Genomic DNA, 143,436 nt, shown 5'->3' with positions numbered 1-143,436 from the left:
CGTGGTCTTGGCAGGTACCGCGACAGCCTCGACCCATTTGGTGAAGTAGTCAACGGCGACAATCAGGTACTTCCTTCCTCCGGAGGCCGTCGGAAATGATCCTAATAAATCCATCCCCCACTGTGCAAATGGTAGCGGACTAAGTCCTGGTTGCAGGTCTCGGGAAGGTGCATGTATTACCGGAGCATGCATCTGACAATTCTTGCACTTCTTGGTTTTTGCTCTGGAATCTTCAAGCATGGTGGGCCAGAAGTAGCCGGCTCGGAGAGCTTTGTGGGCTAGCGTTCTCGCCCCCATGTGATGTCCGCAGATGCCTTCGTGAATCTCTGTCAGTATTAGCTCCGCGTCGGCTGGGCCGACACATTTCAAGAGTGGTCTTATTACGGACCTTCTATACAATTCTCCTTCGAATACCAAGTACCTTGCAGCGATCCTTCTTATCTTCTGAGAGAGACTGCGGTCCTCCGGTAACCCTTTTGTCAGTTTATATTTCATTATCGGAGTCATCCACGTCGTCTTGGCTTCGATGTCGCCCACCATGCCGACGGTCTCAGTGATGCTTTTAGCATTTCTGATATCCACCAGCACGGTTCGACTGACATTCTTGATGCTTGAACTGGCAAGTCTTGAGAGAGCGTCGTCTCAGTTGTTCTCAGACCTGGGGATGCACTGTATCTGGAAAGATTTCAATTTTGAGGTGTCAGCTTTTACCCTCTCCAGGTACCATATCATCCCATCGTCTCGAGCCTCATACTCTCCTCGGATTTGATTAGTCACAAGGAGTGAGTCTGTTTTTAACACAATATGCTCTGCCCCGGCAGCTCTAGCTAACTCGACTCCAGTTATCACCGCCTCATATTCGGATTCGTTATTTGAGGCCGAGAAGGTAAACTTCTAGGCGTACTCAAACTTGTCCCCGTTAGGGCTGGTGATAAGGATGCCGGCTCCTGAGCTGTTTGCCGTGGAGGACCCGTCGGTGTACACTTCCCACACGCCGGGATGTGATTCTTCTTGATATATGCACTCGGCCAGAAGTCTCAGCGCGGTTGCCCCTTTATCGAAGGCCTCGGCTTGTCTTGAATGCCGGCCGGATAGCTCCACTGCCCATTTGATAAGTCGGCCGGATTTTTCGAATTTTTCTAAGGCTTTCTCCAATGGCTGGTCGGTTAAGACCGTCACGGGATGTGCGTCGAAGTAGGGTTTTAACTTCCTTGCGGCAACGACGACGGCGAAGGCCGCTTTTTCAATCAGTGGGTAGTTTCTTTCGGCGGCCAGCAGTGTATGGCTGATAAAGTAGATTGGGTGCTGCTGCTTATTTTCTTCCCTGATGATTACGGCACTGACCGTGGCCGAGGTAACTGCTAAATATAGATATAGCGTATAACACCCCCATACTCCAAGTGCCTTACCAGGACCACTCAGGTATAAGGACGCTACCATCTCGGTTACCCGAGGCATGATAATCATAAGACAATGAAGAAACATACTTTATTAAATAAGTTTTAGCGATTACATAACAAAACCAACTGTAAGCAAAATACAACTGTTCTCAAACTATAAACCAACTGAAAGGAATTGTCCTAACAAACACAGCGGAAGACTAAAGACTCTGATATGTGATGACTCCATCCCCAGCTAGATCCCACGCATATCCAAGATATACCTGCCAAGCAACTGCTCACCACCCCCGAATGGATCACCACAGTTTTTAAAACATTTAAACGGGGTGAGTACTAATCACACAATTAATATACATGTCACAATAAGATAAACAGACAGCTTAACTGTCACACATACATAACCAACCAACTCCAATCATCTCAATCACTGACTGTCCACTGGACCAGCCCTGCCAGTGGGGGACCGCAGCCGTAACCACCAAATCCCCGCTCCACATAGTGAGCGATAACCCTGTCCATTAATGTGCACATCCCCTTCCGTGGCGGGTGCCACGAAGGGCGAAACTAGGGCGTGAAGCCACTCCCGCAAGTGACTCCACTCAGCCGAGAACGCATCTCGAGAACTAGAGACAAACAATCAGCGATCACAATACAACATCAACAACCGTCTGAATCAATCATCAATATACAATCACAACCGCAGCCGTCACAATACTATTACTATATCATACAATCAATCTCAACACATCAACAATCATCCCATTATGGGACTAATACTGAGTAGGAAATCCTACCTGGAAAGCAACACAATCATCAGACGATCTAGCAGCTGTCTCAAAACCTCTTCTTTACAAATCCTTCTCCTATCACATAATCACATAATCACAATCTAACCTTAACAAATCATAAAAACCCCCAATCCTAAAATTAGGGTTTAACGAAACTTGACGAAATACTATAAAATTGGTATGCAGATCTTACCCTCGACGCAAGGATCACAAAGGTATAAAGAACGATGGAATCCGACCTCTCAAGCTCCGGGATTTGCTAACGATGCGATGACAGACAAACTACGTAACTCCTTTTCTCCTCACTTAGGTTTTAGAACATATAAAAGAAACTAAGAAAAGTGACGGACAACCTTTTATATTTATCTCGCATCATTTAACAAAACCCGACAAAACATCCCCGTAAACCGGCTACTCGATCGAGTACCCAAGGTACTCGATCGAGTACCCCCCCCTACTCGATCGAGTACCCCAGCTACTCGATCGAGTACCCAACAGGTCAAAAACTATTTTAAAACGCAACTCACCCTTACTCGATAGAGTAAGGCCTACTCGATAGAGTACCTAAAGACTTATAAATACGGAGTATTACAGTCTTCCCTCCTTAAAAAGAACTTCGTCCCCGAAGTTCAACCCATACATAAAAACAACCATACTAACTCGACCAAGACACAACAACATAACTAAGAACTCAAGAACTCGACCAAACATAAAACATGAACTTTTAACACCCACTCCACCAACTATGTTTACTTCCCTAACATGACTCACGATATCGTATCCACCACATATATATCTCTCACGACACCAACTCCATACAAAACCAACTACCATCCTCTAACGCTGCTAGCTCCATAATATCATCCACTATCAAATCCAAAATCAAGACACTCATAGACATCAAACGGAATGTTACATTCTACCACCCTTAAAAGGAACTTCGTCCTCGAAGTTTACTCACACTCATAATCTCATCATCCAATCACAACACTATCGAAGTATTCTCGCATTCCTAACATCAAACTACTACAAGCACGTCCGTGACCTTTTAACACTATCAACCACAACATATACAAATCCATATCTTATGCTACACCAACACTCTACTTCCAAATATACTACCCTATGAACAACCATCAAAATCTCTTTTATCGCATCCTACTCCTCTTAAGATAAATGTTACGTCCTCGTAACCTACTAATACTATATCCTTAGTTATATCTTCTCATTATTCTCATCATCATCACATGTCATAGATAACCACCTATACTCTAAACACTCGCCATGCATGTATCCAAGGCTCTCTTACTTAAACAATTCTCATACTTCAATTCACTCGTCACACCACCTAACCTATACCTCAAAATCTTTATCTTAACCTAAAACTTCAACTTTTCCACATTACCGCAACATGACATACCTCTCTATATAAACTATATGAAACTCCCATCATCAAAAGCATAACTCACGATCCACACTTGTTACGTGCACTCATTCCAGATCCTCAAGTTCTTTCCTTCATTACCGCAAAACTCATACATAACTTAATATGACACTAATTCCCCCAACACCCTACACTCATTGTCCCAACAAAAGATTATGAACTACCTGCCGCTTTCGGATCATTACAACACATGTTCCACGAATCATTTTCCATTACCATGTCTACTAAAGCCTTATCTAGAACAAGATCAAAATTATCAGAATAACCTCTCACAACCGTGTCCCATCAATAGAACATCACTATACCATGACAACAACGAAAACATATTCAACTCTATTACATATCATACTCTACCTCATTCTTAACTTAACTCGTAAAGAAAACATCAATAAGCAAGACAATTGTCTACATGTTCAACCAAAACTCACAAAGAACAACAAAGAAAACAAAACAACAATCTATGTATAATTGGTATGCACTTTCGAAAACTCGTATCATAATCATCCCGCCTACTCCACCACAACCGGTGACGGCATCACAACACCGCCACCAACAGCCACACCGTAGTGCGAAAATACCCGCATCACAACACTAAATATCGTGCCCGGATCACCACCCGAGGCACCACAACCACATCGATAGACATCACAACTACATACAATTCCATAAATACGACTTAAATAACCTTTCGGACAAGAAAACTTACTCAAATCCACTTTACTCAATTACAACGCAACATATTATATGAATAAACAGATAAGCATCTCATGAACATCATCTCTACCATTTCACGGAATACACATGTGTTATTAATACACATAAAATTATAACTAGCCATGTCAAATTAATCAAATTATTACCTTTTTGGATATCATTCAATTAAATTACCGTGTCCAACATATATATTACAGAACATTCATAAAACAACTTTATAACTATCACACCGTACCGCTTCTCGTGAGGTCACAACCTCACACAAACATTTATAGACATCATAGACCCATAATCACATCCAACTAATCAATCCTGATCACGTAAGTTACCACTCGCTAAAGGTTACCTGTCGCCCGAGCTTAACTCATATGCCCCTCATAATATATTTTCCCGTTCGCATAACCATCACCTCATGCCAAGTATAACCATACCATTAATATTCAACCACTAGCGCTCGCCTCATATAACCACATCTTATACTTCCTTACAAACATTCATATCAATCCGGCCTTTACAAAATCAACCTCTCTAGAATTACCATCTCTCTAACATACCGTCACTCTTAACCATTAGTCAAAAACCATAACACTACCACTGTCCGGACATCAAACCTCTTCACTCATCTCTAAACATCACGATTTCTTTCCTATCTTTGGTTAACATCCCAAACAACGAACAGCAAACCCATCAACAAAATTACCTCAACATTATTCCCAATACTATCTTATTTGTATTGTCATCCAACTCTCCATCAAATATCTCGTATCGTGCCACTACTCCACCAACTTCTTACTCCCTTAATTCCTCGAAACTCATTATCAATCATGTTGTCCTGAAACTCCTATATAACCATTAGCTAACATCCTCGTGATACTATCACACATTTCGATGATTCCTTACCTTTATATCACATAACTCCGGTGAACATTTTCCTCAGCTTACTTTTATCCTTCTTTTCTCTTTACACTCAATAATACCAATTAAGCTCAACTCCTTATTCCTTCTACCTAACTCTTTAGTAATCCAGTTACCCTTTTTTGTTGCTCCAAAACTCAATTTCCCTCATATCATATTAGTACCATCTCACTCTTTCTTACCATCAATCTTTTCTTATCCTGCTCTTACTCACACTTAACATAAATCAGTCCAGACCACCTCATGCTATTACTCACCCTGATCTCTCATGACTTACTTGCTCAAGGAATTCACACATTAGTTTCATTTCTTAATGAACCAAATCTCCCAAACTCACTCACTATCTGCAAATCTACGTCGCGACATGCCTCCATTAAGTTCGCTATATACCACTCTTCTCAATTCCTCTAAAACGACCTTTCATTACATATATTCTTACTCAACTCTATTTCTAACCATCTCCCTCCATAATTCGTTATACATCTCAGGTTGCTACTATCCACATCCTTTCTTTCAATCTTTTCATTCTCACATTCCTTAAACTTGCATCACTCTTTGCCCACATTCACTTATTCTTACATTACTCAACACACAATCATATCACTCATCCCGTCTCACAAAACATGCTCTATGCCTCAATTAAGCCATACCAATCTCCCTTTTCTTTTTCCACTATCTATCACAACACATAGAACTCATGCCCTCCCACCGAACTCCTACTCACCACAGGTGCCACTCACTACACCATAAGATTGGGTAACTTACACATTAGGATCAATATACATATAAAACGGTGCATAAAGAAGCAAAATATTACCTTTGAATTAAACATAATATGCAACAAAGTCAAAAGATAAGCATATGACCCAAAATAGGGGTCACTAGATCGAGTACAGGCCACTCGATCGAGTAAGGGACTTACTCGATCGAGTAGGTGAAGATCAGAAGCACGTAAAACAAATTACCAGGGACACTCGATCGAGTAACTGACGTACTCGATCGAGTACCCCCCTACTCGATCGAGTACCAAGGCTACTCGATCGAGTACCTACGCATTTCTCAGCACTGTCCAGTTTTCGTAAAACAGTCAAAACTCACTCATTTCTTGGTCGATTTGGGCGTGTGACCTATCGTTAGAATCGTAAAAGAACAAGCTATCACCTCCAATTGGAATCACATTAAAATCATTTACGCATCTCAAGTTATAACAGTTTAAAGACAACTTTGCTGTAATCAGACGACATAATTATTTGATTTTTACTTCCAAACAAATTAAACAACAACCAAGTTAAACGAAAACAACCCAATACTCATGAAACCAGTAGCCCCAATCACATATTATTATTTTCGAAAACAAAGCAACAACATTCATCATGCACTACCCACATGCTTTTATTCTATAGCCTTTCGTAAGACAAATCATACTCATACATTACAAATCCTATTCCATGTTACTAACATAACAACACTATAAAATAACTTCCATTATATAACATGCTTAATTCGGAACCATGTTATCATACCACGATGATTCATTTTTTTCCACTAATTCATCCATCATACCACATATTTACCCACCATATTCGTTCAACATATTCACCCAGCACATGTTCAATTCACACTCCCAACCTTCTGTACTTTTACTCAACACGACAACAACAACATGTATACTTACACATCGCTTTATATATATATATATAAACAAAACACTTTTCCTTACATAATTATAACATGCCAAATTACATGTATCAATCATTATACTTTCATGCTTTACAATCAACCAACATACAATTCACGTCATCATCATCAATTCATGCAACATACTACTACATAGATACACACAGCACACAATATGCACATAACGATCCCGACACATATCCCATGGTGACCGGTTCAAAATTGTAGGGCGAGTTCGCGACTTTAGGACGTCTCCCAAGTCTTTGCATTAGCTCCTACAACCTTTACCCCGGGTTCATTTTAATTGACTCCCTATATTCATTGGATTTATTGGTTACAGGTTTCAGGATCGTCGCTCTGATACCATTTGTAACACCCCCATACTCCAAGTGCCTTACCAGGACCACTCGGGTATAAGGACGCTACCATCTCGGTTACCCGAGGCATGATAATCATAAGACAATGAAGAAACATACTTTATTAAATAAGTTTTAGCGATTACATAACAAAACCAACTGTAAGCAAAATACAACTGTTCTCAAACTATAAACCAACTGAAAGGAACTGTCCTAACAAACACAAATGGACGACTAAAGACTACGATATGTGATGACTCCATCCCCACTAGATCCCACGCGTATCCAAGATATACCGCCAAGCAACCGCTAACCACCCCGAATGGATCACCACAGTTTTTTTAAAACATTTAAACGGGGTCATTACTAATCACACAATTAATATACATGTCACAATAAGATAAACAGACGACTTAATCACACACATACACAACCAACCAACTCCAATCATCTCAATCACTGACTGTCCACTGGACCAGCCCTGCCAGTGGGGGACCGCAGCCGTACCCACCAAATCCCCGCTCCACATAGTGAGCGATAACTCTGTCCATTAATGTGCACATCCCCTTCCGTGGCAGGTTCCACGAAGGGCGAAACTAGGGCATGAAGCCACTCTCGCAAGTGACTCCACTCAGCCGAGAACGCATCTCGAGAACCAGAGACAAACAATCAGCGATCACAATACAACATCAACAACCGTCTGAATCAATCATCAATATACAATCACAACCGCAGCCGTCACAATACAATTACTATATCATACAATCAATCTCAACACATCAACAATCATCCCATTATGGGACTAATACTGAGTAGGAAATCCTACCTGGAAAGCAACACAATCATCAGACGATCTAGCAAAATTGTCTCAAAACCTCTTCTTTACAAATCCTTCTCCTATCACATAATCACATAATCACAATCTAACCTTAACAAATCATAAAAACCCCCAATCCTAAAATTAGGGTTTAACGAAACTTGACGAAATACTATAAAATTGGTATGCAGATCTTACCCTCGACGCAAGGATCACAAAGGTATAAAGAACGATGGAATCCGACCTCTCAAGCTCCGGGATTTGCTAACGATGCGATGACAGACAAACTACGTAACTCCTTTTCTCCTCACTTAGGTTTTAGAACATATAAAAGAAACTAAGAAAAGTGACGGACAACCTTTTATATTTATCTCGCATCATTTAACAAAACCCGACAAAACATCCCCGTAAACCGGCTACTCGATCGAGTACCCAAGGTACTCGATCGAGTACCCCCCTACTCGATCGAGTATCCCAGCTACTCGATCGAGTACCCAACAGGTCAGAAACTATTTTAAAACGCAACTCACCCTTACTCGACAGAGTAAGGCCTACTCGATAGAGTACCTAAAGACTTATAAATACGGAGTATTACATAGCGTCTCCCCCAGCATCGGCCTGGACAGGGTCGGCAGTGTCAGAAGGTGAGCTTTCAGTTGCCTGAAAGCTGTGCTCTGTTGCTCCCCCCCAGCTGAAGTTTTTATTCCCTTTCAGCACTTGAAAGAACGGTGTGCTCTTGTCGGCCGACCGAGAGATGAAGCGGGCAAGAGCCGCCATTCTCCCGGTCAGCGTCATAACCTCTTTTCGATTCCTCGGCTCCGGTAGGTCCAGTATTGCTTGGACTTTCTCTGGATTGGCATCAATTTCCCTGGCGCTGACAAGTACGCCGAGGAACTTACCGGCCCGGACACCGAAGTTGCATTTCTTTGGGTTGAGCTTCATTCTATATTTCCTTAGTGAAAAAAATGTCTCGCTCAAGTCGGCCAAGTGCTCGCTGTCAGACTTGCTTTTTACAATAGCATTGTCGACGTAAGCCTCGATGTTTCGCCCTTTTTGATCTTGAAACACTTTGTCCACCAGCCTAGTGTAAGTTGCGCCAGCGTTTTTCAAACCGAACGGCATCATTTTATACATGTATGTGTCGTGTATGGTGATGAATGCGCACTTAGGCATGTCTTCCTCGGCCATGAACACCTGATGATACCCCGAGAAGGCGTCTAGCAGGCTCAGCATAGTGTAGCCTGCCGTTGCGTCAATTAAACTATCTATTCGAGGCAAGGGATAGCAATCTTTAGGGCACGCTTTATTAAGATTGGTAAAATCAACACACATCCTCCACGCCCCTGATGACTTCCTCACCATTACAACATTTGCTAACCACTCAGGGTAAGTACAAGGCATGATAAAGCCCGCCTCTAATAATTTGTCTACTTCGGCTTTGATGGCCTCATCCTTCTCGGCCGAGGAGTTCCTCATCTTCTCGCTTGACGGGCGGCGGTGGAGAGTACGTTCACTTGTGAACGATCACCTCCCGCTCACGCCCGGCATCTCTCATTTGAGTACGCGAAGACATCTTTGTTCTTCCTCAGCAGGTCTAGGAGATCAGCTCTGAATTTTGGCTCCAGGTCGGCACCGATAGTTACGGTGCGCTCTGGGTCAATTTCCACTTCCTCGGTCTCGGCTCCTTCGACCATGCCGACGTTAGTATCCATACGTTCACCCTCCTGCTGTAAGGATGGGCTATTCCCTTTCTCTGACTTCTTCGCCACTTTGAGGCATTGCATGTTGCACCCCCTGGCAGATACTTGGATGTTGACTACTTCGTCTCTCTCGTCCTTTGAGACGAGCTTTTGTGCTTCCCCCCGGTCCGAGACATACATTAATGTCAGGGCCCGGATGGACATCACAACATCGGCCTCGCTCAAAGTGACCCGGCCTATGAGAACATTGTAGGAAGACGAACCGTCGATAACCACGAGCTCAGATAAAACATTCTTAGCCGCATCGGCTTGGCCGAACATCACCGGCAGTCTGATTGACCCCAGGGGTACCAGTAGGCCCCGAGAGAAGTCGTGTACGACGGGTTGGTGCAGGGGCTCAGATCTTCAATCTTCAGACCGAGATTGAGAAAGCACTCCCTGAACATGATGTTCGTGTAGGCGCCTGTGTCAATCAGGCACCTCTTGACCAAGTGGTTGGCTATCTCTAGGTGGACTACGAGGGGGTCGCTGTGCGGGGCAACGACTCCGTCGTAATCCTTCTTTCCGATGGTTATATCGGGGACGGTGGAAGCGGGGGTCGCTGTGGTGGGCACAAAGTTGATGGCTTGGTAAAGCTCATTTAGGTGCCGTTTGTGCCCATTAGCTGACCCACCGTTCTCGTTTCCTCCGATGACAACCTGGATCACTCCCATCCGCTGGAATACTGATTTTCTATCCGCCCCGCCGGAGCTTGTTTCTGGGCCTCCAGCTACATACTTGCTGAGGGCCCCCTTTCGGATTAGCTCCTCGATGGCGTTCCTCAGATGCCGACAGTTGTCGGTCTTATGGCCGGTTTGGCCGTGGTATTCGCAGAACTGGCTAAGGTCGCCGTCCCCCCTCGCCTTGGGGGGCCTTGCCCATTTCTTCCCTTCATTCTTGCTTAGGGCAAAGACCTCGGCCGGTGATTTGACCAGGGGGGTGAGACTGCTGTACCGCTTTGGGGTGTATGGTCCCGAACTCCCCCCGGCGCCCGCCGAGTTCTGTTTCCTATTAAATCTTTCAGGTCGTGACCTATTCATGTCACGACGTCCTTCATCTACGTTGTCCCTGCGGCTCCTCCTCTCTGGGTGCCCAGCTTCGCTGTGGCCTACCCAGGTCTTGTGATAGTCCTCCACCTTTACGGCTCGGTCGGCCATTTTTCTGGCGGAGTCTAGGTTGAGGTCCTCGCACTTGATGAGCTCATTTTTGAACTCGCCTTTCTGCAGGCCTTTCATCAGTGCGAAGGCCGCCAGTTCGGTGTTCAGTTCACGAATCTGCTGAACCTTAGCGTCGAACCTCTTTACATAGCTTCGGAGGGACTCGTCCTCCCCCTGTCGGATAGTCAGGAGATCCGAGGTCTCCACGGCCCTTCTCTTGTTGCAAGCGTACTGGGCTAGGAAATTGTCTCTTAGGTCGGCATAACAGTATACCGAGCCATTAAGTAGCCCCTTGTACCAACTCTGTGCCATCCCATGCATGGTTGTTGGGAAGACTCGGCACCACACCTCATCAGGCTGCTCCCATACCGACATGTACGACTCGAAAGCCTCGGCATGGTCGGTTGGGTCGCTATCCCCTTTGTATGATAGGGGCGGCAGCTTCAGTTTGGTCGGCACCGGGACTTCGAGGACATAGGCACTGAGGGGCTGTCTGACCACGTGTCGTATGACACGCGGCGATCGGCTCCTCGCAACCTTAGTCCGGCTTCTCTCCCCGTGGCGGGAAGGGCTTCTTGTTGTCCGACTTTGGAGAGTCGGACTTCTTTCTTCATTTCTTCGGGGGTGGCCTCGTTGTTGCCGCGGCGACGCTGTCCTCCCGCGAGTGGGGGAAGGACTTTGGTCTGCCACTGGCACCACGGGCTCCACCGGCGTCCTTGCATGCCCAGCTCCTTGTATTACTCCGGTCAAGTTGTTCGGAGTCACTTTATGGGCCCTGGTCACCTGTGGAGGCGCTGCCGCCCCTGTCGTCGTGACAGGGGTAACCAGCGTACCACCCATCAGGTCCAGGAATAGCTTCAATTTGGCTGCATCGACCACATGTCCCATGACAGCTTACTTGCGATCGGCGCGGTGTTTCGCTCTCTTGGCATCTCGTACTTCACCGGCTCAATGACTCGGCCGGTGGGGACTCGCCCGATCTCAGAATTAGGGAACGCGTCATCCTGGTAGAATGCGGTTTCGTCACTCACAATTATTTCTTGTTGTTTTGACATCTTCTTAGCTCTTTGAATGGTTTTTGGTTGTTTTTTTTTTTTGTAAGGTAGGTGACTAGCTTTTAGTATCTAATCCCCACAGACGGCGCCAATTGTTTCGGGTGTAATTCCGAAGCAGTTATTGTGACCACGTGAGCTTGTTGAATGACGTCGTTGCTTGACTCTTCCTTTCACTCTTTCCTGTTTAAGATGAACAAACTGAGGGCTCGGCTTGGGGCCGAACGTACTCACTCCGACGCTCAAGTCAGTAAACTTAGAGAGATAAGTTGTGTGTTACTTGGCCAAGTATATTGTAGAGAGATAAGGGAGTTTATACCAGATTATTGGATTGTGAGATAGTTTTTCGGATCCTTTTCTCAATGAGAGAAGTGGAGTATTTATAGACTTTCACCTTTTGTCACGTAGTGGCCAAGTGGCCAAGTGGCAGAGCAGGTGGAAAGACTGTCTTACCCTCGGCCGGGGACCCATGGCGGCGGCAGCTGGTTGACTCCATGCCGAGGGGACTGGATGTGAGTACGCGGATATACCTCTCGGCCGGCTAGTTGCCGAGACCGAGACCCAGTGACAGCCGACAGTCGCGTCGGTTAGTTAGTTTTAATACGTTGACTTGCTGTCTTTTGGCTTTGACCTTGTTCAATATGTTGACTCGGTCAGCGGGTGCAGAATATGCCCCATCACCAGTTAAGGTAGTGTTTTACCTCGAGTATTTCACAAAAGATCATACTGTTTTATACAAATATTATGTTAATCAGTAAATCTTCTGAGAGACTATAACCTTCTTATCCGTATTTAGATAGGTCTTACAATATGAAGATCGAATTCAATTTCTTACTTGAACGAGAATTTGTGTTATTCAGTTATCTATTCGGCATAACTATTACAATTAGTCTTGCTATAGACGGGTATATCCGTCTATTGCTAAAGACGGGTCAAATACAATGAAAGTGGTGACATTTTCTACCCCACCACCCCACTTGTTGTTTGTCTTATTAGGAAAGTGGTATTGTATTTGACCCGTCTTTCATTATAGACGGATAGAGTCCGTCTATAATGAGAATTTGTGTAACTATTATATGCAAGATAGATTACACAACCATATTAATTCATCCTAGTGGCACAACAGCTTCTACCCATGCCAAGGTGAGCAAGGGACACCGTATACTAAAAACTACGTTGAAAATTGCATTAAGAATACGGTTTCGTATTTCATAATAAAAAGAAGCAATACCAAATATAAATACAAAACATCTAACTGAGTGGAACAAAGAAAATGTCAAAATGATTAATAATAGTAGTTTATAATTTTATTGCTTCTTTTTATTATGAAATACAAAACCAAAATTCTCCCATAAATTTTTTATTGAATTATTTCTCAGAAAACAAATAATATCAGTTTATAATTTTCTCTTATACAGTAAGTATGAATCAAAAATTAATAATACCAAATGAAAAATTTAGTAATTTATAGCTTAATACTAATTTTATTTTATTTTAATAAAAAAATTATAATTTAAAGTTTAACCAAAATTATAGTTTGAGGAAAAGATTTATTTTAATGAAAGAAAATCAGTTTCATTTGTTTCCAAGTGCATTTTGGTGGAAAAGCATACTATATAAGGGATTACATTTAATAAAATTCCATAATTAGATTATTTGCATGAAGATTGCCTCCATACTTCTCATGGATAGCACGTCCTGATCGACCTTCATATAAAACACTAAAACTTGGGAGAGACGGTCTCTTCCTAACCATATAAAAATTAAAATCCATGCAAATTCAAGCAAATTATTTCATATTCTTCTCACAATCTCACCAACAACCATGGCAATTAACTTGAGTTCTTTGCTAATTTCAACCATTTTTGCATTACTAATTATTGTTCAAACTACACTAGCCCTACAACAAGGCTTCACTACTAGACTAATTCACCGCGAATCACCCTTATCTCCGTTGTCCAACCCGTCCCTCAATAAATATGATCGTCTAAAGAACTCAATCCAACGATCGATGTCTCGAGTTGATCAATTTAAGAAATCATCCTCATCTTCTCCAAGTGACATACAATCCCAACTAAAATCTACTCACGGAGAGTACGTTATTGAATTGTCGTATGGCACGCCACCCGTGTCCCAAATTGGTATCCTTGATACCGGAAGTGATCTCATATGGACTCAATGTCAACCTTGCTTAGAATGTTACGAGCAAAATCTCCCTATTTTTGACCCATCAAAATCTTCTACCTATAAGACCCATACTTGCGATTCGGATGCTTGTAACTCCTTTGAAATGGGTCAATCGTCTTGTAGTAATACAAAAAACGTTTGTAATTACCATAATAGTTATGCCGATGGGTCCCACACATCCGGGGACATTGCCTCTGAAACCATAACGTTTAATTCGGATAATAGTGAGGCCAATGCAACGTCCTTGGCCAATATTAGCTTTGGTTGCGGTCATGACAATGCCGGGAATTTTAAATATCACGGGTCAGGTAATATAGGTCTCGGTGGTGGACCGTTGTCGTTGGTTTCACAACTTGGCTCATCGATTGAGGGTAAATTCTCGTATTGCTTAATCCCTTTTTTTAGGGAATACGAGTACACGAGCAAAATTAGTTTTGGGACGACTCGACAATTTTCAGGCGGGGGCGTTATTTCGACCCCAATAATTAAAAGTAGCCCTTTTACCTATTATTATCTAACTTTAAATGGGGTTACTATCGGAAAAACGACGATACCCTTTAGTCGGAATGGTAGAACGGTCGGGAACATATTTATTGACTCAGGAACTACATTGACTTTTTTACCTCCGGATATGTACTCGGATATATTCTCGGTCTTGGAGGAGGCTATACAAGGGGAAAAGGCATATGATAAAAGTGGAAACAATCTTAAAATGTGTTACAAAACTAGTAGTGGTGGTGATGATCTAAATATTCCTAATGTCACGGCCCATTTCGACGGCGGAGATTTGGTGTTGAAACCGAGTAATATATTTATACCCGTCGCTACAGATATCGTATGTCTTGGTATTATGCCATCAAATCGTGCAATTTTTGGTAATATTGCTCAAATAGATTTCTTGGTTGAGTATGATACTTATGGAGGTATGCTATCTTTTATGCCCACAGACTGCACCAAGGCTTGGTGAAAATTATGGTCACTTGATATAATTAATCATTGAAATTTGGGGAGAGACGATATCTCACTAAATTATTGAAAAACTACTCTTTTGTATCCATTTATGTGTATTTTGGGACCCTTATATTGTTGATCTTTATACAAAAGGACTCTTTAATTCGGGGTTAGACGATCTCTCACTAAATACAACCCTAAATTTGATATTAATTTTGGAATTAAGAATCAAATTACACATTCACCAATGCAATTAATGCATATATTAATAATTTTTTTCCTCTTTTAGTTTCTTAAATACAGCCCTAAGGGTTGTATTTATCATTTTCTTTGTATTATAAACCATAATTCGTAACTGTTTTATTATACTGGTACCATTTTTTCTATACTAATTATAAACCATCAACCATAATTCGTACATACCCCCTCCATAATCGCCACTGACGAACAAAGAGTTGATGCAAATACAGATTCAAAATCAGTTTGTTAATCATCATCTAAGAAAACTAGTTAAGAGTGTTTTACTCTATACTTCGGAAAACATTGTACAGTTTCATACAAATATTATGCTAATTTCATTCTTCTCTTGAGACTCGCTTGCGCTTATACACGACATGCTAAAGGATCTAAATCACTGACGAATGTAATTACAATTCTGTTTAGTTATTCCACCATTCAATAGTGGTAGGATCTTTTGCTACCGGGGCTGATTCAATAAGAAATGCTTTCAGCTGCTTTATAAATTCTCCTGATTTCTCTATATTTAATGCATGCCCTGCATTTTTTATCACCTTTAGCTGAGCATTACTTCCCAAATGCCTGCACCATATTATTCAGTCAGTAAAGGCGAAGTTAAGCAAGGGTTGGAGAATTTTTTTGTAAAATGGTGTATTTCCGAAACTAACTCCCTCTGTGAATGTTTTCGGCCATTCACTGCCGGTCCCAAGCCCGGATAAAGTAGGAGGGCTGCGGTAGGTTTGTGGCAGCCAGCATAAAAACTTAAGTCACATTTTGGGATTAAGGCTCTGATGTGGTTGTTGGTGTTATTTCCGAAACTATTTAACAAAATAGTGTCCGCTTCAAACTATTTACGCTCTATGGGTCCACGTCAACTTTATCATTGTGTTAAGCATTTACGCTCGCATGCGAAGTTAAGTTGGAGAATTCAGGGTTGGATGCGCGTGGTTTTATCATTGTGTTAACAAGGGATAGAGGTTGTTTCACGATGACCCATATTGAAAATTGGATTCAGAATAATGGTTCCGATTTCAATAATAAAAATAAGCGATACCAACTTAGTGATCTATTTTGCTTTATTCTATCATGGTAATCCTGATGGAAAGAATATTGCTAAATCTTTGGCTCAACTGAAATTAGAACAAAACAGTAACTATATGAATGTAAATTTGTTAAGAACAAGACTTTACCTCTGTAAACGATATCCGAGCTCCAAGGGGAATATTTGATCTTCCTCCCCCCATACTATCATTGTTGGCTGAAATGTACAGTTGAGAAGAGAGAATTAGTATGGCTAACTTCGTGTGAAAATTAATAAGGATTGAAACTTTGTATAGGAACTAATGTTACATACTTACATTCAAAACATACAATTTCCAACTGAATAAATTAACACAAAGCGAATTTGTGTTCCATCAAACTTATTCAACACAACTTATTTACATAAAAATTAAAGGGATATTCTACGTGGTGTGGTAAACCCCTGTGTTTTGTTGTTTTTTACATAGTAACCTCGTTTTTAACAAAACCGCATTTGACTGGCCATAAATCACGATCAAAAATTCTAAAAGCGGCGATCTTTTTTTTTTAAAATTGACCGGCTTTACGAAATCTTTGATCTGGGAAAAAAATATTTCAGTTTTTGAACCCGTGGCAAGAATTACGGTCAGTCAAACTTTAAACTTTGACTGACCGTACCGCTTTGTAGAGAGTTCCGAATTCCATATTTTTTTTTCAAATTGACAGTTAACAAAAGCACACACCTGAGTGATTTTCGGTAAGCTTAAAACTTCTCTATCCTTCAAAATTTGTTCAATCAACTCTTTCTTTTCCTGAAAATGACGCTTACACATTACCTGCAAAATGAAAACTCGAACAAAATCCAACATCACAATCTAGTTATACTGCATCAAACTTCTAATATCTCCCAAAAACAAGAATCTCAAAGACGACTCACATTTATGAAATCGGACAAAATCCAATTCGGAACTCCTTTAGGAGGTTTAACAAACGAAAGCCTCATCAACTCCCTTAATTTATCCGGAGTTTGAGGCATTAAGATCCTGCTAGCCTCTTCTAAGTCTCTAACTTTAAACAAACCTTCCTTCATGTCCTTCTCTTCAAGGCACACCCCTGTGCAGCACAACACCGCCTTCTCGACCACCTCAGGAAACTGAGTCGCCAAGCTATATCCTACAAAGCCGCCATAGCTTATTCCTACAAAGCTCAATTTTTGGGCGCCGTGGATGTCCATTAGCTTCATTAAGCACCTTGCTTGGAAGGCCTCTGTTCTCTCTTGTTGTGTGGTGTATGACCTCCCAAAGAAGAGTAGGTCAGGTACAAAGACCTGCGCATATCGCAGAAATACAACATCAAAGCATAAGGATTATTACAATTTACAAGCACACAACGAACTTTTGCATCAACTAGTATAATCCGTCTATCCAAACAAGTTTTCGAGTTTAACTTTTCATGAATAAAAAGATTGCCTACCTTAACATTTTTTCTCATTTGACTGTTTGTAATATCGACCAAAATTGCCTACATTAGTTAATAAGGTCGTTTGAGAATAGACCACACATGATTGGTAACACAACCAATGTTCAAAACCAATTTGCATCAACTTGTATACTCCCTCTATCTCAAACAAATTTTCGAGTTCAATTTCGTATCCATAACAAAGATTGCCTATCTCGACAATAATTCCCGTAGTTAATAGGGTCGTTTGAGAATATACTAAACATGGTTGGTAACACAACCAGTGTTCAAAACGAATTTGCGCTATTAGTCTCCTTAGCTTCCAAAAGCTATTTCACCATTGATTAAGATTGATGAGATGTCGGCTAGTTTAGCAAATAATTTATCAGGCATTGTTTGGAAACGAAAGTAAGAGGGAAGCGGGACATGAGAAAAATAGAAGGGGCAGGGGAGGCCGAAGGGGCATATGAGAACCGTAATCCTAACCTGTACTCCATTCCCCTTGCTCTCCTCTTTCCTCCTATTGTCCTATTCTAACAAAGCCGTCGTATTTTCATTTAAATTTGGGTTTTCGATCAACTCAATCTACTAATTAACCAAATGAAGAAAATGGGACATCATTTTCCCTTCAAATCTTTCCATCCGAACAATGTATTATGAAAGATGGGTGGCAGAATGACTAGAAGTCTGCCTATCAATCATTTAAATGTCTTCTAATAAGCCAAACATACATACAAGACATAAGAACTAATAAAAACTCCAACTAGTCCAATTGATGAAAAACTTCAAACTATCAATTAATATACTTATAACCAAATCATGAATTATTCCAAGATCTCCAACCCACAAAACAAACTTAATCAATCACAAAACTCACATCAAACTAATACTCCCTCCGTCCTGATCATCAATAGTTACCCCGGCTCAATAGTTATCATCATTTAAAATTCTCCTTTATTTCAAATTTAAAACAACCATAACTATTCACCACGACCAAAATCTCATCACAGATTTCAAACAATGATAACTATTGACCAGGACATAATCTCCTCACAAATTTCAAACAATGATAACTATTGACTTGGACAGAATCTCTTCACAAATTTCAAACAACCATAACTATAAACCACGACGAAATCTCCTCACAGATTTTCAAACAATGATAACTATTAACCAGGACAGAATCTCCTCAAGAATTTCAAACAATGATAACTATCGACCAGGACAAAAAGAGTAATAACCAAATCATAAATGCCACACATACACAAAACAAAACCCAATGAAATTCTCCTCAATAATTTCAAACAATGATAACTATCGACCAGGACAGAACCCGAAACAAAACAAAAAGAATAAAGAAACTCACATTAAATTTAGGGATAAAATGATGAATAGCATCAGCATATTGCCACATAGCATTAGCACCAAAACCATGAACCAACAAAAGATTAGGTTTACATTCTTTAAAAACTTTAGGAACCCAACAATGCATGATTGTTCCTTCACCAAGATCCGATACAACCGATTGTAAACCTGCATATTGAAATGTATAACGATAAAACCAATCCCTAGATGACGTGAAACTCAAGTAACGTGTTAATGCCGTTGGATTCCCCATCATTGTTGCTGGTATATTATTATTATTAGAAGAACAATGCTTTACATCCAAATCAAAAACCATTTTAATTTAATTTTGCATGCATTGTTCTATATGAATTAAAGGGTACCAACTTTTTTTTTTATTTTTGTGTGATTTTATGAAAATCCCACAAATTAATTTGATATTGTATGATTTTATGAAATTAGTAAATTGAATTTGGGTGATAATTGTTGATTAATCGCATTTTTCGGGGTTTTTTTGGTTATTACTTTTTGATTTTGGGGGAAAAAAGTTGGTTTAATTTGACGGTTTTAGCAACTTTTTTTATGGAAGATGTGCTTATGGAATAAGGACAAGTGTATTTGCATGGGAAACACGTAATGTAGCACATAGAAATCATGTGAAAGTGTCAAATACGTGATTAAAATAATGATCTTATAGTGAACGACTTACTATTTAAATTGATAGCTTTAGTATTTTATGTTTTTATATCACAATTCATGGATTATACAACCAATTATATATGTTGTACGGTGTAGAATCTGAGCTTTGTGATAAAATATCCGAACTTTATGTTAAATAATATGATCTTTATTAGAAAGTATTATATTAAACTCATCCATTTACATATTAAAAACATGAATTTTGAATTAGCTTAGAAAAAATACATATAAGCTCGAATTCTTATACCTTGGTTGTACAATGCTTATGGTACAACTTGATGTATAATCCTATTTGTGTTTATATCATACGACTTTGTGTAGCTTTAGGGTGAAATTGTATCATATAATAATCCTAATCATTTGTCTAAAAAGGTAAATAAATGACTGTAATTAAGAGAGTAGTTATTATTATCATCACCAAATTCACCACAATACCAATCGTTGGTTGGCGCAGTGGTAGCATGGGGCTGCGCTTGGTAGGGAGGTCTGCGGATCGATCCCCCACAACTACGATTGGGAGGGGTTTAAATACCGTAATCCTTGAACACGCCTCGAAATCCGGATTAATCGGCCCAATGTGGTTCGAATTATCGGATGGTTTAGACAAAAAAAAAAAACAAATTCACCACAATAATATTACCTAAAAATCTAATATGTACATTTATCACTTGACAATAAGTCAACAACTATGTAATTTTGACTGCATCGCTTAGTCCCCGTAAGCTAGCAACCTTACTACCACCTAGGGGTGAGCATCGTACCAAAACCAGATCAAACCGGAGATCGAAAAAATGTTTAGGTGGATCTATGACCGGACCTAAAAAATTTGGTCTTGGACTAGACAAAATCCTCATTTTTCGGTAAGGGTCTTGAACCGAAATGGATCGAAATTTTTTATTTTTTATTTTTTATGATAATTGATATTTAATTTCGTTGAATCAAATAAACTAGTTGATTAAAGTATCGTTCGCATAAACAACCACCAATAATATTAAGTTTATAATATTGTTTTGAAGATAAAATACTTGATTACTTTATAAAGTGTGGACCGAGGACCAATTGATCTAAATGAAACTGATCCAGACCGAAACTTTCTCATCCCTACTACCACCCCATGTATCCCACCCCGACCTCTTGACCCTCAAACATTAACCACCATGCACCACATCTCTACTTCCACCTTAAAGCCGCCTCGCACAACGCCATTACATATACTCGACCGGCTAACTCAACACTCAAGTACTCAACTTAACCAACTAAGCCACCTTATAAGGACCACCAAACTCACATTAAACTCAAATCTATGCCCAGCCCAATCATACCTGGCCCAATCCAGCTTTGTTGGCCTTTGATGCCAGTTCTTAAATCTCCAACATTTTAACTTTTTTTTTTTTTTTGTGCTGGAGAATCTGTAGTCGTTACTTTTAGGGCTTGCTTGGGATGTGAGTAATTATTAAAGGAGTAATGGGAGCAAAAATAAGAAGAAATGTGAGGAGATTGGGGCTTTGTGGTGGTTGTGGAGGGTGGAAAGAGGAGGTGAGGGAGGAATTATTACCTCTATATGGAGGTAATAATTACTTGGAGGGGGAGGTGAATAACAATTACTCCCCTAATGGAGGGAATATTACACTATATTTCTCCATTTCTATCCATTTTTATCTTCAACCCTCATCCCTTCCCTCCATTTTTTAGTTCATTTTAGCTCTATTACTCCCTTAATTATTACTCACATCCCAAGCAAGCCCTTAATGTACACTAGGTAAATCTCTGGATATACGTGATAACCTGCAAATCATGTAAATCAGGTAAGCGACTCAAGAGTGATAATATCAAAGTCTAGAAAGCATAGTCTCAGGTCATAAACCAGTTAATGTATTATACAACTGGTTGTATATACAATTTATTCAATGTAGTTGAGCTTTGTCATAAAGTTATCGAGCTTTACTAACAAAATTATCGAGTTATGATACAAAGTTATTGAGTTTAAAAGAATAATTATTAAGCTCAATAACTTCGTAAAATAGCTCAATAACTTGTAAAATAGCTCAACAACTTTGTGTAAGAGCTCAACAACTTTGAGGCGGTTGTACAATGCTACTATACAACTGGTTGTAGGATAGTATTTGTGGTCATAAACACCCTACATGATTGCTTTTGGGGAGAATTAAACCTGAGATATTTAAGAATTTCACCAAATTTTAACCACTGAACTCCATCCTTATAGACTTTGGGGGTGTTTAGTAAACAGTAGATTGATGAAATTTCAGCATATTCAAGACTTTTAGCGGGTTTGACTCAACAATCTACTAAATTACGTGTTTGGTAAATGGCATATTCAAACAGTAGATTGAGCTCCAATCTATTGTTTTTCAATATGCTGCTCCTCCAACATATTCACTTTAGTAGATTGTAAAAAATGAATTTTTCAATAATTTACATATATATACAACAATCTATTAACCTAAACCCGCTACTTACCAAATAGTCCTACTAAATCTGTTAATTAATATAATAGTCAAACATATCAATTAAATCTATCATTTATAATCTGTTTGACCAATTACTATTAAAGAGTGTTTTGTTTTTACCATAGACAAGAGTTTAATATAGTGTTACACGTTACAACTACATTATGAAATGACCAAGGTAGTTGGTGGGTTATGCACTTTGGGGGGTTGGGTCCATTGTTGACCAAATTAAAGTAATCTCCACCAAAACAAAAACTCGTGCCCACACGAGTGACAATATCAAACCCCCTTTTTCCTCCTTAAATATGTAGTACAGTTGCTACTGGCCTACTACTACCAAACTGAACTCAATTACCTCAATAATTATCATGCAAGCCCGTTTAGACTATAGACGGTTCTTATTCAAGAGCAAGATTAACAGATAAGATTTGTTTTTATTTAATTATAGAGAAAATTGTTGATTACCGCCTTTTAAAAATCACTTTTTGAAAATTACAGCCTTATAATTTTTTTTTGAAAATTACATCCAAAATATTACTTTTCTTCTAAAATTGCACCAACTTGAGGTTTTCGGTGAATTTTGATGATGTTTTTATGATATACAGTAGTTATACACCAAAAAAAACTATAAACGGTCTTTTTATATTAAAAACATGGTCAAACGATTTATTTTACAATTATTCTTGTGTTAGACAAACTATATAAAAAAAGGATTATTCAAATTACAAGAATATCATGATCTATATTAGTGTAAAAACAGTTATGAAAAGAACCCGTTTAAAATATACTTGTTTAAGGCCGTTTACATAAAAATTTATGTTTATTTTATAACTTGAAAATAGTTTTTAACACTTATACTTATACTGTCGGAATTCTTAACTGCTATCTTTCCAAAGGTTTGCATTGGATATCCCGAGTATATTCATATTACAAAAATTCTCACTTAAGACGAGTATATGTGTCTAAAGTTTAAGACAGATTAGTTGAAACAGATTTGTTTATATCCACATGTGAGTACTAGACGTGGCAAATGGGTCATTCTGGTCGGGTTCTAGTTGGGTCACATCGGGTCAAGTCATTTTCGACTCAACATGTTATCGGGTCACTTTGGGTCGGATCACTTCGGATCAGATCATTGCGGGTCGGGTCGTTTGGGTCATGATTTTGTATTCATTCAGTCATTTTGGGTCAATTGGATTATTTTGGGCAATTAGTCTTGCTGAAGATGGGTCGGTGCAAGTGACGGATAATGCCACCCACAAAACGGATAAGGGGGACAAGGTGGGGGCACCCCCATGTGCTTCCCTCTCTCCTCTATTTTGGGCCATTTGTGAGGGAAAATGGTATCCGTCACTCTAAAGTGACGGATACGTGTCGTCACAAATGAAATTTTGTGTATTTTGGGTCACTCAAAACTTCGGGTCCGATCACTTTCGGATTGTGTCTCTTCGAGTCTATCGGGTCACTTTCAGTCATACATTTCATATCATTTTCGAGTCTCGGGTCAACTTTATCGGGTAGAGTCATGGATGATGATGCATCCTAGATTCCTAGAATGCTATTCCCAAATTAAATTAATTGCAATATAGAGTAGATTAAGTTGAATTTGCATCCTTTCACGAAAATTATTAAAATGTGGACAAAGTCAAAGTATTGGACAATTCACAGATTACTTAACATAAATTTTTTAATTTTCGTTTGTTTTGTAGCTCAGCCAGCCATTTTTCTCTCTCCTCAGGAAACCTGAAACTGAAAGCTTTGAACTGCCTTAAAAGAAAAATAAACAAACCCTTTTCATCAAAGGGGTTTTAATTTTTTCAGCTAAAGGAGCAAACTTTCTGATCATTTTAGTTGTAAAGTTGAAATCTTTCACTTTTGGTTATTTTTCTGAGTAAGTTTCTTAATTACCCTTTTGTTTTTTTAAGTTAATTTTGTTAATTATTTACTTATTTTAGCTGTTTTTTCTGCTTTTGAGATTTGGGTCATGATTCTTTTTCTTTTCTATTTTCATGCTGATTTTGTTTGATTTGATAATCAGGATGTTTTTGTGTGTGTTTTATGATGCAGTTTGGTGAATTGTTTTTATTTGGAAAGTTTGATGTTGAAGGTGGAGCTATAACACTATTATATGGATAATTTGTGCTGTTTCAATCCTGTTTCTCAGGTATGAGCTACTGCTTCTCTTGAGTATTTCCGTCTCAGTCATTTGTTTACCTTTTATATTCATTGTGAAGGGTATTTTAATCAAAGATAAACAAATGATTAGGACGGAAGAGTATTTACGGAATGTTTTGATGCTTCTGTTTAGCTGTATTTTCGAGGATTTGTATTGGAAGATTGTTGGTTTGTGTAATTGTCTGGTATAAGTTCTCTGCAGTTGTTGATTTAATCTGCATGGATTAGATTGTTTTCTGCCTTGGTGAATTATGGTGGATGAATCAGATTTACTAGATATTTTTGTTTTGGTTTCTGTATGAGTGTCTAGGGGGGTAGAACTTGGCAAGGAGAAGAGAAATGTCGTTGTTTAGAGCGAGTTTTGTACAGTGGTGCATGGTTAGCATTGAAACACATATGGAGGCATGGAGCCCCTTTCTCATAGTAGTTATAGTTCGAAAAAGAATTTGTCTGAGATTATTGGCAAAGGAGTCACTTGGAAAAGACCATCTTGTCTTGACTTTTGAGGAATCAGATAGAGTTTTCAGGCGCTTCACGAGTGTTGTCTCTCTTGAATGTTACGTGTGTCTAACTGTCTTATCAAAAGTTTGATGCAAAAAAGGAGCATTCAGGGTAAACGTTACAGATTTACAGCGAAGATGTAAAGAAGGCCACTGTAATATAATTGGTCGTCTAATACTGAGAAACCTTATCAAGATCCACAGGCATTTTGCTGCGGAAATGAAAAGAAGCTACTGTCTTAGTTCTCTTTCTTTCGAACCATTGCATACTTAATGGCTTTGGCGTAATCATCCTTGTTGCAAGTTGCTTCTAAACCTGAGAGCCGGCCTAGAAAAGCAGCTTGGCAATTTCAACAAGCGTGGAAATTCTAATGTATTTTACTCAAATGATACTTGAGTGACGAGTTGCAGACATCATGAGTGCTCGATAGTTTACAGTTGTTGTTTCTTCATTTCATTGTTATTTATTGGAGTGATCACCGAAAGAGTAGGGTTGAAATTCAATACCTCGTGTCCTATAACTTCAGTCAATGTTTCAAGAGATGGGCAAGTTGGTGATGAACGTATTCGTGCCAGCTGTTATGACTTGTGTATCAGAGGCATTAACTCTGCCTGTTGCATATAATTGTGCGCCAAAAAGGGGTTTTCCGAGGATGTTGTAGATTAGTTGGTTCAAAGGGGAATGATGCTTGATCTTTCTAGGCCCCTATTTGTTAAATAAGTGCGAAAGCATCACTAGTTAGCCTCATGAAGCTAAAAGATAGGATCATTTTTTACCAGTCATTTGTGGTGTTATGTCATCGTTCGTATTGCATTATATATTTTTTAGTGAAAAGTTGTCCAGAAAGCTAGAAGTTCCTTTTCTGATGTAGGTTGTGGGAGGACGGTCCTCCAGCAGCACTGGGAAGGGTAAAAGCCATCAATGTGCTGCAAAGTATGGATTCAGTTTGGTAAAAGGAAAAGCAAATCATCCCATGGAGGATTTTCATGTCGCTAAATTTGTGCATGCCCGTGGACACGAGCTTGGCCTCTTCGCCATTTATGATGGCCATCTGGGTGACACTGTGCCAGCCTATCTACAGAAGCATTTGTTTGCCAATATACTAAAAGAGGTGGGTTCGTAGTTAATTTAAACGCTGTCCCATATACAATTCTTAGAAGTCCCCTTGTACAACGTGAATCTTTCTGCTCCTGCTTTTAAATTGGCTTTGGGATTTTCTGCAGCAATTAAGTGAAGGAGGCGCAATAGCATACAGAGTAACTGGATTATTTTTTGCCTTCAAACGAGGCAAAAGACTCACTATTCTTCGACTTTGTAATATGATACGGAGTATAACAAACAAAACTGATCCTCCTATTCTTCTTGCATCATGAAGTAGCCCAAGTGTCTATCTATTCTACGATGCAATTTTTATCATGGGTTATCTTGAATTGTATCTTTAACACGTGATGTGTCATACATACTACCCCCTTACCCGCCATAAGCGGGAGCTATTGAAGCAATGATGAAATGTTGGTGTATTCGCATCGAGCATGTGGTAGTTCTATTCTATGCCAATATTTTTAGTCTTACGATGCTGTATTTTTGCAGGACGATTTCTGGTCTGATCCTAGCCGGTCTATCTTGAAAGCCTACGAGGGGACCGATCAAGCTATTCTTAACCACAATCCTGATTTGGGAAGAGGTGGTTCAACTGCTGTTACTGCTATTCTTGTGGATGGGAAAAAGTTATGGGTAGCCAATGTAGGAGATTCACGAGCAGTCCTATCTAGGAACGGCCAAGCAATACAGATGTCCACTGATCATGAGCCTAATACAGAGCGGGGTAGCATTGAGGACAGGGGTGGCTTTGTCTCGAATATGCCAGGTAGTTAGCGTTTAGCATATTTGGAAATTCTTTCACACCTCTTCTCGTCATTCTTGACCATTGGCAATTGGTTTGAGGTCTTAGCTGGTGACAGCCTTAGCTGCCTGTCTTGACCTGCACAGAATAACTCAAAAATGACCTTAAACTCGAATAGACTCAATCTAATCCTAACCTGTATTTTACCCTTTTTGTTGGACCTGATATCGATTTGTCCAAATTAAGCCGACTCGAAACCACTCAACCCAAAAATAACCGAATTCAACTTTTTTTTTTTTTTTTTTTTTTTTTTTTTGTAACTACACACACACACTTAAAATGACATGACCCTGACTGACCCTAACCACCGACACAAAATGACTCTTACCTGGAATAATTCTGTAATGGCTCACTATAACAGAGCCATTGCGAGATAAACGGACCGACTCGAGTTGAAGTGAGAATATATATTTGAGCTGACCAGTACTGATCTGACGGCTACTCCACTGGAGTGACCCATTTTCAAGGTCTATACTGCTATGGGTGCTTCTGTTCAACACCTAATATGGATTTGTCATGTTTTACTGTTGTTAACTCGTGAAATGTAACCTCGAATTCTGTGTTGTCCTTTGATTAGGGGACGTTGCCAGAGTCAATGGTCAACTTGCAGTTTCTCGAGCCTTTGGAGACAAAAACCTCAAAAACCATTTACGGTCTGATCCCGACATTAGACCAGCTGATATCAATGCTGAAACTGATCTTATGATCCTAGCTAGTGATGGTTTGTGGAAGGTACTTGCTGCTACTCTTTTTTTTTTCGCTTTCTTTGTAATGTTTACCAGTTGAGGCGAAATGAACCTCATTTGTGAGGCTATAATTCTCGTAATACGTTACTTTGCTCATAAGCTGATGATAAAAATCAAACTCAGGTAATGTCTAACCAAGAGGCAGTCGACATTGCCAGATCAATCAAAGATCCGCTCAAGGGCGCTAAGCAATTAGCCACTGAAGCTCTCAATCGTGACAGCAAAGATGACATCTCTTGTATTGTAGTTCGTTTCTAAGGCTCGAGTACTTTGTAAATGTGGGTGGGGATCCAATATAAAGCGCGTTTTCAAATTCTATGGTCTGATACCGGGGTTGAAAGGTTCGAGTAATATGAGAAGTAATTTCCGATGATTTTATTGTTTGTCTTTGTAAAAAAGGGAAGAGCTGGGTTTTTTAGATGGTTTGGTGTTTGACATAGTTTCAAAAATTAAATTTAAATATGTAGATTTATATAGCCAAAATTTATTATGCCATTTGCTGTAGCTCCAAGGTTTCCGAATATCCGATCCTGTAATAAATCTGAATGTGTTGTGCATCTGCTCTGTTTAAAAATGTATTGGCTGTGTTTAAAGATGAACGCCTTTTGCTACTTCTGGATTTCGGGTCAAGCCATAGGTCCAAGCATGATCGGATTTTCAGTCGGGGTTAATTTGTGACCGATCGATTTATGGACTGCTCAAGCAGCATTGCAGCAACATACCTGGTATTACTGAAAGACGCTTTACCGTTTACATTGATATATTAGTCCTTCCATCCCGTTCATTCGTATACCTTTTGGCACAAAAATCAAGGAAAAGATAGGTAACTATTTGTGGTGGATTTTAATGAATGAGAATGACAACTGACAAGTGGATCTATGATCAAATTACCCATAAAAAAATTACCTAATGTAAAAAGGGAAACAAATGAATGAGACACTTTATGGAATAGGCAGAGGGACAGAGAGTATTAAAAAACCTGAATTCTTGTTATAGCTAAGCTTTCATCAACATGGATCATGGTTTTTTTTATTTAGGTTACGATCCTCTCCATCTTCTAAAAGAAATGGTGATGATATGTTATTTCTCCTTCATCCCATTATTCGTTATCTGAAAGTGCGGCCTTCAGAACATTTTACGTAAAATCTAAATAGTTGAGAGGAAATGTAGAAAATCCAAATTACTCGTAAAATATCCATTTTGCATGAAATGGGTTATTGGGTCTAACTTACAGGTTGGGGTGTTCACTCAGTGGTCCGGACCAAAGATCAGACCGGAGTATTGGACCATTTGGTCCGAACCGTATTTTATTTGGTCTGATTCATGGTTAACCTATCTACTCTACTTTGGTCTTTGGTTCGGTCCTGAACCAAACAGAATGAACCGCGGACCGAACTTATACGGAGTATAAGAAAAGAACTTTTAAAAGTGTAATATTATTTATTTTATTTTCTACTTTATTTACACATATTATAAGATGTGTAATGATGTGCTTAAATCTATAATATGCTTATTTTAATCGTTACGAACTAGGTAGCATGGACACTCCTCCTAACTAGCCGTCCCGTGTCCGACGCCCGGACACCCGACACTCGTCGGACACACGCCTAAACATGTTATAGTTTATACGAGGAATAAAATGTCAAAAGAGATTGATTAGAAGATGGATTTGGGTGGAAATGAGAATTAGTTATAGTCAAGGTCAAATTTAACGTTAGCTTATTTAAATTTAATTTCAAATAAATTACAAAACTAAAATCATGCTTTATTTATAACCATAAAATATATATTTTGATTAATTTAAATAGCGTGTCCCGTGTCTAAAATTTCATGGAAAGCCGTATCACGTGTCCGTGTCGTATCCGTGCCCGTTTTGGTGCTACTAGGTTACGAACACCTTGACTTCTAATTTTATAAGCTAAACCACAATGACAATCATATTTGGCCCACTTTGGTCTATTGATCTGGTCCGATCTGGTCCGTGCGTTTTATCGGATTAATATTAATATGGTCCGATCCTCGGTCCACCTTTTAACCTTTATTTGGTTTTCGATTTAGAGAGTTTAGTACGATCCGGTCTGATTCGGTTCCGGACCAATGAACACCCCTACTTACGGGTCGATCAAATCAAATATAGGAGTGTTGTTCCAAAAATGAGCCATGCAACGTGGTATGGTATGATCAACGTGCCTCTTTTGTGATACAATTACGTGTAATTCTCGTAGCATATTCTTTCAATATGTTTGTTACCCTGAATTTCTCAACGGTTCATCTCTATTCTATCATCCCTCATAGTCATCTTCTTCTTTTTGTAATTTTAATGATTTAATTAACTAGAGTTAATTACACTAAAATCTCAATTAATCATCCTTTTACAATGGGAATAACCAAGAGTGAGATGGTAATTAAGGGGATTAATAATCACAATTACTACGGGTTAATATTTGATGTGTGGAATAAGATGATGGATGAAAAAGAGCTTAAGGGTTTGGAAAACAGAGTTTATTATACTCTCTCTGCTTGTTATTCTGTCGTTGCCGTTATCGCCTTGGTATATTTTCATCTTTCTCCTTTAATTTGGTGTTACTTGTATCACAATAATTTGTTTTAGTTACTTGTAGTACATGATAATTGCATTTATGTCTTTACAAAGTAGATTTCCTATATTCTTGTGTAAGATCGTCTAACCATCTTTAAGATCGTATATATATGAATGAGCCACAAGGGCATTACAATAAAATAAATAGGGAGGAGATTCGAACTTGAGACTACTATTCACTATAGTAAGACATCTTTAAAATCCCACAAAGACATCTTTAAACCATCTCAACTAAAAAGCTAAAAGGTAAGTTGATGGTTGGAGCCCGAAGATCGGTTTTATACTCTAACACGTACACCCCTCACACAAATACAAATGCCCTTTGGGTTTGAAGTGTGGATACAACGGCAGGTCTTCCCCGGTTTTATACTCTAACCCGCCCCCTCACACGCTACACATTGGTCGTAGTGGCTCTGATACCATGTCAAGAAACCATCTCAACCAAAAGTTAGTTTAAGCTGATGGTTGGAGTTACAAGATTGATTTTATACTCTTAACAATGAAGATGAGTTTCAAGTTTTCAACCCATGGAAAAGTGTCAAAATAAGTGTAGGAGCTACTCGGCTATTCCATATATTTCGAATTGGTTTTAGGATGGAATTTTCATTGGGCTTATGAATTTAACAATTTACCATAAGAATGGTAACTTCATTCTTGAAACTTTCAGGTTCAACTTGTTCGAATACAAATGAGAGTACCAGAATTCGGATGGACAACACAAAAGATCTTCCATTTGATGAATGTTCTCGTAAATGGATGTAAGCACATCATGACCGTCTATCTATTACTTCCGCATTTTAATTTCATTCAATTTAATCATTGAGTAATCGACTAACGTACGTACGTACGTCTCTGTTGTTTTCGACAGTGAGGGCTATTCTCTTTGCACTGTACAAGCTAGTATACCTTATCAGGCCACATGTAGTTTCCGTCCTCTTTGCCAAGTCCTTCATTATACGTATTATGGTTAATTAGGCATCAAGAATTGATATCGTTGTTCAAATGTACTTCATTCCAGGAACTCGAAGTTATTCTCCTTGATCTTCCTGGACTTCTATTCTTTTCCACTTACACATTGCTCGTGTTGTTTTGGGCTGAGATTTATCACCAGGTCCTTCGATTATTCATTCATGAGTTAATTTACTAGCTGGGTCGCGAGTTCCAACTTAAGAGATAACAGTTTTGTTTTGTGTAAATTATTGCAGGCACGAAGCCTTCCGACTGATAGACTTAGACCAATATATTACTCTGTGAACGGGATCGTGTACTTCATTCAGGTGACAACATTTTTAATGACATAGGAGTACATTTTATAAAGCTATGAAACTTTGCTCAATATCTGCACATCTTACATTATGAACTGGCAGTCTGCAATTCTCGACACAATGTGGTACGAGCCATTGGAATCCGCTTCTTTGTGTTTTTAACAAACACGGGCAAAATTGCCCTCATCTGATCCCTTATCCTAGCGAAACTTGTCTGTTAGTATAATTTTGGTTATAGTAGCTCTGTCGTCTTTCCAATGAACTGTACAAAATTGAGCTTTATTGATTGTTCCCTCGGGTTTTGATGGCGCTCAATGTCCTCAGATAATCATCTGGCTTTGCATGAGGATTGGCAGAGGTCATGCTGCTCTTGAGGCGGCGAGACTGTTCTTTGCAGGTATAATTAATAGGATCACACCGCTATTTTTTTGTTGTTGATCCTTTTTCGTAAGGAAATGCCTCTTTGGTACTGTTAATAGCTCAATCTTTTAACAAACTTTGAGTGATTCCTCGTCGGATTGTTGCAGTTATTTCGTTTACGGCAGCTTTGGGATTCCTAATCTATGGTGGAAGGTAATGATACTTGATAAATACGGAGTAGATGATGTAATTTCTTCATTCACGGCGTCCCTAAAACAATGATTTCCTTACAATTTCATTTTACTGACATGTTTATCGTTTGAAGGTTATTTATTATGCTCCAACGCTTTCCGATAGAATCAAGAGGCCGTCAAAAGAAGCTCTTTGAAGTACTAACATTACGGTTTTATTTACTTTTCATGATTCAGCAAAATAAAAAATAATGATACGGAGTACATTCTTTGATCATTTTGATTTTATGCAGGTCGGCTGCGTGACTGCAATATGTTGTACATGTTTCTTAGTCAGATGTGTCGTGGTGAGTTTTCGACTCAAGATGTACAAGGAAAATAATGTACTCCGTATCAAGCTAATCATTGTATTTTTTATTTCATAGGCCGCGATTTCAGCCTTCGATGAAGATGTGGATGTTGATGTCATGGATCATCCAATTGCAAATCTCCTCTATTACCTGGTAAGTTTTCAACTTTGAACTTCGGAGTTCGGACTCCTTGATTAAGTGAAATACTGAATTAACCGTCGTTTATTTATAAGAACTAGATTTGGCTACACTACAAGAAAAACTCGATTTGCCTCTGACGGAAAATGTTACATAAGCAGCTGCTTCTTTTATTTCCGATCCGTAGCTAAGTTTTAATTTCGCTTGTTAAGGTAGATTTAAAAGAGAAAAAGGAACTACATCGGATGTACTGCCTCGGATTTTATTTGAGCATTATGTGTATTTTTTGCGAGCTTATTACCCCAAACTTTATTTGTTTTTTAGCATATGTATATTTTTTCTGAGCTTATTAAAGTTAATAATTTAGATTTTAATTTTTTTTTTTCCGTCAAAACTAAAATTTAACTAAGCTTATATGTAATGTTGGAGTTTTTTTTGTAATTTTTTGAGTTTAATGTTTAAGTGAATGAACTCAGAAACTTTATAGTAAAACTCATAATTTTTAAAACAAAACTCAAAAACTTTATTACAATGCTCAGAAACTCTACAATTGGTGGTAGTACATCGAATGTATAATCTACTTACTGGATTTAAAAGGGTCCTTTGAAAGCGCAAAGCTCCGGTTTTTTTGTCTGAATTCAGCATGTAAATAATTTATCTGTATGTCTTGATTTCAGGTGGTTGAGATAGTTCCTTCCGGTTTAGTCCTCTTCATACTCCGGAAACTACCTCCAAAACGCGTCTCAGATCAGTATCACGCCATCGAATGAAGTTGTTCGCTCGTATAATCTTAGTACTCATTTTTACAATTAGGAGCTATATAAAGCTTGGTCAGAGAATGCAAATTTGATGCAACGTAAGTCGGCATTGCATATTTGCATTACTATGAAGACCAAATCTTACATTGAACTCAGCTGTGTTTTTTTCGGAAATGTTAACTTGCACATAAATGCTGTAGATTTCTTATTGTGCCGGCTGTCGAAAAAAAATTGTAATTTGGATGAGCGTGCTTGACTATATCCTTGTGTTCCGTATCGCGCGTGGCACCGCGACAAATTCTATTCAGACCACTCTGATAACATCTGGGATTTCGCCTTAGCATGCTCATCACTTCTTCTCCCTACATTCGCTCGACATCGTCTCTCCCTAGCCATTTCAGAGTTGATTCTTCCTCCTCCGCAAAGCTGCAACTAAGGTGAGATTTCTCTCGTATTCTTACTATTAACTGTTAAATCTGTCGCGGACTTTTAATTTGGGACGTTTTTACAATAGAGATCTGTAGCAAAAGTATTTATCGCCACAAATTACCGATGTGATTTGATTAGTTTGTGAATGAGTGAATCAATCGCAAATATATTTGCTAGACGAATTGGGACGAATGTTTGTTGCCATGATCAGCAACACGGACATCATGTTGCGATGGATTTCTGTCCCAAAAAGAATAAAAGCCTACAAACCAAAAAAATATCAAGTAGCTTTATTAATATCATTTTTTCTTTCAGAAATAGGAATATAAACCCGAGTTTTCCATCCAATAATGAAATTCGAAACTTCATTATTATTACATTCATGATCTATTCTTAGGCTTAGTAGCACCATGTAAAAGTGTAACGAACGACGGGACGAGTTAACTGTCATAAACCTAACCGTCGCAATTCTTATATTTTATTTCTATAAAAATGAAAAGAAATCAGCGTGTTAGCTTGACTTAATATGGGGATTGGCCTTTGATATTACCGCGAGGGTAATACTCACAAACAACAAAAGGCCAACCCGCTCCAATTGTAACAGTAACACACCCAAGACTCTTGCTATTTCTCCAAACAACTTGCGTATAATGCTTACACTCCCACGCGGTTTTACAAGTATTCGTATCATGATTATAATTATCCTTTTCTTGGACCCAAAATTGTACGGCCTGTGCAATATTAAATGCGTCGTACCCGACTGCCATATTTTCGCCATATGGAGTACCCGATGACATTAAGTAATGCCCCGTTGCCTGGACTTTTTTTGCGAATGTCTTCGCAAAGGTGGCTAGTGTTTTGTTCCACACAAGTGGCGCGACCCCAACTTGGGCTCGCTCCTCATTGTGTGCATTGAGGAATTGTGTTCGCTCGTAGTCGTCGGCATGGCAAATGAGGCAAATTGTTGTTAGTATGGTAGCAAATGTGTAAAGATGAAGTAGCCTCATTATTGTGGAGAGTTGTGGAAATTAGTCTTAGCTTGAAACTATGGTATTCATTCATTTATATAGGTGGTTATACGTATAATGTACGTTCAAAATGTGCATTACATTAATTACAAAAACGTGTGATTGTTAATGGTAATAGATGTTATATTAATTCTTAAATTAATTTGATTCTAATCCGTAAGTCTCCCTTAAGACAACACTATCCGTTTTAAGTTTAAGACGGATCAAATATATAGCACTTGTGTATATAACAAATGCATAGGGAAAAGAAGAGCTGGTCAACCGAGCGGGCCTAGGCGGTTTGGGGACCTGCACCAGCCCGAGTTAGAGATTATTAACATTGACACGTTTTTGAAAATATTAGGTTATTGATAAGCGGAACCGATACAGAGTGAAAATGATGATGGATAACATAAATCGATCAAACCTTCCAAGTTCCGAAGCACTTTGGCAGAATTACCAATTTTGGAAGAAAGGTTAAAGTCAAGTGAGAGAGCAAAGTGAAGGGATTCCCATGACGTCGTTCTTCATTGTTTTGCAACTCCAGCTTAAATTTACCATATTTAATGAAAATATTTTATAAATCTTTTCCTGTTACGCCTATTAACGTGTGCCCTAAGGGACGGATCCTTTTATGTGGAGACTCCTAAAAACCGTTTTAATATTAAGACCGTTTTAATATTAAGACGAAAAGTCTGTATTAGGAGGGACGGATCCTTTATGTGAAAACTTGCTCCGTTCACATATGCTTAGCCAAACTCCTATATTTGCGTTACCGTATAATAATAATAATAATAATAATAATAGTAATAATAATAATAATTTTATAAGGTCTCATATTTGCCTACATAGTTAGATAAAGTGATTGCCTTGCATCAAAATGAAATAACCAAAGAACAACCAATAGACAAGACAAGTAATAACATTCATTCAAATTAATTACTCCTACTCCGTAATACTCCTACTCCGTAACAGATAATAAATTAACTTAACACTAAAATTTCCATGATAGACTCATAATCATTTAACAACTTTCTATTTCTATAACAATTGATGGTTCCTAATATAATACGAAGTATTAAACTAAGGAAAAACAATAACTTATTCGACAAAGAAAAGTAATACTCCGTAAATAACAGAGAGTAAAGTAGTGATCATGTTTGCTTTTTTGGGATCGTAATTTCGATGGTCGCTTGGTGGTTCTTAAAAGTCCAGTAAATCTGTCGTCTCTCAAAGTCAGCATCGCAAGGCAAAGAACCTTTGATTATATCAATCCGCCAATATGAATTGCGAAAGCCTTCGGGCTTCTTTTGATACACCAATATTTCAATTTGATTGGTATATTCAAGTTTGAGTGCATCTACTTTCTTGATGCGATATGAACGGTATTTAAGTAGATACAAATATTTATCACCTAAATCGGCCGCCATTCTTGCAATAAAATACTCCCCCTGTTTCGGTCATTCGTTATCTATTGTATTTAGCACAAAGACCAAGAAAATGCAAGTGACCTGAATGTCTAACAAAGCAATATAATATTAGTATCCCATCCACTTGCACACTACCTTTTACACATGAAACTTACCAAAAAATAGAAATAGATTACAATCCTCATGAATATCCCCGACAACAACGATACGGAAAGATGGAGTCATAGAGGATCACAAAGAACAACCGTTCCTTTTCTAAGTATCCTGACAGTGTAGAGAATATTAATTTGAATGAATTGATTGATTGTGAATATTATTGATAATAAGGGATGCTTATATAGCAATAGCAAACCTATTGTAACTAGATATTCCTAAATCGTATAAAAAACATATGACTTAGAGTATCTAAAGATAATTCCAAAATCTCTCAAAAAAAAAAAAAAAAAAAAAAAGGATAATTCCTAAATCTATATGGAGTATATTCTTAGACTATCACAATATTATCATATTATGAATCTCAATATTACCATATTATAAATGGTAATGTTTGCTTCTTGGTAGAGCTGATCAAATGGCCCAACCCCAATAGCCCTACCCGGCCCGACCCGATTTTTTGAAGGGCTTGGGCCTTTAGTTTTGGCCCCAAAAAGCCCATGGGCCGGCCTAAAAAGGCCCAAAATATTTTGGGGTCGGGTTTGGGCCAAGCGTTTGGCCCAAATTTTGGCCCGACCCGGCCCATATTTATTAATAATGAATATTTTTTCTAATAAAACCTATTAAAGTAGCGTTAAAGTTATACCCAACTCTTTACAAACTCAAGTATATTTTTTTAGATTTATAAAACAAAGTATAAATAACATAAATCATGAGTATCTAAGAATGCATGATTAAGCATTCTAAAGTGGCGATTTTTGTCATTATTTTATTTTAGATAGCAATTCATATGCATTTTATCATATTTTGTGCAATTTTATACACTATGTATGTTTTAAAAGTTGTAACTGAAGGTATTACGCTAATTATTTCCTAGGGTAAGTCGTAAATTTTAGGGCCTGAAAAAGTCCATTTAGGCCCAAAAGCCCGCATTAGCCTATAAGGGTCGGGTTTGGGCCTGCTAAATAAGCCCACTCATCTGGCCCGACCCGGCCCGACCCACACAAATGGATCGCTTTTGTTATAAAGGCCCGGCCCAAGCCCGCATTGGCCCGGCCCATGATCACCTCTACTTCTTGGTTGTTTTCGAACTCCATATTTTCGCATTGACTAATGGTACAGGCCCTGGAGGCTACTACTATCCATTTAGTTCGAATCTAAGTCGATTGTAACTATGTCCGGTTTAGTTTAGAATTTAAGATAGCCATGAAAGACTGCTATTATAGATTTAGTTTGAATTTAAGCTGGTTTAGTTCATTTTTTGGACTAATACATTGAGACTAAACTGATTATTGACGTGAAGCAGTGATTACTAATGCAATTCAAAGAAATTTATGTTATCATTTTCCCGCCAAAATGCTCAAAAACAGGAAACCAATAATTACAATTTAAGTCATCTATTATATTTTCATTAAAATTAATCTTTTCATCAAATTAATTATTTTCACTAAACTCTAAAGTATAATATTTTTAAAAAATATAATAGAATTGATATAAAATTATAAATTATTAAATCTTTTATTAGATGATCAATTGACTCCCATTCCATATAAAAAACAAAACTATAAATCGTTGTTATTAGTTTCGTGACAAAAAAAAATACATTAAAACTCATTAGCTTTATGCTATAAAAATATTTTCGCTAAAATATATTTCAATTCATTACTCAATTTTCTTAACTAATTTTCAGTTCTGACTTTTATTATCAAAGCAAAATACAATGATAAGAAATGTAAATAATTATAAGGTATCAATATTATATAAGTTATTTTATAAAAATATTAAACTTTAAGTACCGTGCAGGCGTGCATGTATTGCACGGATCTAAACTAGTTTTTTACCAATAATTTAGGCGGACTCCTGCTGATATGAGCAAGTATGATCTGAAGCTGCACCAGTGAGGAAATAATAAGACAGGCTAAAACATGCCTACTAAATACCATATAGAAAAAAATTGTACATGCGTAAAGCCGTAAACATGTCAATCTCAAACAATTATGATTTCTACGCTCAAACCTGAACCTGCATTGTGAATTAGCAACATCTAGTCTTCTACATCTTAGTCATCTAAACGGCCCCGCTAATAGATATTATATACTATTTACATTATGTGAATTTTCTACCTTACTCGTTCAGTCAATCGGGCTTTGGACCATACAGTGTATATACAACTCAGAACAAATCATTCAAACGCGATTGCCATGAAGTTGTCGTCGTCTAATAAGGTATCAACGTCAATCATATCATCTTCAACTTCAACGGGTGCAATTTCTGCGCGACTTAAATTGCTGCCACCAGACTGCGGCTGCAAAACAGTATGAGTATATCACGCAATATGCCGGGAAGGAGAACAAGACTGCCACTAATTATCTACATAGTATCGTCTTTGAAAATAAAAGTGCCAAAACCTACAACGTATGAAGCTCTATATACACAGTCAAGTTGAGAAAACGAGAAAATTGTGCTGATCAAGGTCCAGTATCAAAATCCACCATATAGTGTATTAGTTCAAAAGGAAATAGGGAAAAAGAGGGAAAAAGAAAGCAAAATAGGGAAAAAGAGAGAGAGAGACGGAAAAAGATCCTTTCTTAATAGTAGAGAAGGAGCAAATTCTTTGATCTCCTTTCTGCGACAAGAGCAAGAACAATATGTTTTAAGAAACAAATTCTCTAATTTTTCCTATTCATTGGTATGCGACAAGTACTTGGATTGTTGGATGTGGTCGTCGACTAAATGTGATAATAATTCTGGACCAACTGCCTATAAATCTGATATTTGAAAAACTAACACAGCACCATGCAATACACACTTGTAGACATGGCCAAAAAAGAAATGACAAACGGCACTCATGCCTAATTTTTATTGTTTCGCACTTTCACAAAAGGGGTGTACTTATCATCAGGGACATTAGCAGGTTCCTATTAGAAAAAGGTAATGATATAACACATATGATGATTGAGTTGCGTAAGTGATACCTGATTTTTCTGGAAACCTTCTACTGCAGTTAGGAGCCTCCTATACTGCGCTCTACCCTCGGGATATTGGACCATGGACTTCACCCTAACAAGGGCTTTCTGTAGCCGTTCCTCGGTTTGCTTTCTTCCTTTCTTGAGATAATCATATTCATCATCTTCTGGAGGCTTAATTTCGGGGACGGGTGCTTTCAGTGCTTCAGAACGGAACCCACGTAGGCCTGTTCCTTTTCGTCTCCATCGTAAAATCACTTTCTCCAGTATGCCCACTGACCAAACAACTGTCTTGTATCGTTTCCTAACCTGATGACCTCTTACATGGGCCTTCGAAAAGAGTCATATTAGTTATGCACTTGTGCTACACGAATATAAAGCGTGGCTAATTAAAAACTTCAAATTTCATTTGTACTCCATAAAACCCAAGAAAATATATACAATCCCCCAAACATCAAAGTCAATGATCATATACCACATGCATACGGATTGCAAATGATGTTACATTCTTTGACCACAATAAACACCACCATCCCATTGTCTCAACTTTCAGATCCCGTAAATGGCAATGTAAGGGCGAATCAGATAGAAACATCTTTACCCAAATAACCATGTATTTAAGATAGAGAGGCTGTTTTAGAATAACCAATAATGAAAATTGTGCAGAGAAATGTGTAGAATGATCGCTATATCACAATAAAAAGTATAGCAACCAATTAAGATAGCCATTTACTTTCTTCCCCTCAAAAGTAAAAACAAGATTCATATCGTAACAAATCATTTTTAGTTCTAGAAGACAGATGAAAAGCAGCAGGCTACTCAAGAATGGACCAAGATAACACACCTGGATTCTAACAACCCTTTCGCGGATAATTAAAAATTCTCTTCTCTTCTTCCAACCACGGTACTTCTTTTGAATTTGAACTGCGGCAGAATGAACTAGCTGATCAGAATTACCATGCTTCGGAATCCTAGATGATAGAAGTGAAAGAACACGTTCATCCATCAGCAAAGACTCGTCATCACCACCAGTATCACTAATTTGCTTCCTCTGGAATGATTGCATTCTGTAAACTTGGTGAATGCGACCAGCAGCTTGAGTGGCATTACGAACTGCTGCCAATGAGTCCTTCAGTGGCAAGTCTGACCCGTCACCTTCATAGGCTGGTGTTGCCATCTTTTCTCTTAAAGTTTGTACAGCTTTGCCTATAGAATTTGCCAGAGTAGCATCCACCTTTTGGTCACCCATAGTGAGAGTCTCTAAGTGTGCAGTCAAAGAATGCTCTGCAAGGAAACCAGATATTCCTTTGTATCCATTAGCTGAAGCCAGGTCTGCCGCTGTTCTACCCAAAGGAAACTCTGGTGACGGATCTATTACAGCTCCGGAGAAAGCACCCAGAGAAACCAGGAGGGCAACCGTCTTCTCTCTGAAATTCATGAAAGCAACATATGAATAACTGCACTATCTACTGAGATGTGTTATGCAGACACGCAAGATCAATAGAGGTGAACACTTTTTTTTTGCTTTAATCGCTTATTGATATCATTATTAATATTTTCGACTGCTTTATTTATTACTTTTTATACTCATTTTTTTTAGTATTTTTTTTTTTTTGATTGGATAATGCCGACCCCAAATCATTTTGGAATTAAGGCTCTGATGTTGTTGTTGTATTTTTGATTGGTTAATAACTACAGAGTACTTACTTATTTGTAATTACTGATTCTTTATTCAACTCCTTTTGAAAGCAAAATGCACATTTGTATTATTTCTTTATCTTTAGTCGTATAAAGAGTGCTTACTTCTCTCTTCCCTAATTTCCTCGATCACTGGCGGTTTCAAACGATGATTAGTGGCAGAGGACCCTAAAACACTTTGGGATTAATGCTCTACTGTGTTGCAAACATTTTTTCGCTTAAAATGGAGTGTCAAGTGTCATACCAAATGTCGATGCGCATTCAAGAGTTTTAGGTACGATTTATCAAAGCCTTAACAACCTCAATCTCAACAAAAGTATGTTATTGCAAAAACTACAGCGAGCCTACACTGCATATAGGTAATTCATAGAAAATGATCAATATAGTTATAGATCACAATAGGATATAAGGTTTACCTGCCAAAAGATGCAGCCCAGTGGAGGGCTGTCCAACCATTAATGTCACGGAAATTCACACTCACACCGGCTGCTAAAGTAGCTGGTATGATCCAATCATAACCAAGTGCTGCAGCTAAGTGCAGCAGCCCTTGTCCCTCTTCATCCAGTATATTAGGTCCTTTCCCATCTTCACTCACCTTGTCAAGTAGCCAAGAGAGCAATTTTTCCTTCAGATGATTTTCAACCCCTAAGCACAGCTCATCCTCCATTAACAAAAATATTTTATTCACAACTGGCTGTTGCTTGATATAGTTGCTAGCATCCAAATTGCCAGAAGATCTCATAGATAAAAGCCTTTCTAGTTGGAGAATAAGTTGTTTCTCCTTCACATCGTTAAAACTTGCGTTTCCATTGTTGCGATCTTGACTCTCTACCAGAAATTCAAATTCTCGCACTTGACTACAAGCACATCTATTGGAACATGTAACATAGAATGGGACTCGGCCAACATTGTGTGGTGGGGCATAGCAACACAGAATGCCATTTCCTAGAACATCAGCAGGCACCTCCACTTCCCCAAACATACATGACCAGTTATACTTGGAGACTTTCGATGGGCTCACTAAAAATCTTCCAGAGATAACAACCTACAATATCATGCAAACAGAAACACGGTTAACAAATATATAAATCATTGAAAACTTGGCAAACCAAGTCTTCAACAAGCAGAGCAACATCCAAGAATCATACAGCAAAACTAACCTTGGTTTCCGTCTCCATGGAAGCGCAGCTTGGTGAAAAGTCATGAATGTCAAAAAGCTGATCTTGGCCAATTGAGGGACTCATTGAATAATTCTCCATTGAGGGATCATCTACATCTGTAGCTGTTTCAATATTCGGCCATGACAGATTGGAAGATGACTTCAATTGCAAGTCATCCACACCATCTAGTTCCTTCGTCATCCATTTAGAGAAACTGTCAACTTTCTGCAGTCCCTCCTCTGCCCGAAGGCTTCCAAGTATTGGTTGCTTTGCAGCCACAGAGGTGATCGAAGTATCTGGAAATTCCATACTTGGAGGTTCTACTAGATTGTTCCTCTGATAAACCAAATCACATCATTAGACTGCAATCATTAAAACTTTGAGACATTTGGGATATATAATTGGTGTACATAAATGGATCCGCAAATCCGCAATACACAAATACCCCTCAAAGACCTTACAGTGGACATAAGCGATAGCCACGGCACTAAAATCATATTAATATGGTGGGCAATGTACAGATAGAAACTAGCCTGCAAATCACCCATTTCAAGAAAGAGGGATATTTATATATGATGATCTAGAGATAACCACAGTTCATCATACTTTGAGTCTACATACTTTAACAGTGTTTTCACATGAAAATACATCTACTTAGCACTTTAGCAGCCGTGAATAGAGAGAAAAGCTTTTCTTTGGACTTGAAGTAACTGAAATAAGAGATCACCTGTGTAATGTATGGAGCTACAGATCCTCCTGAACTTGGCTTTATACCAAAGCCAACATCTAAAAGTTGACTGAAAGTTCCATTATAATCATCAGTGTTTCCACCACCAAGGAGAGTAGAAGGAATAGTAGCGGGTTGAGAAGGTAGAACTCCTGAGTCTTTTGTACACTGCTCAAATACGTCTTCCCAGCTCTCCAAATCAAGAGCTCTTAAGTTATCTTCATTATTATATCCACTGCCGTTTTGAGGAAGTGCCACATAATTTAACCCAGGAGCCGAGAGCTGCACGCCTTTATAATCATCTGAACCCCAAGAAAATCAGAGAAGAAAGATAAAACACATCTGAAATAAATTAAAGAAGCTGTTCTGGAAATGAGAAGATGCTGAAACATACTGGTAGTAGTCAGAAAGTTAGAGCTCATTATGCCACCCATCTTGTTGTTTTCAAAATTATCTTCAGCAAGAGGGAAGTTCATAGATGCTGCGTACTTGGACATGGCTTGGTAATTATCCTCTGCACCATGGTGTAGTATCAATGCAAGCTTGATGAATCAGATTTAAATTGAAAACTCCAGACAGACACCGAGACACGGGTCATTATAATAGGAGTGCTCTTATCAGAAAAGCAGGACAAAAGAGGTGAGAACTACTACATGGCTTGAAACTGCATTATAAGGAAATTGGACAAAGAACTTACCTGATTCAACGTCATCATTGTAGCTAGTTGAGACACTACTTGATAATGAGCTGCACATTGGAGAACTTGAACGTACTGGTTCAACCTCTCTAAGGCTACTCCTGTTGCCCTGCTTTTTGATAAAATGGAAGGAAAAAGAACATGAAAAGATGGTAAGCGCTCAAACAATGATCTTATGAAACAAGTTCAGCTACATAATGTAAGCCTGACGATGACATAAAATCAGAAGTAGGTGGTCAGATAACCAAAGTAAACCTGTAAGAGCACTCTAGATTTGCCTATTGATTTGTTTACCTTCATTTTTAGCATAAAGACTGAGAAAGGATGATCAAATAATTTTGCCTATTGATTTCAATGACAAGTGGACGAAGTGGTACAAATTGACTGTTTAATCTTTTATGTAAGTGAAAGATCAGTTTACAGATTAAAAGCATTTTCCAATAAAAAGGTTAAGAAAAATGGACAAACACCTAAATATGGAATAGGTAGTAAACAAATGACCAAAAGGGGGGGAGTACTTTGCATAGATGTTAGAAACAGAATGACCTCAAGTATCTAACTTTATACTAAGAATGACCTAAAGTACGTAACTTCATACTACGAAAAGGTTACAAGAATGGATGCGCTACTGACAGGAGAAAGGAGAAGGAAACCGAACAGAGAGAGAGTTGTGTAAAATGTCTTCTTCCAGAGAAAACGGGCATCTCATAGTCTCATACATAAATTATCTCAGGAGGGGCAAGAAATTGTTAGTTATTAACAAGCCACGCAGGCTTAGATTCTTAGAAAACTGAACTTTGATATAGCAATACATATACACCCTAGGATAAGTTTTAAGCTTGTTTTCACATTTATGCAGGCACTTATCTCCTGCCTTCCACGATTACATCAGAGGGAAAGGAAGCCATTGCAGATGCCCTTACACAGTCGCTAGAAGCTAGCCATCAATGAACTAAATGTATTCACAGAAGCTGATGATTAGACATATGACAACCGCACACCGATTATTATGGTGTCAATGCTGAAGATGAAAGCACTATGTTGTCCTACCAAATCTCCATTACATGTACAGCACTTAAAGTCCTCAACAGGTCAATGATGAGCATGACACGCTAATGATGAGCACAAATACAGCAGCAGCGAAATTGAAAAACATTTTTCAAAAAAAGATTCGTCATCTAACATGGAGTTTCTAATTTGTTCAAGCTTGCCTTAGCTTACGCTAAAGAAAAATGAAAATTAAATACAACTCTAGAGAAACATCCATACAAAACAACAGATTTAAAGACCACTTGACCAAACCCTTGAACCGTTGAAAGAGGGAGAAATAGAAAACAAAAAAAAAACGTACCTTAACTGTCAAGTAGTGCACAAAAACTATATGCATGTAGTCCCTGAAAAATCATTTAGCTTTGTAAGAAACAAGTATATAAAGACATCTCAAACAAAAATACTTGCTCTATGAAATATGAGCATGTCATGAAACAGAAGTCTAAATTAACTACACATACTCTTCCAGCAACCAGTAGCTGCGCCTTTGAAAACATTCATTATCTTCACCATGGGCATAGTAGCAGTGTAACACATCAACACTTCCAACCTATAATTGAAAACGAGATGAGATCTCTAAGTTTCATCCTGACAATGTTGCATATTAGTCCAATAACGTAAACAAGCCATAAATTCAAGTATTATAACTACATTTCTTCTGATTTTCCCTTTTTTTTTTGTTTCGTAATAAGAGAGAAAAACTTCTAGTGAATAGTAAGTTGACTTGAACCTTATGGATTGATCAATTAAATCATGGAAGTAAAATTCACAGATAAATAAAAAATAGATAAAAAAAAGACACTCATTTACAGCTTACTTTTAGCTTTTCATGAGCTTCCTTCACTGTCTTTCCATCCTTTTTCTTTCTCCAATTGTGGCCATCCTTCCTGAAGTACCTCAAAACCTTCCGATCAAAAAGAAAGAGTGAGCCACCTGAGAAGAATGTGTGCATGTCACAGAACAGTTAGCATCATGAAAGAAATAAGAACTGACAAGACGAGTCTTTACAATACGTAAACATATAAAATTATACATAGCGACAAATAGATGAACAATAAACATCCCAATAGAATTCCATGACTTGGTAACTCTAAAGTTTAGGCACTTATTAAAGTATATGCATTATGCCATTATATATTGTTATTGTGGCATATCACATATTCGTCATTTTGACGCTTCCTTTGAGATCGCAGGCTCTTTGTTTCTTGGCCCCTCTTGCCCTTAAAATTTTCCCACGATTCTCCTTCCACTGTCCACAAACTAAGGTATCGACTTCGCATTAAGCGTCCAAAGGGCCGTAGAGGTTTCAGAACAGCAAAGTTGAATGAAAACTGAGCAATTTTTTTATTGAAATTGATTCATATAAGAGTTTCAAGGGCAATCGAGGACCTAAACCAGTGTCGCTAAGTAAAATTAAAAGCATGATATCAGAAGATGGCAACACAGCTAAGGGGACATGACACAAGATACACGGTATAAAGAATTTTTATTATAAGAAAATAACATGGCTTACGCCTAGGTACATACAGATCATTTATGCTAGATACCAAGATAATTAAACTATGCATCATATTTTATTTTATTTTCATCTACAAGCCTACAGCTAAAAAAACTTGCATCAACAGATAAATTATTTGGGATACGGGTATTTGATTCATTTACTAACATACTGCTCATTTCAGATTTGCACCCCAACTTTTCAATGCAATCATTTACCATAAAATAATATCAGACTCGGCTAGAACTCTATGAAGACATTAACTATGTAATTATCGCGTGTATCACTTGTAACTTTGTGTCACATGCACCAAACCACTTTTTACCAGGCAACATCTTCTGCAGACACAGATGCCATCACTCCACTCAGCTCCTCCACCTCCCAAGACCCCTCCCTTTCCGAGAAAAATGGATGCCTAGGGGAAGAGGCAATTCTAGGGGGGTACATGGGTTCACCTGCACCCCACAACCCAGAAATATATATTTTTTCGTTTAATAAAGTATCAGCTTAAGTTGGTTGGTTTAGTGGTTAACCATGTATTTAGTGTGCAATAGGTTGTGGGTTTGGGTTCGACTCCCATTACTAACAATTTTACTTCTTTTTTGTTTTCCACACATAAGCTAATACAAAAATGGGCCCAATGAAAATTACCCTTCAATACGAAATAGTAAGCTTTTGCTTTTTTCTACCCATTAAATTGGTTACATGATTAAATTTAACTTTAGATGTTCAAATTTAATTTCCGCACCCTCTATATCGAGATCCTAGAATCGCCACTGCCTAGGAGGCTCAAGAGTCCCTCTAAGAAAATATACAATTCCTTTAGATATGCGTGTATGCACAACAATGGAGATCAACTCATGACAGCTCAACTCGACCAAAAGTCAAACATGAGAAAACCAAGAGTCTAACCTACTGACCTATTCGTTTATTTTACTCCTACGCTTACATATCCAGTTAAGATGAAACAATGTTCATAACCAAGATAGTCGATCACTAAGATGTGAAACGGAATTTTTCCAAGAAAATCTAAAGGAACTTCTATTATATACAAGCTTGAATGACTAGAAATTAGTCACATAAACAGATGAAGACATTATTTGTACAGCTTGCTCTGATCTCTTCAGAACTGATAGCAACCAGAATAACACACAAATACTACTACCTCAACACGCACATAAAGGCAGGAATTTAAAGATGTTAACTACCAAAAGTTTTAAGAAAATAGGTAAATAAAGCTGGTGGATCTTACTTGGAGGTAGGTTTGGCGGCTCTGAAGAAATTTGAAACTTCTGGTAATGCCTCAAAATTTCACAGATTTCAGCCGGTCGCAACCACCGATGTTGAGCTTCGAGCTGTAACTGCTGTATATCTATTTGAGTTAAGAGGCCAGTCAGCAGACATCGATTAAGCATTGATTCCAAAAATCAATAAATAAATGTCAAATAATACAACATAAAATTCATCACAGGAGTCTTTCAAGAAAATTATAATATAATAATAACAAATTTAGTTTGCTAGAAATCAGAACAAGTTTTTATCACTACAATGTAAAATTGTAAATTATTTGCCCAAAATTTCCCCTTTCTTCTCAAGAAGCACTTCCATTATAAATCGACAAAACAATACACTATTAGAAATATCGGGCAAGCATCTTCATGACCAACAAAGCACAGAAAACCAAATATGAAGACTTTCTAGCAGAACAACTTGGATTGCAACCGACTAAGACAGCACTATTCTCATCAAATGCATTTCCTGATCAAATGCAACACAGAACTTTTACATGCCTAAAATGGAACTCCGGAAGAAAGCAACTACCAAGACTCACAAGTACCAAAAGCGTGTGTCAATGCTAAAGCCGGTACTTTTTCCTGGGGGATCCATCATCATTGCAGAATACATTCTAAACGACTAAAACGAGTGCAAGACCTTGAAAATAATTGTTTTCCGAAACTACCAGAAGAGTATCAGTATGACATCTTACTCTATTTAGGAAATAGCTCACTAATAAAAGGTAAGACGACGGAACTATTAATGCAAAGAAGGCACCGGAAACATAGTACAGGCTAAACTTAGAATTCCAACATAAAAAACATTGAAATAATTCAAAGTAACCAGCAAAACACCAAAAGAACATGTAATCGGTCTGAATGACGACGTTAAGGCACAAAAATTTCGCTAAATTCAGCAATCAAGTATACACAAAAGAAAGATAACAAGAATATTTACTTCAAAATCGAGCTAAATTTAGAATTACACTGAAAGAACAAATTAAGTGAGAAAAATAAATCAAATTAAGCAGCAAAACAACACACAGCACATAATTGAGCAAGAAAATACACTAAAAATAGCAATTGATTATACACAAAAGAAAGATAACAAGAATAATTACTTCAATTCGAAAAATAAATCAAATAAATTATAACAAAAGACACAAGATTCACAGTTCGAGCTAAAATTAGAATTACGCAGCAAAACAACAAATTAATTGACAAAAATAAATCACATTAAGCAGCAAAACACTAGAATACACTCAAATTAGCAATCGAACACTCGGAAACTAAATTAAACAAGAATAATCACTTCAATTAAAAGCATAAAAACCGAAGCGAAACAAATACACAGCAATAAATTAAAAATAATTGCAAAAAAAAAAAAGTGAAAAAAAAAAAAGTTCACACCTAAACGAATACCAGGAGTGAGAGATCCTATATCCGCCATGAACACGGCGACGGAGACGACGATGGAGGTTGATTGAAGGAAGAATGGTGGTTAGGGTTTAATTTAGATATTATTAAATTAAATTAGGTTTTAGAGAGAGAAAGCGATCGGAAAACGTAAAGTAAGAAGTAAGAAGGAGAAGAAGACAGAAATGTGAAAGGAAAGAGATAGTTATGGGGGTAAAAACAGAGGAGAGAGAAAGGAAAGAGGGAGGAAAGAGAGGAAAAAAGAGGAGTAAGTGTGAATGACTCTAGAATTTATAGAATGGATAGATGGGGTTAGTTGGTTCAGGGGAGCTGGTGAGGTGTGGAGTGGACTGTGTGTTGTTTGGTCAGCTTTTTTAAAAGGAAGGTGATCTCAGATTTTGAGCACTTTAGGATTTTGCACCGGCACAATAGTGTGGGATGTTGGGAATGGGAATCGAGGATTTTTTTTTTTTTTTTTTTTTTAAGACAACGATGTACTATTATTATATTATAAAATAAAACGGAAACTACATTCAGTTCTGTTACAAAGCCAACTTGAGAAACAAAACGGAATCGAGGATTATTGGTGTAACACCCCCTCATACCAAGGTGCCTTACCAGGACCACCCTACCATGAAAGTGCGTTACCATCTCGGTTGCCCGAGGTTAGTACATATCAAAAGCGTCTGAATTGAGCACTATTATTAAAGTACTATGAAATGTAAAGTTTACAATATCCAAAACCAAAGACTGTTTAACAAAATACAACTTCAAAGTCTTAACATTAAAATGAAAATCCACTAAGACTCAGACGGTGATGCTATGACTCGTGGTGGCAAATCTCCCAAGATAATCCCCAAGCTCTCACTAGCAATACCTGTCAAGCCTGCTCACCATCCCCGAATGGATCACCGCAGATTCCACAAACAACAACGGGGTCAGTAATACTCAACTAATAAGACATACAAATACAATAATCGTCTGATCATCACCAATTCCCAATCATCCAAGCTCACATAGTAACCGACTACACACCAAAGTGTGTAGCCCTGCCAGATTACCCATCGCAACAGGTAATCCTCGCCGCCAGTGGGTGACCGCAGCCGATCCCACCTAGTCCAGCTCCTCAACGAGCGACAACGATCCCTGACCCTTAATGTGCACATCCCCTCCCGTGGCGGGTTCCACGGAGGGCGAACTAGGGTGTGAAGCCACTCCCGCAAGTGACTCCACCACAATCACAATCACATGACATCACAGTCATCTCAATCCCCTCACACCAACATTGTCACAAAAACCTCCAAACTCCGATGATTAACAGACAACGATAATTACAACAACATGTCATACAAAGCACAGTAAACTGAGTAGGGAAACCCTACCTTAGCAATCAACAGCAGTATGCAACACGGACAATCAAAAAGGCTCCTCTACGAAGTCTTCTCCTATACAATGATCATGCAACACGATTACACTTTGCACAATTCCCAAAATCCTATTCTCATCTAAATGTACAGTAACCCACAAAAGTACAAATAATCACGAAGATAGAACTTACCAACAGTGCAACGAGAACTTGTACGCAAGAGTCACGACGATTATCCACACAATGATGCTACGAAGTGCTTAAGAGGAGGATTAGGGAATGATTTGGGTGTGATTAGGGTAACGTAGAAATGATAAAGCTTTTAGAATGATATTAGAAACTGACGCGGAAATATAAAATACCCTAAACATTCCCTAATCAAACCGTCGAAATAACACTCCGCCAAACCGGACACTCGGTCGAGTAAGTGCATACTCGGCCGAGTGTCCAATACTCGGTCGAGTATTCACTATACTCGGCCGAGTATTCCTCGGCAGAACCAAAATAACACACAGCCATAGCACTACTCGGCCGAGTAGGCTCTACTCGGTCGAGTAGTCACCAAGGAAAATCCGTAGTGTTACAATTGGATTTAGAGATGTTTGGATTTGACCTGAATTTTATAAGATGAGATTATTTTAGGTTAAAATTCGATTTAAGTGTGTAGTCTCGGTTATTGATTGGTAATGAAGTTTGGAGATTGATATTGCAATTGAATTGGTTGTATTGTTTGTATTGTGAATTTTTTTCTTAATTATACAGTTGAACTCCGTTATTGTTTTCAAAATTGTGGTGATCCATTCGGAAATGGTAAACAGTTGATTGAACAAGTATAGCTGTGGATAGCTCGCGAGTTTGGATAGGGGTCGAGTCGTCACCACTCTTTATCTAGCTTCCGTTGACAGTTTATGCTTTAGTTCCTTTGACGGTTTTTAGTTGTAAACGTTTTGAGTTAAACTTCAGTTGTATTTATACTTTAAACAGTTTTGGTGTTTTTATAATAACTGTTATTTGATGGTCAATTTGATATATTCTAACCCAGACAACCGAGATAGCAGCACCTTGATATGATAGGGTGGTCCTTGATAAGGCACTTTGGTGTATAGGGTATTACAGTGAGGGTGTCCCAATGGTGGTTGTGATGGTCCCTCTCAAAGAGCATGATATCAAATATCTAGTTTGGAGAAAGCACCCCTCGGTTGATGGTCACCTCAACCAAGGGAATTGATCACCAGATTTCACTAAGAAACTGAGATCGTGAGTTCGTGACTGCGTGCCATATAATTTTCATATAGTACGTTTATTTCATACAAAAAAATTTCTTTTTTCTCCATGCAATATCATATAGTATGTCTCACTTGATTTCTTATTTATTTTCATATGAATTTTGTCAGTACAGTACGTTATATTATTTTTGCACTACCTTAAATTTAACTTGATAAGTATATTAAATTAGCCTCCTAGTTCATTATATTAGCAATAAAATACTACACAGTGTCATGATAGAAGGAGAGATAGAGAACTGAATGAGGAAGGTTTATAGACGATGACATGTGTGGAAGGGAAATGATAGGGTGATGGGTCCTTCGTAACTGTAGGTTTATAGAAGTATATGCCAGAAGGAAACGATTTTTCATCGTCAAACCAATTGGTGATTCGAGAACTAGAGAGTAATCGCCTATCTTAAAAACTAATCTTTTTTCTCTAGTTATACCGACGTGGGACAATGCCTTAACATCCACATGAAAAGACACCCCAACAAAAAGGTAATTTTAAAAATAAAAATAAAATTGCTTTGGGTAAAATGTGTATTGCGATGACTAATTTTATCATAAGTAATTAAGGTATAGGGTATTGATTTTCGCAGTACATTTTTTTTACCGAATACAGTACATCTTTCAATTAGTAGATTATACAACCAGTTGTATACGGTTGTATGGTGTAGAATCCGAGCTGTGCACTAAAGTTTTCGAGTTTTGTTAAAAAGAATCTGAGCTATGTTTTAAAGTTTTTGAACTCACACACTTAAACATAAAAAAAATAAACTTTTACAAAACTCAATAAAATTGCACATAAGCTCGGATTAATGTATAGGGTTGTACGATGGTTATTATACAACTGGTTGTATAGTAATATTTGTGTACATCTTTCCCATAACACTCCTCCTATTGTCCACTCAATTTTTTTCCTCTCAATTACCATCTTATTTCCCTCCCATGACCATACACCACCGCTTCCACCAACGCTTGCCCCTATCCGCCCCCGCTATAGCCACTGGATTACATTATTGCGTACTCTCTCCTATCCCATCCAATCTCCCATTTGACTTTCCACGATTTTCAAGACAATATTTTGACCATAATTTTCATTATCTGTATAGAATTATTTTTGGTGAAAATGTAATTTTATGAAAAAACTCCTGATATCAAATGCAAATATACTAATGTCATATTGTACTTTTTCATATTTTATCAAAGAATTTGATCGTTATGCAATTAACAAATTAAAATGTATGCTTTACATTGATACCATTTATAATTGGAAAAAAAAACATATTGATTTAAGAGGCTGTGTAATTATCAATTATTGGTTGAAAGAATTAGGTTTAAATTTTTTCCCCAACCAAAGCTATGTAAAAAAAAATCTTATCTATATAAAACCAAAAACATTTCAATCATTCTCCTTAAACCATGTCATCACATACATGTTTTTTTTTTGTTTTTTTAAGTAAATGTGGGACCCATAGAAAAAATTCTGGAATTAATTGCTGAAAAACCTCTATGTTTAAGTTTTAGAGGTAAATGTTTAGGTTTATGACTTTATGTATTCTACATGTAAATATTAGTGAATAATAACGAATGATGAATAATTTAAAACGTAAATAATTTAGTCCAAAATTTTACTAATAAATTACACCAACCGTTAAAAAATTAGTCGAAATTTTTACTAAAATACTAAATTACAATAACAATTAAAATAAAGTACGAAAAATTACATCAACTGATAACAATTAATATTGTTACAAAAATACTAAATACTAAATTTAAGTATAAATTAACCGTAAATGGAGTAAGAAATTAAAGGACAACATACTAGAATTTCCTATAATTTTTCTATATGACATGCATATTGTTTTATATAGATTTCATTTAATGTACGCTATGCCACGTTTTAATACTGAATTTTTGCAGTGTTTTACTCTATTTTTTTTTTTGAAGCAAGTGTTCTACTCTATTATCACTATAAGAGAAATAGAGTATAAAATATTCATGTATTTTGGTTAATATTTTTTAAATGTTAATTATTTACGACAATGTTCTTGAAAATATTGCACGGGAAAAACACTAGTACTACGTGAAAACACTGAAAAGTACCGCGTTGAGTAAAAATGTTTGGGAAAAATAAACTACGGCCTACATAAGTTATCGGGCCTTATCTTGACAACTAACTTTATAAAGCCCAAGAGAAACTGAACAGATATTATCAACTGAAAATTTGGACCACAAGGATTACGATCCAAATGATAAATGCTGTAAATAAAACACCTGTACTTTCCCCCCATAAATTCCGGTTTACTTGGAGAAAAAGCAAGTGGCATACCTCCGTAATTTCCCTCACATTCCAACCCCATTTTCGTCATTTCACTACTAGGCTGCTGCCTTATTCAACAAACTCGCCACGCTGTCCACAATATCCCCTCACACACTAACACTTCATCTCACACGAAATTACCATTCTACCCCTCAACCCCTTAAATAAAAATAAATATCCCTTGCCTTTTTGTCTTTTACCCTCCAAAACATTCTTCCACAAATTCATCGGTCAAAACCACAACCCCCGCCATCTAAACTGAGTCGACTCACCGAGTCGTAACCATGAATCGTCTGCTAACTCGCTCGCTACTCACCCGAGCTTCCTCCGTCGTGACTTCCGCCGTCAACGGCGGCGCGAATTCCGGCGGTCGTATTGTCGTTACCGTACAGCCGGAATTGTTCCATTTCTCGACGTGCAACACGACGTCGTTTTACAGGAGTTTTTCTTCGGTGTCTCCTCCGCCGAAGAAGAAGTCTCCGGCGAAGGCGACGGCGGCTGGTGCGGCGGAGAGAGAAGGTAAGGATAATATCACGGCGGTTGACGAGAAAACGCTCAAGGAAGGGAATATCTCGGCGGTTACAAGTTATTGGGCGGTTTCTAGGCCGGAGATTACTGCTGATGACGGTACTAAGTGGCGTTGGAATTGTTTTATGGTATAGACTCTTGATTTCTTCTTCTTTTAATCATTTACGTCCTCGGCAGCGTCATTTGATTGTATACGTTTCTCAAAATTCCGTCACGTACTTCAAAACAGTATACAATCAAATGGATTAACTTCGTAATTTCTTTTTAACAGTTACTGAAATCACGTTGATTTGATAAGTTCAGTTACGTAAGTTGATATCTGATCGAGAATCGTTGTAGTTTAATTATTTTGTTCGCGGTATTAATGATTAAATACGAATCGTGAATGTTTTGTGAACGAAATTCTGGAATTTATGTTCGCGGTATTAATTATTAAATACGAATCGTTGTAGTTTAATTATTTTGTTCGCGGTATTAGTGACTACGTCGTAAGCGTACGATTGTCTGAATTTATGTTTTTCAATGTTAGGGAGTATAATTTTGGATCGTAATTTGATTATCTGATGATGATTCATCGTAATTGAATTATTAGATTTTCGGTATTGATGAATTTGTAGATTAAACACGAGTCATGAACGTACACTAGTTATTGATAGTTACATTTTGATAAGGAAATTATTTAGTGGTAGTTATTGTGAATATGTTTTAAGCGTACGATTGTCTTATTCGGTTTATTTTTCTATGTACACTGGTTATCGAAGTTACATTTTGATAATGAAGTTACGAGTACTTAATTATAGTTATTGTAGTTTTATGTGCACTATAATAGGAATATTTATAATAGTTGGGCCTCAACCATCACCTTAAGGTTTTGGTTGAGATGGTTCATCTATCATGGTATCAGAGCCAGTGTGACCGTAGGTCAACCCAGCACACGGTATGGGGGAGCCGGTGCACAACTAACCACTCTTCAAGCCCGACGGGCATTTGAGTGAGGGAGCGTAATAGGAATATTTATAATAGTTGGGCCTTAACCATCACCTTAAGGTTTTGGTTGAGATGGTTCATCTATCACACTAGTTATCGAAGTTACATTTTGATAATGAAGTTACGAGTATTTAAATATAGTTATTGTGAAATTGTTTTAAGCCTATCATGTTTAGATTTGAGAATAGTACAGAGTATATTATAGTTTTTGGATCGTAATTTAATTAGATGCATGATGATTGTAGATTAAACACGAAGCATGAATGTTTCACTTGTTATTATTACATCTTTCATTTTGACCAATAATGTATAGAAATTATTTGCATCACTTTATAGATGTAAGTAAATTTTTTATTAAGATTTTATGTATTGGTAGCGTTTTGAAAATCCTTAGGTTGAGATTGAGTTATCGTTTCACTGCTTAGAATGGGTTTCTAATTGTAGGGATCGGTTGGTTAACAGGGATTAAGGATTTGTGTTTATTAGATCCTGTGATTATATTGGAGTGTGTTACGTGCTCCACAGTGTCCACACATTTGAGAAGATCAATGAACTTGTTAGGCTCAATAATAGATGATATGAGAGGTCTTAGGTGTTCGCCGTGGTTTTCATTTTATGACAATGGAATAACAGGATTAAAGAGGGATATAGTTACGAGAAATTCTATTTGTTTCCAATACGAATAATGATCAAATTAGAAGGTCTTTTGGGATGAGGTTCCTTACCTGACATTTGTTGGTTTATTAGTACTTAAAACCGAGGTGTTAACAGTATTTTAACAAAAGTTTCTGGTCCCAGTTTTTTCTTTGATAGTTTATGCGCTGTCAAAATACTGAAGATATTCTTTGGAGATATAGGAACATTTTGTAGAATCATAGATGCATATAATCTATGCACACGCGTGGTATTTTCAGGATCATCGGTACTTTTTTGTACTCCATTCCCCATGTGCTACCTGCTGGTTAGTTTAGTTGTTGTTGAAGTTTGCATGGAGCATTTCGCTGCCCCGTTTAGAATATTTATATGTATGCGTGTGCTCGTGTCTGCACGATCTTTTAGTCATTAGATTGATATTTGATGGATTCAATATGCTTCTGCAGCCATGGGATACGTATGAAGCGGACTTGTCCATTGATCTGAGCAAGCATCATAAGCCTACAACAATCTTGGACAAAATTGCCTACAGGACTGTGAAGCTCCTAAGACTTCCTACTGATATCTTCTTTCGGGTGTGTATATATGCTTCAATGTCGTACGATGACACTTTATTATGTCCTTTAAAATCGACTGTTATGATGACATGTCTAACATTTTGTTGTTTAAAAGAAAGAAAGATTCATATTGGGGAATAGTAGAAAGATGTGGCGGTAACTGTAAACGTTTTGGTGATCGTTTACAAATGACTATTATTTCACGGCCTGTCAGTGTATATCCGACACTTCTCAAGAGCGGGTTCACTGAGGCACTGGAGTATTAAATATTTCGATGTGTTGAGCTTTTGTGCTTATACTATACATAATGGTTTTATTCTATTAATATGCTGATCTATCTCCAATTGTATCCAGAGGCGATATGGTTGTCGAGCAATGATGCTTGAAACAGTTGCTGCTGTGCCGGGTATGGTTGGTGGTATGCTGCTGCACCTTAAATCTCTTCGCAGATTCGAGCAGAGCGGTGGTTGGATCAAAGCATTGCTTGAAGAAGCTGAAAATGAAAGAATGCACCTAATGACAATGGTCGAACTTGTGAAGCCTAAATGGTACGAGAGACTATTGGTTATTACTGTTCAAGGAGTTTTCTTCAACGTCTATTTTGCTCTCTATCTACTTTCCCCAAAGGTTGCACATCGAGTTGTTGGTTACCTGGAGGAAGAGGCGATACATTCATACACAGAGTATCTTAAGGACATTGAAAGTGGTGCTATCGAAAATGTGGCTGCTCCTGCCATTGCTATCGACTATTGGAGGCTTCCAAAGAATGCAACTCTGAAAGATGTTATTACTGTCATTCGTGCTGATGAAGCTCATCACCGTGATGTCAATCATTTTGCTTCTGTGAGTAGCCTTTCCCCCTAATCCCGATTCCTTTTCTTTGTCTCTTTTTTCTAATATAATATGAGACGAATTTAACATCGTCACAACATTAGTGTAGTGAGTGCCTTAAGCGATCCCTCAAATGCCGTGATAAAAAGGGGAATGTACGCAGCCTGCCCTACCCTTGTTTTAGCACATGTTTCCGAATGACATTTCATTTTGTAACATTATAATCTAGAATCTAAGAAAATTAGACCAATTTATTAGGAAATATAGGTCTACGAGTATATTCCAATTCTATTATTAGAGACGATCTCATAAGAAGATTTATACAGCAACTGTCATATACTTTTTGACTAGCAAGATAAGTAATTTGACGATATTTTTGGTGTCGAACTCATGAAAATTAGACCAATTTATCTAATTCTATTTATTTCCTAATAAATTGCATTGAATGACACTAAATTCAGTAAGATTATATTCTAGAATTGAAGAACATTAGACCAATTTATTAGGAAACAGTAGGAAGAGACCGTCTCTCATGAGCCGATGTTATGAGAGATATATATGCAGCATGCCAGCATCCATCATATACGATATTTTTGATGTCGAACTCATGAATTGCTGTTTGTCCTTGCAATGCAGGATGTCCATTTCCAGGGAAGGAAACTGAAAGAAGCTCCAGCACCGATTGGTTATCATTAAATCAGTTACGTATTATTTTGAAGAGTCGAAACACATTTCTTTTATCAGTACATCTATTTCGTTTTATAATATGCAAATTGCCACGTCTACGAGTTAATGCCTGGTATGAATAGGAATCATGTAAATGCTTGCAAAGTATTAGCTTATACCGATGGAGATTAAGCATTCAGTACGTCAAGTAATTTTTGTTTTTATTTCCTAAGAATAATTGTGATACAACAAATTCTTGTTGAAAACGGAAGTATCCGTCTTAAACTTGCAATTAAATTTATTTTGTGCACTTTCTTTCCTTGAACTTCTGGTGTGCTGTGTATGTCAATTGTCAATTGAGATGCTAGTCAATGTTTAGGAGGAAAAGAAGGGAGTCGGTGGTCTTGGCTGATTTTCTAGTCAATGCTCACCATGGTCAAGTCAAGGTGGCCTTTTACGCGGAAACAGTCTGCAGTTATCATGGGGATTGACCCTTCATTTGTTGACTTCCGTACAACTTGCTGAGCAATGGGATGACGACTTGACTAGGAATGAATTTTCAGCAAGTCTTAAGACGGTATTGTCCGTCTTAAGTGTTAGAAAAAGCGGAATAATATTACCGTAAATAATATTATAACAATATACAACAATATAAAAACATAAAATAAAATATATAAAAACGTAAATTAGATAACAATAATATAAAAGAGAGTAGAGTAGAAAGATGTAGCCTGGGTCGAATCGCGCTAGGCGCTTTCCTAAGAGAGATAACGCCTCCACTGCACTGGTTACCAAATAGTGCGTTCCTCTCCCAAGATACGACAACCCGTTGGACTCCTTCGGTAGCAGCAAGAGGAGCCCCCGAACCGACGATCACCCATGCTCAATTATTAATTAGTGATAAAATATTTTTTGGTAACTTAGAAAAGTTAGAAGCATTTTTTCTATAAATGAAAATACGATTCACCATTGATAATATCACATTAGCTAAATTCATATGCGTGTCCCCTGTATCTTCTTAACGTGGGATACCAAACCCTTTTATACACACATTGCTCAACATTAATCTTATTAGCAATTAAGGAGAACATTAACCATCCAATTAATTGATGGTTATAAGTGTAAACATAAAACGTTGCTTTGCAACGTTACTTCCACAATACAAAATAGTATAATAGTGTTAAAAGCACAAATATAAATAGCATTTATCATCTTACTAAATAACGTTGACCAATATAAATAATTATCCAGACCTCCTCAAACTAAATGACATATAAACCATATTTAAAATATTTGCTTGAATAAAACTCATAAATAATTCTTAAATCATAATATTTCCAACAATCCCCCACGTGATTTAAGAATTCAAAACTTTTTTAATAAATAAATAAATAAATAAGATTTAATAATCCAAAAATAAAATAAATTTTTTATATGAAAATAATAATAGTGAGCATACAATACCGCGTAATAGGTGTAGGTACCTTTCAGGTTTGAACCAACACTTAGTGTAAGTGAGCTTGCACTCGAAAGAACCATAGTAGTATAAATACTTTGAACTACGTCCCTTAGATCAAGCTTGGACTCACCACACACACGGTATGGGTAATCGATCAGGTTCTATCAGTGGTGCGCGTTAATGGTCATGCGCAGGTATCTTGTATCATGAGTGCCTCTAGGGAGTTGCCCACGTCCCATAGTAGCGACCACACTACGAACACTCACTAGGTGAATCCTCCAAGGGTAGGTGTGACATCCACCCCGCAAAAAATTATGCCTTCGGATTCATTAAGAGTCTATGCTCATCCTCAAACCGTCACAACCAAAATCAATGAGAGCATCTTATAAAACACAAATATCACACTTCGCCATAGGAATGAGACGCGGACCAAAAATAAAATATCCGCCAAACAAATAAATGGTGCTCTCCTTAATTAGCCCACCCACAGCTTCGTTATTACCCGTTGAACTTCTTTCATGGGATCTCCAATCTTTGAAGACGGGTTTCCACTGCGATGGCTACCACATTGGCAATAAGTCTCATTCCCCTCGACGATTCAATTCTCATAATTCAAGTACGTACTTGTTGGCCAACTTTTTCATAAATGGATCCGTGATATCACTTTAAGAATATTCAAATAAAGAACACCATCATGATGGAAAAACACGTGTCTCAAATATCACGTCTCAAATACCTCATTTTCTCATCAAACTTTGCGATTTTAGCTTTTATCTAAAAATCTTCCACCACATAACAATGGAATAGGAAGGATAGGCGGCTTGAATAATATAAGTATATAGAATATATCTCGATAACTCTTTGATCATTTCGCTTCCAAGCTCGTGATATCCAATATAATATAATAATAATAATAATAATCCACAACGAAAATCTTCATGATACCGCATCTCCGTAAAAATAAATAGCCATGATACCAAACCTCCGCCAAATAAAAATAAATAGTCATTGGAAGGGTCATCCACCATATAAAAATAAACATAATATATAACCATGGTGGCCTTTAATTTGGTCTCAAAAATAAATGACCATCTCCCTTTAACATCCCTTCAAGTAAAGAAAGAAAACACAATTAGTGAGATATATTATAAACATCCAATAAATAATATATGTCCCAAATTCTACACTTTCACCATATTAAAACTAGTACATGTGATAGAATCTCATGAATATATGTTACCAATTTAATAGTGGTCAAAAATCACACACCAAACCAAAACTCTAGATGTACTCAATACATCACATATCAAAGCTAAATAAACATGGTGATAAGATTAATATTAAAACAAACATTACTCTTTTAGCATTTACAAAATATTCATTGATGATAGACAATGATAAAACCATTAGCAAGTCACCGCACGCATACGTATGGTACATGTATAGTTTATCACTATTATCACCTCATAAATCATGGCTAGTCAAGTATAAAACACAATAACTTTCGACATTAACCAAACATCATATGGAGTAGTATTGTAGTAAACAAATATAGCAATATACTTGGCCTTTATTTAAGGCACAAATTAAACGAGAACAAAACAAATTCATTGGTAAAGTACTCCCACCATAATATCTTGGAGACAAACAAATATGGTCAACAACTCTATAGAATAAATCAATTTGCACAAACGCAAATAACTCATAACATAATTCTCATCACCCAAAAAAAAAAAAAAAAACGTGATTTTTTGCGCCCAAATTAATCCGCTAACCACTAAAACTAAAGATTATAAAAACTTGTAGGTCGAAAACAACCCCCACATTTACCAAGTCCATATAAATAATAAAATATCCCACCACAATACAATTGTACCATTATGAATAAACATAAAACAAATACAATAACATAGCTCTTACTATTGATCAACTGCAAAAAGCACAATAATTATATACTACTCCGTATATTTAAAGCAGATTTTATACATCACAAAGATTAACAAAAATGTTTAGCTATCTGTCAAGTTTAATAACATTCCAACACAATTCATTTAACCATGTAAACCAGACAAGAAACTAGAATGAAGGACCAAAATTAGTGACACGACAAGTGCTTGCTTGACATTGATTAACAAATTTCATACTCATATTAGATATTCTACATGCAAATATTATACTCACGGACACAGATTCTACATTAAGGCGACGACATTAACATACTCAATTAAGTTATAAGTGCCTTATAGCTGGTAGACTATTAGGATAACATGCAAATAAACATAGCGTCATAAGTGTTTCATATGTACACATAACTATACATTACTATTATAATATTATTTACGATAACGCTCGTTTATCTCTCTTAGATTGTTAGAAAAAGTGGAATAATATTACCGTAAATAATATTATAACAATATACAACAATATAAAAACATAAAATAAAATATATAAAAACGTAAATTAGATAACAATAATATAAAAGAGAGTAGAGTAGAAAGATGTAGCCTGGGTCGAATCGCGCTAGGCGCTTTCCTAAGAGAGATAACGCCTCCACTGCACTGGTTACCTGTTGAAGTTATGCCTCACATTTATCACTTCAATAAATTGAAATATGTGAGTTTATGAGAAACATACAATAACTTATGGTGGAGTAATGTGTGTTCATGCAACATATGGTGAAGTTATGGGAAATGCATTCAACGGATGATGGAGTAATGTTAATACAAGTAACATGGAGAAATTGCAAGACAAACGCATTTGCTCATTTACTCCTACAAGCACTATAAATTCATGTGCAATTCTCCGCAGAACAAACACACAACAAAACTACAACATAATATATTCTTCTCTTCTTCCTTTATTACTACTCTCTATAATCATTTTGGGTGCTAATATTTAACACCTCTTGAGAGTTTATTATCTTGGCTATTTCAATAGTCTTTAAGGAAATTATCCTTGTACTCCCACATCATTATAGTGAAATACTTGGCTCTCTCGCCGGTGGTTTTTTACCTCTATTTAAAGAGGGTTTTTCCACCTAAAAATCTTGGTGTTATTTTTATTGTCTTTTATTATTTCTCTTAATCTTTGGTTGAATTTATTCGCTTCCGTACTCTGTACCCCAACAAATTGGCATCAGAGCCATATTATTTTCAACTGAGATTTTTCCATAATGTCGACAAAATTTGACATAGAGAAATTTGACGGTAAAATTAGTTTCGCCATTTGGAGAGTTCAAATGCGAGTTGTTCTTATACAAAATGGTTTAAAGAAAGCTTTAGATGGTAAGTCGAAGAAACCATCCACTATGACAGATGAACAATGGGATGAAATGGATGAGAAGGCGTTGTCCGTGATTCAACTTTGTTTATCACGTGAAGTTTTACGTGAGGTCATTAAAGAGACGTCCGCTGCTAGCATGTGGACTAAATTGGAATCTCTATACATGACCAAGAGTCTAGCAAATAAGCTTCGACTCAAGGAACGTTTATTCACTCTCCGCATGTCAGAAGGTACTCCCGTAAAAACACACTTAGATGAGTTTAATTCTATCATAATAGATTTGGAGAACCTTGATGTTAAAATCGATGATGAAGATAAAGTCATCCTACTCATTGTCTCATTACCACCCTCATTTAAACACTTTAAAGAAATTATGTTATACGGTAATAATATTACATTATCCTTTGAAGATGTCAAGTCTCACCTCCTATCAAAAGAAAAATTTGATACTTTAAATTAATTACGAACAATCGGGTGAAGGTTTGGTTGTTAGAGGGAGAACATTTGAAAGAGGTAGTAGTAGTAAGAGTAAGGCCAGGTCAAAATCAAGAGGTAAAAACTCCAAATTTTGCCGATATTGCAAGAAAAAGGACATGAAATCTCTGAGTGTACTAATCAAAAAAAAGCAAGAAAGAGATGATAAGGGTAAAGGTAAACAACCCGAACACCATGCTCAAGCTAGTGTTGTTGAGTCCGAGTCGATGGGGATGTTTTAGTTGTCACTGATATAGAACAAAGGTCTAGAAATGAGTGGATACTTGACTCATTTGTACTTTCCACATGACTCCTAATAAAGATTGGTTTACTACTTATAAATCAATTAATGGTGGTCTTGTTTTGATGGGCAATGATGCACAATGCAAAGTTGTTGGTGAAGGTACAAAGAAAAATTAAAACACATGATGATGTTGCTAGAACCTTGACTAGTGTCAGACATGTCCCCGACTTGAAGCGGAATCTCATTTCCTTAGGCACCCTAGAATCACTTGGGTGTAAGTATTCAGCTGAAGGTGGAGTTTTAAAAGTGTCCAAAGGTGCTCTTGTATTAATGAAGGCAAATCGATCCGTAGCTTGTATGTCTTTGCAGGGTTCTCTCACATTGTGCTCACAGCCCATTGTCTCATCTAGCGATGACACCAAATTGTGGCATATGAGATTGGGCCACATGAGTGAAAAAGGAATACATTTCCTTAACAAGAAAGGATTACTCGGAAAGCATTGTACCGGCAAGGTTGATTTCTGCGAACATTGCATTTTTGGCAAGCAGAAAAAAGTTAGCTTTTCAAAGGGTATTCATAGAACCAAGGGTACTTTGGATTATATCCATTCTGATCTTTGGGGTCCTTCAAAAGTTCCTTCAAAAGGAGGTTGTCATTATATGATGACCATTATTGATGATTTTTCCAGAAAACTCTGGGTTTATTTTCTGAAATACAAGAATGAGGCGTTTCCCACATTCAAAGAGTGGAAAACTTTGATCGAAAACCAGACTGGAAAGAAAGTAAAAAGATTAAGAACTGACAATGGTCTTGAGTTTTGTTCAAATGAATTCAACGTTTTCTGCAAGAAGGAAGGTGTTGCCAGACATCGTACCATTCCAGGGACTCCACAACAAAATGGAGTAGCAGAACGTATGAACAGAACTATTATGGAGAGAGTTCGTTGTATGCTCTCTCATTCTGGCTTGGGAAAAGACTTTTGGGCTGAAGCGGCGTCTACAGCATGTTACTTGATAAACCGCTCCCCAAATAGATCTCTTGATTGCAACATTCCAGAAGAAGTTTGGTCAGGTAACCCTGTTGATTATTCTAATCTTAGAATATTTGGTTGCCCCGCATATTCTCATGTAAACGAGGGAAAATTAGAGCCTCGTGCTAAAAAGTGCATTTTCTTGGGTTATGGCTTAGGGGTTAAAGGTTATCGTTTATATGACCCCGAGTCTCGGAAAACCTTTCATAGCAGAAATGTAACTTTTAATGAAAATGCTATGTTATCTTCTGGAAAAGAAGTTGTTTCTTTTTATCCTGGTACAGATGATCAAGAGAATACTAGAGAGAAGGTGGAGTTTGATGTCAAAGTCTCAAAGTCAGAGGAGGATGTCTCTACTTCCTCTACTCTGCCAAATTCCAACGAACAAACCGAGATCGTTGAACAAAGAAGTCCACAACAACCACGCCAACCACAAAGACGAGGTTTACCAGATCCATGGTCCTTGGCTCAAAATCTTCCTGAACAGAGGCCAAGAAAATTGAATCCAAAATGTACTGACCAAAGCGCAAATATTGCTTATGCTTTGGCCGCTGCACAAGAGATGAATGACTGCAATGAACCTAGAAATTATTCGGAGGCTATTTCCGGTGCAGATTCTTCAAAATGGGTTGCAGCGATGCAAGAAGAAATTGAGAGTCTTCACAAGAATGAAACTTGGGATCTGGTGAAGTTACCTGAGGGTAAGAGAGCTATTAGTTGTAAGTGGATATTTAAGAGAAAAGAAGGCATCCCTGGTGTTGAAAGTGCAAGATATAAAGCAAGATTCGTTGTGCGAGGATTTAATCAACAGGAAGGCATTGATTTCAATGAGGTATTTTCTCCTGTTGTCCGTCACACCTCAATTCGTGTATTACTTGCTCTAGTTGCTTTGCATGATTTGGAGTTAGAGCAGTTAGATGTGAAAACTGCATTTCTTCACGGTAATCTCGAAGAAGAAATTTATATCCATCAACCAGAGGGTTTCATAGTTCCAGGAAAAGAGGACTATGTATGTCGTCTAAAAAGATCTCTTTATGGTTTGAAGCAGTCTCCAAGACAATGGTATAGAAGGTTTGATTCTTTTATGGTTGGACATGGCTACTCGAGGAGTAGTTATGATAATTGTGTTTATTTTCAGAAGACATCTAACGGGTCGTTTATATACTTATTGCTTTATGTCGACGACATGTTAATTGCTGCAAAAGATAAGTCACTTGTTAGCAAGCTAAAGGCCCATTGAGCGATGAATTTGATATGAAGGACTTAGGCCCTAAAAAGAAAATTCTTGGTATGGAGATTAACAGGATCATCGAAAGGGGAAATTAATACTATCACGAAAGAGATATATTCTCAAAATGCTCGACAGTTCAATATGCAAGACAAGAAACCCGTCAATACTCCTCTTGCCGCTCATTTTAAATTGTCATCCGAACAAAGTGTCCACAGACGGATCATGACAAAAGACGAATGTCACATGTCCCATATTCAAATGCCGTTGGGAGTCTTATGTATGCCATGGTGTGCACTCGGCCCGATCCGGCTTATCTTTGTTAGTGTGGTTAGCAGATTTATGCACAATCCAGGCAAAGAACATTGGGAAGCCGTTAAATGGATTCTTCGTTATCTGAAGGATTCTTCTGATATTGGTTTGGTATTTGATAAGCAAAGAGCTGATCCCGGAGGTGTAGTTGGTTATGTTGATGCTGACTACGGTGGTGATTTAGATCGAAGAAGGTCACTCTCGGCCCTATATATTTACACTTTGTGGCTCGCTATCGTTGGTATTCTTCATTACAAGCCATTGCGGCTTTATCAACAACTCGCGAATATATTGCGATCAAGGTATGAAAGAGGCGATCCGCTCCGAGGCTTGGTGAGCGAGCTTGGTTTAAAACAAGATATTCTTGTAGTATTTTGTGATAGTCAAAGTGCAGTACACTTGACCAGAAATAGCAAGCATCACTCAAAAACCAAGCACATTGATATCAAGCACCATTTTATCCGAGATATTGTTGAGGCAGGAAATCTAACCGTCGAAAAGGTTCATACAACTGAGAATCCTGCAGATATGTTAACCAAACCCCTCACAACAGCTAAGTTTGACCATTGCTTGGACTTAGCTGGTATTATTCACACTTAACAAGGCTTCATTGGCGAGAGAGATTATTTCAAGGGGAAATGTGAGTCAAGGTGGAGATTGTTGAAGTTATGCCTCACATTTATCACTTCAATAAATTGAAATATGTGAGTTTATGAGAAACATACAATAACTTATGGTGGAGTAATGTGTGTTCATGCAACATATGGTGAAGTTATGGGAAATGCATTCAACGGATGATGGAGTAATGTTAATACAAGTAACATGGAGAAATTGCAAGACAAACGCATTTGCTCATTTACTCCTACAAGCACTATAAATTCATGTGCAATTCTCCGCAGAACAAACACACAACAAAACTACAACATAATATATTCTTCTCTTCTTCCTTTATTACTACTCTCTATAATCATTTTGGGTGCTAATATTTAACACCTCTTGAGAGTTTATTATCTTGGCTATTTCAATAGTCTTTAAGGAAATTATCCTTGTACTCCCACATCATTATAGTGAAATACTTGGCTCTCTCGCCGGTGGTTTTTTACCTCTATTTAAAGAGGGTTTTTCCACCTAAAAATCTTGGTGTTATTTTTATTGTCTTTTATTATTTCTCTTAATCTTTGGTTGAATTTATTCGCTTCCGTACTCTGTACCCCAACATTACCAAATAGTGCGTTCCTCTCCCAAGATACGACAACCCGTTGGACTCCTTCGGTAGCAGCAAGAGGAGCCCCCGAACCGACGATCACCCATGCTCAATTATTAATTAGTGATAAAATATTTTTTGGTAACTTAGAAAAATTAGAAGCATTTTTTCTATAAATGAAAATACGATTCACCATTGATAATATCACATTAGCTAAATTCATATGCGTGTCCCCTGTATCTTCTTAACGTGGGATACCAAACCCTTTTATACACACATTGCTCAACATTAATCTTATTAGCAATTAAGGAGAACATTAACCATCCAATTAATTGATGGTTATAAGTGTAAACATAAAACGTTGCTTTGCAACGTTACTTCCACAATACAAAATAGTATAATAGTGTTAAAAGCACAAATATAAATAGCATTTATCATCTTACTAAATAACGTTGACCAATATAAATAATTATCCAGACCTCCTCAAACTAAATGACATATAAACCATATTTAAAATATTTGCTTGAATAAAACTCATAAATAATTCTTAAATCATATGTAAGAACTGGGTATAATTTTCGACATAAATAGTTAAAATCTAAGAAAAAAGAAAGAAGGAAAAACTTATATGCACGACTTAAATACATGATGATGACTATTTATTAATGAACAAGATTTTATTTTATTTGGTTGTAGTCGAGTTATATTCGTTTAAATTTGTCACATGTTGTAGATGTCATATGACTATTTATTAATGAATTGATCCTTTCTTTCAAAAAAAAAAAAAATACATGATGACGTAGTGTATTAAATGATGACGTTAGAAATACATCACATGTAGTACATAAGATTTTTACCAGTAAGATCTTAAGCAGTTCATTTCCATGATGCTATATCGCCTTCAAGTCAGTCAGAACTCCATAGCATCTGTTAAAACTCAAAACTCACGAACTCAAACAAAACTAACCTTACGGATGAAGGAACAGTAAAAATTACAGAAACAATTACGGAAGAGATCACGCCTTCTTAAACATTTCTTTACTTGCTCTCTGCTACGTTCAGTATTACAATGGATTAATTGGCATTCTACGCTTACAGAACCAGAACAACACATCTTTCCTCCAGTTCTACTCGTTTGGTGCTGATCTTACCATTAATGGACAAGCCGGGAAAACTCATAAGCTTTCCCGATAGTCACTAAAGATTAGATAATGCCTAGCTGATGAAATAGAGGTTTTCTTAGTCTAAACGGAAATTTCCCATGGTACCCTCGAACTTTGGCAGATTAAACATGGTACCCCTCATTTTAAGTTTCTACATACGGCACCCCTGTGTTTACCTTTTCCATTCCCAGAATACCTTTTGACAAACTTCCGTCATAACGCCGTTACTCCTATGAGTAATTAGATGAGTAATTGAGTATCTAATAGTTATGCTATCACAAAAAGGCGTCACAAGTCATACAAGTAACGGAGTTGCGACGAAAGTTTGTCAAAAGGGTATTCTAGGAATGAAAAAGATAACCACAGGGGTACTATATGTAGAAATTTAAAATGAGGGATACCATGTGTAATCTGCCAAAGTTCGAGGGTACCATGGGAAATTTCCGTAGTCTAAAACTTCGAGTCTTTGATGGGGCTTATAGGAGACATTTTCCGTTGATCCAATCATGACGCATTTTTCAATGGGGAGCTAGAATAGGGAGGTCCAGATTTCGGATTGTCATCAACTAAAACTTCGACTACTGCGGATTGATCAATACCTGAAGAAATTTCAGACCCATTTATCTGCTTTGAAGAAAATCTCAATCTCAAAAGCAAGGAATTTGTCATCACTCCGAGAGAACTCAACCCCATTAGAGCTCCGGCTATTGAAGGTGTTAACATTGTTCCCGTGATTGGCAACAACAAACCAGCAGCAACGGGGAGTCCAACGATGTTATACCCAAACGCCCACCAGAGATTCTGCTTTATAGTTTTCATGGTTAGTTTGCTAAGCGTCAAAGCATCGAGAACTTGTGTAAGCCGATTTCCCATGAGCACTATCGATGATACCTCACTGGCAGCCCCCACACCACTACCCATGGCTACCCCCACATGTGATAAAGCTAAGGCCGCAGCATCATTGATACCGTCTCCAACCATTGCCACAATATTGTTTTCATTTTGGAGTCGACTGATGAATTTCTTCTTTTGATCAGGTTTTACTCCAGAGAAGACCTTGTTCTTTGGTATTCCCACAATTGAGGCAACGTGTTCGGCAGTGCTTCTTTTATCACCTGCATACAAACTTTTATGAGACGGTCTTATTTGTAACGTCAACCCATTACCTCTAAATTGAATGAAGAAACATAGCAGGATTTCTTTAGGGGTCAAATATTTGACAATACATGTCAGCTAGAGCTAGCTGGTAAAATCACAACGGGCGGTACTAGTGATGGCAATGAAATCCAGATCCTGCCTAATCCTGGGATCCAGATCCTACGGACCGGATATGGATCGCAATATCTTAGATCCAGTGGATAAGGATACGGATATGGATCGTATGGTCGAGATCCAGATCCTACCCTTAGATCCATTTTTATTTTATTTTATTAATCAATAAGTTAAGTTAAACAAATAATAAAACTATATGCTTTGTTTTTTTAATATTTTTTCATAAATCAAACCATGATTTTTTCTGATTAACATTTTTCGGTTAAAATAATATTTTTTTTAGTGTTATTGTAATTTCATAAGACTTTATTTTTATCTTATTAAAATTTTGGCTCTATTATTTGTATCTAATAGAGAAAATTATTATGCTATGTCGCAATAAAATCCAAAAATTAATATTTTTATATTTTAAAAGGGAGTTTTCCTTTACTATCAAAAGGATATGGATAGATCCTGATCCAGTCCAGATCCTGTGGATCGGATATGGATATGGGAATTTCAGATCCTGTAAATATGGACCGGATCTGGATCTGGATCTTATAATCCAGATCCTATCCATTGCCATCCCTAGGCGGTACCCATGACTTGAGTCCGAATCCCGTCAGTATCAACACTATTCTTGTAAATCCCGTTAAACCAAAAAAAGGCCAAATTCATTCACTCACCTGATAGCATGTAGACATCTATACCCTGATCGTACAAAGATCGGACGACGTGTTTGGCATCTTCTCTTATCTGATCTTCAATGTAGATGAGGCCTGCAAGATTTCCATCTACTCCAACATAAACAACTGACTGATTGCTTTGCTCAAGCTCTCGAAATTGATTTTCCTCAATTCCGTGCCTTTGTAGCCACTCCAATGTCCCTACAGAAATTCGTCTATTTTGTACGGTCGCCACAGCACCAGATCCCGGCTCTTCCAAAAAAGTACCATCAGCAGCTTTGGCTTTCGGGCCACCAACGGACCGAGCAGCTTCCACTATAGCTTTTGCAACTGGGTGGATAGTATTAGACTCAACACTAGCCGCTAGTTGCAACAACTCAGCCTCTGACGAGCAAACCGGGTCATTACCAGGATCTGAATTTATGACAACTTTGGTCACAATGGGTTTCCCGATGGTTAGAGTTCCGGTTTTGTCAAAAACTATGACATTGGCCATTGAGAATTTCTCTAGAACATCTCCACCGCGTAACAATAACCCCCTCTTGGCGCCAAGTGAGGTCCCAACTAACACGGCAGTGGGAGTTGCAAGGCCAAGAGCACACGGACAGGCTACAACTAAAACACTACAAGAGAGCTGAAGTGCTAAAGAAACTGAAGTTCCCCCCAAAATGGTAGAAGGCAAGATATGAGAGCCAAATAGATTCCAGAAGATAAATGTGGCAGCCGATAGTGCCATTACCCCATACGTGAAGTTGCCGGCCACCTTATCAGCCAAACGCTGAACAGGAGCTTCCCTGCTTTGTGCTTCTTCCACGAGTCGAACAATGTCAGCCATGGTCGTTTCACCACCAGGCCTTTGCACTTCAACAGTAAGCGTTCCATTTAGGTTTATACTTCCAGCAGAAACATCATCCTAAAGAGTATGAAGTTATTTAGCTTGAACACAGTCAATTGTTAGGCAGCTTTACAATAAATCAATACTCCCTCCTATTCTATATTTTCTTCCCTATTTCCTAAAACGGATTATTCAGGTTTTCTTCCCCTTTCTTATTTTGGAAACTTTTACTATTATTTTATTCATCCCTCTCTCCTATCACCAAACCCCACTCAACTCTTTTATTCATATTTTATTACCTTTCCTATAACGTTTATGTAAAACTCCCTTACATATGTATTTGTGTAGTTTGAGAGGAAACAAATGAGTTGATAATACAAAAGAGTAGAACAAAGAGGTAGGGAAAGTGGCAGAAGAGAGCTTTTTTTATGGTTGTAAAACTTACACACCCCGGTTAGCTTAGTCACGGGAAGAGGTTCTCCGGTAAAACTTGATTCATCAACTGTACTCCTACCAGCCCTGACAATTCCATCAGCTGGCACACGGTCCTGAAATTAATGAAGATTGTCAGAGGACTAGGATACTGAGATCTGCTAGTGGTCTCGTATTTGAAGTTTTCACTTGTTTCGTTTTTTCTGAAAATAGAACCAATCCAGAAAACAATGTCTGTTTGACATGAAAACCCATCAACAAAAGCATGTCAAGTACATCTATTGTATGAGCGAGCGAAGAAAAGGCGCAAGAAGAGGAAGAAATGCACTGAGAAAGAAAAAAATTAATGGTGAAAATACCAAAATGGCCATTGTAAGTGTGGTATTGCATAGGAAAAAAATATTAGGGAAAAAAAACTTACGCCAGGGAAGACCAAAATTTTGTCCCCTACTGCGAGACTGCTACAAGGAACTTCGACAGTAGGAAGACTTTCTTCAGCATCATTGACTAAAAGACGAGCTTTTGAGGGTAAGATACTCAAAAGACTGGTCAAATCACTAGTGGCTTTGATTTTAGCTCTTTGTTCAAGGTTTCTTCCCAACAAGACAAAGGCTATCAGCATAATTGGTTCTTCGAAAAATGCCGTCCACCCCTGGATTAATAACATGCTTGTCAGCATAACAAACCGAAGAGTAGTACACCTGATAGATCATATGTTGCTAGTGATGACAAGATACACAAAGAAGTTGTCGTTTTAGAAATGGCACATGCATAAGCTATCTGTCTAGGCTCTTATGATTCTAAAACAATGAAAACAGAGCCACAATCCCAAAAAAAAAACCTTTTTTTTACAAATAGCAATTTGAATCACGGTAGGTTTATGTATAACATCCCAATTAATTAGACCAGGAAGTAGAAACCCGACTGACAAGTACTGGCTATGGCTAGTCTTCAGTTTAATTACTCCTCTAGTGGACCAGTATTTCTAAAGTGTAAAAGGGGACTAACAATTAACAAACCATTTCTTAGACTTATTCTAAAGGGGAATGTGAAAATAAATCGTATTGTACTGGACCACTCAAGGTCAAGACTTAAGAGTCGTCCATCCCTACCCTAGCTGGAACGGGGTATGCTGAGAGCCAGACCAGACATGTGAGTTTCTCCTGTGCTGTTCTGACATCGGAGATCTGCCAGCCACTTAAGATGCTAGATGCGGAATTCCCAATACTCGCTCATGATCACATGTTTATAATGATCTGAATGCACATCAATGATTGAAATATAAGTACACATCCACAAGAGTTTTACCAGACTTGGGATACAAGCAGCCAGCGTGCTAACTGTAAATGATGATAAAGCTCCAAGTCCAACTAACGTATTCATGTTAGGGGCACCCCTAAAAAAACTCTTGAGACCATCAATAATTAGTTGTCGTCCAGGTCCTAGTAACGTGAACAAGGACAACGATAAATGGAAGCCTGTGGAGTGGAAGACATGGATCCATGAAGCTTTAGCTCCAAATAAATGAGACGCATGTCCAAACAGACACACAGCACATAAAGCCCAAGATACTGCAAGTCCGCGGCCTGTAAGAGATAATTAAGGCAACTGCTGAAGAATTACACTTTGTTCCTCAACGAACAAAAAAAAATAATCAAAGGAATAAGAGAAAAACCAAAAGAGGCTGAATTGTATGTAGTACGGATTACAAGAAAACTAACCATTTTCCTTTAATTGGTTACGTTTTTGATCTATCTTTCTTTCAAAAGTTTTGAATACACTCTCCCTTCCAGCATCTGCACACGGTATCACAGAAATGCTGATTAAAAGGATTTCGTCACATGATGATTGCCTATTTAAGGCGTGTGTCCTAATCCGCTCACTATATCTGCAAGAAGTTCATTGAAAAAGGCCAACCGAGGAGGCTTGGGGCAGACCCTCCTCCAAACACACAAACACACACAAGAAAAATAAAGCACAAGAAAAAAAACATCTATAGTGCATCAACACTGAGTTGAATTACATCCTCATATTTTCATTTCTGAATTATAACATCACCGATAGTCCAAAAGGGTGAACTGTTGAATAACATGAAAAGAGCACATCAGAAGAATGAAATAAAAATTTGACATGAAACTATTCAAATAAGCCCTCGGCATTGTCAAATCGTTCCGTATCTAACGAAAGGTCATCAGATCTAGACATACTGTTACTGCCTACAGATACATCATACATATTGAACATTGTCAGAACACTAGGGAGTTGTCATTTTACTACAGATATAGACACTTATATAGCAAAAATGTCCACAACAATTATCTTCACCGAATGCGCTTGTGTGCAGTCTCACTACCCATTGCACCTTTAGTAACTGGAACATTTACCTATCGAAAAAAAAAATTTGTGTCATACGTGACGGTTCACTTCTAAGAGGTGCAGTATTTTTTTTGAAAAAAAAAATGTTCGGCAAGAAAAACCATGCCAATGACATACCGTTTATTTAGCTCCTCATAATAAATTTTGTATTTCATACTCAGGGATCTCTCCTTCATTGTCCCCCTGACCTGCCAATCAATAACCAAGCTTGACATGAATCATTTTAGCCAAGCATATTCTCTTATGGTATGTTGCGTATTTTTATCCAAGGTAGAGGACAAGTATTGACCTAACAGGAGTTACCAAGTATCAGGTTTTAAAGACGAATCAGACAGGTCCTTTCAGAAATAATGTATTCAGATTTTCTCTCGAACTGCCTTAAAGCATTATCATCCCTTTCCATACAGTCTCACAGACCCATGTGCACATGTACCAACATATTTACCATTGCAGACAATTATCACAAGTCTGAATGAGTTCCTCGAGTTTGATCACTTGATGTGATACCTTTTACTTCAAATAAATGATCAGCGGCTTACAATCTCTCACTGTCTACATATACCAATACTTGAGCAACACAACTAAACCACTAAGAGATAAGAACCAAAAGAAGAAAATTAACAATACGGTTGACACGTTGCGCAAGGGTGTGGAGAGATGAACCATTCTAGGGGGAAGCCAAGGACTACGACATCTTCAATATAAATTTTCCTTAATTGCCACAGAAGTGGATGAAGTCTAAATATTCTATCAGCTACCTCTGGCACTAAGCTAAGACAAATGAGGTAAAACATCAACTACTACAAGAGCAAAAACAAAAAATACGAAAGGGATTTAAAGCCAACCCAAAAGAAGAGTTGTTTAAATCGGTTTAGCAACATACAACAGCGTGTTTGGTAACATGAAAGGCAAGCAAGAAACAAAGCATCAAATTATTGTCAGCAATCTCAATCACCACAGCATATAGGCGTTATAGCCTCAAAAAGATATTGCCCATGGGCCACATTCCACAATCCACACAAAAAAACTGAATCAAACATTTGAACAAGAACGACAAGAAAGACTTAATCTGAACATATGAACATCACAACCACATAAACAGCGCCGACATCTACTTACAACTAACAATACATCATCAATGTTGCTCTTTTGGTAGTGAGGTCTCATAGGGATAGAAAACTAAAAACATAAATTAATACATAGATAAATCCCAAAGTAAAAGATAATCAACCTCTAGCATTTGATTCGAATCCACAGTTCGTCAAATGTTTTGCCAACATCTCCCCCAACTCCTGTCTCCAATTTGGTACAACCTTAGCTTCGTCTACAGGCCAAACAATTGCAGTCTCGGTCGCTAAGTTAACTGTTGCAGATGACACCTGAGGCTGTTCTTCAAAAGTCAAAGTCCATACTAAAGGAGAATAAAACTGAACTTAAACATTGCTCAAAGACGATGTTTTCTTCACAAATATTTATTAGAGAAAAACAATGTATTATGTATATAGAGCCATCCACCCATGGTTGACGGTTCACCTACTACTATCCTCTCTAGTCACAAACAACCAGAGAAGGGCAAGCAAATACCACTAATATGTACATTCAGCTCTCATTTCAAGATAAAGATTTTCATGTTTTGAAAAAGAAGTCTCTCGCTAGTTAAGGCTTATTGATTACGCAGCTGAATACAAACACCTTTTCGTGAAGTTATATTACCCTAGCTTAATTTTTCTGGACATTTTTCCAAATGTAAGCTCAACAGGAACATAAGTTTATTTTATTTTATACTGACCACAAATACACCTGATATGTTCAGTTAAACAGTTGATAATTTAATAAAAGAACCATTTTGTGATCACAAATGGCCTTTTCAGCTAAACAATTGAGCCAGTCTAAGATGCACAATCTCGCACAAGACTTGCTTATTTTTTACAAACAAAAATACAGCATCATTTCATAGTCTTACGTATCAGTTTCAGTCACATTTGTGATATTGTCTGTCACGGCCTAAACTCGCCTAATAAGGCCTCTACCACCTTAAATACCGTAAAACAGTTGCTAAATCCTTCAAAAACATTACAAAACGCATTTCAATGTTACCGCCACGCTCTTATGCATCATTTAATAAGTTTTAACACATTCCATATTTACGAACAACAATACAGGATCATTTCATAGCATGAATTATGAAGTATTCCGTATCTATTTCAGTCACGGCTGTAATATCGGCTCACAGCCTAAGCTCACTTAATAGTAAAGCCTACATCGCCTTAAAATGCACTAAAATACCGTAAAATCTTCAAAAACATTCCAAAACAGTAGGATTTCAGTGTCATATTGTCGATTTTGATTTAATACGATTAATCAAACATTTCAAGCGAACATCCTCCGCAAACATTTCAGCGTCACTTAATATGATTAATCAACCATTTCAGCGTCACTTAATATGATTAATCAAACATTTAATACGATTAATCAAACCTTTAATACGATTAATCAAACATTTCAGCGTCACTTTTAATCAAACATTCCACAAATCACAAAGGCTCTTAACTGAATTAGAAGTAACTCACTTGATTTTCGAGAATTTTCTTCACTTTCGATGCACATCCTCCGCAAGTCATCCCCTATTCAAATTCAACAAAACTCACAACAATCAACAAATCAATCAATCACCAAAAAACAATCCGAAAACACAAAAAACATTAATAAGTGCATATATACCCCAACATCAAGCACAATAGCTTCAAGCGAACTCGGCGAAGCATCGTCAACAGCTGCGACCTTCGGAACACCTTCCTCGAAACCATCGCCGCCACCGCCACCACCGCCGGCGGCGAATCCTCCGCCGCCGCCACCGGAAGAGTGAGAGAGACAGCGAGAATGAGGCACGGCAGATGTAAGACGGCGAACGGCGGAGAAAGAAAGAGAAACAGCGGGGCGTGAGGAGTGAGAGAGACGGCGCGTGAGGAACGAAGAGGAGGTAGTAAACGGTGGCGCGTGACAAGAGGTGGCAAGGATGCGGCGGCGGAAGTGGAGGAGAGAGAGGACAGCGGTAGGGGAATTTAGGGTTTTGGATAGGGTTGACTCCATTGTTGTCAAGGAGAGGGAAAGAAAGGAAGAGAGTGAGATACTGAGATGAGAAGATTAGTTGGTGAGACGATGAGTGGCGGGAAACAGGTTGACTACTGTTGGTGGTTTTGCTTTGTGAACCTCGTGAATTGATCTATATAATATAATAAAATCAGAAATCAATAACACGTTTTTCTCACCTAAAAATGTACACTCCCACATAAATGACACAATAAACACAACTTTACCAATTTTTACAAATAGGCCCACTCATTGATTGATTTTGCAAATTGTGTAGGTAATAATCTAATGCCATACACCCTCCATTCAACTCCACTTTACATGTTTGCTTTATCACGTTTGCCAACGCGATTTTTACGCAGTAAATATTTTTAGTTACGTATTTGCAAAAATTATAAAAGTTAGATAATTTTAATGTACTCTTAAAGACGAATCAAATAAGATCCCACATGATTATATTTTAACTTATGTATCGAGAGAAAATTGAAGTTGAATGTCCGTTTGTGAATAGTGTGCAAAATAGAAACCTGCAAAGTGGAGTTGAATGAAGGGAGTATTTAAATGGAGTACAATTTACAAAGATAAGATCTAATCATAATTGCATTGGGGATTTTCTGCTCCACTCTTGTGTCCCATTGTGTGTCTCACAACATTTACATTTTGACACATCACTTGTGGAAAAATAAAATATTACTCTCTCCATTTTTTTATATATGACGTTTTGCATTTACGAGGTAAACCTTTGACTTTAATATTTACAAAAATATATTTGTTCAAAAAATATAAAAATGGTATCATTAAATTCCTTACGAAAAACTCTTTCATATGAGTATATATATTATAATATTTAGTCTTATATTTTAAGAGATATTGAAGAGAGAAGGGGGAGAAAGTCATATATAAAAAAAACAGATGGAGTACAATATATATACTAATTTGTTGAGATGTTAGAAGTTAAGTGGTGTGACACACACAATGTGATATAGAATCCTCACTGTCATAATTGACGAGGATTTTAATTTTTATTAGCATGCAACTTAACACACACTAATAATAATGGAAACTGAAAAGTTTAGAAACTCAAAGTCTTACACACGGATCTATGAATTAGCCTTTTTACATAATTTCAACTCATTTTGGTTTAATTCGGTTCTATTTAGTTTAGTTCAATTCATCTCTTTACAAATTAACTTTTACATTAGCTCCATTCATTTCAGCCCAACTCCATTTAATTCAATTCTGTTCAGTTCAATTCGGCTCCTTTCAGCCAAAAAAACAGAGTCTTATAGAGTCATTAACATTAAAACGAAGTACGAAATTAGGTAGAGGCTAGTAGGTGTTTTCGTCTTCCTAAGTAGGTGAGTAGTGAGATACTAGTTGAGATCCCGTGCTAAAGCACGGTATTTGTGAGGATTAAATTAATTGAGCTTTAATTTTTACATAAATGGGTTGTAATATAATAGTATGTTGTAATGTAATGTAATGATTATAATGTTAGTAATATTATAAAAAAAAGTTTATTATTCAAAGGATTTTTAGATTAAGTTATTTTTGTGTGAACCTATTTTTATTATTAAAAATATTGATAGCACCCTAGATCTTTTTATGAAGAGAATATATAAAAAAGCACAAATAACAATAATAATATCACATTTTTATATTGGACATCAAAACATGTTAGCTTGTATAGTTGTATAAGATGAAAAGATTAAAAAGAGCAAAGTTGACACGTTTTATTTATATAATCAGTTGGTTTTTTTTTACTTAGCTTTAATCAAACTCAGTTTCAATGTCAAAATTTATTTATACATCATAGCTAATTTTTGTACGTTATTTAAAAAGGCAAAATTTATTTATACATCAAAATTTATTTATACATCATAAGATTTTGGAGATTTTATTTGTATTAATTATACTCTATAATCTATATTATACCTTTTACAAACACTATAATGTTTGGAGCTAGAACTTTTCTGTATATAGAAATATAGGATACTGAATATTTTATTTGTGTCAAAGATTGCACATATAGTTATGGAAATTCTATTAGTATTAAATAAGGTAATATTATTAATATAAAATATCAATGTTTGGGGCATACCGAGTTTCTTGTTCTACAGAAAAAATTATACTTACACATTGAATTTTTCGTTGGCCCACTAATGTATTGAATGGTAGTGAATTAAGATGACAAAAAAAAATAGGCCCAATTATAAGAGAATGCATTTAGGCGGGAAAAACATTAAGTTTTCTTATTCTTTTAGTTTAGTGGGGATTTAACGTCATAATTTTAATTTGACGCTAACTATAAACAGCAACTCTCCTATAGGACCGTCCTATACCATAGGACGGGCCCAAATAGAGAGAAGTCCATTATAAACATGGAAACAAAGAAAGAATCCAAAATACCATTTTTACGTGTAGGTAAACGTTCGAAAACGTGGGGCACAAAGATTATTAACTGAAAATTTAATTCCAGTCTTTAGTGACGGTTACTACTGCTAGTACTCCACAACTTTGATTTTTGCCTGTCATACGACTAATGCTTTCGTCATTGCTTAATTAGTGTGGAGTACAATGTCTATGCTTTTACCTTATAAACACAGGTTTTTAAGCTATATAAGCATGCAACTTGATTTCATTTCTAAAATCAAATTTCTTAAAATAAAGATTTGGGTTTTCAATTTAAAATATTAAAGAGTTCTCAAGTCAAAAAATCATTTAGTTAATCCTTGAACTTTTAACTATATATACGAGTTACGGAGTAATTCTTACATTCTTAATACTCCAAGTTACAAGTTTAAAGCACACAGTTTTCAAGGTTTAAATCTCGAGTTTTCAATTTGAGCACTATTGAAATCAAAATCTTGAACTCTTGTAGTAGTATAGTACTATTAATTTTTCAAGATGTAGCCTCTCATTCTCATGTTAAAAGTTGGGGTTTCAACCATAAACAATGATGTTTTAAACACAATACTTTAAGTTGTTTAAGTTAAAAGTTACGGTACAATTTCAAGTTAAATATTGAGAGTTTTTAGCTTCAAATCTGGAATTTTCAAGTTAAACACTTAAGTATTTTAGTTAATATCGTGCTTATTTTGATTAAAAACGAGTTTCTAGATTTAATTAGTCTTGAACTTCCGAATGAGACAATTTCAAGTTAAAACACAATGTTTTCAATTTACAATCGAGTATCCCCAAGTTATAATCGGAAGTTCTTAATTTAAACTTTTACACTATTCATTGGAAAGGAGTGAGTAGTTTATAAGCCAATATGGGAGTCGAACCCATACATTGTGCAATGCACATGTTCTTCCATTTGAACTAATTGGCTTTTGAAAAAAATATGCATAAACTCCTAATTTCATCCGCCATTGAATTTATACATTGAAGGCATGAATTCAAAACTCAGTCACTGGATGTAATTGAAATAATACCATAATTTGACACAAATCCACAAGGAACACAAAAGTTAGCTAAATGAATATCAAATCCATTGTAATAATTCAAAGACAAACAAATTCAAGTAAAAATTGGGAAAAAAACACCACTAAAAGGGTATACATAATGAGAAGATTCATCAGTCTAACATCTAATACCAATTACTAGGACCTTATTTTTGAAATAAGAGTTTTAGATTTTCAATTTAAAACATTAGGTGGCCTACTTTAAATCAATGGTTATATTTTCAATTTAAATACATAACAATTTTGATCTAAAATCCTCTGTACCAAACATAAAATTATGTGTTTTCATTTTAAAGACAAAAGGATTTCAACTTGATACTATTTAAATACATTATAAGTTTTAAACAAAAAATACTTGCATAAATCCTCAAACTCTAGCCTAAAAATCAAATAGAAAAAACACAAATAAGTATAGAGACTTACCAATTTACAAAATACGAGAATCATAATTAAAACCACCTTTTTGTCATCTTCACGACGGAATCAGAATTTTTGATGATCATCGTTACTTGTAGATGATGATATGAACAAAAAAAGAAATGGAGAGGGGAAGGTTAGTTGAGAAGAGGGGAAATAACAGAGAAGAAAAGAATAATGAGGAATAATGGTACGAATAAGGCTTCTTAAATTCTTTGGGCTGTTAATCAATGGGTTGGTCTTATGCTATAAGACCGCCCTATACAACAATTAGTGAACTATAAAATATTGGTTTTATCATCACTAGCTACGGTCGTTCTTTCGAATTGTGAGATATATAATATTTAAATTTTTCGCTCCAAAAACAACGACGGAGTACTATTTATGTTTCGTCGCTAACTATGTTATTACATATTTATGTGATAGGAAAGTTGAATGGTCGGAATGGTAAGTGTTCGTATAGTTTGAAGAAGTAATCTTAGTTTGAGTCATAATGACTCCTACAAAAAAAAAAAAAAAACTAAATTTAAGAGTAAATCATTGGTAAGAAATCATTTAATGTTACTCCCTCGTTTGTAGCTTTGTTCGAGTATTATTGAATTTGTATAGAGCATAAATATACATTTTTTCCATTAACGGATGGATATATAAGTTGATCACAAATTCTTATTTACAATTGTTACTAGTTTTCAAGCCCGGCCGTTGGCCGGGTCGTTTCACTACATAGGCTTTTCAGTTCCTATTGTTGGTAAATAATACAGTAGCATGTTAATTACGCAGTACCCTTAATCGCATTTGTTGTTACATTCGATACAAATTCGAAGTTAGAACATCTGTAATTTTAAAAAGAATTCTACTTTACAGTCAAATGATTCTTCTGAACATTAAATGAGGGTGAAATTAAAATAATAGAGGTAGATCACATAATCAGCCCAAATTTTTCGTGAACGACTTTTCAATCTAATGATCCTTCTTAACAATAGAAGAGTTAGTTTAGTATATTCATTTAACACATTGTCTCATTAAAGACGGGTATATTCGTTTCAGATAAAGACGGATAATGTCATATAAACAGGCCAAAAGTAAAATATTTGTCTCATATAAATGTAATACGTACATATCGGACTTAAATAAGATGAAACCTATTTAACCATTGTACTACTCCCTCAATTCAACTCCACTTTACATGTTTCCTTTTTAGGCCAAGAAAATGACCATTCTATCCTTATTCACACTCCATATTTACAAAAAATGTCATCTATACCCCACACTAATCCACCATAAAACCCCACCTTTATATTTTTTTTAACATTTTTAACCCTACCATTCTCTTTCTCTATGTACTTTTTATAGTTTTTTTAATCCGCTTCTTAATACCCGTGCAAAAAGCAAACATGCGAGGTGGAGTTAAACGGTTGGAGTAATTACAAAGGAGTTTGTTTGCATGAGTCCAAAGGCCCGTGTCACTTTAGCTTTTCATATTAACTTTTGTTCTAATTCATTTAGTTATCCCCAAATTTTCCGTTTCAATTTTTTTAATTCCAGATGAATGGATCTCCTAATTTCTCATCCCCATCCTCTAGATCCTTCCTGACAACCAACAAATATGCCACCATAATCTTATCAGTCGACTTTTGGCACACCGCCACAAGGCCGCAGCCAAAGCAACCCATTTTACCTGTACTCGAGAGTCGAGATCAATCAGATCTTAAGTTATTTGTGATGAATCTCAGTTGAGTGACCGTTTGCCGGGTATAGTTGAAATTCTAAACAAATTGCGAACTTTATTAGTAGCTTTATATGAGCAAGCAATAATTTGTTCCTAATATTAAAGAAGCAGCTTCGTTTTGTGTGACTTTAGTCATGATTCACAGACTAATCATCACGAAAGTCGGGGCCTTTGTTTCTTCAAGGTTTGTCTTTCATCTGTTTTACTTTTATTTGTTGTTGTTTATGTAGTTTACATGTAGAAAATGTTGCTGTTGTTTATACATGTTAGCATCATATTGTTCAAATCCAATTGCGAGCTATAGTTCTGGTCGCATATCGCAAAATTGGTATTGTGAAATAACTAATTTGCATGTCGTTACCGATCAACCCAGTACTGTTGTTGTTATATTTATTACAGTCCATATTAGCTCAGTAGTTCATTTAGCAGAAACAACATAATTTAATGGTAATTTCTACTCCCTCCTATTCCGAATAACTGTCCCATTTGGACAATGGCACGAAAATTAAGGAATGGAGTTAAAATAATGAAAAGTATTGTATAGGGGTAGGAATATAAGAGTTTAATAATGAAAAGTATTGAATATGATGGTTTAGAGGTGGTTGGGGTGGTAAATAAAGAAAAGAGTCAAGGGTAGGAAGGTCAAAAAACATGTCCAAATATGGCAAATGAGACAGTTATATGAATAGAGGAAAATGGCAAATGGGACAGTTATTCGGAATAGGAGGGAGTAGTAATTTAGACTGTATACATGTACGATATGATTAGAAGTGCGAACTGCGAAAATTCACACTGATTTTATTCTAAACTTGTTTGGTTATATAGTAAAAATATCTTCTGTACTCACCAACCGTTGAGTTTCCTAATCAGATTATATGACAGGTAGATTTGAAAAAACTTCATTGAAAACAATATTCTTTGTGTGTCCTTTGTATTGCTGTTTTGAATCGTCTATGAAAAACTTTAGTCCTTCGGGGGGATGTTGTCCTTGCTGCAGCTACATATAACTGTCCATGGTTAAACACGGGGCTTGGCAAGTATACCCTTACATATGTCAGTGATTGACCTTGGCTCTTGTTTATTGTCATTGCATAACATTGTCGTAGTGGATATTGGCGTCTTTTTAGCACGTGTGGTATTTTTGTGTCTGTTGTCTTCATCACTATTCTTGGAATAAGCACCTTGTCACCTGCTCGTGACCCTGTTATTATCTTTGCTTCAACTATAAAGTTGCCTAAGGGAGTAATAATTAGCCGTGTGCCGTTAATTACACAACCCCTTGGACGGGTTTATGTTTCTGAGTAACATCACGGGCAATCCTTTCTTTAATTCCAACTCATGGGGAGGTAGGCCCTGCAAGTTTAGGCTATTTAAATACTCGGTAGGGTACTCCGTATATTGTTCTGTGCTTTCAGTTGATGATGTGCACACTTCGTCAAAACTTCTGTAACATTTCTCCTCACTTTGTATAAGGCTGGCCATTTACGTGTTTATCTTGTCAGCCATGTCGTTTAGAGGTTTCGTTGAAACGCTCTTGTTGAAAATCTGGGTAAATTCTTCCAACAACTGTTTCAATATTTAACGGTCCGTTGCTTCCGATATACTCTATTGGTATCTCAATCCATGTAGGCTCTATTTCGTTCTCTGCTGCCTTAGTCTCTATCCGTCCGTCTCCCATAGCTAACAACCAGTTATTGAAAGCCATGTTTCTTTCCTGCTTCTGCGGATTGTTGTCCGTTTCTGACACCCTCATGCTTTTTGATAGTGTGAAGACTTGACACTCATTCCATATATGTGACCTGTTGATCGATGCTTGAACAATATCTTGCCTCTTACCCTTAGTAATTATAGGCAATACTTGTCTGAAGTCTCCCCCAAGTAGAGCGACCTTACCACCGAACAATTTTGTTCTGGCTTCTGGATCTTCTAACGCGAGCACATCTCTCATTGTTCGGTCAAGTGCTCCAAATGCGAACCTGTGGTCCATTGGTGCTTCGTCCCATATAATTAGGGACGTTTGTCGTAATAGTTCCGCTAATTGGCTCTTTTGTGAAATGTTGCACGTAGAGTTCTCTAATAACTCTATTGGTATCTCAAACCTGCTCTGAGCTGTACGTCCTCCTGGGAGTAATAATGCCGCGATCCCTGACAGGAAATTAAAATTTAAAGATGGTGGTATTAAGCGAAAGTTCTTATATTACCCGATGATGCTACGTTGAGAACAATAGCGAAGGTTCTTATATTACCTAATGATGCTACGTTGAGAACAATTTCACCTTCTGACCTGATCCTTGCTGAAATGGTTGTGTATAAGAAGGTCTTCCCGGTTCCTCCGTGCCCATATAAAAACATTACTTCGCCAGACCTAGTGTGCACCTAGTGTGCACTGCTTCAATGATTTTCTCATATACCGCTCTTTGCTCTCTATTTAGTTGTTCTTTTTGGGTCCATTCTTCCTTTAATTGGCGGGTGTCAGACATACGCTCTTCCCTGATTAATTTATTTTCCAACCCCCTAACATCTTCGAACTCGGGCAGCGGCATACCCTTTATATCTTTCAGGGTTTTACCATACCTTAGTAGCTGTCGATACAAAATATCGTAAATAACTGATGGAATTACCATACCTTGGTGCCATTGCAAAGAGAAAGCCGAAGACAGAAATATTTGCTATGTGAATGTGAATAATAAGATTGATGATTGATGTGTATTTATACACCGTTGTGGTTGCAGGTTTGAGAGAAGCGTATTAGAAGTTGAATTGCACAAACATTCAGATATAGAGAAGGTGTGGAATTGCAGTTTGATAAGAATAGAAGTGTCGAAGTCGTACTATTGGAGCATTGTGATACACAGATTGAAGCTGTCGTAGCCTTTCAGCAGCAATAGGAGTCTCAAACATTTTTTTAATGTATTTATTTTCTTAAAGTACATTAATTATGATCTTTTGATTTGTTGTTGTTCTGTAGTTGTCGTACCATTATGCATTAGGAGACTTCTACATTATTTAATGTATATTTTTTTTATACATAAATTAAAATTGTTTTTTAAATATCTTTTTTATTTATTGATTAAACCAAAACAATAGCCAATGAAATTAAAACAAAACAATAGCCAATGATATCGCTTCAAAAGTTCCTCTTTTAAGTATATATATTGATATTGATTGATGCTTCGAAAATTATACAAATTACGTAATAATTTACAACGGAGGAATAAAATCATTCAAATAAACACTTTTTTAGGGGGTAATTGTGCATATCACTCATTCATTATAATTGACAATCGTTAAGCAATACTAATTGTAAGTTGATACTCCATAAAAATTTTATATTACATCTCACTTTTAATTTAGTTATGACTTATGAGATAATGTCAAGTTGACAACAACATACACCTAACAAATGTTTAATGGTAGGTTTCATTTCATACCATCATTTTCGGCTGAAAGCTTCAAACAAGATGAGAATTTGTGGATGTTTAATAGAGGATAGGCATCTTGGAAGGAATTTTTCCATTACGGTGAAGAACTCCTACATAGCAAACGTGAATAAATTGCAACTTAGTTAAATGACGTAACGAATGAATATCTAACAATCCGTAAGTGTGGAGTTTAGTAGTTAAAATTTGGATGAAATTCCCAGAAAACTCGGGTTTAAGCTTTCCAAAGAGCAAAATCTCCATTCGACTATCGAATCAAATGTTATATATAAATATGTAGTACCTTTAAACAGTTTAATTTGACAAATGTCTTTGTTTTACTCCAGTATCATTTAAATGACATTGTTTTACTCCGTATGATTTTACACAATTTTTTGCCAATAAAAATCTCCCATAAAATAGTGATTCATGGTGCCATAAATCAATCGGTGTAATTTGACAGATGTCTTTGTTTTACTCCCGTATTATTTGATTGAGTACTACTTCCTCTATTTAACTCCACTCTACCACTTTCCTTTTTCACGTTTGTCAACGCGTATTTTACGCGCTAAATATCATTAGCTACTTATTTGTAAAAATTATAAAAGTTAGATATTTTTAATGTACTCGTAAAGACGAATCAAACAAGATCTCACATGAATATATTTCCACTTATGTATCGAGAGAAAATCGAAATTGAATACATAATTAATTGTGAATAGTGTACAAAAGTGAAATAGGTAGAGTGGAGTTGAATGGAGGAAGTATGTCCTCCATTTTCACATAATCTACCCATTTTGTTAAACACAAAATCTCATTTGTGACGGCACGTATCCGTCACTTTGGAGTGACGGATACCATTTTCTCTCACAAATGACCCAAATAGAGGAGAGAGGGAAGCACATGGAGGTGCCTCCACCTTGTCCCTTCTATTCGTTTTGTGAGTGACATTACCCGTCACTTGCTCCGACCCGTCTTCAACAAGACTAATTGGTTATTAAAATATTACACTTATATATTCAACAAATGGGTAGATCATATAAAAACGGAGGAAATATAAAAATATAAATCTATAATTGATCATATAAATACAAATACAAATGTCTTTGTTTTACTCCATATGATTTTACACAAATTTCCGCCAATAAAAATCTCCCATAAAATAGTGATTCATGGTGCCATAAATCAATAATGCCTCCTCAAAGTTTAAATGTAATAAAAATCAAGAAAAAAAAAAATATCATTCACAAATTACAAGCATAATTCATAAACATACTATTGTTGTAAACTTATTCTCAAACTTGCAATGTAGAAGTAGGCTGTGGCGTGGCACTCACCTCGAACGGCTGAACACATCTCATAAAATTGGAGCGATAAAGAGAAGACTCTAGCAGACACCTTTAGTTTTCTTCTTCTTTTCATCAACAAACTTCTTCCAAACACTACACACATCTGTCTGCATTTTCATCGCCGACTTCTTCCTTGAAATCTGCGCACCTTCCACCTCACTAGCCACCGCAGATAACTTAGCACTGGCACGAGCAGGAAGAGCATCCAGCTCCTCAAGAACCTTCTGTATGTCATTAACCAGACGCTCAGCAAGGGTCCTAGAGAAGTCCTCACGGATCACAACGCGGAGCACTGTTATGTGTTCCGCGTTGGGAGGCATGGTGTAGGCTGGGACAACCCAGCCGAACCTCCTTAGCATGTCGGAGATTTCAAACTCGTTGTGGATATCGTTGTCCTTTAAGGAGAATGCAACTAAAGGGACTCCAATGTCTTTGGAAACGATGTTGAATCTCCCTGTTTTTTCGAGTCCTTGCTTTAAGAGTGTTACGTTGTCCTGACAATTCTGCATGATGTTCTTGTACCCCTGAGATATCAATGCATTCACAAGAAGGTTAGAAAAAAAACCAACATTTTTCGATGCTATTCATTTCAATCTTTATCATATTAGGGTCCCTCCGATTTATTCCGTCTGCGGCATCTGATTTTGATAAATGAACCATCTCAATCAAAATCTTAAGGTTATGGTTGAGACCCAACTATTATATTTATTCCTATTACGCCCCTTCACTAAGAGTGGTTAGTGTACAGGCTCCGGCAAACCATGTGCTGAAATTCCACTTCGTAAATTATTGGGGTTGCTAGGATTTGAAACCGTGACCTTTGGTCACCCTGGCTCTGATACCATGATAGATGAATCATCTCAACCAAAACCTTAAGGTTATGGTTGAGGCTCAACTATTATATTTATTCCTATTAGATTTTTACGTAAATGACAAGAACCGGATAAAATTGCAGGCGTAGTCAGAAAATTTGATCAGTGTGGTCATAACGTAAATTAAGAACCATTCCTAGAAACGGAGGGGTCTTTCGTAGTAAAAATCAGTACAACTGTATCCATGCTGGCATACGATAGAGTAACACTACAAAAACCTGCGAGGTCTAGAGACCCCATTCCCTACAAGGTAGCTACGCCACTGATCACGGAGAGTACGATTTAGTTTAGTTTGATTCGATTCACATCATGATCAAGGGCGAGGCCACTATAGGCTTTGGTGTAACCGCCGCTACACCAAAGGCGAAAAATTCGGTTAGAATTTCGTGATATTGCTACACCAATATTTACTGTTTTCACACTAATTATCTATACACTTTACCTTGAGTATATATTTTGCTATACCGAAATCGAAATCCTGGCCTCGCCTATTCATGATAGTTCAATTCGACTATTTGTTTCAGTTCGGTTTAATTCAGAAGCATCACTAACAAACAAGACATAGACCACATAGTTATTGAGCAATCAAGTTAATGAACGACGTACCTCAAATCCCAAGCGAATCAACTGATAATATTGAGCAATAATTTGATTTGATCCTTTGGAAAAATTGAGGGTAAAAGTAGGTTGATCAGTTCCAAGGTAGTTAATGTGGAAGATGAGCTCGTCAGGTAAATCGTCTTTGCTCCTCCAGATGACCCAACCGACACCAGCGTAAACAAGCCCGTATTTGTGACCACTTACATTGATACTCCTTACTAATGACAGCCGGAAATCCCACTCTAATTCCGGGTACAGAAATGGCGCGATGAAACCACCACTTGCTGCATCTACATGAATTGGTGTATCCCATCTACATACATTGTTCAAGAAAAAGACGTTCCTGAGTTAGCGGGTAATGATATAAGGTAAACTCAAAAAAATATTATGGAAATTTAACAAAAAAAATTCGAAAATCTCATCCATTAGGGGGCGAGGGTCCCTAATAGCCCCGCTAGCTTAGGGTTACCGAATTCATAATACGCATAATTAGAATTCGCAATTCGCCCAAAATAGGGAATTCAATATGCAAAGTATTACAAAACAAAAAGCAATTCGTGATTTCGTAATTACTAATATGCTTATTAGAGTTCCTAATTACATTCTAAATTAGGATATTTTCGTACAATTAATTTTTTGTTTTAGTATTTCATAATATATTTGCTTTTGAAAATAGATCGTCTGACGGTGTGACACCGTTGTAAGACCGTCTTATTGTAAAATTTGGGTATGTGTTTATGACTACTAGTTACTTAATATCCCGAAAGGAAATGTCTAGAATTTTAAAGGGTAAAGACCATTGTTGTCAGAATCGCGATTCGATCCAACGATTCTACGATTTTACGATCTAAAAATGCTTGACCGATCCTGGATTCTACGATTCTATCATAATTGTAGAATCTTACGATCCTATTAATTTGAAAATTTCTGGAGATGGGATCATAATACGATCTTACGATTTTACGATCCTACGATCCGATTCCACAAGAAAAAAATTAATATATATTTTTATATAATGACGCCGTAAAACCCAAATTTCGTGTAAGTTGTTCATACAATGATACTAAAATCATTAATTACCAATATTTTATGAATAAATATTAATAAATAAGTGTTTTGATTTTCAATTATATGTTTTTACCAAATAAAAAATTATATTTAGTGAGTTTGTAGAATCTTGCGATTCTACGATCCGATTCTACCGATTCGATCCCACCCTCCCCATCGATCCAAAGTAGAATCCCGATCCTGACAACATTGGTAAAGACTAAAAGACTCCCTAAAATAGGCGAATTAATATTGAATTTTTAGTTTTTAATACAAGAATCGAACGTTTAGAATTCGTTGATTTTAATATATAATTCGCGAATTAGGTAACTCTGTTTTTACCCCCTAGGTGAGTGAATTAGGTAACCCTGCCCTAGCTCCACCACTGATCATAGGGGTGAATGGCGTGAATCCATCAATATAGTTCTTAACACGATTTTGATGTTACGGAGTTTAATCATTTGTAATACTTGAAAGTAAGGCAGATGTTTTGCCAAAATAAAGCATACCCGGTTTCTTTGTTCTTAGCCTCGAGTAGGTCGTTTAAGCGCTTAACATCTTCAAATTCTCCGTTAAGAGTGGATCCGAGAATGGCAGCAACACAAATAGTGTTCTCGTCCACCATATCGGCGGCCTTTTGAGGGTCCATGATGTAGTACCCGTCGCTCAGCTTCACTTCCTTCAACTCTACCTCAAAGTACCTTGCAAATTTCTCCCAGCAGACCTGGTTCATCAAGCATCATATTATAGAATAATTAGATTATGTCGATATCATGCATAGTATATTAGTATTCCATCTCGGTTTCATTCAAAATCGGTATGTTCTCTCCATGATCTCGCTAACCAATATCACCTCAAAATATATGGAAATATATTATCCGTATCACACGGAAATATATTATCCCATATTCACTTTGATGCACATATTGTTAAGTTGTTGTAACCAATGTATTATCTTTAGCCTTATTTGTAGGAAGTAGTTTAGGCAGTAGTTGACTTGCTTTTGCATATATATTAGGCCTCTGTATCACGTTTTCAGTATCAATTCAATTAGGCATTTTGTGCCTTTTCATTCTCATCAGCTGATCATAGTTTATCATGGTATCATCGGAGCAGGTTTGATCCTTGCATCCGTCTTCCGCATTTTTTACTCGTTAAACATCACACATCAAAACAAACACAAAAAAAAAAAAAAAAAAAATGGTAAAAATTGGGGATGAATCAGGCGGAAAAGGCAGCGGTACTGACGACAAAATAATACCACTGTCATCTCCATTTTTCCTTCATCCCTCCGATAGTCCGAGTCTAAAATTAACTCAGACTATGTTTAATGGTGAGAACTACGACCTATGGGCCGATGCAGTCCGCAACGGGCTTGACGCTAAGAACAAACTCGGTTTTGTTGAAGGTACAGTCAAGAAACCCGAAGGCACAGAGGCGGACAATCCTGAAGTTGTAGCATGGCGTCAATGTAACGCTATGATAAAGTCTTGGTTGCGGAGTGTAATTGATGAAAAACTACACCCCAGCATCACCTTCTCGGGCACTGTGCTCGAGATTTGGAAAGAATTAAAAGAACGTTATTCAGCGGGTAATGCACCCCGTGTCCATCAACTCAAAAGCGAGTTAACAGAGTGCCGTCAAGGAACCCGTTCTGTAGTAGACTACTACACGCATCTCAAATCCATATGGGACGAGTTAGCTAATTACAGTCGCGTACCTGATTGCACTTGTGGTGCAGGCGCTGCTTTCGCTAAGGAGAAAGAAGAAGAAAAGGTACATCAATTTATTATGGGACTCAACACCGCTTTGTATGATCATCTTCGTTCTAATTTGTTGATGGAGGATAATCTCACCTCCCTGAGTCGTGCTTATGCACTTGTTTTGAGAGAAGAACGTCATAAGGCGGTAACTCGAATCCGAGAAGACCAATCGAAGCGGCCATGGCAACTCGTTCGGTGGAGGCCGTGGAAAAGGAACAATGACAAGACAGAAGAAAAAAAGAGTCTGAGCCACCTTATTGCACTCACTGCAAAAAGTGGTACCATACAGCCGAAAATTGTTGGGATAGGCTTGGGATCACTGGCAGAGGACGCGGCAGGGGTAGAAGAGGAGGCCGTGGAAGCGGCCGTGGTGGTAGAGGCAAGACAACGGTTCGACCCATACCGCAAATCTTTGCAACCACGGTGAAAGTGAATCAAAACGGGATTTCACTACTCAGGAAATTGAGCAACTCAGAACCCTTCTTGCTGCTAAGACGACGGAAGGTAACGAAAAATTAACAGGTACGAATCATGTTAAATTGAATGAGTGGATGCTTGACAGTGGAGCCTCGCATCATATGACGGGATGTCGCGAATTACTCACAAATCGGTGGGAGAGTGCCCCATCAACAATCGGGTCGCCGATAGTTCTACTATCTTAACTAATGTGCATGGAACGGTTGTTTTGAATAAATCATTCAAACTAAAAGATGTTCTATACGTGCCAAATTTAACGTGTCATTTAATTTCCGTTCAGCAGCTCATCCGTGAAAATAATTGCTTTGTGATTTTTAATTCTGATTATTGTATAATACAGGACCGGACTTCGAAGATGGAGATTGGACGGGGTGAGCACCGTGACGGAGTATACTACATGACACGAGTTGAGGAATTTGTGGCTAGGACAACAGTTGATGAAGGACGGATATGGCACCGGAGACTAGGTCACCCCTCAAGCAGTATTTTTCCTTTTATAAGCAATTTAGTTAATAAACCTTTATCTTTTGATTCCGAAACTGTTTGTGATCCTTGTTGTCGTGCCAAACAAACCCGTTCCAAATTTCAACTTAATAATAAGAGACAAGCCGTTTTATTTAATTTAATCCATTGCGACATTTGGGGACCGTATCATGCTAGCGGTTTTGTCCGGGCACATTATTTCCTTACAATTGTTGATGACCATAGTAGAAGTGTTTGGGTACATCTCATGAAAGATAAGGGGGAAGTGGGTGATTTAATGAAAAGTTTTTGTCATATGGTTCAAACTCAGTTTGGAAAACAAATCAAGATCGTTCAAAGTGATAATGGTAGTGAATTCCTCTCCGGGACTTTAAAAGAATTTTATAATGAAAATGGGATGATTTTCCAAACTAGTGCGATTGACACACCCCAACAGAACGGACGGGTCGAGCGCAAGCATAGACATCTTTTAGAAAAAGCTAGGGCCCTTCGTTTCCAAGCTGACCTACCCATCGAATTTTGGGGGGAATGTGTTTTAGCGGCAGCATATCTTATTAACAGAACACCCACACAAGTCCTACAAGGTCGTACTCCCTATGAACTTTTGCATGGTCACCCACCTAATCTCGAGAATTTACGAGTTTTAGGTTGCCTTGCTTATGCCCACAACAAACAAAGACCAAAAGATAAATTTCAAGAGCGTGGGACACGATGTGTTTTCCTTGGCTACCCAAAAACCCAAAAAGGATGGCGGTTATATGACTTAAAAACCCGACGTCGGTTTGTATCCCGGGATGTTAAGTTTTATGAACATGTTTTTCCTTTTACTATTTCGACCAACACATCCACAGTTGGGACTCGTGTAGACCAGGAAGCACCACAAGACAATATACTTAGCCTTGACTCTTATCAATTGCCTAACACCAATTCCCAAACTATACCCGAAACCGACTCACAAACTGATCACCAAACAGACCCACAACTCGACCCACTGCCCGAAAATCCGCCAGGTACAGAACCAAATACAGAGGACACATGTAACGAGACAAGTGAAGAAAATGTGGAGGTCGATGTTGGAGTGGAAAATGAGACGGAGGACGCGGAGGTAAGACTTGGGAGAGGGGAAAGGCAAAAGTTTGAACCCGCATGGAAGAAGGACTACATTTGTAAGTCCACTCGTGTCATATCATCAAGTGGTGCTCACACGTCCCAAGCTCCGTCATCTAAGAAAGGTACTCGTTATCCAATAATTAATTATGTCACAAGTAGTTGTTTTTCCGTATGTCACGAAAAATTCCTAGGTGCCATTGATGCCGTAAAAGAGCCACGACATTATTATGAAGCTATCAAGAAGGACGAATGGAAGATTGCTATGGCAAATGAAATTGATGCTTTGGAAAAGAACGGGACTTGGAAAATCGTTGATTTACCAAAAGGCAAACGACCAATTGGATGCAAATGGGTCTATAAAATAAAGCATAAAGCCGATGGAACTATTGAACGATATAAGGCCCTAGTTAGTAGCACAAGGATTCACTCAAATTGAAGGAGTAGACTATCATGAAACATTTGCACTGTAGCAAAAATGACTAGCGTTCGACTTCTTTTAGGCATGGCGATCCACGAAGAATTGGAATATTGCTCAACTGGACGTTAACAATGCTTTTCTTCACGGTGACTTAAATGAGGAAGTTTACATGAAGTTGCCACCGGGATTCCAAGCAAACGGTTCTGGTAAGGTGTGTCGACTTATGAAGTCTCTTTATGGGTTAAAACAAGCCTCCCGAAATTGGTTTGCCAAATTGACGGATGCGTTAAAAAGCTACGGTTTTTCTCAATCCATGGCAGATTACTCGTTGTTTACAATGAGTAAGGACGGTATATTTATAGCTACTCTAATTTACGTGGATGATATGATCGTAGTTAGTGATAATGTTACGGCTTGTGACAACCTAAAGCATTTTCTCGATCGAAAATTTGGAATAAAAGATCTTGGACGACTCAAATACTTCTTGGGCATAGAAGTAGCACACGGAGCCTCTGGTTTATTTCTTAGCCAAATAAAGTATGCTACGGAAATTGTTAAAGAGGCTAAGATGGAGGGCGCAAAACCTATTAGTACTCCCATTCCCGTAATCATGATTTGGCTCTCGCAGCAGGGGTTGTTTTGAAAGACCCAATGAAGTATCGACGCTTGGTCGGGCGTCTTGTGTACCTTACCATAACCAGACCAGACCTAGTGTATGTTGTGCATACCTTATCCCAATTCGTTCAAGCTCCTCGCAAGGAACATTGGGATGCGGCGTTACGAGTGGTACGATACATAAAAGGGAACACAGGAAAGGGTATTGTCATGAATAAGGATACGACATTTCAACTCAGCGGGTACTGTGATGCCGACTTTGCACGGTGTCCATTAACTAGAAGGAGTCTGACAGGTTATTTCGTCTCGCTGGGAAACACGCCCATTTCGTGGAAAGTTAAGAAGCAGCCGACTGTGGCCAAGTCAACCGCGGAGGCAGAATATAGGGCAATGGCGGCTGTTACGAGTGAACTTATTTGGGTAAAATCATTTCTTACTTCACTCGGCTTTTCTCATACTCATCCAATGCGTGTTACAGTCATGTTAATCTTTGTAACTCGATCCTACTTCAATATCACATTAATATTCATGGTTGAGACTCAATCAATAGTTCTATACCTTAACACACTACCCCTTCTCTAAAATGCCCTCATAGCTCGAGCTGGACAAAGGTGTGGGCCGATCTTGGACCAAACATGAGGTAACGTGGATTAGCTCGGCCCGGCTCATCTCCCTCATGTGTAAAGGTGACAATCGAGTCAGTTGGGTCGGGTTACGGGTCAGGTTTGGGTCAGGTCGTTATCAGATCTAATTATTTTATGATTTTATCGCATTACGTCAATTTGCAACCATTAAAACTAGTTTTTTTTTACCATTATTTGGTTGAATAATAAGTTGCCCTTTTTGGGTTAAAAAAAAAAAAAAAAAAAAACTCTAAATCGCTTTCGATTTAATCAATATTAAGCTAAGTAATTGCCAGGTCATCAATTTCATCAATTTAATCGTATCAATACCGGGTTGGGTTCATATCGAGTCGGGTTCCGGTTACTTATTATCGGGTCTTGTCCGGTTACAAGACGTCATCAGGCTGGATCTGGTCGGTTTCGGTTTGCAATATTCTCGGTTTTGGGACGGGTCTTGCCAGCTCTACTCATGTGGTCCGGTTGCGGGCCAGGATGACCAAACCCGACCCGAACCGGCCCTATGTATAGCTCTACTCATTGTTATGAGACTCTTATGCTGTGGACATTGGTCCAATGGCAAACGTAGTCCGTGGTGAATCTAGGAGGGTTAGCATAAACGCTTATTTCCGCCGGATAATGATAATTTCAATTTCGGACCCTCAACACAAGTCCAGGCTCCGCCACTAGATATAGTGTGCAGTCCGACAAGAAATCTAATACAGAAAACAAGATGGGCCAGATTACAAAAAAAAACAGTAAAGTTACCTGAACATTAGCACCAGTGACAATGTTGGGCTTATCATAAGGTAAGCCTTGTTCCTTCCTTTTGTTTTGCCACTTTCTCTTGAATGCTAATCCAGCAAGCATGATGGCTTCTGAAGATCCCACAGTTCCGACTCCGACCGCAACCTCCGTCTCTCCGAGTGGTGCATTGAACAGATTTGCGATTATGTTCACGCATCGATTCTGTTTTTACCATTTAACAAACCACGATCAATAAACAACATTATTATAGAGGGTTTACTATGTCGGAATATCATTATCATTATTTTAGTAAATTCTAGTTATAGTAGAGAACGATTTTACCATAAAACATTGTAAAATCATATCCCAAAGACCTTAATGCTCTTATCATGGAAAAATAGCAGTTAGTAAAACTTATTTAAACGTTATTCTGGAGTATTTGGTTTTACAATAACACTTGTGTAAAAACGGTTCTATACAAGAATTATTGTCAAAATAAAAAATTTGTTAGAAATTCAAATTGCATGCTTCTGTTCTTGTTCTAACAATTAGCAAAATTCCTATCCTTAATTTGTATGTTTAAACATAAAATACTCCCTCCTATTCTGAATAACTGTCCCATTTGCTATTTCTGTCTATTCACATAATTGTCCCATTTACCATATTTGGACATGATTAATGACGTTTCTACCCTTTGCTATTTTCTTTATTTACAACCCATACCACCCCTAAACCATCATATTCAATACTTTTCATTATTTAACTCTTATATTCTTACCCCTATACAATACTTTTCATTATTTTAACTTCATTCCTTAATTTTCGTGCCATTGTCCAAATGGGACAGTTATTCAGAATAGGAGGGAGTACTTCTTATTATACTTTTTACAGAGTTTGTTTTCTAAAATACTTATTAAATATCAACTCAAATTTCAAATTAACGTTATCTTACAATCTTTATTAATTACTTCCTCCATTCAACTCCAAACTACCATATTGGTTTTTGCATACTATTCACAAATGAATCTTCAATTGCAATTTTCTCTCAATATATAAGTGAAAATATATTCTTGTGGATCTTATTTGATTCGTCTTTACGAGTACATTAAAAATATGTAACTTTTATAATTTTTGCATATACGTAGCTAATGATATTTACCGCGCAAAACTTGCGTTGGCAAACGTGAAAAGTGTACTATGGTAGTTTGGAGTTGAATGGAGGAAGTATATCTCATTATAGAGGGGCTATAACTTTTGTAGGGTGGCAATAATCTATCACATCAATATATGAACACAATTACTACTATCAAGGTAGACAAAAACAAATTGTAGGTTTGTTTGCATTTAGCAAAGGGGCCGGGTCATCGTCATCCGGAAAGTCACGTCTCATTGATAGCTACTTCCTCCATTCAACTCCACTCTACCACTTTCTTTTTTCACGTTTGCCAACGCGTGTTTTACGCGCTAAATATCGTTAGCTACGTATTTTCAAAAAATATAAAAGTTAGATATTTTTAATGTCTTTCGTAAAACATTTAATCAAACAAGATCCCACATGAATATATTTTCACTTACGTATCGAGAGAAAATTGAAATTGAATACTCACTCGTGAATAGTGTTCAAAAATGAAATAGGTAGAGTGGAGTTGAATGGAGGTAGTACATGCGCCATGCCCCATCATTTATTCATTTATGGACACCCATATTTTAGGGGTGAAAATATCCACTTTTTGCCAAAGAGATACCAATATCACGTACACACCTCCCCTACTCCATACGCGTTTTCATGTACGAGCAGAGCAGTTGGCACCTACCTCGTATAATATTGGCGTCGGACACTTTTATATCAGGTTTATTTGTCAAAATTTACCGTCTTAAAACATTTAATATCAATTACTCGTAGTATAGATCTTGATCCCGCGCGGTATTTTAGATTAGAATATTGAATAAAATAATAATAAAACTGATATTTAACTCAATTTTAAATTTAACTGTAAATTTATTATTATTATTATTATTATTATTATTATTATTATTATTATTATTATTATTATTGTTATTATTAATATTTTGTATTAATCGGTGGAAAATCGTAAGTTCATATAATCCAGATGAAAATCCAATAACAGATATGATATACTCCCTCCAATTTCATTTATTGTTCCTCTTTCCCTTTCCAACTATTTTCCTTATTGTTCTCTCTTTCCTTTTTTGGACAACTTTGTGTGATCCAAAAACAATTTGATGTGGGGTCATGTGTATTGTGTGGTCCAAATTGATTCTTTTATTTCTTATGCCAAAAAAAAAAGGGGAAAAATAAATGAAATTGGAGGGAGTAATAAAAACCTAAATACAAATATGATATAATAAAAGCCTAATTATAACCAAATTCATTTAGGCGGAGAAATTTTGGAGAACTCTTATTCTTTCGACTGTACTGCTAATTAACATTTAACCGATCCTAGCAAGGAAAAGTAGGATCATGCATTCATGCCAACGATTGCGTTAAAGGTTAGGAATATAGCAGATCACGTTGTCTCCTACTTTAGCTCATTTACAAGATAACGATTTCCAAACACACTAATAATAGTATGATGCTATGATCCCCTAACCTTACCCATCCACATTATTGTATATTTGTATAGTTACACTTTATTGGGACAACATTATTGTGATGACAACTTTCGTCCTACTAATTACAACGGAATACTTCACTAAAACGTTACTACTACCTACCATTTTGTTCTGGCACAAAAGAAGCACAACAGTTTATCAATAATTTCTATGTAGTGACTGCAAATTCTCTCGTCATCCAAAAATAACTACAGGGTCAATTAGTCTCATTATTACTCTATGTTGATCATATAAAGATATAATTAAGGCACTAAAAGATATTTGAAGTAATATACTACTCTGTATGTATTTAGTTGGGGAAGGTTTTTCCTCTAAATACTTCTAAATTTTATTCTTTTACAAAAAGTAATGTTACGTGAATTAATAGTGAAATTACTATCTCAAGAAAACAAAACATCGTACAAAGAAATTGATAGAGATATATGCCATCAATAATAATGACGAAAACCTCAGTCAAGAAATTCTGTGGTCTAAATCTCATTACATAGTCCATACTCCAAAGTCCAAATACACATAACTAAGCAATTAAATTGGGTTAATTTGTAGTTCGTATTTTGCAACATCCCATAATAATTACGTATGATGTTTATCATAAGAGTAATAGTTATCAGTTGGTCTTGTTTCAGACGTAATATTTTGGTCTGAAGCAATAAAACGGTATTTTGTAACTATTTTACAGTCAAATGTGACCATTATTGAAAAATAAGGAGAAAAGGAATATATATCGGATGTACTACCTCCAACTTTTTTGTTTTTTGAGCATATATGTATTTTTTTTTTAGCTTAACAGAGCCTAGATAAATACCGTAAATAAATAAATAGAAAGTCTCCTTTGTGACGGACTGACGGGTCATATTTATCACAAGTTTACGACCGGTCAAGTATTGATAAAAACGAAAGAGACTGTTGCTCTTTAGACACTCTACTTTTGTGTCATCTATCCCACATGGGTAGTACTTGACCCGTCGCAAAGTTACGATAAATATTCCCATCACAAATAAGAATTCGTGATAAATAAATAAATACCAAAGTCAATGTTTTGTTAAAAAGACACTAATCTGTATGAATTGAATAATTTGAATAATCAAGGAAAGTGACTAGAAATGTTTTTAAAAGACAAATGAATTCTAGGCCAAGTCTCTGACATATATCATCTCCTTGTACGTATATGATAATAAAATATACTCCTAGAATTCATTAAATAATACGAGTAATTTCTACATAAAGGCTTGTAAGAGGCCGGTAATTAACGAGTTTCATACAGCTCGTGCACTTAGTGACGCACTGACCTGCCCTATTATTATCCAGTTAGTATTCCTTAAATCTTTACGGTGGTCTTAAGTTACGACGGAGAAAAATCAAGCGTTTTATAATAAAAGGTAACCATTCCGTTTATTATTAGAAAGTAATCCCTTTAATATTAGTTACGTTTAATCATGAAATAGTCATATTTATCTCGTTGTAAGTTATAACCGTCCAAATGAAAATTAGCGATTATTATAATATGAAGAAAAAAGATAGGGAGACGTGCCTGGAGCTCAGTGGTGACAGGATACTCGTCCATGTCAACATAATTCTTGTTAATAGAATCCATCATTAATTTATCACATTCAGGTTCCATCCAAGTTGTCACAAATGAGGCCAGATTCAATCTTGGGTTGCCATCTAACATAAGCTCGTCGTTTATTATTTGATATGCTGCATCCTTTGGTATTGATTTCTCTCCCATCTTGAACCTTCAATTTTTCCATAAAATAATACCAGAATTATTATAAGTATTATTAACAAATAATATTAACAATTCATGTGTATCGTTAAATTGTTGCCATGTACATGTACAAGAAAACCATTACCTACTCGTCCACTTGTACAACTACTATTCTATCATCTCCCATGTTCCAATAATAGTGGGAAAAAAAATGCAATTTGGATCCTCTCCCGTCGGCCGTCTCCATTACTCTTAACGATCTAGATATTATCCCGAAATAATTTAACGGATCGGATTAGCACGAGGAAATATAACATTGGTTTAAATTAGAGGTGGTCAAGGCTTGAGCTGAACACGGACCGGGTTAGTATGATTTTTTTGGCCCACGGACATGCGGGTTTATGGGTTCGTGAGCTGGACCTTTGTAAATTATGGAAAATTCATTGTCCAATACACCAATCTGCTTTATTAGCGGTCCGGACCGGACGGGCCTATTAGATCGTCCCGTCCATGAACAACTCTAATTCTACCCTCACAATTCGATGAACTCGTCCGAATGATTTTTAGCTTAAAAACTTGTCATTGATATAGTAGAGTAAAATTAAGAACAAAGGAGTTTTATGGTTTATTCTCGAGGTTAAATCCTCATTTTTATGTATTTTGGGACTAGGAATAATCAAATTAATTAATTTTAATATGATTAAAGTGTTAATATTACGACCAACGATTGAGAGGTGTAAATGTGTAACCTATGGATCGAAAAAAATCATGATCATTAATATATTCATCCAAATTTTAGTCTGTATAAACAAGAATTTAAACAAGTACGGAGTACTGAAATTTTATTATCGTGAGACAAATTTTAAATCCTACGTACTCCGAGTAATTTCTTTACAAAAAAATTCCGACTTAGTAACATCTATTCTCAATAATGAATAGCATTTGTCTTTTAGGACATAGTCGCATAGATAAGCAACTTTCTCCATTTCACATATAATCAAACTACCTTCAAAGAATAGGGGGCCAATATAAGATACTCCATCCGTCCCGGTTAATTATTGTTCTTTGGTTTTGGCACAAAGAGTAAGGAAAGAGTAGGGGGCCAATAACTAAAAGACAAGTGGAGCAAATTGAGCGTGAATGATCAAATTACTCATCAAGTTCATTCTTAAAATAGAAAGGCAAAAATTGATTAAGACACCCCAAAATGGAATAGGACAACAAATGATCGGAACAGAGGGAGTATCATCCAATTTTTTTCACGAATACAACAATATTTACCCCAATAATTCAATGGCTTCCACAAATTGCTGGAATAAGGGGATCAGATGCACGCCGTCTTACACTTATGTTAGCAATACAAAGCGGCTATTTCCGAAATAACAAAAACCAATGTGAATATAAAATGAAAAAGAAGGTACCTAGGGAGTGCAACACGGGCATATCTGGAAGCAAAGGTACAGTTAACTGTATCTGCATCTGGTCTTGGTGTTGGTAGTGCCATTTACGTTGAAGATGAGTTTATCTCAAATTCTCAAAGTTTTTACGTAAAAATTCAGCAAAAATAAAGCCAATCAAGAAGAAGAAACAGAGAATGAGAGAGGAAAGTCAGAGAGAAGAAATTGGAGTTTGATTGGCCAAGTAGAAGTGAATGGAACCTAATAATGTTATATATAGAGTAGGTCCAATAAAGTCTTTATAATATGGAAATCACAAATTCTCGTTATAGTACTCCTCCTATTCTGAATAAGTGTCACATTTGGACAATGACACGAAAATTAAGAAATAATCTCTCTTATTCACTATATTCTTCCCCTTTTCTTTTTGCATAAAAAATAAGAAAGTTAATTTGGACCACACAAAACATACTACCCCACATGCAATTGAATTTAGACCACACAAATCAACCCAAAAAAGGAAATAGGGAAGAAAACCCGAATAATCCGAAAAGGGAAATAGGGAAGAATATAGTGAATAGGAGGGAGTATAGTTAAAATAATGAAAATTATTGTATAGGGGTAAGAATATATGAGTTAAATAATGAAAAGTATTGAATATGATGGGTTATGGGTGGTTGGGGTGGTAAATAAAGAAAAGAGCTAAGAGTAGGAAAGTAAAAAAACCATGTCTAAATATGGCAAATGGGACAGTTATGTGAATAGACGGAAATGGCAAATGGGACAGTTATTTAGAATAGAAGGGAGTACTAAATTTGGTCGGTGTGAGTGATAATGACTCTCATCTCTTAAATAAGTGGTCAGGGGTTCGATTCCTGACTCTTACGAATGAGAAAAGCCAAAACTTGAGAGGGATCAACCCATTAAATTGCCCCGAAGAAGATTGCCCCAATTATCGGTAGGGATACTCTTGGTCAACACAAAAAAAATATGGAAATTAATTGGTGATAAACAATGGCTTTGTTTGATGGTAAGCCGTAAGCGGATTAATTTTAGTGTAAACAGATTGCAAAAATAGATTATATGAATTAAGAAGCGATATTTTGTTAGTTTTATTTGTAAAATTGAGTAAAAAATTTATATTTTAGAATACGCTAATCAATAATTAAATATGTTGGGCTAAATTGCATGCTGTAAAATAACATATTAACCTCAAATATGTTATTTATTAAATATTTAAATTTATAAATTGATTGGTCAAATATGTTAATAAATGTTTTGAATATGTTAAAAATCCGCGAAAGTGGTAAACAGCCCCCTTAAGTTTACTTCAACGTGAGATTAAACACCTTAAGTTTGATTTGGAGTAAACAACTCCCTTAACTTTGCTATAAGTGAAATCAAGCCTCTTTTATTTTTTCCGGCCAAAATCTCACCGGATTTTTCAATTTCTCACTAATTTCTCATATCGGTGTACATATTAGGTATAAATTTCACTCCTTATTACTTTATACATGTAGATGTACCGCAATATTTATAGCGTCTTAAAAACACATGATCATACTCTTGATATTAACAATCAAAATGCCGACTAAAATGCGTGAATGAAGAATAATTATGAATTCCAGTAATTGCGCGCACACTCAATAGTCGTACAACATATTTTTCCCTACCAACACCCTTGAATGATGCTAAGAATAATAGCAGCATCTTAAACAATTTAATTTGTAATTTTGGAGGGGAAGACCAATTTGGCAAACCATGGATTTGATCTTAGATTATCGGGCAAACAACTCGACAGTTTTTGAGGATCATCATCACCGCCCTTACTTGATGACAGGAGCACACAAATGAAAAAGTAAACGTATCCGAGAGAAATTTATACCTAATATGTACACCGATATGAGAAATTGGTGAGAATTTGAAAAATACGATGAGATTTTGACCGGAAAAATAAAAAGGGCTTGATTTCACTTTATAGCAAAGTTAAGGGGTTATTTATTCCAAATCAAAATTAAGGGGCTTAATCTCACGTAGAAGTAAACTTAAGGGGATTGTTTACCACTTTCGCGGTTAAAAATCCATCAACATATCATTTATCAAACATTCCGTCTTGAAATATTTTATATTTGTGAATTCTAGTTCTCCTATAATTTTGGAGATGATCTCCCATCAGAATTGCTCGGACGTGATGAAACGTTAGGGATGCAATTTTTATAGAGAGTAATTTTTTTTTTTATTTTTTTCCATTGAATGAAGTCGATGTTACCTGGAAAAGTAGTAATTACGTCATAGATGATGTTAACAAAAAGCAGGGAATGTAGTACTAGTAAGAGCATCTACAATGGTAAGTTAGTTGCTACTAGTTTACCTTTGCCACATTAATTTTTTAAGCTACAACAATTTCAAGCTACAATTTGCTCTAATGGTTAAACTAATTTACTAGTAGCTTAATTGGACCCACTTAACACACCCACTATTTTTCTATTGGTTACATTCTTCTTGTAGGACCATTTGAGCTACCACCATCCATTGAGCTACTAAATCAATTTAAGCTAGTTGATGTGATGTGGAGTCTTTCGAAATGGTTAAACAAGTAAATTGAAATTTTTTTATTTACAAACAAATGTCATTTGGTGAACTATTGAGATCTTCTAACTAGTTAGACAACGAAGGCTCCAACTTGGGAAAGTACTAATAATGTCGATTAAAATGCCCCCACTAAGTCGGCACTTACTAGTTAGAACCATAGGATCACTACTTAGTAACCACGTCTCCTAATTAATGATTACGACTTATTTAATGCTTGACAATTAGCTTGACTTTGTCGTGAGTAGTAGTATTAATATGATGCTTCATTTCCAAGCTCGTAGGTGTCTCTCTATCATACGAACATATTCATTTTAATATTAAAACAGATTAAATAGTATTTTATTTAGCACAAAATCTCATTGAAGACGGAGATATCCGTCACAAACTTGTGACGGATACCATTTCCTCTCACAAAATACCCATGAGAGGTGAGTGGGGAAGCACATGGGGGGTGCCCCACCTTGTCCCCTTTCCCTTTTTGTGAGAGGTCTTCAGCAACCCGTCACAAGCAAGACGCTTTATTTATTTAGATGATTTTTAAAAAAAGAGATGAATTTATTCTGTTTTTGGTAGAGGTGATTAAATGTGGACTTTTATCTAGTTTTTTTTACGGGTTCACTTTTGTAAATTTTAGAAAAAAAATACGTTGTCGAAGCCTACTATTTTAGCAATCCGAACGGACATAGGGTGATTAGGGTCTATTGGCAAAATTTGCACAAATAAGATTATACATCTAGTTATACCATAAGCATTGTATAACTAAGGTAAAAAAATCCAAACTTATATGTATTCTTTCTGAGGTAATTTAAAATTCATGTTTTTACTGTATAAATGGACGAGTTCAATACTTTCTAATAAAATTCATATTTTTTAACATAAAGCTCGGGAATTTATTACAAAGCTCAGATTTTACAATTGCAAAATTTGGAAACAAAAAATAGAGAACATTTATCACTTTTGGTCTTTATTTTTACTTCGATAGTACTATCGCATCCTCTTCCTCTCCCTATGGCTGACTCAACAGTACACCCATTCTTTTACTAACCAAGGTGTGCTGCCATCCCATACTCCTATCCATGCAACAACTTTTGGTTCCAACGGTGGTATCTGCGGAATCTGGTAGATTTTAGGCACACGACTTTTACCCAATCTATTCTATTTGTTATGTATGGTATTAAACAAGAATTTGTGATTCCTTTATACTCCGTATGTTATAGAGGACAAATGATGTGGCTACAATCTACATCCATATGATATTAATTAAGGTCTTTATAGAAAGGTGTTATAAACTTATGCCGAGTCAAATCCCATAGACTGGCAAACGAGCCATTCGGGTCGAGTCCTTCCAAATTTGAGTTATTTTGAGCCAATGGTCATCAACCAAGTCATTTTTCAGCCCAAAACTGGGCTGTGATTACTAAGTTGTTAATGTTGTCATTTCGGCTCGGGTCAAAACCGCGTGGCTATTTTGAATTGGCTCAACAAGAGTTCAACCGACCTTTTGCCAGTTCTAGGTTGTAATCGGTCAATAAAGATCGGTCACTCAGTCGAATTAGTTTTGTCAAGTCAGCCCTCGATCAAAAGCTCAATCACCTCCAAACATCTCAAACAACCACAATTCGGCTGCCATAACATGCATGGTCCAAATTCCAAAACAAAGGTCATGCTTTTAGCCAGTTTGAAGATGAATCAATTTCCCTCCAGAATACAAAGACATTGTTATCCGTCGCAAGCTTGTGACGGATAAGAGAGAGTTGCTGTTACATTATTTACATACACACTCTGACTCGTGACTCGTGAGTGTGAGTGATGTTTCCAAAAATTAGGATTAAAACACAAGACGGGCGAAAAAAGATCTGAATGTCGTTAACTTGTAAACTTACGAATTTATTATTTATGTACAAGAGGTACAGCATAAGCGAGAGTAATTTACATCCTCGTAACCCTAAAGGATGAAATACGTGGGTCCTACCTCTGAGAATCAACATTGGCTTACATACCTCGAGTAAACTAGAAAATGTACACAAGGAAATTACCGGTGTGGTCTAGGAGGAACTGCTGGTGGTTCTTGAAATCGGAGTTTTCCCTCCAAGTGTCTGAATTATAGCTTCCAACAATTTGATATCACTATCCCTCTTGTTGATTTCTTCTTGTTTTGCTCGCAATTCTAGCATATGTAGCTCAAATACCTCTGAAATCAAAACACAACAAAAGGGTTGTATTAACAGGTTGCGTTAAACCATAGATTAAAGGGAAAAAAGATATGAGAAGTCGAGTATTGAAGTTCGATTAGAGAAAAAAAAAAGCACAACGTACTAGATGTGTTCTCGAGTTCTTTAGTAATTTCAAGTGCGCGTAATTCAGCAGCCTTCTGTGCTGCCTCAGCTTGTCGTTTCTCTGAACGAGCATGAGCAGCAGCTGTAATAGAAGCATCAAGTTCTCGTTCTAATGTTTCTACTCTTTGCTCAAGGGACTGGAAACATAAGAAAATACTCATTAGAAGTGTAGCTTTTCTCTCACCTATCGACAATAAAAGTACAATAGTCCGTACAGCATTTGACGTGAGTTTGGAACTTGCAGTAGTCACTTCAACAACAACATTATCCTAGGACTCTTGCAAATGGGGGAATAAAGAAGGGTCGGCTGTAAGCTACCTAATCTAATAGAGAAAGGTTGTTTCTAAACGATCTATAATCGTTAGTACAATGAAACTTGCAAAGGAAATGGAAAACCTCAACGGCATACTTATGAAATACTCCCTCTGTCCCGGTCATTTGTTGTCCTTTTCCATTTTGGGGCGTTTCAGTCATTTGTTGTCCTTTCTATTTTAAGAATGTATTTGATGAGTAATTTGATCATTCACACTCTTCCACTTGTCATTTAGTAATTGACACCCTCCCCTTTCCTTGGTCTTTGTGCCAAAACCACAGACGACAAATGACCGGGACGGAGGGAGTACTACTCAATATGACAAATTGCAGTTAGTCTTTACACGTAATGTTACCTATAAAATGAGTTGCATAAAACTTAGAACCAAAGGGCGAAGGTCATCCTATCACAAGGCAATCAGCAGCCTAAATTGACTGCCAAGGGATTTCGCCACATAATTCTTTACCCCCTAGATCAATCAAATGCCCAATCCAAACCAACTAACAACTATTTCACCGAATAACAAACTCTTAAGACTCACCAATAACCATCCCACATGTGGCAACAAAAGCCACATTCCAAAACAGAACTTGACACGAACTGAAACAGTTTGGTAATGAAAACTACATGGAATTTCTATGCAAACATCAACAATATTTTGATAACCTGTATGGTTTGAAAATTTATTTGAATATCTTGATGACGAACCAGCACCAACCCAATTCTGATTTTCACAGAACAATGTAGTTGTCTGATAAAGTAAGCAACCTCAATTTCATACAATTGTGTATATTTTCACCAAATATTCAAACAACTCATAATAATCCTAGAGTATACAGCTTTCCACGAATATTGATGAGCCAAAAATCTAAAAGCTCCCAACTTTCTACAAATCTCTTCTAATAAAGTTCAAGAACAAGTCCCCGGTTCACATAACAACAAATAATCTCATTAAATCAGATTTTCACGGAACAATATAGTCGACTAACAGAGTGACCTCAATTACTATTATATTATGATCCCAACTTTCTACAAATCTCCTGCAATTGACTCTAAAAACAAGCCCCCAAATTCACATAACTACAAATAACTCGAACTAAATCAGCTTTTCAGAGAACAATGTAGTTGACTACTTATAAATAAACCTGAACTTCATACCATTATTATGCCTATATCCATCAGCGGAACCAGGATTTGAAGTTAAGACAGGCAAAAGAATTTCACCGGACGAATTACAATGTAATAGAGTTCACTTTTCCATTGTTGGATTCGGGGGGATTGCCACTACTATTGTAACACCCCGGCCCAAACGTAGGGTCGGAGCGGTCACTCACAGTAGCTCGTCAGGCTGTGTACATCGCCCACAAATCAAACGGGTCTTTGTCCTCACTCATGCGCATCCCGCCCATCCTAGTACTATTCTCGCCCAAGCACGCTTAACTGCGGAGTTCTGATGGGATGGATAAACAGAAAAGAAAGTGCACTTTGTTGAACGTATTCGGTTCAGTGGAGTATTACAACTATCCCCCGTCTGGTTCCACCACTACCTATATCCCACCAATTATTATACCCAACTCACAGTAATCAAACACAATACAGGTATCCACAAATCTTAATTAACCCAATAACCTAAAAGATCCTAACTTTCTCCACATACAACAAAATTACCCCAGTAACTCAATCGCTCCCGCAAATTGTGGGATATAGGGGTCAAATATACGCAGCCTTACCCATGTGTTAGCAATCCACACCCGATTTTAAACCCAAAAACAGCTTACCCAATTCACATAACTTGAAACAAATTACATCAAATCTAAACCAAAACAAGCAGCACAAAATTGATCAAATTCATAAAAAAACAAAGATTAAATTTAATAGTAATAGTAATAAAACCTTGATAGTACGAGCTTGATTGGAAACAAGAGAAGCACGATTAAAAGTATCATCATCAACAAAAACAGCCTTTTTTAAGAGAAGTTTTTGAAGAGATTCAAGATTAACAGACATATCAGATAGATTTGATAATGCTGCATTCCATCTTTCATTTGTTTTTCCTTCATCTTTTTCATCCATTCTCTCACTACCCTTTTGATATTCTCTCCCTAGGAACAAAACCCAGATGTTCAATTAGTTGTTGATAGTCTTCGTACAATTGTAACAATCAGTCAATCTTTTATGTTGGGGGTTGACTTTTACCTAACTTCGAAGTAGGAGTACTTCCTTGAGCCTAGTGGGATTCGAACTTTGTTTGGCAAGTTATCTTAGGAGAAAAACATCGAGCAACATTTTAACTCCAAAAAAAAAAGGCGAATTTAACAAAAATAATCCGACATTTGATAAGTATTTCAAAAATAATCCGACCTTTAACTTAAACAATAATAACCCAACCTTTGTATTTTTGTCACATAAATATCCCGAAATCTCAACTAAACAAATTTCTACCAAATATTGATAAATTATATTTGTAAAATAGTTTGATAAATCTTTAAAGTCTATGGAAAATTAATTTCTTTAGTTTGTCAATGGAAAATTAATTATAAAACAAATATATAATTTTTTGAAAAGAAATAAGATAGATTTTAAATTAGTAGAAATAGTTATGCGAGAAATACTTTTGATGTTTTAAACCGAGGATTTGAGGAAACAAACAATTATTTAAACATATCATTTATGCCTTTTGGAATTTTGAACAGTGGTATAAATTTTTTTCAATTTTTACTCCATGCTTCAAATTGTTCTTAAATAATTTTTTCATAATTTTATATAATTACTTATGGAAATATATGGTCAATAAGTTAATGGATTGATTAATATATGATTAAATTATTATTTTTCGAAATATAAGTAAAATGTTGGGACATTTCTATAACACAAAAGCAAACGTTGGATTATTCTTGTTAAAATCAAAAGGTTAGGTTATTTTCGGAATACTTAACAAACGTTGGGTTATTTTTGTTAAATTTGTCAAAAAAAAAATCATGAAAAAATTGGGTAAATTGTAGACCTAGCAAACGAGTTAATCGAGTCGGGTTCGGGTCAGATCAATTCAGGTTTCTCATTGATTTCAGGTTAATTCGGGTCGGGTAGGGTCGTTTCGGGTTTCAAGTTTGCTGGTCGGGCCTGTTTCAGGTCAAGCGGGTCAGGTTGTTGTCGGGTTATTTTGAGTTAATGAATAAGAGAGAAACAGTCATTTCAAGTCTTTTCGGTTCAATTAGAGTTATGTTTTGTCGGGTCATTTTCGGGTTTGGTGGTTTCGGATCGGGTCGGGTCAGCTATGGGTCGAGAAAACTCGAGTCATGTTCGGGTCGGACCGGGTCAATTTGGATTTCTGGTAACATTCGAGTGATGTAGTTTTTGTTTCTACGATACCAATGAATAATCTTCATTGGTAACATTCGGATTTGTTGATCGGGTCAATAAAAAGCATTATTTTATCAAATATTTAAGCTTAGAGCATACTCAAGTACTCAACGCAGTTTTTGTTTCTATGTTACCAATGAGCGAGCAATCTTCATTTCCTGAGAAAATCGTAACCTTGGCTAACTTAGTTAACTTAAAGTAATTTACTAATAAAAGGGATATTCTATGGTGTACTCTCGTGATTTTCGATTTTCTATGTTGTACCCTTCATTTTTTTTATATTTTATGGTGTACCCCTAAACTCTATACATTAGTCTATACCATGACCTTATTTATTGTCTTTGCTAACCTAGTTTCTTAAATGACTTATTAAATCGTCTATTTATCATCTCAATTACTCGATAACCTACTTATTTACTTATTAGTTTGCCGAATTACTTATTAGCCCAAGAAATAGTATAGGAAACTAACTAAAAGTTCATAAAATCTCCATTATCATGTCATGAATCATAATAGATGTTTTTAATAGTAGTTGGTGCTTATTAAAAGTGATTTGTGATGTTTCTCATATAGAATGATGATATATAATTAATAAATCAGAATAAAGGTCAAACTACGTCGTTTGATAGTGATAAAGTTAATAGAGAGTTAAACGAGGTTATGATGGAGAAATAAGTAAGAAGTTTAAGGGTATAATGTAGAATAAAAAAAAAGGAGGGGTACAATATAGAAAACCGAAAAACTTAGAGGTACACCGTAGAATTTCCCAAATTTTATTTAATTAAATTTTGTTGTGTGGAAGCATCACTACCTTCTTGTTGGACCTTATTACGCCGATGTTCAATGTTCACAATAGTTGTCTACTTTGAGCCAAGTCCTCACGATTTTACTCTTAGGCCTCTTACAAAAGAGATCACATTAATACATTATTATATTTTGTGGACACTTATAAAGATAATCTTTCATCTTTTACGCCACCGATGTGAGAATAGTTTTCACCCTAACAATCTTCCCCTTAAATCAATGATCATCATCTTAACCTGGACCTTATTCTCCATGGAGAACTCGAAAATCCCCGCACCGTGCAAGCCAACTGATTTCTAGGCATCCCAAGTATTGAGTGCTAACATATGCTTCTGATCCTGCATGTCCATGTGTCCCGCTTGGGAATGTGCTACACATACATATCGAACTCATATAGACATATAACACAATGGTCTCTGACATCCAAGCATGACCAACCACACTTGTGGCACCGTACCCAACCTGATAAGGGCCCCACTTGATCAACAATCCAAATACATGCATAAAGAGTCTCTAGCATCCCACAATACATATGTGCCCGTCTTGACTCGATGCTTCACAAATGTACCATCCATGACTCAGGATTTGCAAACAATTTGCCAGATCGAGCCCACGCATCAGTGACCTATCAAATTCCACCATTTGTACGTCATGGGGACTAAGTCGAAATTGAAACTTGGGCTCTGATATGTGCAGAAGTGTCGATACTCTCTTGTTGGGTTTTTATTGTGCCAATGTCCACTGACCACTGTCCACAGTAGTATGATATTGTCCCTTTGGGCTAAGTCCTCAAGGATTTAGTCTTGGACTCCTTCTCAAAATACCTCGTACTATTATATTTCACAGACTTATAAAGATGATCTTCTATCTTTACACCATCGATACAAAACATACATTCGCACACTCTAATAAATTTGATTATCCTTTAACTAAACTAAAGATTTATAAATTGCACTAAGTTGTACTAGTTTTAATTTTGCGCCTTGATCTTTCGTTGTTAGGAGATCGAATAGAGCTACGCATATATTAGCTCATACTCGACCATGGAGTTCGGATAACCGTGTTTTGGACATTGCAACTTCATATTTGTATGATACTCCATCTTTGCCAAAATTGTGAATTTTCTTTTTTTTTTTTTTTTTTTAAAAAAATTTGCTTAAAAAAGTCCACATATGACATAAGTACATAACTACTCTAAAAAGCACATGAAGTAATGCATATTAAAATGAGATTCCTATCCAAAAATGTAATTAGTTGTCATATGTAATCCAAAACCTAAAAGCAACAATAATTTCTTGGACCAGTACTGCTGGTAGACCAATGTCCCATGTGCTTCCTTACCTGTTATCTGTACCCATCAGCACAAACATCCATACCTTTGTATTTCTCATTCTTATCAAAACAACCAATATACTCTCCAAATCTCCAATCTACTTAGTTTTCACCAAAATTATCTAAATTAGTCTATTTGTATCGTTAACACAAGAGTAAGACTTCATATATTCGACCCTTTTAACTTTATAAATTATAATAGTCTTTGAGACACCGGCATTAGAGTAATATTACTGTTATAAAACCTAAATATTCGACACAAATTCTTATTAAAGACAGATCAAGTAGTATAAATAAGAGAAAAACAGATTGCATTGAAAAAACAAAAGATTTCTCTTATAGGCTCAAGTAGAAAAATATTTGACCCGTTTTAATATTAGGAGTTAGGACGGATATCTCCGTGTTAAGAAAGACTAAGACACTATTGTTTTGAATTGAAACAGATCTGAGCTGAACTGAACTTATAGGTTCTGAACTGCACTGAACTGAATTTATAGGATCTGAACTACACTTCTAACATTAATCTGAACTGAACTTATAAAATCTAAACTAAACTAAACTTAAATCTGAATTAAACCGAACTTATAGAATCTGAATTTATCATGGAAAACGCAACTCATTTGCCTCTTCACATTTGACAACCCACATTCATTTAAAAGCCTGCATAACATTTTCACTAACTTTCACTGTTTTAAACTTAAAACACCACTGTTTTCCTCCAAAGTTGTCAACTTTACTCAAAAAATGAGAGAAAAACACAATCTTGGGCAACTTTTCTTGCTCATTTCAGCAACTATGTTATGTTTATCTTCCTCAGCTGATAAATTTTTTGTTTCTGAAGCTAAATCAGATGCTGTTACTGATGTTTCTGTAATGTTAGCTTTAAAAAACAGCTTAAACCCACCTGAATCACTAGGATGGACTGACCCGGATCCATGTAAATGGACCCATGTAGGTTGTTCAAGTGAAAAACGGGTGACCCGGATTCAAATTGGGCATCAAAACCTTGAAGGTAAACTTCCTGCAAATCTTTCTGCATTATCTTCCCTTGAAAGATTAGAACTTCAATGGAATAAATTATCTGGTGCAGTTCCTAGTTTAAGTGGGTTAGATTCATTGCAAGTTATAATGTTAAGTAATAATATGTTTAATTCAATTCCTAGTGATTTATTTGTTGGATTATCTTCACTGCAATCTGTTGAAATTGATGATAATCCCTTTGAACCATGGGAAATTCCTGAATCATTGAAAGATGCTTCTGCATTACAGAATTTTTCTGCTAATTCTGCTAATGTTACTGGCAGAATACCTGATTTTTTCGGGTCGGATTCGTTTCCGGGTTTGGTTAACTTGCATTTGTCATTTAATAGTTTGGAAGGTGGGTTGCCTGGTAGTTTTAATGGGTTTCAACTTCAGTCATTGTGGGTTAATGGGCAGAAAAGTGATGGTGGATTTGGTGGAAAAATTGATGTTTTGCAAAATATGATTTCTTTGAAAGAAGTTTGGCTTCATCAGAATGCATTTTCGGGTCCTTTACCAGATTTTTCAGGTCTGAATGATCTTCGCGTGTTGAGTCTTAGAGATAACTTGTTTACTGGAGTCGTACCTTCATCGTTAATAAATTTGAAGTCGTTGGTTGTCGTGAATTTGACGAACAACTTGCTTCAAGGGCCTAAGCCTGTTTTTAAGAGTTCAGTAACTGTTGATTTGGTTGATGATACGAATAGTTTCTGTTTGCCGAAGCCTGGTGATTGTAGCCCTCAAGTGAATACACTTCTTTCTATAGCGAAATCTATGGATTATCCAGAAGAGTTTGCTCAAAACTGGAAGGGGAATGACCCATGTGTCTCTTGGCTTGGTATCACTTGTAACAATGGCAATATTACTATTGTTAATTTGGAAAAAAGGGATCTTAATGGAACTATTTCTGATCATTTTTCGGGTCTTAAGTCGCTACAAAGGCTAATTCTTTCGAATAATAACCTCACTGGTACTATTCCTCAAGAGCTTACAACTCTTGTGTCCCTTGTTGAACTAGATGTGTCACATAATCAGCTATATGGCAAAGTTCCATCATTTAAGAAAAACTTTAATCTAAATATACTCGGTAATCCCGACATTGGCAAGAATGAGAATGAGCCAAAACATGGTCCGCGAGCTTCTTTGCCACCAAGCACATCTGATGGAAACAATGGTGCTTCTATAAAAAAATCTCGACATTCTACTAGTGTAACTATTGCTATATGTGTAGTTGCGGTTGTTCTTGTGTTACTTTTTTGTTGTGTCTTGGGATTTTGTGTTTACAAAAAGAACCAAACCAAATTTAGCAGAGTACAAAGCCCTAATGCAATGGTAGTCCACCCTCATTACTCTGGGTCCGACAATGACAGTGTGAAGATCACAGTAGCTGGTTCAAGTGTCAGTGTGGCAGGTACCAATGGGACCCACACTATTCCGGTCAGTGAATCAGGCGAGGTCCAAATGGTTGAAAATGGAAATATGGTTATTTCCATACACGTCCTTAAAAATGTGACCGACAATTTCAGTGAGGACAATATTTTGGGATGGGGTGGCTTTGGGACAGTATATAAAGGAGAATTACATGACGGGACCAAAATCGCTGTGAAAAGAATGGAGTGTGGGGCAATTGTAGGAAAAGGGTTGAATGAGTTCAAGTCTGAGATTACCGTCTTGACTAAGGTTCGACATAGGCATTTGGTTGCCCTTCTTGGGTATTGTTTGGATGGGAATGAGAAGCTGCTAGTGTATGAGTACATGCCCCAAGGAACCTTGAGTAGATATATATTTAATTGGGCCGAGGAAGGGTTGAAGCCTTTGGAATGGACTAGGCGGCTTAGCATCGCCTTGGATGTGGCCCGAGGTGTCGAGTATCTCCATAACCTGGCTCATCAAAGCTTCATACACAGGGACCTGAAACCTTCTAATATTTTACTTGGAGATGATATGAGGGCAAAAGTAGCAGATTTTGGTCTAGTGCGTTTAGCTCCTGAAGGAAAGGGCTCAATCGAGACTAGGATTGCTGGAACCTTTGGCTACTTGGCGCCAGAATATGCAGGTATTTTTTTTCCCTGTGGTTTTTGATGTCCTCTTTTATAGTCTTGAGTTCTTAACTTCAGTAGAATAGTGAGCCAAATAGGGCAATAGGTTTCCATTTCAAATGGAGTCAAAGCTTCGTCATTCTTTAGTTCCGGATTATAATGGAAAAAGCAAAATGATTATGGCCCTGTTCTTTTGGACTGAAACTGATTTGAACTGAACTGAACTTACAGGATCTGAACTGAACTGAACTTATAGGATCTGAACTGCACTGAACTTATAGGATCTGAACTGCACTGAACTTAAGGATCTGAATTGAACTGAACTAAACTTAATAGGATCTGAAGTGAACTTAAATTAAGTGACGTATAGGATCTGAAGTGAACTTATAGGATCTGAACTGAACTGAACTTAATAGGATCTGAACTAAACTGAAATTATAGGATCTGAACTGAACTGAACTTATAAGATCTGAACTGAACTGAACTGAACTTATAGGATCTGAAATAAACTGAACTTTAAGTCCAAAAGAACAGGGTCTAACTAATATGACTGCTCTTCTAAAATTACGAAGGAGCACTCATTCAATGCAATTCTCGATGTAGTTTTCATAATGGGTCAGCTGGAAATAGTCTTTCTTACTAGTTAACCCGATTTTGACTCTTGGGTTTTGACCTTTTTGCTGAATGTGATTGCAACAGTGACGGGACGTGTAACCACAAAAGTAGACGTCTTCAGCTTCGGGGTGATTCTCATGGAGTTGATCACAGGAAGGAAAGCCTTAGACGAGACACAGCCCGAGGAAAGCATGCACCTAGTAACATGGTTTAAGAGGATGAACCTAAACAAGGAGACTTTCCGTAAGGCCATTGACCCCACCATTGACCTCAGTGACGAAACTTTCAGTAGCATCAGTACCGTGGCTGAGCTGGCAGGCCACTGCTGCGCAAGGGAGCCATATCAAAGGCCTGACATGGGCCACATTGTCAATGTTTTATCGTCTCTAGTCGAGCAATGGAAACCTGTCGAATTAGACTTTGATGACTATTATGGCATTGATCTGGATATGTCTCTACCACAAGCTGTGAAGATATGGAAGGATTCCGAAGGAACAAGCCAGGCAGACTCTTCCTCTTCGTCCTACGTGGCAGACAACACTCAAACTAGCATGGTTGCTCGTCCATACGGGTTTGCTGAGTCCTTCACATCAGCAGATGGAAGATGATCAAGGTATATTAAAATGACTTATTTACCCCTAAACGATAGACACGCTGAGCTAAAGTCCGACAATGATCAAGTTATATTAAAATGACTTATTTAGATGTATTTCTGATGCCTTATCAGTCTCTTTTATGAGGTGGTTTTGCTTTATGTGGGGGTGAATATTTTATTTAACTGCTTAAACTGTAATTAAGCTTTCCACTGATGTATAATAGTTGAGGAATGAGAGGAAAATCGGGTGGTGAAAAACCTTAATTTCACTCGAAATTTTCACTGGAATCTGTAATTCTCAAAATTTGATCAAGTTGTACATGAAACTGTGAATGAAGCCTTGGTTTGAAAATCGGTTCTGCATGCAGGACAGTGTTTCAATTGCTGAGAAAACTTGGCATAACCTGCAGAAAAATTGCTGTGTTTGCTGAACTAATATGTTGGTTTCAGAAGTCTATGCTCTGAAATCTGAGTAATGCTCTTTTGAGGGATGTTATTTCATGTTTGTAGGCTCTTTATAACGTCCCGGAGCCAAATGTTAACGTTGCAGAGTCATGCGCCACATAGACGACTCCGGGACAAATTTTGGGCCACAAGCTTGGCCCATACCTGGCCCAAAAAATAAGCGTGTCTTTTTGGGCCTGATTACAAAGCCTAAGCCCGGTAAAAAAACTCTGGCTGGGCTGGGCCAATGGGCTTAGGCCGTTTGATCAGCTCTACTTCGTAAGGCATAATGCCTTAAAAATTGTCAAGAAACACCCTGGAGAACATATTGCTTGCGCCAATAACAGACTATAACCATTTCGAAAACAGTCATTTTCAAAAAAAAAAAAAAAAAATCAAAAAAAAGTCTTGCTTTTTCGCCCCGACTCTTGCCACCTATGGTTACGCTCAAGCTGGTGTAAAGAGGAAGGCTAAACAAAAGAAATTATTGGGTACAACTGTACAAGTGTACAACCTTTGTACCATGTCATGGTATACGAGGCCAATGAAAATACTCTGTACTAAACTTGAGGTTAATTTCCCTAAATAACTAAACAAAATCTAAATAATCTAAAAGGTAAGATTCTAATTGGCTAGGTTGTGCGGTGTACCACATCATCGTATACCATTGTACATTCTCAATTCTTAGAGGCAGTGGACATCACAGGGTTTAAGGGTAAACCCTTTGGTTTCCCTTTTTCTTTCAAACAACAATCACCACCTCAGGTATTTTTTTTTCTTCCTCTTATTCAACTTTTCATTTTAATTATGCGAGTCAATTGTCTCATCACAAATTCTTAAGAGAGACGGTATTATTGTTGTCTCACATTTGATTGTGATGGGATTTAACAGCATTTTATTGATTATATAGGCATGTAAATGAACCCTTTTTGTTCCAATATTTGAAATTATTAATACGAAGTGGGTTTTATTGAATTTCATGTGAGCACTACACATTACATAATCACAAATTCTCATTTGTGACGATTGTAAGTTATGACGAGATAAATGTGAATATGTATGTGATCATTCTATAATGGTCGCTTTTTAATAAATCAAAATTTTTGCTAACAGAAAATCTTTATGTTGATAAGGGTTTTCAAAGTTTGTACCTTATGCCCCAGTGAATAGTTTACGTTTGCTTTATTTTGTGAGGAGAAAATAAAGCAAACGTAAACTATTGACCAGGACTGATGGAGTACAACATTAGGGCAGGTTTTATCATCAACTAGCATTGGAGAATTTGATTGAAAAGAGTTTTCAGTCGGACAATGTTTTTTTTATGAATGGGGCAGCTGTTAGATTTACCATGGCCGCGCAATTGGCTCGTGAGTGGACCGGACTTCAGCAGTTCCCGTCTGCAACTCAAAATAAGTTGTTTGAATTGTTGGCAAAATTAAAACAAGAGGTTAGTTGGTTTTAATCCCATATGAATGTTATTGTTGGCCTGTTGGGTGTTGTGGTGTGTTTTACTTAACACAAATCTTCGCATTCTGTGCATTATAGAATGTGGATTCCTTGACCATCCTTGTTTTGGGAAAAGACGGTGTTGGTAAATCTTCGACTGTCAACTCGATTATTGGTGAAAAAGTGGTTGCTATTACTCCTCTTGGTGCTTTTCAGGTCTGCTCTTCAATTCTTATCTTCTGCAGTTTTTTTTTTCACTGTGCAAAAAGAAGCAGACTCGTCTTGGAATAGTTAAAAGCAGTTTTTCCCATTGAAACAACTAGTTGGTCTTGCTTCAGACGGGCCATTTTGGCCTGAAGCAATAAGACGGGATTTTATAACTATTTTACAGCCAAATGTGACCACTATTGAAAAACAAGTTAGCATAAGCTATAATACTGGATGTAACATTGTGGTTACATTTAACCATAAAATGGTCACATATGCCCGCTTCTGGAGCTTCAGACGAAAAGTGGTCGTCTGAAACAAGAATTTGCCGGAAATCATTATGGGGAATTGCTGCTTTGTAATGAAGATTACTAAGGTTCTTCCATGTATGTTATTGTTTTGGTTAACAGTCTGAAGGAGCTAGGCCAGTTATGGTTTCTCGTTCAAGAGCTGGATTTACCTTGAACATTGTCGACACCCCAGGTCTTATTGAAGGAGGATATGTCAATGACCGAGCTCTTCATATGATTAAAAGGTTTGTTCTAGAAAATCGGTCTTAGGCAGAATGCTCTCTGACCTACAGTGATATTCTTCTTTTTTTCTTGGTTGGAGCAGCTTTCTATTGAATAGAACGGTCGACGTTTTATTGTATGTGGACCGACTAGATGACTACAGAATAGAAACCTTAGACATGCAGATCATCAAGGCTATAACAGATGGTTTTGGCAAGGCAATATGGAACCGAGCTGCTGTAGTGGTTACTCATGCTCAGCTCTCTCCGCCAGATGAATTAAGCTATGAAGATTTTGTTGCAAAAAGATCCGAGACCCTCTTGAAAGCTGTTCGCCAGGGATCTCGTATTAAGAAGCATGATTCCCTTGTATGACAGACATTTCTCTATTAGCGACTATTTCATTCATTTTCAGAACTTGAAGATGAGATGTTTGGCCGATTCCTTTGTCACTGAATGTTTTAATATTTCTCCCTTAGGCATCCTCCATGCCTGTAGTTTTGGTCGAGAACAGTGGGAGATGTACTGATGTAGTAAGAATGATTGCGGAGAAAAGGTCAGAGCTTACATTCCTGTTGGTGGTAGTTTCTGCATATCGAAATATTTTGAATGGTTCATAGTATTATTAACATTGGCAATATAGGTTCTCCCAGACGGAGTTGCATGGATTCCAAACCTGGTCAAGGTCGTCATTGACATTGTTTCAAATGGAAGCAGTGTGATCCTCGTAAATGAGAGATTGATCGAGAGACCTGATCCTAATGACCACGGAAAATTCTGGATGCCTGTGATTTTGGCAGCTCAAGTAAGTTGTTTGGCTTAAAACAATATGAAAGCATGTTCGAGGTTCCTTTGTCACTGAATGTTTTAATATTCCTTTTGCAACTGCAGTTTTTTTTGTGGAAGCATGTTCGAGGTTCAATTAAACAAGATGTCGCAAAAGAACCTAAACCAGCATGGGAACTTCGAGACAGAGTAGTGCCTGGGCGGAAGTTTTGATCAGATCCATTACTGGATTTCTCTTCTCTGACCGCATTTTCCTATCTCACTGACGCGGTGTGGTTGTCAGTTTGCCGGTTTCTAATCTTTTTTTCTTTCTAGCAAATGTGGCATGTCTTATTTCAGTGACGCGGTGTGGTTGTCAGTTTAAGTTCAAGCTTTCAAGAATAAATGCATGATCCAAGTGCTTTGTGGAAATACAAAAAAATTCGAAATTGTTGTATAAGATGGTTTCATCATAAAGATCAATTAGTCTGTAAATGAGGAGTTCAATTTTTTCTAAACTCAATTGTTTAATTAATTTTGAACTTTGAGCATTAAGGTCAACACAAGTATAGTACTCCTATGATTTTTCTTAATAAATAACCCTTGCGAACAAATTTACATTTAAGTATTGGATAGTGACAAGTTTAAGTTGCCTACAAATTTCATGAAACATAAGATATACTTCCTCCGTTTTAATGAGTTGTATACATTACTTTTTTGGCACTATTCAGAAGTGATGAGAATATTTATTATAACTTCAATATATAACATAAAAGATAGTCATGTGAGATCTTTTTGAAATTGTTTTATCGAATATATTATAAATAACAAATTTTTATAATTTTTATAATTTGTAGCTGAAGAGCAAAAGAAAATGTGCATTGATGTAGGTGTATAAAGCAAATGTATACAACTAATTGAAATGAAGTTGGTATATCATAAGAGCCAAAACTAAGAGAAAAATGATTATGCATATGAGGTAGTACCTCAGACCTTGTAGTTTTTAAACATATACAAATTTTTTCTGAGCATATTACCATTTATAAATATACTTTTTGAGCAATATTATATTTTTTTAGTGTAATGTTTTAGTAAATGTGTCAAAAACTTTATACTAAAGCAGAACTCAAAAACTTTAAAATAAAACTTAGAAAATAAACAATAAGAGGTACTATCTCAGATGTATAGTCTATGAACTGCAAAACTAATTATGCATTGATTTACGTGTTAAAATTATTTATTGTACGAAAGCAAAGAAACGTAAAGAAATGACTGAAATGGCTCAACGACCCAAACAATAAATAATTGGTCTCCTTTGTGACGGGTTACCATTTGTGGGCTTGTGGCGGATATTTTGTGAGATAAAATGGTAACAAAATGGGTTAGTGGAGAAAGGGGACCACATGAATAGTGTTGCAGAGAGAGAAAAAGTGGGTACATTGTGAGGTAAAATGGTATCCGTCACAAGCTTGTGACGGATATGTCATGTCTTCAATGAGAATTTGTGAACAATAAAACATAGGCGGATTATTCTGATCAAGTACTAGAAAGGTGTCGAAAAACCCAAAATCTCATTATAGACGGTATATTCCGTCTATAACTAAAGACGAGCAAAATATAATGCCACATTTCTAATAGGACGAGTAACAAGTGGGATGACGGGGCAAAAAATGTCACCACTTTTAAGCTATTTAACCCGTTTTAACTATAGGCGGATATCCATCTGTAGAAAGACTAGCGGGCCGAAAAAATAGGTATTGGATTTTGATTGGTGAGACGACTCCCTCCCAATTTTTCGCACTATACTCTCTCTCAACTAAAAATCAAGGAAAGAGAAAGCTCGGCGCTGCATCAATGGCGCCACCTGAAACTCAACCTGACGCACCTTCCGAAGATGTTCAATCCAAACCTATCTCCAGCATTCTTATCTTCATCGGTATTTTGTTTTATCAGTAATCATATGATTTCGATTTTATTGCTTATGATTGTAGTTTAATTGTCTGATTTGAGTTTTTACTGATGATTTGATTATGGCGGAATTGATTTCAGCTATGCATACAGAAGCGTTACCTCTTGTCAACAGATTTCAGCTCACCGAAGCCGTCGATTCTTCGTTAGTTCTTTCTTCGCTCTATATTTTATGATTTGATTTGATTTTGAATTGAATTGATGTTTGTTCGCTTTTCAATTGTTTCGGCGTTTGAATTGTCGTTGAAGTTGTGATTTTAGTATGAATTATTGTTTAAATGCTGTAATAGTATGAGATTAATTGATTTTATTAGCTTTAGAAACTTTAAAAAGAGGATTCGATGATTAGTTTATGTGAGTTCCTTAAGAACTTAACAAAAATTGCTGAATCTGTAATGTTTTTGCTCACTCAAAGTAGGGACTTAGAAAAAGGCGGTTCCATGAGTTAGTTTATGTGAGGCTTTAAGGACTAACTTCAAAATTGCTGAATCTGTAGTGGTTTTGCTCACTCGAAAGTAGCGGATTGTGAAAAAGACGATTCAATGAGTAAGTTTATGCGACGATCGACTTAAAAGTAGTTTGTTTGGTTGTCAAGAGTTTTATTATAATAAAAAAGAACTTGGTTAATTTTTAGCTATTCTGACCGTCAAACTAATTGAATGAGCTACTGTCTCGACAATCCTTAAAAATGATGCAAATGTTACAGAGTTGCGTATTCTTTTTATTTATTTTTTCCTGTGATTTGGATGTGTGTTATTCAAGAGAGCTGGAACTGGTGGAAATATTGATATAGTTCGCTTGGTTAATGCCGTCGGTCTGTATTATTAGGAGATTCATGTCAGTATGTTCGTTACTCCTTATACCCCCACTTATTTTTTTACCTTCGAAAAATACTCCTCACAAAGAATTTACTCCCTTCGTCCCGGTCATTTCTTTACCTTATATATACTTTGTGAGGGGTATTTTAATCAAGGTAAACAAATGATTGAGACGTAGGAAGTAAAAGGTCAACAAATGACTAGGATGGAGGGAGTACTTACTAGTGACTAGTGACTAGTGACCAGTGATAATTTAGGATTCTATACTTATAATTGATCCGTCTTGAGCCTTTTCAGTTTCCTGAAAGTTAAGGATTAGTTTGAATGTCATTACATTGTAGAGAATGCTTGAAACATATACTATCTACCTTTACTCAACTGCCAGTCTTTCTTTTCTTAAATGATCTCCAATCAGTGCATCTGCTGGATTGCTGGAAACATGCTCTTCAGCTAGATTTATGAAGTAAAAGTAGTCTTGACTGAAAATTTGACAATTTGTAGGTATCCAAAAGGTGTTCCCTGGGTGAGATATCATGGGGTGTACAAGAATTTGCACCTAAACATCGTGCAACCTGGCAAAGATCCAGTATTGGGTAAGGAGACTTGTGAGATTTTTATTGTCATTCTATATAATTCATGTTGTGCCTTGACCTTTTTATAGCTTTAGTATGAAGCAGAGTCTCTTAGGGAACCAAGAGTTGTAGCTCAACTCTAAACTTAGGTTGGGGGTGGAGGGGCTTGGCTTTACTTTCTCAAGGTTTTTTAGATTAGAAGTAATGGAGGGAAAAACAAAGGGATACGCCCAGACTGAAAAGTAATGGAAGAAAAATTAAAGGGTTACATCCATAAAGGAGGTAGTAGCGGTGATGGAGACAAGATGGAATGAGGTGAATAGAGTGTTACATACCAAATAAAGAGGGGCTAGGGGATAAAGGTTTTCCACATATCCACCTCATTAGGGTATAATGCTTTACCTGAACATGGGAGTAGTATCTCCCCCCTTCAATCCTGCTACCACTGCCGCCCCTTCCCGTCATTTTCCCTTTGGTGGTCTCTATTTTAACCTCTTACTACCTACTTCAACCCAAGCAAGTCCTGTGTTAAACTTGGATGGTCGCAGTGTGCAGTTGCATCACACAACTTCTCTAGTGCAAGGTTGCTGATAATTTTTTATTTGAGTTCAAATAACTCTTCTTCGAGCGTAATATGTCCGATTTACTCACCATAATACACACACGTGTTTGATGCATGATTTTGTAGTCAGGCAATAACGAGCATCTACTAAAGACAAGTATGAAAAGAAAATTAGAATTGTAGGACCAAAATAGTTTACTGTTTACATTTTATGATTTTATGATTTGACACCTATTCATCTTGTTTTTTGGGTACTAAGAAGGCTTAACTTTTGTCTTGTGAAATGATAATTTTCCAGGAGTTGATAGTGTTGGCACGATCTCTGCATCCCTCGTGACTTATGCATCTGTTCTGGCACTGCAGCCCGATCTCATCATAAATGCGGGCACTGCTGGTGGCTTTAAGGTACATCGACAATTAAATATACTTATTTCTCTATCTTATGCGTCGTCCGATAATTTTTTTTCCTACCTTGTCAGTTTTTTCGATGAATTCATTATTTCCTTCTCTACTGGTATTTGATTGGCTGCTTCTAATGATGGTTCTGCAATATCTGTTGATGTGGATTTCTCGGGCTTGATGAGGGAATGGTGACGGAGAGGGCACAATGGAGGGAAATGATACATGTGGATTTTTAGTAGTTGATGTTATTTGAAATATTTAGTGTTTTTATTTAATTTTTAAAAATTTATTTGTTTTTTTCGGATTTATTACACCTTTTTACCAACAACTTTCTTATATATTAATACTTCGTTCACTTTTAAGGTATTCCGGACCCTTAAGTTTTACTTCGGTTTTCAAAATCGTTTTCATCTTTATTCTCGATTTAAATTCTAAGTTTTTATAAAAAAAATCCGGACTTCGATTTTAAAACCTTTAAGTTTACCTTGGCTTTTGTATTATATTTCACCCCCCCCTTTTGTTTTTCACTTTTCCTTTTCTATATTTTCGCATTTTGAGGTGTGCGTTCACCCATGGACGGTTCTAAAGGATGATTCATGTCAGCCGACCCCAAATCATTTTGGGATTAAGGCTCTGTTGTTGTCGTTGTCGCCGTTTCTTGGGTCTCCATATTGGTGTCTCCTTTAGCCTATTACAAATCCTGTCTTATTTTACTGCCTCACTGACATATTAGTAGAAAGGGAGTCAAAAGAGAAGGAAATTAACTGATATGTGACCCTTAACTCCTTTCAGGCAAAAGGGGCGGCTATCGGGGATGTCTTCCTGGCATCTGAGGTTGCATTCCATGACAGGAGAATACCAATACCTGTAAGTATCTCACTTTCTCATTCTTAAATTATGTGTACTCTTTCAGTTGGTGGCATCCTCTTGCACTACAGTGGGGCTTTTCTTAGGATGACATGTATTTTGGCTCTTGTTGCTTGATTTTTTATATGCAGCTGCATTTGTTCATGCTAGGACATAATTATTTATGACATTTATTTGTTGTTTGTAACCAACTAACCATTGCTTAGAAATTCTTGCTCATGTATCAGTGTTCGTTTTTCGTTCATTAACTACTGCTTCTGAAGCTCAATGCTGTGCTGAATTATACGATGATCAATTTTGGTGTTCTCAGTTGCTGTGCGTGCTTTCTTGAAACATGGAAAACTAAGACCTTGATTATGTTCTCATGGAGGCTAGTTATGCCTCTGAATTGTATGCTTTAGAGAGTTTAAGCAGTAATTATGAGTAAAAGGCTTTCATGAATGTGATTTTGCAAACGAAATGAGAAGGCTTGGCCATTTTTAAAATTTCAGCATGTCGATGATTCTTAACTGTCTCTGATTATGCGGTGAGCATCCATGAATTTTCTTCATCGGTTTCACTCCTTGGCATTACTTGGTAATGATACACTCAGTTGGATATCGGCTTAAAGTCCTTAAACTAGAACTAACCTGTTCATATTATGTTTTTTTGGTAGGTAAAGTTATACTCCCTCTATCCCGGTCATTTGTTGTCCTTTTCCATATTGGGGTGTCTCAGTGAGTTGTTGTCCTTTCTATTTTAAGAATGAACTTGATGAACAATTTGATCATTCACACTCAATTTGTTCCACTTGGCATTTACTAATTGGCCCCTTCCTCTTTCCTTGGTTTTTGTGCCAAAACCAAAGGACAACAATTGACCGGGACGGAGGGAGTAGATTTTAGCCGGAATTATAATTCCATATGGACGGTTTAGTCTGTTTGTTTCATGTTTCTGTGAGATTGTGTTTTTTTTTTCTTAGAAATTTTGTGTGGTCCGTTTGTTGCAGGTTTTTGATTTATATGGGGTTGGATTACGACCGGCATGCTCTACATGCAACATCTCACAGGAACTAAATTTGAAGGTAATGATCGTTAGGGAGTACATTCATGCTGATGGTTGTGATGGTTCAAAGATGTTAACAATTTAATTTAGTATTAACTTGTTATCCTCCCCTTTTCAGTTTTTTTCGCTTGAGAGGCTGAATTTGAAATAGAAAATCTAAAAGTTCAAAACTTCAGATGGTTTTGGGAGGTTGATGAATGATTCACCATAATTAATGTACTATTGTACCTAATTGGTATTGCTAAAGGGGCACTGGCTTGAAATTTTATTGTATTTTCATTCGCTGTTCCTGTTGCAAGTGACTAACTTGTTTAAGTTCAAATGGGCAACCAATTAAATGCTACTCCTAGTTCAGAATTAAAATAGCTATACATAATTGTGAAGTCATGAACCAGAATTCTGTCAAGGTGTTGAGATTAGGTCAGTATCATATGTATGTGCAGTATGTTATTAATGGTTCATCAGCTAAAGTCTGGTCATAGATTATCAGTTAATCTTCAGGAAGCTGCTTCTGTTTTATTGTTGCATGCTTGCTGTTCATTTTGTAGCTTGGGTCTATTGAACTGCCATCAATAATCGTAGTCTTGTTATTTCAGATAGGGAGATTGTCCACTGGTGATTCTTTGGACATGTCCCCACACGACGAAGCATCTATCATAGCAAATGAGGCTACGATAAAGGATATGGAGGTAAAATATTTTTGAAACCTTGACCTGTTGCTAAAACTAAAGTGTGTGATGTTCAAGTCAATTTATGGTTGATATTTTGGGTTTTGCTTGGAATGCGGGTAATGCTTACGAGAGTAAATATAGGACGGAAGTATGGAACTGATGGTGGCATTACCCTGGAGGGGTGGGTAACTATTACCTCCATAATGGGTTAATTTTCACTCCCTCTTTTTTCCCTTTCTCTTTCCATCTCCCATTGCTAGAAATCATACACACTAAAGTATTTACACTACGTAAATAGAATACATAAAATAAAGGCTTCAAGTCACGACAAGAATCTCATCACGATAATCACTCCATATGTAGATGTGCCAATGGTAGAGGGAAAAGTCTTTAGGATAAAATAAAGCCCCATATGTATAGAGTGTTTGCACAACTATCTGATGTTAGATACCCTTCTTCTGATAGCCTTAAAGGAAATCATACGTATCTGCTGAATATATATTTATCGGAGGGAGATGGTTGTTATGATCCTCATGAGTTATGAGTCATGACAGTTACAGTAACCGTCACATATGTGCCTTTTCATGACAGTCATGGTAACTGTCACTTTATGCCTTTTCATGACAGTCATGGTAACTGTCACTTGTATTCCTTTTCACGACAGTAACAATGACTGTCACTCACCCCTGTTCACATAACTCATTTCATATCGTCGGTTGACTTAAGTTATTCTATGTTTTTCCATCCGTGAAGGGCTTCTGTTAGAAAATACATCCAACACCCGTTTCCTTTGTTTTGGCCTCTACTAACAATTACCTCTCTTCCAAACAAGCCTACGGCGTTTGTAAGAATTGTATGGTCATTTTGGTTGCTCACCTTCCTAGTTCCTTAAAAGAAAGTTTAGTGTTTTGATGAACCTTCGAGGCATCGAATTACTGTGGTTCAATGGCTGTTTTTTGTTAATTTCAGGGTGCTGCTGTTGCCTATGTGGCAGACCTGCTGAAAGTCCCCGTTATATTTATCAAAGCAGTGACAGATATCGTGGATGGCGATAAGCCAACCGCAGAGGAGTTCTTGCAAAATTTGACTGCAGTCACAGCTGCTCTTGATGAGACCGTTGCTAAGGCTATTGATTTCATCGCTGGAAAATGCATCTCGGAACTCTGAAGTTTCAATATTGTCTTCACCATTCTTTGCAATTCCATCAGAGTTACATGTGTTAGACTTTTAGCTTTTTAGCATAAGCTCTGGTGGGAGTTGTATAATTATGAATTATGAATGTGCAGAATGCAGAACGGGTGGTTGATGGAATCACACCGTCACAGTAATGATAAAAGGATTCATTTGACCGATTTTTTTTTTCCATAAATCTCTTTTTATTGTTTGCTGAATCACGATTACGCTTTTGTAGGAAAAAAAATTTCTGAAAGTATTTGGATGTTTTATGTCTATATATTTTTAGTGCTGTTTTGAACTTCTCTTGGATTGTTAACTCCACAGTCCAACACTTAGCAGTATCAAAATTTGATACCAATTCGACAATGTTTCTGATAAGATTGGTTTTTTGTCCTCAAAAATGAGATTACGGTCTACAGATTGAATTTACAATGAAATACTGCTTCTCTTTGTATATATTTTTCCTACATACCTTTACTCGTCTATAAAACGACACTTTAACCACATTATATATACTCTATATTCCGTATGTATCATAGTATTGCTACACTTACAAGTTCGAAAATCAATGCAAACTAACATCATGCTAAATTATTGCAAACTAACATCATACTAAATTATTCGGGGATGTAGCAAATTACCCCCATAACTTATGACCTATGTTTAAATCAGTCCCTTAAATTTCACTTGTAGCAAATTAGCCCCATAACTTTTTAAAAATGTGCAATTAAGCACAAATCAAGTTTTTTACCATTTTTTTAACTAAAACCTACTCCCTCTGGCTTTTAATTTTCTTCCCGTTTCTCTAATATATGTGAGGAGTATTATAATGAAATGGGAAGAAAACAGCAAGCCGGAGGGAGTATTATTTTTTATTATAAAAACTATTATAAATATATTTCTTAAATAATTAAAAATATAATATTTACATATTCAACGAAAAAATGTGAACCAATTTTGTTGTAAACAAAAATTTGGTCATGTAACTTTTTAATGTAAAATCATTAACAATTCTCATATTAGGAACATTTTTCACCAAAAAAAATTGAACATGTTTTTTTAATAAACAAGAATTTTAGGATTAAAATCTAATCAATAATTTTGATTTACAATAATAGTAAAATATTTAATTAGCAAATTTTATTCTTAAAAATAAGATATGTGGTTAATTACACATTAAGAAAAACTTATGGGATTAATTTGCTACATTTATAAATTAAGAGGCTTGATTGCACATAGTATCAAACTTATGACGGTGATTTGCTAAATTTCCCCAGCACCCCTATTCTTTTTAACAAGTCCAAGGAATGTAAATACTATGTAATATGAGTAGTGGACTGATGGTAAGTAGATTTAAAAATAGATGGGAGTACAATGCAACGCTAATTTCTTTTTCAACACTACATACTTCAATCTTCGATAACTAGGGGAGTTGTATAGTAAGCGGATTATACATTTGATGTATTACCTCCAGTTTTATACGGAGTAGTTTTTTAGCATTATAATAAAGTTTTTTGTGTTTTGTTTTAAAAATTATGAGTTTTACTATAAAGTTTCTGACTTCATTAACTAAAACATTAAACTAAAAAAATTACAATAAAATTCAAAAACATTACCTACAAACTTAGTTAAATTTGAGTTTTGACGGAAAAAATTAAAATTTACCCTATAAACTTTAATAAACTCAGAAAAAATACACATGCTCAAAAACAAATAAAATTTGAGTTAATAAGCTCAGAAAAAATACACATATGCTCAAAAACAAGTAAAATTTGAGGTAATACATCTGATGTAAGTTCCTATTCCTCGGCGTAATATAGCAACTCGTTTTTTTTTTAACACAAATCATTCAATCTCCACAGCAAGCATTGATGCTTGTTTTTAAGCACCACCATTTTTGCTTAAGGCACTTACACCTTCCTTTCCCGCCAAAACTCAACTACCTTTTAACTACCAACTACCAATCAAAACAACCAATCTCAACTCTTTCTTCTCTCTTAAACCTTTGCAATAATCCAAATCTTCTCAAACAATTCCATGCAAGGTTGATTTTACATGGCCATCACCAAAACCCTTCTTTATCCTCCAAACTCTTTGAATCTTACTCCAAAATCGGGTTTTACAATTATGCTTTACGCGTTTTTAATGCGATTTCATGCCCAAGTTTTGATCTTTACAATAGGGTTCTTCAAATTTGTACATTATCTGGTGAATTTGAGAAAACCCTTTTGTTTTATAATAAAATGGTGTCGAATTTTATGTACCCTGATGAAATTTCATACCCTTTTGTTGTGAGATCATGTAAAGAAGTAAATGATGTTAAGTTTGGTAAAAGGGTACATGGGCATTTGTTTAAACTTGGGTTTGATTCGAATGACGGAGTTGTTGATGCATTGGTAGAGTTTTATGATGAATTAGGAAGTTTCGAGAATGCACGCCAGATGTTTGATGAAATGCCTGTGAGAGGGTTGGATTATTGGAATTCGCGTATTCTGAATTGTTTGCGAGATGGGAATGTGTATGGAAGTTTTTTGTTGTTTAAGCAGATGATGGAGGAGAGTATTCAGCCGGATTCGATTAATGTGATTAATCTGGTTAGAGCTAGTGTAGAATTGAAGTCGAAAAAGTTGGGAGTGTCTGTTCATGGTTTGATCGTTGTAAGCGGGCATAGTGGAGATTTGGGTGTAAGCACTGCTTTATTGACTATGTATTCTAAGCTTGGTTGCTTAGAGAACGCGATTTTGGTTTTCGAGCAAATGCTTGTAAAGGATAATGTTGTTTGGAACTTGATGATTTCAGCGTATTGTCGATATGGACATCCGAGAAAATCCCTGGATTTGGTGGGGAATATGATTAGTGAAGGGATGAGGATGGACCTTTTCACTGCACTTGCAACCGTAACATCTATTGGAGAATTGAATTCGCCTCAATTGGGCAGGCAAGTTCATGGATATTGTATCCGAAATGGGTTAGATTGTGAGGTTTCTGTTCTGAATTCTTTGATAGATATGTACTGTAAATGCAATAATGTTGAAATTGGGAGAAAGGTTTTTGAGTCGGTTTCTGAAAAGACTGAAGTTTCTTGGAGCACGATCATCAAAGGTCATGTAAAACATGGCCAATATTCCGAGGCTCTTTCCCTTTTTGTCGAAATGAAGTCTGATGGGTTTAGGCTTGATTCTCCTACAATTCTTACTGTCTTGCCTGCTTGTGTGAATTCTAGCGCGTTAGAGCTAGTGAAATACGTTCATGGGATTGGAGTCAAATTAGGGTTGTGTTCTACACCCTCCGTGAATACCGAACTTTTAGTTAGCTATGCAAAATGTGGGTGCATAGAAATGGCGAGAAAATTATTTGATGAAGACGAGATTATTAGTAAGGACATAATTACATGGAATTCGATGATTAGTGCTTACTCTAAGCACGGGGAGTGGCAACAATGTTTCGCTCTATACGAGCAGTTGAAAGACTCGTATCTCAGACCTGATAATGTGACATTTCTCGGACTTTTAACAGCTTGTGTAAATTCAGGTCGGGTTGAAGAAGGGTGGAAAGTATTCCAAGAAATAAAGGAAACCTATGGTTATCAACCTAGTCAAGAACACTATGCTTGTATGGTGGATCTTTTGGGTAGGGCAGGGTATATCAGTCAAGCAACAAATCTTATCAACTCCATGGCCTGTAAACCGGATGCTCGAGTATGGGGGCCGTTGCTAAGTGCCTGTAGAAAGCACCCAGAGACCGAGGTTGCCGAGTTGGCAGCCGAGAAGCTCATTTCGTTAGAACCTAAAAATGCCGGTAATTACGTGTTGTTGTCTAATGTTTATGCAGCTAATGGAAAGTGGGATAAAGTAGCAAAACTGAGGAGTTTCCTTAGAGAGAAAGGTCTGAAGAAGATCCCTGGAATGAGTTGGCTGGAAGTTAACGGAAAAACGCATGAATTTAGGGTTGCTGATAGATCTCATCCAATGTCAGATGATATTTATTCTATTTTAGGGTTTATAGAGATTGAAATTGAGGATACCATAAAATTAGGTGTAGCTAATTCATCTGCTGTTTTCCAAGAAATTGAATATTAGTGACTAAAAACAAGTTTTGGAAGTAATTTTTATTTTTAAACTCCTGCAAGTAGATTTTGAGTTTTGAGACTGTTTGAATGCTACGAGTTTTTTTATGTACTGTACTGTACACCGAATTCAGGAATGATAAACAGGTTCTTGAATTGAATGATCTTCTGGCTTGCTTACTGATTGAGTTCAGTTTTGCTTGAACAAAATTGCATCTCTCTGAAATAAGAAGCACAGTCTCGAAGTGTCGAACATTAAACCCTAACGATCTAAAGTACCAAATAAAGTTTTCCTTAATGTTATATAATCTGACTACTGGCTCCGTTTGACAAGGCATCTCAGGTAGCTGATTTGGTTAAAGTAGCTTATTTGACCAAAATTCCAGGTAACTTATTTTTTTGTACGCGTTTGGCAAGTAGTTTATTCAACCAAATAAGCTACCTGAAATGAAGAAATGCTACCTAGAGTGGCATTTGAGATTTCAGGTACCTGTTTTGATTTAATTTTCCGTTTTTACCCCTTAAATTTATACTATTAAATAATTATCATATCCTTTTACGCCATTTCATCAAAATCACCTTTTCAGTTAGTTTGTCAAACACTTTTTTATATAATCAGGTACCTTATCAGTTCCTAATTTTCAGCTATCAGTTAGTTTTTCAGTTTTCAGCTACATTTTCAGTTAGTTTTACCAAACAAGCCTTAGAGTTATAGATAGACTTTCGACTTTATCTATCGGATTATTCAAAACAAATACAAAAACAAGAAAAAAAAATTCCACATGAACTCTTATCCTTTCTTATTAATCGTGTTCATTTTGGTTGGCGAACCTACATGTTTCATCAGCTTGTGTTTTCATCGACAATTTACTTTGTTACTTCTGTTTCAAACAACATTGAAAATTTATTAATGAACGGCGGTACAAAATTAACGAGGCGAAGGTTCTCAGTAATCAGTATGGCTCGGTGAGGAATTTCACCATCAAAGTTTTTGCTCAATCTCAAAGTTAAACTAGGGAAGCTTTTACAACTTCTTCAAACTCCAGAGCCAGAAACCGACCATTGGCGGCCATAAAATTAATGATCAAGTAATGACCTGGAATTTGTTACCATCGGAGTATCGGACCATTGGCTGCCATAAAATTAATGAGCTCTTCCAGATATATAATATCAAGAACTTCATACTCACATCTTTCTTTTGTTGCCTAAATTTTACAACAGTCCTATTGAAATTGGCCGTGTTAGGGCGCTAGCGACATACATCTAAATAATTTAACAAAATCTACTCTTTCGCTGGCGAAACCAAATTGATGGTGCCGCATGCCTTAGCCGGAAGATATTTTACACAACACCGGAAGGAAGTCGCATTACAAGTTGCCCCCCGAAGATGCTGCAAGAAAATTAGTGAAAGGCGGCGTCATATTACATTGGACAAAACAATAATGATTAAAGGACAAGACATAGATGATGTTGAACCTTTTGACATAATAATAACAGAAGTCTGCCAGGATGAAAGTTTGAACAATCTCCGAGATGAGAACAAAGGATGGCCATAAACCATAGCCCAGAGCAGTAAGGAGGTGCCCACGAGTATCGAGAACCTAGATGAAAAACAACACGATATAAGAGTTGGAATAAAGAGCCTTTACATTGTATGTTCATGCACATTTAGTACTCGCAACCAACATTAGTTCATGTTATCCACAAATATACGTCGTACTTGAAGCAAAAGAGCCAAGTGTTATCACGGTATATTTAATTAATGATTCAGAGAGCTTGATCAAATGATAATGAATGTAGGACAAACAACAAGACATGACCAGCATTGCCTAGGAGAAAATTTGTTATTTGTGACTGCTAAAGAGGGGAAAAGTTCAAAAAGGTGTTGAAAGCCAGAGAATTAGAAAGCATTCATCCTGTTATCGTGTCGCCATGAACTGTTTATTCTTCATCTGTTTTGTTTGACAATAAATACTCTATTAACATGTATTGCACCGAGGTAGAATGAGGTGTTCTGCATTTTCTAATTATATTTGGTAAGATCAGTTCTCGAAATTCACACTTCCATAAGACACTCCTACCAAGGTAAATCATGTACACGGCCATGAAGTCTAATTAAGCTCAAGTTTAATATAATACCTGAAGAACCCAGTGAGCACAACTCAAAAACCTTGCTACTCCAAGTGCAAAAACGTAATGAGCTGTAAATGGTTCAACAATCTGAAAAGGTAACCAAAACATTCAGGGGAAAAAATCTACACTATGAAAAATTTCAGATTTTTACTAAAACGATAATCGCACACACCTTTGTATTTTGCATAACCCGCAATTGTGGAAGCACTGAAACAGCTTCTAGATATACACACAACGCCCACATGATTCGATTTAGAATATTGTGTGAAGTTGAGGGATGAACTAAGAATGCTAAAATAGCACATGGTACCAACTGCAAAAAAAAAGGCGAGAAAGGAGGTACAATTATTATTACAATACAGCATTTTGGAGTTATGTCAAAAAGTGTGAGATACGGAAGATGAGATGAAAACAATAAAAAGTTTCACAGTTATAATCCTCTTTCTAATCAATTTTGGAGCTCCTTCTCCCACCTTCTATTGTGATTGACTGGGTTCTAACTTCTAAGTTTCTAACCCTCTTTCTACCTATAAGAAGGGATTTCCTCCCCTCTTTTCTCTTTCTCGCACTACCATTTAGCGTATGGCTCCCCTCCTACACTAATGGCGTGTGTTCGAATCCTCTTTCCACCTATGAAGGGATTTCTCCTTCCCCTTCCCCTTCCCCTTCCCCGAAAAGGCTAAACCAATCATTAAGAAAGTCATCAAGCCGAAACTTTTATAAGTTTGATATAACTACATTAGAAATAGAAGAAAAGAAAAGTAGTGTCAGGTCAATGAAATATACTGCAGATGAGAGACCGACCACTAAGAAGTAAGAACCAGAGCTAGGAAATATAAAATAGATGATCAAGAATCACGCTGAGGAAGGATAGCATTAAAACGAGGTCACAACACCATAAGATAACCTTTTTATGGAAGTTCTTAAGACCACGCTAACCTAATTTGGTTTCAAAGGACATGAAAAGCAGGGTTTGGTTGCAAGCACTGAAGTGGGTGTGGGTTTTGCAGGGTGGGAGAGGGATCAAACATTTAGAAAAAAAAAAAAAAAAAAAAAACGAGGTTAACAAGAAATTAGTGATAAGGGTGACAAAACCATCCTTCATTTTTGCTTTTCAGAAATACTTAACCAACAAATAATTAGAAGACACGAAAACGAAGGAATCAGATTTTTCCTGGTCGTCTAAGTCACTACTCATTCAGTTAAACAGTTGTACAATGCACAACAAAGTGAAAGTCACTTCACTCACCACATAGTAAATAGGAAAATTGTCCTTCTCCTTCATATAAGTGGACTTCAAGCTGAACCGGATCATATAAACTACCCACAATGTAAAGGCCAAGGTAGCTGAATCAAGCAGCGTATGTATATCATATTCCATGACAAAACTGCAATAAAGCCTTATTGCTAGAAAAATAGCCGTAAGCTCTTGTGATTTCAGTGAGAGTCCTGCAAATCATCCAAAGAAGAATGATTTTCTGAAGATACAGCGGCACTGGATAGAAATTATAGGACACACTAAAAAGAAAAAAACATGGCTAGCATCTCAAAAAACACTAAATAGGCCAATAAAACTGGAACAAGCATATGTTCTGAGTTCTGACCAGGCCCATTTTATGAAGACCTACCACAAGTCCGCAATGATTTCAATGAAGTCATGAATCATCATTTGGAATTGATTATGAGAGGTAAACAAAGAAAAATGAAAAGGAAAAGACACACACAGAAACAGTCCAAATATAAATTAAAACAAAGTATGACTTAACATTATTGAAATAATTTGCCGCCAATCTTTAACGAACTAAAATTTCTCTCCTTATAAATGGTGGTGTCCAGAGAACAAAAAGGGTTTCTAGCCTATTGTGTATATGTCATATTTGCACAATATACAATTATACATGGTGATACACCACCGAAGCCTTTATGTGTCATCTGCCAAACGTCGCCCTATAAATCGGAACCTTAGCAAGTAAGCATCATAGAAACTGGAAATATAGCAGACCTTTTATAACGGCAGCTCCACCAGCACCAGCAAAAGTGGTGCAGTAAATTATTAAAAATCTATAGAATCTAAATTATTTGATGATCACCAACGGTTGACTTTTCTCGTATAAATCTTTTTAGCAATTGATTATTAGCACTAAAAGATAAACAAATCATACGCTTCCTAAAAGCTTTCAGTCGCATAATATTTCCAAATATGCGCCTCAACCAAAAGACAAAGTTTCTAACTTTGACTACTATTGAACCCATTAAGCTCCTCCTCTTTTAGTTTTAATTTAGTGTCCCAAATCTTATCTACCCTAAGCATTTACAGAACTGATAGCGCATATAGAGCTTTGTACGTTGCATTGTCATCACGAAGATCTAAACTTTCTGCTTATGTACATGAAGATGCACACACTATAAAGTTAGAAGACGCGGAAAAGGTCATTGAAACTTGAAATGCAGACATTAAAATCTCAAAGTTCTTTGAAGTTTAAAGCTAAATAATTTTCTTTCCTTTCTTCCCTCAAATAAAACAACTGAAATAGCGAGAAAAATAAAGGACATAAACAAATGGCGTAGCAAACATAAACATTAAAGACAGACAATCTTGCAGCTACAAAATCGGAAATTAATACAATAATAAAAATCCTCTATTTAAAGGTCAAGTTGAATATGAAAACCAATTGATCATCAATTAAAAAAGTCCATAAACTTCTTATATTAACAAGAAGATACGACGAAAACAGAAAAGTTGGAATCTTCGGGTTTTATATTTTGGCAAACAAAAACATACAATCAACAAATTTAAAGAAAAAAAACACTCTTTGATCGAACAAATCCTTACAAAGGCTTCGTACCTAACTTTTTTAGGGCGGTGTTATTTCCACGGGAACAAATGCTTCCTCCAGGGAGTCAGGGATAACACAGGCGTCACACACATGACTCCATCGCGGAAGCATTTGTTCCCATGACATTACAACATTACAAGGACCCATGTTTAACACGTTAACTCCCTGTTTTATGAGCAAAACCATTGACCATCTCAAACATCACAAGCAAAAAATACGTCTTTTTGATCGAACAAACCTTACAAAGGTGTCTATTATGTGCAGGTTACTTTGTATTTCCTTTGTCTCGATATGTTGTTTAACTTTAATTAAACCACCCCTCACAAAGAATACAAAATGTAAACAAATGATTGAGATGAAGTAACTTTTTTTAAGCACTAATTAAACATCTCAAACAAACACTTGCAAAACAAACATGAAATTTGAGCTAATCAATCAATTAAGCTGGATAAAGCTAAACATGCAATTCTTCGTAGGAATACACTCGTGTAAGACGGTTTTACACAAATAAATACTCATTATTCTCCAAAAAGAGAAACAATTTAACTACCAAGACCTATTGACAATGTAGTACAAAATACGCCAACATAACAAACCTCATTAATCAATTAGCTAGGCTGGGTAAAGCTAAACATGCAATTCTTCAAACGAAAAACACTCGTATAAGACGGTTTTACACAAAAATACTCATCGTTCTTCAAAAACAGCTCAATTTAACAAACAAATTAATCAATTAGCTAGGATGGGTAAAGCTAAACATGCTATTCTTCAAACGAAAAACACTCGTATAAGACGGTTTTACACAAAAATACGCATAATTCTTCAAAAACAGCTCAATTTAACAGCAAAACCTAATAGTAATTCAAATTAACAAACAAATTTCATCAAAACTCAAACTACAAAACCTCAATTCAACACAAATTTCCAAAAAATACTCATCATTCTTCAAAAACAGCTCAATTTAACAGCAAACCCTAATACTAACTCAAATTACCAAACAAATTTCATGAAAACTAAAACTACAAAACCTCAATTCAACACAAATTTCCAAAAAACAATCAAAATTGAAATCTACCAGCGCAAGATTTCTCCTTTGCGAGCTTGAAAAGAAGAACAACAATGCCGATAGCGTGAACCGCTTCGGCAGCTACAAAGAGATTGTCATGGTCATGAACGACAGCTCTAAGCAAGACTAATGTCACCATGGCTGACACCACCGCCATTAAAGCTTTGACCTTTGGAGGTTGTCGTTTTAGCCATTTCGCCATTGTTTGTATCGCTCTTCGAGGTGGCTTCATCGTTTTTCACTTTATCTCTCTCTAACTTTCTCTTGTTTCTCTCTCTAAGTTGCAAAACAATTCCTTGTTTTGTCTTGCAATTAGTCTTGCTTATGACGTATATATACGGAAATTACCGTGTTTGTCTTGTTTTGTTTGTTCTGACGTCTGAACTAGGGGATGCGGGGATGGTTCTAAATCGAGTAACGGTGATGGAACGTGATTTTTGTTTTTGGAAAGACGGGGGAATATGGAAATACGAGTGTAATTAATATTTGTGGGATTTTTATTTAAGAAGAAAACGGGAAGATTTTATTAGGTAGGTAGTATAAGGTCTTGTTTGGTTGCCATACGGGAATTAATTTTCCATGATTTTATAAAACACGTGAATGGGTCAATTCACGGGAATTGCCCAAAACTTGTTTGGTTGGCATCCGGGAGTTGGATTCATGTGGAAGTTTCCAATTACCTAGGTGAGCTAGGTAATTAAACTCCTTCATAATGGAGGAATTGAGAACTGCTAAGAAAATGCAATTCACGTGATTTTGAGCAAAAAACAATCTCCATTTTTCCAATTCACCCATTTTTAATGGGGCAACCAAACAACACCTAAGTGTAGAATCGTAGAAAAGCGACATGAAGTCGGAAAATAGAGTATCAATTAATCATTTGAAGATGTATATATTAATCCACTTAACCCAATTTACCTTTGCCATGAACAATCCTAATACGACTTTTGCTTCCATACACAATGTCACCTCCTCATTGATGCCTCGTTTGTTACACGGTTACACCATATAACTGCCAACGCTAACAAAGTGATTTATAATAACTATATATCTCTTATCCACGTACATCGTCAAGAAAAATTATTGGGTACACCAGATGGCTAGGGTGTACGATGACGTGGTACACCCAGTGTACCCAACAATTTTTCCATGGTCAATTAACATTGATCTTCCACGTGCCACATGGTGGAGTACTTCATGTCGTTGCATGTTACTATGTGCTGCTCTTGCCACACCCTATTGATGGGGCATATTCTGCACCCGCTGACCGAGTCAACATATTGAGCAAGGTCAAAGCCAGAAGACAGCAAGTTAACGTATTAGACACTGACCTAACCGACGCGACACATCGGCTGTCACTGGGTCTCGGCTAGGCAACTAGCCAGCCGGGAGGCATATCCGCGTACTCACATCCAAGTCCCCTCGGCATGGAGTCAACCAGGTCAGCCGGCCTGCCATGGGTCCCTCGGCCGAGGGTAGAACGGTTTTTCCACCTGCTAGCCACTTGGCCACTTGGCCACTACGTGACAAAAGGTGAAAGTCTATAAATACTTCACTTCTCTCATTGAGAAAATGATCCGAAAACAATCCCAAAACTCACTATTAATCTGGTATAAACTCCCTTATCTCTCTACAATATATTTTGCCAAGTAACATACCACTTAATCTCTTTAAGTTTACTGACTTGAGCGTCGGAGTGAGTACGCTCGGTACCAAGCCGAGCCCTCAGTTTGTTCATCTTAAACAGGAAAGAGCGAAAGGAAGAGACAAGAAAAGACATCATTCATCAAGCTTACGTGGTCACAAATCCTGCTCCGGAATTACACCCGGAACACCTATATCTATAAAATCCTCGTCAAAAGTAACGTTTAAGTACTTGTCAAAATATCTTGGAGCTTTTTCACTTGTGGCTCTCAATGTACTAGGTTGACCATCGTGGAACACTACCTCTATAAAATAATTCCAAACAAACTCACCTACAATAGGTGGGTAGCACTACATCTCCAAGACAAACAATAATTCCAAACAACACATAATACGTACCGTCGTACTCCAATTTTTCTAGTCTTAATCACGACTCTTAAATATGCCTAACCCAAACCTCCATACTCCTAACTCGCCTTCTTTTAATTTATAATCTACCGCAAATCCGCAATACTAAAGCCTATTTTTAGATCCCCTCAGCACAAGGGACAGAACACCCGTAAGTCTATCTCCATCATCATTCAACATTTACACTAAGTAGGGTTGACCTCTCTTAGACTCGTATATTTAAGTTAGCACCGTTGTTAAGTGGATAATGTGTATGTATAATAATATAAGTAAAGTGAGAATAAACGATTTGAAATTCGGGTTAATTTCAAATGTTTATGTTTCAATCATCAGAGTATGACATCATTAATAAATTGAAATACATTAGTTTTATCTAACTCAACTAATTAGTTAATCTGTGAGTCGAAATGATAGTTTATACGAGTATTACCTGGCATAACAAAAACAAAATCCGAAAAAACGATCGAAAATATCTGAATTGATTGACAGTCGAATATCCGATATGAGTAACTTGAAGAGTACCAACCCGATTCAATCCGAGATGAACCAAAATAAACCAATTCAATATAGCCGAGTCCGAGTGATACCTGAATCTGAATCTATCTAACTGATAATAACTGAATCGATAGACAAGATTTTAAAATATTTATTTTCTCATAAAAAAAACACTTCAATTTTAGGAATTCTTCCATTGATCCGTATTTATTAATGATATATATACATTATTTTATTACATTCAAGTTGGAAGTATAAGAAATATTAAGCCAAACTTTTTACCCCAAGCTCAAAAAACAGATGGCTCAAAGTTCACCTAAACTGAATTAATCCGATCTGAACCGTACTCGACTCGAAATAACACGAACCGATTAAAGTGGCTAACCCAAATGAACCTGATCGAAATCGAACTAAAATCAAAACTAAGGTCAACCACTCAACCCAATTAAAAATGACCTGATTTAATTTAACCCGATACGAAACCGAATCGAATGACCCGATTTCTTGCTTTACTCGAAAATTTCTACTTTCTAAAACCCAGCAAAACCCTTCCCTCTTTTTTTCAACCAAGAGTTTGCAGTTTTGCTCTCAACTCTGTAGACTATCCTCCCATGGCCGGCTCAGCAGAAAGGAAGGAGAAATCCATGAATACAAAGAAGAAGAAGATGAAGAACTCCAATAAGAGAAAACTGTCAAATTCATCAGACATTCAAAAACCCTCAAAAAAATCTCACCTTACAAATGAAGAAACTGAAAAAATTCGGCAAGAATGTGTTGAAGAAGTAGAAATCCCAGAAAAAATGGAGATTGAACAAACAAAAACCATTGAAAATCATCAATGGAGGAATTTGGAGCTTGCTTTATCTATTCAAAGCAAAGAAATCAAACCCCAAAAGTTAGTATTGAACTATTCATGATTTATTTATGTTTTATAATTGAATTTATGAAGTGGGTTGTTGTTTAATTGCATTTTCCATGTTATATTGTTGGAATTATGAAATGGGTTTGATGGATTTTATTGATTTATGGTTGTTTTAATGGTGTTAGATTAAGGGCAAGTGAAATTAATTTTGGGTATTAAAGGGTTTAGGGACAAATTGTAATTATAGTTTTGGAACCGTGGCGGAACCAGGATTTGACGTTAGTGGGGAAAAAATTCTAGCCGGGCTAACTACTAATTTAGTAGAGCAAATTAGAATTTTTTTTTCGAAAATTTCAACTAAAACCTAAAATTGTTTCATTGTTCAGCGAGGCCGACCACCCCTGCCTGGCTCAACCACTGTTTAGGAAGTTCAGTTGTGTTAGCATTTGATCAGTTACTTGGAAAATTTAAGGTGGTTAGTGTTTTTTGTAGAGCTGAAGAAGTTAGTAGCAGCTGCAATATTTCAGCTTTTGATTTTATTTGACAAATCAAAGCATCTCCAATTTGTTAACTTCCTTGGCGTTGATAAAAAATCTAGTGGAGAATATATCTTTCTAATTGGTTGAATTGTTTTGGCTAAGTCGGGAAGTTTAGCTACTGTGGATTGGTTGCATAACTTGCATTTTGATAGAAATACATTGAACATTTTTCTTATGAGGAAAGTTACCTCCTTTTGTTTCCAACTGTGATGGCCCCTAAGACTCACTATTCATTGGTTCTAGATTGTGATGTGATAGAGCAAATGGCTTACTTAAGTGGACGTGCTTTGTCTTTCAATGCAATCTCGACTTAATTTTCGTAGTTACCCGGAAACGGTCTTCATGTATTTTTAACACATTTTTAACGCGTTGAGAGGAGTGTGCATTGGACCCCTTGTATCCCGCCATTTGCTGTAGCCCTTGAGTCACTAGAGTAGCGTTGTTGTTATAGAAATGTAACTGCTTTATGTAGAAGCTGCATTCTTTGAATAACCAACAAAGAACTTGTGATGCAGGAAGGTAGAGTTGATTTTTGATTTTGTGATTTCAAGAGCCATAGAAAAAGACAATGACGAAGAGCATGAATTTAACACCTTGAGTATTTCCCGATTGATGATGCACATTAATAACTGGATTCAGTCGTTGTTGATCACCTCGGAGAAGAAAATCCACACTAAAGACAAGAAGTCTGATGAGGCTCAGTTCTGCTTGGATTTTAGATGTTGGCAAATTCTTAAATCTTGCCTGGAAGAATCATCGAGACGGCAAGTTTCATTGAGCGCGTCACGTGATTTGTTGAAGGTGATTTCATGTGTAGCCAGGAGTACCTTGCATCAGTTAGATCATCTGGATAATGATATCAAAAGATCCTCTTTTATCACGACAGAGTGTCAA

At 36.8% G+C, this 143,436-nt stretch overlaps 14 protein-coding genes, 1 long non-coding RNA gene and 1 pseudogene across 18 annotated transcripts in view; 10 read left to right on the top strand and 6 right to left on the bottom strand.

The window, feature by feature from the left end:
- Window positions 1–15,679: 15,679 nt before the first annotated feature.
- On the bottom strand, window positions 15,680–19,770 carry LOC141648338 (uncharacterized). The gene is made up of 5 exons (XM_074456895.1): window positions 19,279–19,770; window positions 17,392–17,781; window positions 17,198–17,290; window positions 16,625–16,692; window positions 15,680–16,016 (listed from the first exon to the last, which is right to left on the bottom strand). Exons 1-5 carry the CDS (start codon window positions 19,591–19,593, stop codon window positions 15,857–15,859), a joined length of 1,026 nt encoding a protein of 341 aa, XP_074312996.1. The 5' UTR covers window positions 19,594–19,770; the 3' UTR covers window positions 15,680–15,856.
- A 4,235-nt stretch (window positions 19,771–24,005) lies between these two features.
- On the top strand, window positions 24,006–28,322 carry LOC141648340 (putative protein phosphatase 2C 9). The gene is made up of 6 exons (XM_074456896.1): window positions 24,006–24,314; window positions 24,491–24,587; window positions 25,971–26,210; window positions 26,690–26,966; window positions 27,580–27,734; window positions 27,872–28,322. The coding sequence occupies exons 2-6, from the start codon at window positions 24,552–24,554 to the stop codon at window positions 28,004–28,006; spliced, it is 843 nt and encodes a 280-aa protein (XP_074312997.1). The 5' UTR covers window positions 24,006–24,314; window positions 24,491–24,551; the 3' UTR covers window positions 28,007–28,322.
- Window positions 28,323–30,018: 1,696 nt separating this feature from the next.
- LOC141646428 (tobamovirus multiplication protein 1-like) lies at window positions 30,019–33,668 on the top strand. Its single transcript, XM_074454322.1, has 11 exons — window positions 30,019–30,299; window positions 31,015–31,105; window positions 31,216–31,268; window positions 31,366–31,458; window positions 31,553–31,624; window positions 31,937–32,009; window positions 32,140–32,185; window positions 32,298–32,361; window positions 32,457–32,510; window positions 32,589–32,666; window positions 33,329–33,668. Exons 1-11 carry the CDS (start codon window positions 30,126–30,128, stop codon window positions 33,419–33,421), a joined length of 891 nt encoding a protein of 296 aa, XP_074310423.1. The 5' UTR covers window positions 30,019–30,125; the 3' UTR covers window positions 33,422–33,668.
- A 4,663-nt stretch (window positions 33,669–38,331) lies between these two features.
- On the bottom strand, window positions 38,332–49,357 carry LOC141648330 (calmodulin-binding transcription activator 2). Of its 4 annotated transcripts, none has more exons than XR_012545990.1 (13): window positions 48,909–49,180; window positions 47,477–47,596; window positions 45,544–45,659; window positions 45,188–45,276; window positions 45,028–45,070; window positions 43,677–43,785; window positions 43,374–43,493; window positions 42,980–43,281; window positions 42,253–42,588; window positions 41,509–42,137; window positions 40,239–40,821; window positions 38,974–39,724; window positions 38,332–38,853 (listed from the first exon to the last, which is right to left on the bottom strand). XR_012545990.1 is itself a non-coding variant. In XM_074456887.1 (13 exons), exons 1-13 carry the CDS (start codon window positions 48,946–48,948, stop codon window positions 38,611–38,613), a joined length of 2,931 nt encoding a protein of 976 aa, XP_074312988.1. In that variant the 5' UTR covers window positions 48,949–49,357; the 3' UTR covers window positions 38,332–38,610. The 4 variants fall into 4 exon arrangements, 3 of the variants coding, with proteins under 3 accessions (XP_074312988.1, XP_074312987.1, XP_074312986.1); XM_074456887.1 differs by having other exon boundaries at window positions 38,332–38,733; window positions 39,404–39,724; window positions 48,909–49,357; XM_074456886.1 differs by having other exon boundaries at window positions 38,332–38,733; window positions 39,404–39,724; window positions 43,677–43,788.
- A 4,615-nt stretch (window positions 49,358–53,972) lies between these two features.
- LOC141648328 (ubiquinol oxidase, mitochondrial-like) lies at window positions 53,973–58,404 on the top strand. The gene is made up of 4 exons (XM_074456884.1): window positions 53,973–54,527; window positions 56,487–56,615; window positions 56,952–57,440; window positions 58,065–58,404. The coding sequence occupies exons 1-4, from the start codon at window positions 54,156–54,158 to the stop codon at window positions 58,122–58,124; spliced, it is 1,050 nt and encodes a 349-aa protein (XP_074312985.1). The 5' UTR covers window positions 53,973–54,155; the 3' UTR covers window positions 58,125–58,404.
- Window positions 58,405–68,332: 9,928 nt separating this feature from the next.
- On the bottom strand, window positions 68,333–77,269 carry LOC141648337 (copper-transporting ATPase PAA1, chloroplastic). The gene is made up of 10 exons (XM_074456894.1): window positions 76,793–77,269; window positions 76,642–76,695; window positions 75,303–75,456; window positions 73,417–73,491; window positions 73,004–73,281; window positions 72,117–72,347; window positions 71,713–71,811; window positions 70,429–71,341; window positions 68,968–69,606; window positions 68,333–68,566 (listed from the first exon to the last, which is right to left on the bottom strand). Exons 1-9 carry the CDS (start codon window positions 77,159–77,161, stop codon window positions 68,996–68,998), a joined length of 2,784 nt encoding a protein of 927 aa, XP_074312995.1. The 5' UTR covers window positions 77,162–77,269; the 3' UTR covers window positions 68,333–68,566; window positions 68,968–68,995.
- A 5,188-nt stretch (window positions 77,270–82,457) lies between these two features.
- On the top strand, window positions 82,458–85,825 carry LOC141646427 (uncharacterized). Its single transcript, XR_012545549.1, has 2 exons — window positions 82,458–82,958; window positions 85,507–85,825. It is a non-coding gene; the product is annotated as an uncharacterized LOC141646427 (long non-coding RNA).
- A 1,423-nt stretch (window positions 85,826–87,248) lies between these two features.
- On the bottom strand, window positions 87,249–102,309 carry LOC141648335 (glutamate decarboxylase-like). Its single transcript, XM_074456892.1, has 6 exons — window positions 102,058–102,309; window positions 100,460–100,664; window positions 96,316–96,516; window positions 90,571–90,785; window positions 89,021–89,327; window positions 87,249–88,066 (listed from the first exon to the last, which is right to left on the bottom strand). The coding sequence occupies exons 1-6, from the start codon at window positions 102,138–102,140 to the stop codon at window positions 87,581–87,583; spliced, it is 1,497 nt and encodes a 498-aa protein (XP_074312993.1). The 5' UTR covers window positions 102,141–102,309; the 3' UTR covers window positions 87,249–87,580.
- LOC141648336 (uncharacterized) lies at window positions 91,102–92,922 on the top strand. The gene is made up of 2 exons (XM_074456893.1): window positions 91,102–92,346; window positions 92,642–92,922. The coding sequence occupies exon 1, from the start codon at window positions 91,262–91,264 to the stop codon at window positions 92,249–92,251; it is 990 nt and encodes a 329-aa protein (XP_074312994.1). The 5' UTR covers window positions 91,102–91,261; the 3' UTR covers window positions 92,252–92,346; window positions 92,642–92,922.
- A 4,159-nt stretch (window positions 102,310–106,468) lies between the features above and the next one.
- Window positions 106,469–109,509, bottom strand: LOC141648327 (uncharacterized). The gene is made up of 3 exons (XM_074456883.1): window positions 109,168–109,509; window positions 106,942–107,098; window positions 106,469–106,816 (listed from the first exon to the last, which is right to left on the bottom strand). Exons 1-3 carry the CDS (start codon window positions 109,345–109,347, stop codon window positions 106,671–106,673), a joined length of 483 nt encoding a protein of 160 aa, XP_074312984.1. The 5' UTR covers window positions 109,348–109,509; the 3' UTR covers window positions 106,469–106,670.
- Window positions 109,510–113,380: 3,871 nt separating this feature from the next.
- Window positions 113,381–117,391, top strand: LOC141648333 (receptor protein kinase TMK1-like). Its single transcript, XM_074456891.1, has 2 exons — window positions 113,381–115,846; window positions 116,529–117,391. Exons 1-2 carry the CDS (start codon window positions 113,515–113,517, stop codon window positions 117,050–117,052), a joined length of 2,856 nt encoding a protein of 951 aa, XP_074312992.1. The 5' UTR covers window positions 113,381–113,514; the 3' UTR covers window positions 117,053–117,391.
- Window positions 117,392–118,181: 790 nt separating this feature from the next.
- LOC141648334 (translocase of chloroplast 34-like) lies at window positions 118,182–120,930 on the top strand (annotated as a pseudogene).
- Window positions 120,931–122,148: 1,218 nt separating this feature from the next.
- LOC141648332 (5'-methylthioadenosine/S-adenosylhomocysteine nucleosidase-like) lies at window positions 122,149–128,668 on the top strand. The gene is made up of 8 exons (XM_074456890.1): window positions 122,149–122,348; window positions 122,462–122,525; window positions 123,700–123,791; window positions 124,631–124,737; window positions 125,527–125,601; window positions 126,590–126,664; window positions 127,242–127,334; window positions 128,286–128,668. Exons 1-8 carry the CDS (start codon window positions 122,267–122,269, stop codon window positions 128,481–128,483), a joined length of 786 nt encoding a protein of 261 aa, XP_074312991.1. The 5' UTR covers window positions 122,149–122,266; the 3' UTR covers window positions 128,484–128,668.
- Window positions 128,669–130,327: 1,659 nt separating this feature from the next.
- Window positions 130,328–132,718, top strand: LOC141648326 (pentatricopeptide repeat-containing protein At4g19191, mitochondrial-like). Its single transcript, XM_074456882.1, has one exon. It carries the CDS (start codon window positions 130,364–130,366, stop codon window positions 132,569–132,571), a length of 2,208 nt encoding a protein of 735 aa, XP_074312983.1. The 5' UTR covers window positions 130,328–130,363; the 3' UTR covers window positions 132,572–132,718.
- A 948-nt stretch (window positions 132,719–133,666) lies between these two features.
- On the bottom strand, window positions 133,667–139,049 carry LOC141648331 (uncharacterized). Its single transcript, XM_074456888.1, has 6 exons — window positions 138,604–139,049; window positions 135,941–136,140; window positions 134,864–135,004; window positions 134,698–134,778; window positions 134,035–134,159; window positions 133,667–133,948 (listed from the first exon to the last, which is right to left on the bottom strand). The coding sequence occupies exons 1-6, from the start codon at window positions 138,824–138,826 to the stop codon at window positions 133,900–133,902; spliced, it is 819 nt and encodes a 272-aa protein (XP_074312989.1). The 5' UTR covers window positions 138,827–139,049; the 3' UTR covers window positions 133,667–133,899.
- A 2,604-nt stretch (window positions 139,050–141,653) lies between these two features.
- The window catches only part of LOC141648325 (uncharacterized), an 11,238-nt gene continuing 9,455 nt past the window's right edge, over window positions 141,654–143,436 (top strand). The window contains exons 1-2 of the mRNA XM_074456881.1: window positions 141,654–142,036; window positions 143,058–143,436. The exon at window positions 143,058–143,436 is cut by the window's right edge and continues 1,239 nt beyond it. Coding sequence (XP_074312982.1) covers window positions 141,753–142,036; window positions 143,058–143,436 — 663 coding nt within the window. The 5' untranslated portion in view covers window positions 141,654–141,752. The remainder of the gene's footprint in view (window positions 142,037–143,057) is intronic.

The sequence above is a fragment of the Silene latifolia genome, chromosome 3 (assembly GCF_048544455.1).
Source record: "Silene latifolia isolate original U9 population chromosome 3, ASM4854445v1, whole genome shotgun sequence".
Taxonomy (NCBI): domain Eukaryota; kingdom Viridiplantae; phylum Streptophyta; class Magnoliopsida; order Caryophyllales; family Caryophyllaceae; genus Silene; species Silene latifolia.
This window is presented reverse-complemented; position numbering and strand designations above follow the sequence as displayed.

Coding starts and splice junctions, on each gene's coding strand:
- LOC141648332 (XM_074456890.1), top strand. CDS start 122,267: ATGGCGCCACCTGAAACTCAACCTGACGCACCTTCCGAAGATGTTCAA. Junction 122,526..123,699: donor ACCGAAGCCGTCGATTCTTC/GTTAGTTCTTTC, acceptor GACAATTTGTAG/GTATCCAAAAGGTGTTCCCT. Junction 127,335..128,285: donor CTACGATAAAGGATATGGAG/GTAAAATATTTT, acceptor TGTTAATTTCAG/GGTGCTGCTGTTGCCTATGT.
- LOC141648328 (XM_074456884.1), top strand. CDS start 54,156: ATGAATCGTCTGCTAACTCGCTCGCTACTCACCCGAGCTTCCTCCGTC. Junction 54,528..56,486: donor GGCGTTGGAATTGTTTTATG/GTATAGACTCTT, acceptor ATGCTTCTGCAG/CCATGGGATACGTATGAAGC. Junction 56,616..56,951: donor CTACTGATATCTTCTTTCGG/GTGTGTATATAT, acceptor AATTGTATCCAG/AGGCGATATGGTTGTCGAGC.
- LOC141648331 (XM_074456888.1), bottom strand. CDS start 138,826: ATGAAGCCACCTCGAAGAGCGATACAAACAATGGCGAAATGGCTAAAA. Junction 135,005..135,940: donor ATTTTCCTATTTACTATGTG/GTGAGTGAAGTG, acceptor TTTTTTTTGCAG/TTGGTACCATGTGCTATTTT. Junction 134,779..134,863: donor GGGTTATGCAAAATACAAAG/GTGTGTGCGATT, acceptor TTACCTTTTCAG/ATTGTTGAACCATTTACAGC.
- LOC141648333 (XM_074456891.1), top strand. CDS start 113,515: ATGAGAGAAAAACACAATCTTGGGCAACTTTTCTTGCTCATTTCAGCA. Junction 115,847..116,528: donor CTTGGCGCCAGAATATGCAG/GTATTTTTTTTC, acceptor TGATTGCAACAG/TGACGGGACGTGTAACCACA.
- LOC141648327 (XM_074456883.1), bottom strand. CDS start 109,347: ATGGATGAAAAAGATGAAGGAAAAACAAATGAAAGATGGAATGCAGCA. Junction 107,099..109,167: donor ATCAAGCTCGTACTATCAAG/GTTTTATTACTA, acceptor TTATGTTTCCAG/TCCCTTGAGCAAAGAGTAGA. Junction 106,817..106,941: donor AGAACTCGAGAACACATCTA/GTACGTTGTGCT, acceptor TTTTGATTTCAG/AGGTATTTGAGCTACATATG.
- LOC141648326 (XM_074456882.1), top strand. CDS start 130,364: ATGCTTGTTTTTAAGCACCACCATTTTTGCTTAAGGCACTTACACCTT.
- LOC141646428 (XM_074454322.1), top strand. CDS start 30,126: ATGGGAATAACCAAGAGTGAGATGGTAATTAAGGGGATTAATAATCAC. Junction 31,625..31,936: donor GGATCGTGTACTTCATTCAG/GTGACAACATTT, acceptor CAATGTCCTCAG/ATAATCATCTGGCTTTGCAT. Junction 32,010..32,139: donor GGCGAGACTGTTCTTTGCAG/GTATAATTAATA, acceptor GGATTGTTGCAG/TTATTTCGTTTACGGCAGCT.
- LOC141648340 (XM_074456896.1), top strand. CDS start 24,552: ATGGATAATTTGTGCTGTTTCAATCCTGTTTCTCAG. Junction 26,967..27,579: donor CTTTGTCTCGAATATGCCAG/GTAGTTAGCGTT, acceptor TCCTTTGATTAG/GGGACGTTGCCAGAGTCAAT. Junction 27,735..27,871: donor CTAGTGATGGTTTGTGGAAG/GTACTTGCTGCT, acceptor AATCAAACTCAG/GTAATGTCTAACCAAGAGGC.
- LOC141648338 (XM_074456895.1), bottom strand. CDS start 19,593: ATGGTTTTTGATTTGGATGTAAAGCATTGTTCTTCTAATAATAATAAT. Junction 17,782..19,278: donor ATTTTATCCCTAAATTTAAT/GTGAGTTTCTTT, acceptor CGATATGCGCAG/GTCTTTGTACCTGACCTACT. Junction 16,017..16,624: donor CTCGGATATCGTTTACAGAG/GTAAAGTCTTGT, acceptor AATATGGTGCAG/GCATTTGGGAAGTAATGCTC.
- LOC141648335 (XM_074456892.1), bottom strand. CDS start 102,140: ATGGCACTACCAACACCAAGACCAGATGCAGATACAGTTAACTGTACC. Junction 90,786..96,315: donor TCACTGGTGCTAATGTTCAG/GTAACTTTACTG, acceptor TTGATGAACCAG/GTCTGCTGGGAGAAATTTGC. Junction 89,328..90,570: donor GCTAAGAACAAAGAAACCGG/GTATGCTTTATT, acceptor CAATGTATGTAG/ATGGGATACACCAATTCATG.
- LOC141648336 (XM_074456893.1), top strand. CDS start 91,262: ATGGTAAAAATTGGGGATGAATCAGGCGGAAAAGGCAGCGGTACTGAC.
- LOC141648330 (XM_074456886.1), bottom strand. CDS start 48,948: ATGGCGGATATAGGATCTCTCACTCCTGGTATTCGTTTAG. Junction 43,494..43,676: donor CAATGATGACGTTGAATCAG/GTAAGTTCTTTG, acceptor ACCATGGTGCAG/AGGATAATTACCAAGCCATG. Junction 38,734..39,403: donor AAGGTTTCCAGAAAAATCAG/GTATCACTTACG, acceptor ACTGTTTTGCAG/CCGCAGTCTGGTGGCAGCAA.
- LOC141648337 (XM_074456894.1), bottom strand. CDS start 77,161: ATGGAGTCAACCCTATCCAAAACCCTAAATTCCCCTACCGCTGTCCTC. Junction 76,696..76,792: donor CTATTGTGCTTGATGTTGGG/GTATATATGCAC, acceptor GAATTTGAATAG/GGGATGACTTGCGGAGGATG. Junction 71,342..71,712: donor CCGTGACTAAGCTAACCGGG/GTGTGTAAGTTT, acceptor CATACTCTTTAG/GATGATGTTTCTGCTGGAAG.